The following is a 121,896-nucleotide window of genomic DNA, read 5'->3' as shown; positions in this document are numbered from 1 at the left end:
AGGTAAACCGTTGTAGAAACCATCATCAATAAATGGTACATTTACAGTTAATTAAACTTAAGCTAATAGTTATTTGACAGTTAACAATGAAATGCTTTATAAAAACTGTATTAAGCAGTTATAAAGGTTTATAAACATCAGCTGCAACTTTACAATAAACATTTGCTTGATAAATGGTTTGTAAAGCATTTTATTGTTTGTATACAAGTTCTTATTATCCTGAATTTTACTCACGATGGATAAACACCTTCACTACAACACACTACACCACTTTAAATCCACGACATTGCAGGACTCATCACCACTGGAGGGCCAGTGGGGACATTGTGGGCTTCTAGTGGCAGCAGCTTGTAAGTGCAACAGTCTAGTGCAGCACTGGGCCCAGTCCACAGGCCTTGTGGATGGAATTAATAACCTGAGGACAGACTAAGTGATCTTCATTATGTTCAAAATCACATGAAATGTATGTTGATCTTCATTAAAACTACCACCATGTGAGAGCAAAATTGTGGGACATTTTCAGGGGTATTTGAGAATCATATCATCCAATTTAGGATTGTAAAATGCTTTCATAACATGCTGTATTGCAAAGATAAAAATAGGCAACTTAGAGAGAAGTGGAACGACACTCTTTGATCCAATTCTGTTGATTTTGACATCCATTTAAGCCTCACTTAAAAGATATGTGAGCTGTAGATTTGACAATCTAAATTTAACATGGCTTCACAACATAAGTACCCTTTGGTGGATATCCAGAGTACCACAGTTAAACCAGTCACCTCTAGGTTTTTGAAAGCTGAAGCTGCCAATAGAAAAATAGTAATAATCATTTGCAGCCTACTACTAAGAGTACTGCTGCCATATGATACCACCACTATTACTGTTAGCACTTAAGGCCACAGATCCAATCACTACTATTAATATTGATATAGAAGACCAATATGTCAGTCTGTGCCTGATCAATAGGCTATAATTTCATACAAGCGTATCTGTATTAAGACCTTCCCATTCTGTGTCACATTTCATAAACTGCCTCTTGTTTGGCCTCTGTGTGAACTCCTTTCACTCAATGGATACAGTGCCAGCAGTGCTACAGTATGTACTGTATACATCTGCTGGCTTACATCAGCTGACACACCCTTAACCATGATATAACACAGCTGCCTGCTTGGTATCAAATACACCCCCTGGTGGTGTAAATAGGAGCTACAGTCAGGTGACATTTAATGAATGTGCTGCACAGGGATGGTATGCTGTCTCTTGGCTTTAATAAAGAATAAAGGATTTTGTTAGTCTTGAATGGTCATTTAAAGTTATCTTTATACTGTCTTCATGAGCACCTTTATTGTTCCTCTTCCTCTCCTTTAGAAGCAACATAAGTATTTGTTTAGTTTTTTGGGGGGGTCCTTGTTTCTTCGCCACGTATCTATAACTCATGAATTTGTGTTGGAACTATGGAATGACTATTGAATTATAAATAACAAAGTTCAAAAAGGAAAAAAAGCGTTTACGATTTTATAATTTTATGATAATGCTAGTCATTTACCCTCAGATATTTCAAATCACTTTGGTCCTGTGTGATATAAGACCAACATAACCTGTAGGCAATACAGTCAAATTTATCACAGAATCAAATCAGATCCTTGTCCAAAACTTAATTAATTCCAGCTTTAATAATTAGATTCAAGTAATAAATAATCCATTCATTTGTTAATGTTGGCCACAAACATGTACAGTACACGTGACGTCTTTGTTTACTCTGTCAGTGATTGTCAAAGTGTGTGTGTGAGCAAATTTCCAACTGGCCGGCATCCAGGTACAGCAGAGGTCAGTCAGCAGTGGTGGAGACCAAAGCAATCAGGGTGACTCTGTAAACATTCGTCTCATCCCCTTTCAAGGTAACAGGCACACACGTCTGCACCACCTCGTAGGGCTGAAACACACACACAAAGTGATCTCATTAATAAATACCTAGTGCAGGGAGGTGAAGTTTCAAAATCTTTGTTTCTTGAAGCGTTGATGGTTGTGTTGCTATTACAGTACAGCTGTTGATATAAGATTTTTTTCTGTCGATTTTGTGTCAAACTATTTCTATATGGACATGACCAGGATTCAGTGTTCCCAACAGGTTTTAATTATTGTCAGGCTGGAAAAGGCTGAAACTGATTAAAAACATTAAAACAATAAAACTCTTGACATGTGAGGTAACCATCTCTTTGGCAATCAGTAATTTACTTGCTTTTTTGATGACTAGTTCAATTATTTTAAAGTGCTTTTATTTGTTTACTTTTTTTTAATCATTTGAACAACATGGTTGTAATAAGGCTTCTTTGACACTGGTCAACAGGAAAAGTAGATCACAGCATTTGCTGTAAAATACTAGTTTTGTCAATAATTGCCGCATAGACACAACTTAAAGTTGTTACTAACTTTTAGAAGGATTTCCTTATGCACTTTTTTCTGGAAAAGGTTGCTTTCCGATTTCAACAACAGTGATAAAAATAATCCCCTCCTCACCTTGTATCCACTATAGGGGGTCCATTTGATAGTGATGGTGCGTTTGTGGCCGGCCTCCATGGTGCCTTTGCCAGGCTCCACACTAAAGCCCTGCTGCTGCAGGGACGCCACATTATCCCAGAGAAACTCACCACTCTGGGGAAAAACAGACAGTCAAGATAAAATCAGTAGAATTTCTGAGTTCCCACCAATCCTTTACCTTGAAAAATGGTCTGGAGTATATAAACACTTTGCATTTTATGGTCCAGGAATCCTTATGCTATTATTTTAGCTGGCAGAGGGGAGAAAACGCTGCAGAATTTTAAGTGGCATTTTTAAAGAAAATTTAAACAATTAAAGCTAATGTAATGACAATATTTTAAAGTAAATTAGTTATTTATACTTTCTTGTTTTAAGAAGCATATAAAAAGGCAAAGATAGAGGCGTCAGATCACTTGTCATATTACAAGACCACAAGGGGTTTCAATGCTTTACAGAATAGTTGTATAATGAGTATATTCATATACAGTATAATAACAAAACTGAGTTTGAAATGTTTGTATGATGATTCCAAGTTAATCTCTGCCTCCAATAGGTTACTAACTGTTTTATGATGCATCACAGTGCACTTGGCGAAACACCTGGCAGCAGTCCGTTTCAGTTGTTATCGCAGTAAACCTACTGCGTCTACTGTTTAGTATATTTGGGCTGTCAGTATGTGATGATATCACAGTACCTTTTTACTGGGCTGTGTGGAGCGGATGCAGCCCACCTGCAGCTCCCTCACTGCAGGTGTGATGGTTCCTGCATTGTACTTGGCCCGCAAGGTTACCAGCACAGGGATGGTGGGCTTCTCCGTCACTTCTGACTCTGCTGATAGAGAGGACCAGAATGAATTGTTATCTCTTTGATGATCCTGACTTTTCATATAGCGCCATCACCAGGCCAAATTTCTCACCTACTTTGTTTACATACTTGCAAAACTACTGAAGTTCCCATCAGCCTCAGCTGTACTTTTTGTTTAGTGCTAATTTACAAATGTTACCATGCCCTAACTTAAGGTGGTGAACATGATCATTATCATGTCATTATGACTATATGTCATTATCAGAATGGTAGCACGTTAGCATACTACAGTTAGCATTTAGCTAAGTACAGCCTAACAGAGCTGCTAGCACAGCTGTCGACTCCTAGTCTCGTCTCTACTATTCCAGACTGATTAGGAGATTAGGCTTCCAGTCATTTATTTTTTAATTGATTAGTTCCTACAAATCCAGACTGTTTTCAAATGCATGCTGCACATTTCTAGATTTTTGTATTGCAGACTTTTCAAATGATTTTTAACAGGTAGATATAGTAAAAAAAAAAAAAAAGAATAGTTGTACACAGCTCTGTTTAGATTACATTGGGTGTCAGCATACGTGGACATGTTGACACGTGTTTGCACATTTGGTTCACGTGGAAATAAATTTTGGGCTGCACGCAGACTCTCCCTGATGACAAAATTTCCATCACATATGCCTCTGTAGCCATGCCAATGCAGAAACTATAAATTGGACTTAACTGGGATACATCTCAATGATAATGTTACACTAACAGGAATTCGTGTCGACCTACTGTGCAGTACGATGACTTACACAACTCAAGCAAGTTTCAATAGTTTGCTAATTGATTTTTTCGTACTCTATGCAAATGAATGAAAATCAATGGTTCGGAATGGAAAGGAACGCAAAAAATACATGCAAAAATCTCAAAACGTGTGGCATGAATTTCAGATTCAAGCTTACATTGCTTTTATCCAATGATTATGCTGTTTTTTATCCACCAATCTTTGATTCAGTCAAATTTACAGTATCCTTGTCTAGAATGTGTGTCTATTTTTACACATGGATTTGGTGGTGAAATATGAGCTAAATGCGGGTGGTGACAAGCTCATGAGCTGTCAGCATGCTACGATTAGCATATCTTACTACATCAAATGCCGTGCCCTTGCTTGCATAAATTATGGAATAGGTCTTAGTCATAGTTATTAGTCATATTTATAGTGTCAGTGGCTTTATGTTTGGTGGAGCCTTCACTTTCTTAAACAATATGCTTTAGCGTGAATCAATTTCCATGGATAATTTCCATAGAAAAACCAGTGCAGTATTGATCCGCTCCATTAATCTAACACCCCGTCCATCAAAACAGACGTGGATGACCCTGACAAGAAATGAAGGCGGACGCTTTGATACCTGCGAGCTGAGGTTGACTGGCTATCAGTGGAGGGAGGAGTGACTCAACGGGCACTGTCAGCAGGTCTCCTCCATATAGATACATGTTATGTGAAGACGCTGCACCCTTCAGATCCATCATACACACTTTACTCTGAGAGACAGAAATGGCACAGGGTTAAGGTTGTTATATCATGAAGAACAGCGAGAGTAGAGGACACACAGGGTGCCTTAAGTACATTTGGATAATGAGAGCACATTGGGAGGACAGCATTCGGCCTGTGATGACATTTAAGGCCAAGGTCAGGTTGAGTGAAGAAATGTATTCAAGGTGTGAGTCTTTGTGTGTGTGGTGGTCAGCTGACCTTATTCATGAGCTCTATGGTTAGTCTGTCAGAGTAGTTGACAGACGGGTGGTCGGGCTGAAAGGTGACAGTGATGTCCTGGCTCTGTCCTGGAGCAATGCTGCCCTCTACTGGCACCACACTGAACACACTCAGCCCACTGTAGTTTTGAGTTCCTGTATATAAAAGACACAAAATACTGTTATCCCTGTTACTGCTGTTAAAAATAATGAAAACGAACCTCGTCTTTATTTTACTGAGCTTGTAATAAAACCACCTGTCTAATCTCTCCATGATAGTTGGGATGGAGCTCAGTGGAGAAATTATAAGATCTCCACACTGATTAAAATGACCAAAAAAAAAAAAACTAACTAACAAAAAACAACTATACTATACTTACTATAGCCTGACAAATGGTGGATGTTGATATTTTGTAGTTTAAAAAATATCTGATAAAGATATAGATCTATAGAGAGATATATTCTCGTTTTATTAATTTTTTTTATTAAGACCAAGGCACAAACAGTTGAAAAATCTTCTTGTCAGCGCTCTCTGGTGGACAAACTATGGTGACAGTTTACCTCAAAACTACTTTTGGCAAACATAAGCAAACATAATACATTAATACAACCTAGAATTATCTCAAGCAGCTTGAAATATGTATTTTGTCCTTAGCTCCTCAGCAGTAAATCAAATTCTTGACACATTGTCACACTGCACCACAAACTTTGATCTTCACGCTCACTGAAAATGACACACGGCTGCCCCTTATATGCACAAGAGGGTGGAGAGGTGTTAATGTTCTGAATTAATAGCGGCCACAGATGCTGTGTGGGCCTGCTGATAACTACAAGACAAAATATTAAACAAATATGTAAAAATTTTATAGTAATTTATAGTGCAGTAAAACATCTTTTTACTGCACTATAAAGCACTGTGAACTGAATAAGTTGAAAACTGTACCACACGGTACAGTACCCTTGAACCTTTTTGTACACTGACTCTCCAAAAACTGACATACAGTCTCTTGCACAAAGTCCACAGCCCTCATAAAGCTTGAAATAGTAACAGCATGGGCTCCCTGGGCACGACTACAAAAAAATGGAAGTTGATTTGTGCCATCGATTCATGAGAAGAGAGCTCTAAAAGTCAATCTGCTGCTCTATATGAGATAGACACCAAAATGAGGGAATTCTCAAAGGCTCAATGGTTTTAAATGGATTCACCATATCATTATCACAGCAAGTACACATTTAAAAAGAGGCTGAGTACATTATCACTTATTAGTAGATATAAAAGAATGCATATGACTGTATTAATTGATGGCTATTTTGTCTGCCTGTTTTAAAAAGTTTATGTTGATTAGCTAATTAAGAGCTTGTAGTGTTTTATTCTACGTCTCCTGGAGAATCAGACAAACATAAAGCAAAGGTTTGTATGCAGAGCCTTGCCATTTGCATATTCTGATATATACAGCTGTTTATGCATTTTGACATATCCAAACAAAAAACAGTATTAAGCTTGTTAGAAACATGTTGGGTGACCATGAGCCTCTAGAGGACCTTCACTGCTCCTTGTCACTGATTCTCCAAGAACTCCTTTTCTTTTGTTTTAGAGCTCCAGCAGTCAAAGTTGTCAGGTTCCTTGGTGAGTCACTGCAATGTTAATTATGTCTTACCCACAGTAGGCTGGACCTGAGAGTCTGTGTTACTGCCCAGCAGGAAGGCCACCCTGTCAGCTCCACCCTGAGGCCTGGTGGGAGAGAGGCTGGCCAGCTGCACCCTGAAGCCCACTGCCACCACTGAGCTGTTCTGCAGCTGCAGGCAAAACAGGGCTTAATGTCAGTTTATCTACAACCTCCTCAGTTGCATCAAGGTAATCAGTGCAAATCAACAGTCAGCACTCTCTTTCAGTCCTGAATTTGTAGAAAACAGAAACGTCTTGAGCTTCTCCTTCTTGTCCTCTTACCATCAGCGCACTGGTGACTGACCTTGAAGACCTGTGCGGTGCTCTCCCTCTCCAACACATAACCAAAGTCAAGGACACCTCCAGGGTGGGAGCAGGTGACAGCAGGGACCACACCCTCACCACACAGAGTCATCCTGAGGGTCATCTTCTGGCTACGCACCTCCAGAGTCTCACAGTACTGGAGAACAGCAGTGGGTGAGCGGTTAATGTATTCAGTCAGTATTCATAATGTAACTAAAATAATCTTAATAAACTCCACACTGTTTACCTACCTTTTCCTCCAGACATGGACTGAAGGCCAGAACCAGAGTGTGTTTATCTCCTGGTTTTATACATCTGAGAGCATTCAGTAGGGAAAAAGCACCGTGTACATCCAGGACTGACGATCTCAGCTTGGAAACGGTCAAAGAAAAGCAGCAGTGAACATTTGATATTATTATTATTTATTATTATTGATTAATAAAAGCAGTAGTGCCAATTTAAGATTAAGGCATACTACATTTCATTGGAGTATAAAAATCTCTGGATATTAAAGTAACTGATACAGAGATGCCATTTTTAAGATATTAATTGCATAAAATCTACAATAAGGTAAGTCTATGAGGATTATGACTTTTGACTGAATTTAACATAAAAATAAATATACTTACCCAAGGTCATAAAAGGACAGTGGGTCAGTATGTATCTAATCATGCTAAGTTTTACAATTTGTGACACTTTATAATAACTGTCATTAAAAAGTGGTACATTTTAAAGTAATTATTTCATCATTAACAAACAATGAAATGCTTCACTAACCCTCTGTGAAACAACTGTTTATTGTAAAGTTGCAACTGATGTTTATAATACTTTGCAAATGGTTAATGACTACTGTGTAGTTCATCTATAAACATTATTATATTTGGCCTTTATAAAGTTGTAACTGATGTTTGTAAACATTTAAGATTGCTTAATAAATGGTAAATAATAAAAATGTCACTGTTTGTTAACAGTGAAATAACTATTAACTAAAGTTTAATAACTATGAATTTACCAAAAACTGTTTGCATTAGCAGTTTAAAACATGACTCTTCTTCTGTGTTTTCTTCTGTGTGTTCTGACATACTGATCGGTATGTGCTGAAAAAAGGATACATCCAAAGATTCCTTCGAAATGTTCTGAACTGTTAACCTCTTGATCACTTTTTCTCCTGAAAACAGCAGACATGAATACAACACAAAAGAAACATAAAAACAAACGGTATGTTAAGAGCCATCAAGCTACGTAATCTTTCAAAATCACTCACCCACTGCCACCTGATGGAAGTCTATGATATTGTGTCCATTGTTGGATATCACCACTAGAGCGGGCTGTACCGCAGGACACTGCAGCTGCAAGTCAAGAGTGTTGAAGGGACTGTGGAGATGAGAAGACAAACGAAGAAATAAGGAGTATGTGTTACAGGTCCCTCTCTAAGTTTCCTTTGCAAAACTGTGAGTCATGCGGATGATATAAATAATTATTTTTATGCTGACTAATCAGTTCTCAGTTCTCAAAATAACTGAGTGAACCTCTGAACCTTTTTGTTCAAATGCTTATAAATGTGGTCGCGTCCTGATTATTCATCTGCCATTCATCACAAAACTATGCATCCAGCTTTCAGTCTCTTAGTGCTTTTGCTTTTGTTGCACCACAAAGCGTTGTAGCCTGAGGCTGCCTTTAGCAGGGGTCTGCTGATATGGTAATGGGGTCAAATCCTCGCTCCATCCAAACAACTGAAACATCCATAAATCTAGAAACTGTCCAACTGGACTAAGCAGAGGAAATCATGGAGTTTGTATTCTGTTGGCAGAAGGGCTTTTGCATTTAGATGTACAGTCTTTTGACTTGAGTAGAGTGCATATAACAACAAAGGCTGTTAAAAAATATACTTCAGGGGAGCAACCAAACACCAACAGCATTCAACACAAGATTAAGTTGAATAGCCTCAGGATATATTCTTCTTTTTATTTTTTCAACTGCTTCGCTTTAAACCAAAGGTGTTTTTATATTCTCCCAGAAGGCTTTTCTTAAATATTTAGAGCCACTCAATAAAACCAAATCATTGCCAACAGAAGAAAGAGATGAGGATCTTTACTTTAGAGGTCAGACTATTGAACAAAGAGAGTTAGCATACTTCCCATAAATGGAGCGATGGCTGTGAGCTAGTTCAGGCAGACAACTCGAGCTGCACTGCTATATACTGTACATATGACACACCTCACTCTCTACAAATCACCTACCAAAGACACCCTCCTAATTTGGTTGTCTATCTAAACTGCAAAAATTCCCAACTCCCCCTCTGCCTGCCTTATGAAAATTTCAAATGTGAGTTGTACATGAATTTATTCGATCTGTCTCAAAATTTGTTCTCATCTAATATTAGCAGTGATTATAGCAAGAAGACAGAATAAGTTTCTGTACTGCTTTTCCAGCCATTTCAGTGGCCATTTTTTAATCTACCACTCTCTTCATCATCTCTTGAGTTTCTCCAGTGTTGAGATGAAGACATTTCCAAAGGTTATACCAGAAGGACAGACAAGCAGAGAGACCACCTGTCAGAAGCGATTGGTAAAGCTCTATATTTATACAGTGGTTTTCTGTAAGTTCCTTCAGACATGGTGGCTATCACTGCTAACCCAGTGTTTCTTTTATTTATGGACATACATATGGATTGAATCACGACTGTGTTCAATACACAGTGTGTTAAAGTGATATAACAGAAATTTGGGATTTTTGTTGAGAAAGGAAAATAAGATACGAGATACAGTAGTCTCCAAAAATCTGCATGGTATATTATGACGTATTATGATGTATTAAATATAAGAAGAAAGCTAATGCTGCTAAGTGCTATTCAACTCCAGAATTCACAGTTAAAATCAAGACTGTATTATTTGTTGGGCAAAGCAGGTATCCCCTGACCCTCAGGGGCCCTTGAAGATCCAGGTTTACTGCATGTCATTGGTTTATTATAGTAAATACATGAGTGCATTTTATTTTTACCAAGTTATGGAGTATGCACCACCAATCACACAATCAACTGAAAAACTGAGGGCCCTCAAGTAATAGTTTGACATTTAAATAAAATCATGTGTTTTTTTTATGTTATTGTTCACATTTTACAACACACATTAAAACACAACACAATTGTACCCATAGGTCACTTTGAAACCATGATTACAAACTCCTACTCTCTTGAATGTAACTGTTTTTAACTGTGTTCTGTTATTGCTTCTTTGTTTTCTAGCTATTCATTTTTGTGTGTGTTTATACTATTTTAAAAGAATCATTACGTAGAAATTGGCATTCTGTGTGATTTGGCGCCCCTCACAGTTTCTGAGTGCAACACCACTGTCGTAAATACAAATCCCAGGTCTTTACCAATATGTCAGATGTAATGTAGGTGCTAACTACAAACAAAAATCATCATGTCATAACAATGTATGAAAACTTGTATGTTGAAGTAAACATGTATGTAATTCTGTGATCCTACCCTCTCACTGAAGTTACATAGTGCAGAAACAAGTGATAGGAGGGCGGAGTGGCTGAGACAGAGACACCATTCACCCTGTTACAAGTAACTTTACCATCAAAATGATTCTGAAGCTGTTATTTTAGGGTAAAAAAGTGCTCTCTTTACATCATTGTAAATGAGGGCATGCCCTCAAAGATTCTTTGTGATTTAAAGGTTACATTAATTAAAAAAAATCAAATAATCAAACACAAATTGACATGCAGCAAAACAGGGGTAGTAGTAGCCTGTGGGTAAAATATAATTTGCACATAATGGCCACTTGGAGGGGAGGGGTTAAAAACAGGATGCAAAGAGTGTGTGAGAGGAACTGGGCTCAGCAGGCTATTTTTGTTCTGTGTGACGGGTCGATCTGGACTTGGATGAACTATGTTATTTATGACAAACGCAGACCTTATTTTCAGCATGAATCAAAATCTGTGCTGAAAAATGCAGTGGAAGTCTGATAAAGGAGGCCATGGTCTGAAAGAACTGGCTCACATTCAGACTGCAAAGTCTGTAAATCATAACAGGACGGCAAACATTTATAAGAAAATATTGCAAACGACTTTAGGAATTTGGCATTGGGTCCAGTGAAGTCCCAAAGAATAACGACACGATATGACACAAATCTGACATGACAGGGCCCACAGTGTGTCATACAGAGCTGTACAGAGGCTGACTCAGTGTTACCTCCATGCCGGCTGCTCCTGTCCGTCCTCTGGAGGGATTCTGTCAGACACAAAGCAGGGAACTGTGTACTCTCTGTATCGTTGGGTGAAGGAGTACAGCAGAGAGGCCCTGGCATCTTCATACTGCTCTGACCTTGATGGAGAAGACTCAGCTCTATTAAACAAATCAACAAACTCTCCTCACACATGCTCTTTGGAGATCATAATATGCATGGTGTGATCAATGCAAATAAAAAGAAATACTAATGGAATCACTTGAAGGCGCACTGGAAGAAGAGGGAATATTCAAGCAAAAAGCTTTGTGTGTTTGTTCAGTGTTGTTGGATCTCAGACTTCAGTCCAAGTTATACATTTGGTTCAGAGACTGGAGTGGCTTTCAGGGAGAATGTGAAAGATGTTTCCTAAAGAATAATTTATTATCTTTTGCAATACTACTTTTTGATATTTGGTTATAGAATATTTATTAATGAATACTGGCCTCACTGGAATTTCAGTCCGGCAAACGGGACGTGCTTTCCAAAGGAATTTGTGATACAAAGCAAGCAATACGACTGACGACATCAAGGAGAAAATCAAGTCTTTGTAGAGATGAAAACCTACCCTGGCTGTATGTTAGCAGCATTCGATGGCTCAGTTAGTTGCTCCGTCTTTGGGCCGTCTAACACCTTGCTGTTGTTTGGAATTGCAGGAGCCTTCTTCCCTCTATTGGTTTTCACTGGGACCTCCTTTTTAGTCTTACAACGCACACACACAAACACAACTGATGTTTCATACAAGAGTTGGACAAATATAGCGTCCACAATCTGTATAAGCACCAGTATATTCATGAAAGTGAAATAGTCAGCTGGTTGGAGATGTGCTCGGATTTAAAACCCATTTGGCAGCCTCACAGTCGCAGCAGGTGACTGGAGCAGGTGTGTGTTCAGTCGTACCTCTTTTTCAGTGTATGTGTTCCTCTCTAGCTCCTTCTCACGGAGCAACTTGGCACGATGGAAAAGACGCAGCGCCTCCTCTTTGATCTCCTGGTCCAACAGTCTGGGTCTGAATGTCACCTGGACCAGACATCTCTAAATCAGAGGGGAGATGAGGAAATATTCAGATTTAGAGGATCCAGCAGTAACACTAGTTATTATTGTGTGTTGTTTATTATACACATTTTCAGGAAAAAAAAAGTAAAGTGAGTGTTCTTCCTCAGTGGCGATTTTTAATTGAAACCTCCACTTCATATTGCGAAGTGGAAGTTTAAATTAGTTTTGGGCAGTCTCCTGTTCTGGGGTTTCTCTTGCGTGGACCAATTCAAGTGGACTGAGGATGATAATCCCCATGTTTTCCAATTGCATTTACTGGATGTCTCCCACTGGGCCTCTGATGGATTAATTGTTTCCATAAACAGAGCCTAAAGGAAAGTCTTCCACTGTCTACTTCAAATTCAACTGGCACAACCAATAAACAATTAACTGCATGATGTTAAACTCCCTATAAATCCAATAAATATTAAATTCAGATTCACAGTTTTTTGTTTTATGTTCTGTACTCATTGAGCACTCCTTCACTTTCATCAGGTGTCCAGTAGAGTGCATCATTACACTATAAAGGCATCTGCTGTGGGCCGACAGCAGTTATGATGGCTGTTTATCTCACTGTAATTCTGTAAAACTGGTCTGAGGATGTAAATCTTTCCTCTTACATCTGTTAACCTTTTGGTCATTATGTCTTTGTTGCACAATGTCATAAAATTAGATTTGATTAGGATCATATCTTAAAACTTTAATTACGGTTTGTTATGTTAGGGTAAGATTTGGCCATGTGTTCAATGAGAAATGAACCTAAAGAGATCGGGATTACCAAGACACTGGGTAGTGAGGAGCGGGCTGAACTAATATTAGGGCAAAACATTCTTCAGCTGTCCCTGATAGTGCTAATAGCAAGCCTGGTTTGAACATTTTCTCAAAGTCCATATTAAAGGGGCACTTTAGTCATGTACTTTTAGAGATATTTTATTCTATATTTTGACATTAACCCCTTGTATGGATCCTTTCCCATCCTACACTTCCCATAATGCAACCAATAATAGCATTAACGTCAAAGATTATTCTTGGAAATAGTAATCTGGCTTTCGACTGCATGTCACGGTCTTCATCAGCTGCTTGAGTTTAAAGACCATGAGATGCGGTAAAAACCTCCAGAGAAAACAAGCACGTTACTCTTCAATCACATCTTTTGTCAAACTTCCAATAGCATCTTGCTAAACAACAAGTGGTGTGCTGCTTCACCTCTCCGGGCAGCAAGGCGCCTGCGGAAGGAGCGATGCTGATGTCTGAATCCTTGGGTGGGAGGAAGGAGAACAGCCTGGGTGCTACAAGAGTCATGGCGTCCTCTGGATCGATTGGTTGTTTAGACTGGTTTTGGTTGGTTTCACGGTTGATCAGGGAAATAATGGTGGTGGAGTGGTCACCTACAGCCGTGGCCCCAAACTGGACCAGAGAATGGGAGAGCTCCAATGGAGGGCTGACAACCACTGCTCGGCAAGACAAATGGAAATCCCTGATGACAAAGCAAAAGATATTGTTCAGTTCCATACTGTATACATACATATGGGATTTGGCACTGATTGAACCACATACCATCATCAATATCTGGGATAAATATGAAATGTGACATTTAATTTACACTCAATGCAAGATTAAAAATTGACCTGTTAATTCCAGATTTGCAGCTGATCTGGAAACTGTACTCCTTGGCCTTGTGGGCACAGAAAATCAGATCAATCTCCAGGGTCTCTTGTGGAAGCAGAGTGCCGAAACCATCATTAGGCTGGACCTCAATAAACTGTAGTGTGAGAGAACGCAAACAACACAAAAGGCTTGAATTTCCAATTTACAGTTGTAATCTTTTTCATGAAATCAAACCCCAATTTCTGCTGTGTGCCACCAGCTCTTACTGTATGAATATATGTATGAAATATTGCAAAATGGCTGCACTGTAAACAGAAAAACCAAAAGCTCCTCTGTTGAATTTCTTCCAGAGTAGCTAATCAATGAGTGTTTGCTGTAGAGCTAAACTGCATGTGCTGTTACCATGGTAACCACAGGCATCTCCAAATCAAAAAGTGCAGAAATCTTAAGGATTACAACTTTAATGGTTGAATAAAAAAAGTAAATCTCAAAAATGGAAAACCTGTGAAAGGATGGTTGAAGTGGAATTTCCAACAGTGAAAGTCTATACTAAATATAAATCTGACATAACATCATCTAAAAACTTTTGACCACATTGATAAAAACAGTATTTTCAGTGACTATCAGTATCTGGATTAGTTTTTTATAAACAACAGGATCCAGGGAACTGTTCTCAGTGAACACAGCTGGACACCCAACTGGGACTGAACACAGCCTGTGAGACCGACAGATGGCAGTTTGAAGACAGGGGATACAGTATGGAGGTGATTTACAGCGGCTCTGACCAGGACTGTCCAGGGACGAGAAGACTGGCACAGGAGAGGCATCGAGCAGCAGAGGAGGGCATCAGCAGCAGGCAAAAACAGTGTGTAGATCCCCACTATTTTTACATCTAACTCAGTGAATTGAGGATTTATTTTGTGCAAACCAGAGGTGGTTGTGGAAAGAGTTCCTGTTACTTATGAATTACCTCTGGAAGACGCAGGAAGCCAAAGTCCTGAGGCAGCAGGGACAGGTTGGTAAGGCGAATGCTGCTGATAACCTTCTGGTAAATGGAACAGCAGCCAAAGTCCGCCTCAGTGCGGTCAAACTGCAGGTCTGACGAGGTCACAACTGCTTGGACTGTGAAATGGACAGGCTTCACCTGAACACACAAACATGAAGCATCATTACACATCTTTCTGTCTTTGACTGGAAAATTTTCATTACATTGCTTTTGACCTAGATTATCTCTATTTCATTCTTATATCATAATGTTACCATGTCTACGAAACATCAGGGACAGTGTGAGTTATGTAATACAAATGCTTCCAGTGGCTGTTCTGAAAACTGCTCTGCACTGGTATCACTTTTTGAATCTTAATTATACATTTTCATATTCAGATTGAAGGAAAAAAAAGAGGAGAAAGAAGGCTGCACCGAGATGAGCATGGGACTAGCATCGACTAATGTTTTCTTTTATTCTAACAGCCTTTTTTAGTTCACAAATATGAATATATGCACTCAAAGTATCTAATGAATTGAATTCATGTTTAAGGCACGACCATTTTAGTCTGCCGAGCTGAAATGGAGCAATGCTTTTATGCATATAGTCATCCTTCATCACTGAGCAGCTGAGATGAGACATGAGTGAGTGTGTGTGTGTGTGTGTGTGTGTGTGTGTGTGTGTGTGTGTGTGTGTGTGTGTGTGTGTCTGTGTGTGTGCGTGTGTTTCAAAACAGAGTGCAGGCTCAAAGTGAATTCTAGAAAATGAAATCTCAGCACCAACCCAGGTAGCTGTTTATCAGTGACATCGCCGTTCTCCCCTGAATAATTATGGCTTGGGTTTGCGCTAATCATGCAAGACTTGTGTTATCCTGTATTTTTCTTATTTCAAAACTATTTCAGTCCCTTTTAATGAAGAAAAATAACATTATATTGGTCTTCTCTATACTCTCCAACCTCCCAAATACACTCAATCAATCTTTGGATACACAAACAATAGTAGGATTGGTTTTGGGTTTTTTATGGGATTTATCAGCAATAATAAAAAGTATAGTAGTAAAGAGTATTACTGGCCTTTAACACTCCTTTGGGTCCATTATGTCCCTATAGTATTAGATTAGAAAACGTAGTAATCTTGTGAGCTGTTTTTTCCCCCCCAGATAATGTCTATTTGGATCATGTCAGTGATCAGAACATGACCTTGTTTATTGGTCTCTGCACCATTGCTTTCCTGGCTGCTGTGGCGTCTGGTGACCATACAACAGTGTGTGTGCGTGCATGTGTGTTTGTGTGTGTGTGTGTGTGTGTGTGTGTGCGTGTGTGCGTGCCTGCGTACGTGCGTGTGTGTGTGTTGTGCGAGTGCATAGTTTAATGCCAGGAGCTCAGAGCCCGGGGCTGGGGCAACAGCTTTGGTGCTCCACGGGAGCATCCTGGCTCTTTGTCAGAGCTCCGCTCCCCCCTCCTCGTCCTGGTAGAGAGAGGGAATTGGGGCTGGATGGTGCAAGAGAGGAAGGTGACGATTTGGCAAGAAGACTGACCAGATTTAGATTTACTGAGAAAGAGGACTGGCATCAATGCAACACGAATGTCTAAGCAGCTGCTCTGTGTTTGTTAATAAAGGCTGCTGCTGAGGAATAGAAGGAATTTGGTTGCTGTAAGCACTTTATTTTCCACTTCAATGGCTTCTGAGCTGATTGTTTACATATTTCAAAATGCAAGTTGGACCTTGTGAAGAGGATATGTAGATTTGTGACTCCCGAGAGGAATGATAGTTTCTGTTTAAGGCTGAATAGTCTCCTTATCAATGTTTGTTGCACTATACACAAATAAAGCTACCATATAACAACAAATCCAAGATGTTTTTGTGTCTGAAGAAAATCTACACTAAATATATGCAATACCAGTATGAACTGGTGTTGGCATGACAATGTAATGTCTGGGTAAAATGTACTAAAGTGTATCAAAGTTAACAATACACATATTTATAGGTTATCAATTGTACCAATATGATATTGGTACTCTTACAGATGAAGTCCATACATTCCAAAATGGACATTTTACACCTGAGCTCTCACCTGAGCTGCGTATATTTATTTGTTATATAGAGTGCTAAAAATATAAGACATCCTGTTTGGTGGCAGATTACCGCCGCTGCTCCAGCAGAAACCCATACCCGTACACCAACAGAAGCCCACACTTTAGAGACATGGACACCTTTGATCAAATATTAAAAGGCAACTTCTGCAGGTAACAAGAAAAGGTAACATTCTGTAAAAGACAGACAGAAGCTCTAAAGCTTAGTCATAACAGAAACTTACTGTGATGTAACATCATCCAGAAGCCTCCTGTGTGTCTATGTTGAGGAACATTTAGGATGTTGTTAAAAAACATAATTGTGCTGCAGATTGTGTTTGAAGAGCAATCATCAGCTTCTGCTGGTCATTCGCAGTCAAGGAACAGCATTGTTCCTTACTGAAATGCACCATGGGAGCTGTAGTTAACTTCTCCATTTTACAATAGTATGAATATTCTCCACTTGCACAATGTAGTGTGACGTATATCCACTTTACGAACTGCACGTCCTGTTGCTTCTGATGCTATCTCTACAGTTTACATCTATAGTTATCTCAGTGCTTCTTCACGGGATCATCCCTATGTTCCCCGGGTCCTATGTTCCCCGCTTTGTATGTGACCGGGGAACATAGGACCCTTTTTCTAAAAAAAGGGTCCCATGTTCCCCGCTGTTCACCCAAAGGGTCCTATGTTCCCCGCTGTGTATGTGACCAGGGAACATAAGACCCTTTTTTAGAAAAAGGGTCCTATGTTCCCCACTTTCCCTCAAAAGGGTTAGGGGGTTAGGGGTTAGGGTTAGTTACTTAGGACCCTTTCTTAGAAAGGTCCTATGTTCCCCACTGTTGCCGGGGAACATAGGACCCGGGGAACATAGGTACGCTCCCTTTTTTCACCAGTAACTTAGTTAAAATACTTAAGTTGTCACAGTTCACCTTGTATATATTCTTAATAGTTTACTGTCAGTTTTATTATATATGCTGTTTTTAACATTTTTGGTAGTTTAGCTCAATAGATAACCATTAACAACGTTAGCTAGCCACACGCTAACATTAGGTTGCTATGGTTCTTTTCCGCACTCCGTGCTTGGAAGAGCAACCAAAAGTGAAAGTGACTGACTAACACTGTCTTGACCTCATTGTTGGATAAAGGATTTAAATCACAAATCAGAGAGAAGGGTGACTGGTGACTACTATTGAGTGTGTATAGGCAGAGCTTTTTAGGAAGCCAGCTAGGCTAGCTGAGAGGCTAACCTTGTTAGTTAGAAACACCTACGTGATTATCTTAAAGATCAAAAATGCTAAAAACACTATTAACAAAAACAAACAGTAAACTATTAACTATACATAAAAAGCGAACTGTGAAAAGTGATGGATGAAAAAGAACTGAGCTAACTATAGATGTATACAGTAGAGTTGGCACCGGAAGCAAAAGGACTTGCAGTTGGTAAAGTGGATATAGGTCACACTATCACAAAAACAGATATTTTGGAACACATTTGCTCATCAGTAATGCTGATGATTCAACCAGGAGAGTCACAGGACAATTCATGTTGTGGAAATGCTCCAACTGTGTGTCGTCTAAAATCATCTGTGCAGCAAATGAAGCAGACTTTTATAGCCTTATATATAACTGTTCCCACTTTGCATGTTGGTAGATATGAATGTAAATTGTATGTCTCATGTATGTGAGTGTGTCCATGTTTTATGTGTTATATACTGTTATACATGTTATATATGAAGACACATAGTACATAATCTGTACTTATGTGTTCCCATTTTGAGCTTCTGGAGAATTTTTTTGTCAAACAATACGGGATAACCTTTATGCTTGGCTTATTAGCGCCCATGGAGTAACTGGGCCTTGGGGGTGGGAGATAATTTTAGCTTGTTATCAGCAAAATAGGTTACAACCTTCAGCGGCTCTGCTTCTGTTGGGGACAAAGTAGGACACAAGTACACTGTTTTCAGGATCCCAGGGAGGTTTACTGTATAATAGACTGGATGTATGCAGTGTATAATAATATGATGCAAACCTGGCCTGCTACTTGCACTGTCATTGGGACTTCCAGGACTCCTGTGTCACTGTCAAAAAACTTCTTGGCATCTTTGGATAAGGAGCATCTATAAGAGAGCAAAAGAAGCAGCGTTTTTTACATCACGCTCATGAACAGAGAAAAGCACCAATCAGGACTTGATAACAAACACATAAGGTTGCAAATTTTTGGTCAGCACATCAGATAGTCAAAAGCCACGAGCTACTATTTAGCTTTTAAAAAAAACCCATAAAGATTAAGACCCCGAAGACCCATCATTTTACTTTAACCCACGACTGTAGGATCGGCTCGCCTGGGAAGGCAGGAGAGAGATGTAGAGCGCGCCTCCACACTACTGTAGGTTGTAGCCATGGTGATGGGAGACGTAAGTATGATTCAAAGAGGCCCAGTAGTCATGCACAGGCTTATGTAAAACTCCAGTCCTTCAATATAACATATACACTGAATATCTCCGTGTGTGTGTGTAGTTCGTTATCATGTAAACAGTGTTCCAAATGTCAAATGCAGTTTGTGGCTCAGATCCAACCCCCACTTCCCCTCTCTTTCACTCTCCTTCTCCCAACATCCTCCTCTTTTTTCCCCCTTCCATTCCTTGCTTTTCCCTCCTCTGTTTCTCTCCTATCAACTGTCTTCCCCTCTTTACGCTCTTAATGCTGGTTGAAGGCTCGAGAGCTAATGCTGTAAATGTCAGTGGTTTTAAGACTCTCCAGATGTCAGCACGTTTTTTTTTTTCTGAAGCGCTAAAACCAAGCCTCGCCTTCAACAAATCTGTCAGCTTCAGGTTCGAGGACAGGTTTGCGTTTCATATCTCCTCCAGCCCCTCGCTGCTGCACGCATCTGCTGTAAACACGCTGCTGTACTCCAGCGCTCTTCATGACTCGGAGCTAGAAAGGTCACGTCCTCACACACGTCAAAATTAAATCTCTTTGCATTTACAAAGGGGAGTAATGAAAATCATTTTCTTCCCTCTGTGGCTTGACCAATGAGCGCAGAGGGTGTATTTAAGGAAGCACTCTTGTTCTGCCTGCAAATAGAATCGCTGCTGGAGAGTCACTCTTGAATTAGCTTGGCAGGGCAGAGTGGAAAAGCATGGTGGGACGTCGCCAGGCCCATATGCTCGGGAGAGTTGTGCGGATGGATGGGGTTTCAGATTTGTCAGTGTCCTGCACAGATTTACTTGTGTACTTTTCTTCTCTGTGGCCAGATTATCCACAGCCACGTCCAAAAGTAATTCTCCTCCATAGTCTTTAATGATACTTCTGAGATTAGCGGCGGACAGAGTAAAACTGAAATAGTTGTTTTGACTTTGTGGTACTGCTAAGAGAGCTGCAGTGCGTATATCCAAAAGGGATTTCACCTACAACTAGTGAAAGAACTGGGCAAAATGTCATCTACTTTATCCACACAACAATCCCCTAAAAAAAAAACCCTGGAAAGCCAAAGAAAGGTTAATCATGACAATCACCTAATATCCACAGGAGCAAGGCTGAAAAATCTCCAAAGACAGATATCTCACTTTAAGAGCTTATGATTTTAGGAAAGTGGCTGCTTGAGTGCTTCTTTTTACTTGATGGGAGCAAATATGACATATTTGAAATGTATATATATCCCTCTCCAATATCCTGCTTGGATTTCACTTCACCATTAAAAAAAAAGTGATTATGAAAAGGATTACAAAACGGATTAAGAGGCTTAGGGATTTCTCACTACGGGGAAATGGACGGGCAAAAAAATATGGGAAATGACCGTGAAAGAAATCTTAAAAACTGTATTGACCAAAAGGTTATTTTGCTTGTTTGTTTTTTTGCAACTCGTGACGTCATTAAAGTTTCTGTGGTGGTGTGAGCGGCGAGCTAGCAGTGGGAGCACCGGCAGAGCTGTTTGGTGTAATCTGTAGTAAATCATCCTTGTAATCTCCCTTTTATCAGCCGGAACTGCCAGGGAGGGACACGTTGCAGCGCTCTTCAGAGATTACACTTAAAACCGTTCATTCAAGCCATCCCATCCTATTGATCTTGTTATCAGGTTCTTCCGGTCTTTTCAAAAATGTGTTGGATTGAAAATTTGCTTCATGCAGAATGTTTTTTCTTGACCCGGAGGCTGAACCATTGTTTTTCAAAGCTAAAACATGTCTTTCTCAACTCTCAGTTCTGAGGCCCAAATGAGCCAGGTCACATGCAGCTCACATGCTAATACCCACAGCTCATTCCAGTCCAATGTAATGAGGTTTAAACCTAAAAAATAAATGCGGTGATGTAAAACACCACCGATTTCGTAGATCAGCAGTTCAAATAAGTCTGGTTTGATGGCTGGCCCTGTAAGCAGGATTAAAAGATGAAAAAACTAGCTGCATAGCTACAGCCAACATAAGGTGACCGAAAATGGTAAAAAGCGAGGACGAGGCTGACACAAGGTTGTTTTAAGTTGACTTATAGGATAGACAACTCTTATACAAATCAACATATGTATTCAATTAAAGGTGCAATACGTAAGAATAGGCTACCTGTCAAATTCACACTTAAAATAAATAGGAGGCATATCACCAGAGTAACCGCTAACTGCTGCTAAATATGGCTGCCATTAGCTAGTTAGCTCAGTTAGCCTTGCAGCTGTTGCGGTCCAGGGATTTCGGACCACTGGGGAAGAGTTGGTATTTACACCGCTAGCATGGGAGCTTTGGACCGGGACAGAACAGGCTAGCTTGTTAGCATGCTAACGTCAGTAGATATCTCTGCAATAAAATACATAGACGAAATATCAGGCTAAATGAATTAAGTCAAAAGAAAGTCACCTCACTTGGGCTGTCAGTGTCCATCTGAATGTAAATCAGTGTTCTTCTGAACAAGATCATGTGAACCAATGGCCTTGACGTCGTAGAGAGGGGATTATGAAGTGTATGGAACAATGCTCTAGATATGTGAGAGAAACATGTGGGCTGGATGGTGACAAATAAACGTGGAGGAAGACAGGCAGAGAGGGATGAAGCAAAGGAAAGATGGTGAAGGATGTGGGCAGGTTGAGCGCAATCCTTCAGAGCAGGAAGCAAGAATGTGCTCACCCTCTCCCAAAAGCCTGAGGACGGAAGGCAAGAAGCAAACACCTGTGTAAAGAATGAAAGCTATGAGTCACATCGGAATCCAGATTTAACAGTGTATGAGTGTGTGTGTGTGTGTGTGTGTGTGTGTGTGTGTGTGTGTGTGTGTGTGGATGAGACAGTGAGTGAAAGCAGTGCTGCTAATGAGGATTTGAAAATCCAATCACAGGCTCTGGCTAGGGAAGACTTGGCAGTGCCGTTTTAAATGACACACTGCCACTGCATGAAACAAAAGCCAACCTACCAAAAATCAACAGATCTGAAGGCGAGATCCAAGCATGACAGAGATGAGACATACTGCTTTGCTGACATGATGCAAACATATTTATTTTCCGGTCCCAGTGTGATTTGTGTGAATTTCCTGTGTGGGTAGAGGATACTATTTGGGGCCTTAGGGCATCCTAAAGGATAAATACAGTATGATTTTTGCAGCTTTGGCCAACTGTTCTATTGGTTACAATAACAGTGTCCTCACCTGGCCCCAGCTTGTACCTCTCCATTTAAAGCTGCAACGATTAGTGTATTAATTGTAGAGCCCAACCAATACTGGCTTGTTTTGGATTTGGATAATTAATTAATCATCATTTATGATAGTAAATGAAGAGTCTTTGGGTTTTGGAGACATTGTTTTGGGCTCTTTTTCACAATTCTTTTGACATTCTATGAATTCTTGAAAATAATCAGATTAATTGAAAATGAATATAATCATTAGTTGCAGCCCTATTATATATTATCATTACATCTGAATCCCAGAGCAAAGTGTTTGAGATTGCTGACTAAACTTTATTACTGTTTTGAAGGTATTCCCAGACTCTTGTAACCATCTGGATATTGAGATTCTATCCCCTGCACAATAAAAACAGCTACAAGATAGCTGTTGGTTTGAGGTTTTTCAAAGATACTCAAGATTAATTAATGTTTCAGAAACACACATGAAAGGCACATGTCCAATGGGGCAAGAAATATGAATAAGACATGTTGATGTTGGGCTGATCAGTAGTAACAATTGTAAAATATTTTTTAAAAAAAGAAAAAAATGTAGGAAATGAGACAGAGAGGAAGACACATACGTCTAAAAGCCTGCAATGCCAGGATACTGCCGACAGTACCGATGAGGTAATTTGCACAAAAATCACAGTGGAGAGGGAGAAAGTTTCATAGAAAGTTGTCAACAGTTGTCACGATCACTCCTCCAGATGTGGTGTTTGAAAAGAAGTCCACAAAGAAATTAGTAGAAGTAGAAGAGAGTATTAGTTAGACACCGGTCTTCTATGGGAAATGAAAGAAAAGATAAGAACTTTGTGGCAATACATAAAATGACTAAACATTTTCTTTTTCCTTCCCATCAGCCCATATATTTGATGAAATGGTAGACGATGGTAGACAAGTAGAAACGCGTCATCCCCCCAGTGCTTCAAAGTGGTATTGTTGGCACAGCAGGTGCAAAAACAACTGTACGGGACACATACATCATTTTATGCAAACATAACAACCCCTCTCAGCAAAAATCTGCTCATCACAACACATTAGACGGAAGTGACATGGAATGAAAATTCAGTTCAGTTCATTACCAGATTTTTTTAAAGTGCTGTCAGTCTGTTCCCAGATCCCAGCAATTATCTTGGTGAGCTCAATGTTATCATAATCAATAGAAGTGACTGCCAAATGCACAAAAAAAAATCCAAGTTGCAATAAACTGGACTTATCCTTTAGGAACAACAGTGTTGTCAACGAGAGCACAGGGAACTGGGTCTGGTGTCTAAGGTTATGTAAGCAGAATCAGGGCCAGCATATAAACAGTGGTGGATGTTGGATGCATAGAGGGATGAGAGGAGTTTGAGAATAACCGAGAGAGGCAGAAGAGATGCAGAGTTAGAGGCGAAGTGAAAGAGCACAGAGATACAGAGGACTGTGGAGACTGAGAGAAGTGAAGAGAGAGAAGTATAGTTAAGCACAGAGGTGAGAGGCCAAGAAAAAGAGAAGTATGTGTGAGAGAGTGGGAGAAGACAGCACAGAAGCACAAGAGAGAGACAGCGAGAAAAAGTGTGATACAGAGGGAGGAGGGAGGGGGTGGCGGTTGTAGCTGTTAGTGCTTGTGAACGCTACATCATCTCAGCAGCAGCACGAGTAATGCTGTACGCTAATCCTCGCATTAAAACCTCTGCTGATTCACTCAGGCAGATTACTAACAGTTTCCCACTTTCCCCTTCCTGGCTGAACGATGACCGGTGCTTGCCCCGAACTTTTGTCATGTGTGAAAAAAACGACCTCCTGTTCATAGTGTTTTGCAACAGTATCCTCTCAGCTATCAATATACCGAGCTGCCGGACTGTGAAGGGAAAAAAGGAGGGTGGGCAGAAGAATACTAGCGCCCACGCTGAGTTTTTACATACTTCACGCCTCTCATATTTGCCCTGGGGGTCCCCTGTCCGCTCTCCTGGCATTCAAACTGCGGTTCAACTCCTGCCTCTCCATCTAAATATAGAGCCTGTATTGTTGTAGAAAGAATTAGCGCATCCTTCAAAGTCATTAGAAACCATTAGCACCGCTCTCAGAGTGCAGGTATGTTGAAGCAACTCTTTTACACCCCCTGGGTGTTGACAGGCTATACAATTGTTGCCATTTGTACCTCTGTAAAACACCAACGCTTGCCTCCAAAAAAAAGGGAAGCAATGAAGGGTTTCAGTATACTTGTAATAGATTTTACAACAGATCTCTCCAGCAGATAGTGTCTTTTCATCAAACATTGGATAGATAGTTGAAGAGGTGGATGCAGTTTTATGCATTTTGTGGCTAGCTAGCAAGTTAGCGCTTTAGCTAATTTAAGTTTTTATAACTCAGTCCTTATTCTTGTATCTGTGGCCACTATTTTTTATCAGTAAAAAAGATGGGGCCTAAAATGCAAGTTGTCAGACAATATTCAGGTGATCCTAAAGGCTAACCTGGGTTTGTTTAAAACGTGTCTGATCCTTTGACTTCTTTTGTTTCCAACTTCTTCTTTTTTAGTGCTGCTGCAGTGGTGCCAGATCACATCAATGAATTAGTTTATTATTACTAACTGAATCAAATCTGTCAGAGTTTGGGTTTTTTGGTTTAGTTATTGTTTCCTGTTTTATTTTGTAAGGTTCATCCTCATGTCTCATGTCGTGTTACTTCCTGCCCTTTGTCTTGTTTTCCCTCCCTTTGGATTGTCCTGATTAGTTTCTCCTGTCCCTGATTAACCTCCCGTGTAATTAGTCCGTGTGTTTTCCTCCTCTCTTTGTCTGTTTTCTGCCGTTTCCTGACTCACCTGTGTTCAATTAGTTATCATTCCCTGTGTATTTAAGTCCTTGCCTCCCCTCTCTCTTTGTCAGTTCTTTTGTGAAGTTTTCCCACATTAGTCCTGTGTCTCCTGTGCTCCTCGTGTTCCTGCTTGTGTTTTCAGTGCTTCTTTGGTTTGTACTTTATTTAGGTTTTGTATTTTTGTAGCTCTTTATTCTCGGATTGGCCCTTGCCTGCTCCTTCTGTTTTTTTTTGCCTTTTGTTGCCAGCTTTTTTTGCTTAGACTTTGTGTTTGGTATTTTGTATTTATTGGACTTTGGTTTACAGCTTTATTTTAATAAAGCTCCCTTTTTCTTCAGCCTGCCTGCCTCCTGAGTGTCTTGTGTTTGGGTCCTCACTGCTTTTGTAAACTGTGACAAAATCGCAAATTTCTAAAAGAAGACCAAAGCATAATTAAACAATCCTTTAAAGTTCGTCCTGATCTAATGCTGTATTGGTTTATTGTGTACTATTGAACCAGATATCTACTTCCAAGAGCCCTGAACCAGATTTTACTGCATGCAGTGTATACAGAAAGCTGTAGGTTTCAAGCTGTAGGTTTCTAGTTTGTTGAAGGAGCAGGCCTGGCTCAACACATATGACAAGTCTCCTCTGGAGTGAAACTTTCATAGAAGGCTGATAGAATCATTAACAAGCTTACAGTCTAAAATAAGATTATGAATGCTCCAGTGATTCCATTATCATTGCATCCTCTGTGTGTCCTTCCTTACCTCGGCAGGAACTTGAGTTGGGCATTAAAGCTCGATTGAGCCTGGATGAAGCCTGTCTTTGGTAGGATCTCCATGTGTTTCCTCATTTCCGGGCACACCTCAAAGGTCAGTTTCAAGGCTGTCTTGGCCCTGTCATGCAAAAGATATGGTTTCATTAACATTATGATACACCAGGTGCAGTCTTATAAGACTGGGTGCAATCCAGGACGAGCTGTACTATTACTGAAAAATAATGCACAGGCTGTAACGTACAGTCAATACTACAGGCAATAATGTACTATAAAGGAATGGATAAGGGCAGAAACTCTGGTGTCTTGTAAAAAAGTTATGATACGATATTAGCCACTGCAGTTGCTCAGAGCCAGCCAGCTCTGGAGGAGAGACTCAGGTGCAGAGCCAGACCTTCTGGGGGAATAAACAGTCAGAGAAACATCAGATTCTGCTCTGATCTGGAGCTGTTTACCAGTGGAAGAAGAGTTCAGAGATTACTTTTTAACTATTGGGATTAAAAAGTGAATTTATCTTCACTCCTGTTTATCAACATGACTGCAGCAGCCACTGTCCACTACCTTTGGCGAATGTACAGTAAAGTAATCTTGGGGCGATTAAACACTCATGTAGGTTAAATAAACACGTGATCCTGCAGTAAAACTCACTTCACTGTTGGTGACCACACCTTTAAACGACCACCATTTCTGATTAAAACAAATCTATCAAATGTTCACAGAAACAGAAGGGGTAATGTTTTAAAGTTTAATTTGCATTAAGCCTTATTTGCCCTTCCCTTGTGCCTCTGTGATGCAGCACATTTACTGTAATCCATCACTGACATGGTTATTGATGAAGACACAGCAAAAAATATATATTCCTGGTGCTTTTCCCCATGGACATTACAGGGCAAATGTTTTAACCCCAGGGGTTCAACAAGGACAGAGAAAAGATTTTTATTTGAGTGACACCTACATAAATTGCCTTGTATGGAGTGATGTACCCCAAAGTCCATATCTTTTAGGTGACCCAATTTCTAGGAGCTTCAACAGATGGTTGTGCCTGTGGCTACAAGCCTCAGTTATAGCTGAGGCTTGTGATACAAATGGCTCTTCACCTTGGGAATTCTCCAACACATTTAACCACAGCCCACACTCACACACCTTCATAAAACGATGACAGTACAAACAGGCTGAAAAAACTCTCTGTTTGCTGGAGGAGATATGCATATAGTGTACTGGGGATAATTTTGTGTTATGGCTGCTTTTATTCTCATAGATACAAAAGGTGAGCACCGAGCAAGCTGTGGCCAAATAGGCTGAGGGACCCTTCATTTTTCCATTCCCCTCTCAAATGAAGTGACCCACTTTGATCAGCGAGGTCAACCAGATGGTTGTTTCCCCGAGGCAAGGACTCTCTCTCTCCCTCGGGGACACTTGGGGGATATTAAGTCGCTATCTTCATTCCGGCCAAGTGATAACCTTCAAATCACTCTCGGAGGAATATTCATGGCTACATAATCATTTAGGATAATTAGGTGATTTAATTAACAGGGGCATTTAGCTAATCCTGTCTTCTTCACTGGCTGCTTGTGACCAGTTTATTTCTGAAGCCATGTTTAATGATTTAAAGGTGGGTTTACAGCAATTCACATAATTTGCTTCCTCGGGGTAAAGAACGATGTGCTACTAATTATATAACCTTCACTTCATTAACCTTCATTATAATAATATTTCATTTGGTCGTTAAAACAAATACTGATTTCTTTAATTCAGGAACACACTTTCCGAAGGTTGTAGATGAGATTCTTTGAGTTAATATGTTGTCTATCTAAATAAAGAAAAGTCAGTTGACTCCTCTCTATGTCCATGTAGGAGGGAGGATGGATGGGTCATTAAAAAAGGGGATTTGAAATCGGAAGACTGCGTTTCATTTCCTGTTTCATACCAGCAGTCATCTCTTTTTTCAATCATGGCTACGACCATGACCTGTGCCATGACCTCAACCGTGTGTTCATTGTTGTAACCATTATGACAAAGCCTAATCTTAACGAAGAAGTCATTTTTAAAGGTGCAATATGTAGGAATTTAAGTCAATACCATTCAAAAATTAACTACAATTATCAACAGAATGTGACGAAATAACAGTTTTGGCGTTATGATGACTGCGTAGGCTACTGTGTTGCAGTAATATCTACTGAAGTAAGCATGCTAACCAGCTAGCCCAAAGCTCTGCTAGTTACACGGCTAATTCGACAGGTGGCCATTTCTTACATATTGCACCTTAAATGCCCTGGTTCCATTTTTGTTTGTGGCGCTTGCGTTGAAAGTGCTCGACAAGGAACTGTTGATTCATGAAGTTGAAATATAGAGTTATAGTGTTATAGCAGAGTTAACCAGCTCTGAAAAACACACAGGCAGAAAAGACACCAAGCACGGAAGACAACCCACACAGTGACTCCAAATCATGACATTATCTCTACAATACCACCTAGTTTTACTACCAAAACCTAAATGAGGTGCCAGCTGGCTGGAGGAGATCGTCAGGGAGTTGAAAGTGTCTGGTAAGAAAACGCACCTTCCCTCTTTGCTGACTTGTTGTTGCTAGTGGTTGTTATTTCCAGTAGAGGAACATCTAAATATCAGAATATAAAAGCTGTGTTTTCTGTTTAAAAAATATGGCTCCTTTACATGACGTAAGAGAATGCATATTCAACGGGTTCAGTGTGGACAGCGATCGTCCAACATCGCATCGCATCGGATGCTCACATGCTGTTAGGACACAGTGTTATTGGGTGACAAAGAACTTGACCTCAGCCTCGTCCAATAACACCTTAAGGATGAATTGGATTGCGAGCCAGGCCTTATCGGCCAACATTAGGGGGCCAACCAAACCAATACTCGAGGCTGAATGCGATGCAGATATCTGCAGTCAGGTTCCAAAACCTTGTTGAAAGCTCTCTCCAAAGAGTGGAGGCTGTTGTAGAGGCATAATAATGCTCATGGTTTTAAAATGAGATGAGACTGAAGCAGTTCACTGTGACAGACATTCATCTAGCAATACACATTTGCTGAATCTCCATTACAACAGGGCTACAGGCTTGAAGGTGTGTCTTTAACAGGTGACGAGCTTGTCTTGAGTTAATGACCTTTAATAACCCTTTAATAACCTGTTTAGTATCGCACTGTGCAACAATGGTTTATAGCCAGTGACTTATCATCATTTTTCAGACTGTTATGATTTTGTTTAGCATCTGCCACTTATTGCTTGAAAAACTGAGATGGGATGATGAAATGGATTAAGAGAGGAAGAAGAGTCTACCATTTGTCCCTGAATGATGACGAAGCCCATCCAACCGCAACCCACTTGGAGGCAGTCATGCACGCTTTGACCAGACTCCAGATATAGTCCGTCTAAGCGTGGCTTGGCCCAACTCGGTACATTTAAACTGCGAATAGAAATGCAAATCGACATGCCATGGTACGACTCCGCACGGCCAAAAATGCCACTGTGAAACCCCTTTTTCTCTGTGCATGTTCCGACTGCCAAAAAATAACATTGGAAAGAAGTCTATGGGTAGTATTTTTCAAACTGTAGAGAAATAAATGCAGCAAACAACGTCTTCTGAAGTTAGGCAAGTGATCAAACCAAGAATATCAATAAAGACACTCATAATAATCATTGAGATTTAGTGGCATGTCAGGTCATGTTGCAGTGAAACAGCTCATGCTGGCTCTACATGCAGAGCCTGGACTCTGAGTGCCCACGACTACAGCAGTGCCTCTTCCCTTTCTTGAAAGGGCCAGGTGGCTGCGCTTGCCTACTCCACGTGTACTCCAAAGCCTCATGGGATACCAAGCCTTCACAGCAAGGGTTCTAGGCAACTGTCCCTGTAATGCAGCACTGTCTGATTCATACCATGCAATGTATTTCAAATTAACCAGCTGGGAGAACCGGTGCTTCTCTTTCCCCCAGAGCAAAAAGAGAAATCAACTTTAACATCGACAACACACTCACACTCCTCAGGCCAAACATCACAGAGCACAGGCTGTGCTAAGACAAGGCACAATCGGTGTATTAGAAATACAGCAAACAAAAATCAAGGACAGGAGGCTTTGAGAAGGAAAAAAGGCAGGTTGATTGTGTTTTTTTTTCTTTATTGCCTGAGTTTGGGCAGGAATGCTCAAGCCCCCAGCAGGTGTCGGTGGAGCAGGGTCTGAAATAAAAAAAAAACACACGCACACTGTTCCTGAAAAGAAAAACTCTGCCAACTGTCTGCAGAATATTTCAATCATTGGCTCACACGCAGACGTCAAACACTGCACATTTTAAAGCCTCTTGAAAAATTCTTTCAATTAGTAGGAGTCATATTCAAATCACTGGCACACGGACAAGAGAGGCATATTCAATTATGCTTTGTGCTGTTCTCTTAAAAATCTGTCACAAACTAAGGAGGAGTTGTGGGATATCTACTCATCTACTGAAAGGAAAAAGTGACAAATTATATGATGAAAGCAGCAGCTCTCTTATTGTTTCCCTAAAAAGCCTGCCAAGCTATTTTGTGTTCAAATTACTGACTTAGAGGCAGAGTGACATATTGCATTTGCGGGTGCAAGCATTAACATTTTCTTCTTTACTGCTGTTCACACTGATGCTGTCATCGTCACGTTGTCACATGTGCTGCTGTGCCAGCGCACCAGATGGCAGTTGTCACAAATCCCCCACCCCCACACATTGCACTCCCTCCCCCACATGATGTGACACAATGACTGGCTAGGTGGTGGACCACACACCCGCAAATGTTTCTGCCCTCTGGTGAATTCTTAACCTTGTGTGTGCATCATAATGTATCACATCCATAATCATAAAGGATTTACTTTGGCTCTGTGCTACTGTACAGACCAAAGAGGATTGTGGGGATGCGAGCTTACCACTCGGTCCCTTACGTCATCTTTTGTTTCGGAACACTGATCAGCTAATACATCTCTATTTTATTATGTCGGCACGGGTTTGGCACTGAGCGCAGGCAGGAGGAGAGTGTAATGTTAGGCCGGCTGAAAAGTAAGCTGGCCCTGTCAATTTTCAGGGATTTCCATGAGCCGTTTTTCTGTGAAAATGCCTGTTTTGGCAGGGACTAAGAGTGTGAGGGAGTTTTAGTATTGCATTCAGCAGATAAGACAGCATGCTACATCAGCAGTCCATGCCACTTTCCAAACTCTATTCTGAGTTGTTTCTGGGCATGACAACAAATAAAATGGAAATATGACATGCACCACTCACTTGGGCTGAGGGCTTTTATGCAGCCTCTTAAATATTAAAATAAATACAGATTTTTGATTGGTTGTTGTAACTTGAGTTTAAAGATGTTGCTCCATATTGCGAGTTGAATTCCTGATGGAGATCTATGACTGAAACCTAGTTTTTTGAAAAAGTGCTGACAGTGTGTGGGGCTTCAATATCTTCTTTTGCATGACTCGACTCTCCTATGCACCTCTCTACCAGGTGTGCATTAGACAAGATTCACAATAACAGATATCATATTTGTAAAAGACCACAAGCTGCGCAATAGACTATGAGATTAGTTCGTACTGCGTGTAACATAAGCCCCATTCACACTGCCACTGGCTCAACGCGTGAATATTGTACCGCTATTCCACCTCGCCGTTAGTATAAAGGTTACAGAGGTGGAATGGGGGGACAGTTTCCTTCCACCTCTGATCTGCCAGCGGAAGTAGTAACAGAACGGCAACAGAGATGAATCGACCTCTGTGTGAAAGTTTAGAGGCGGCAGCGTGGGACAGGGGTGTGACGTTCTGATGGTGTTCATAGTCTGACAACAAAACAGATCCTTCACTGGATATCGCTCACAATAAAAGATCAATGTCCCACACTCCAACCCACAAAGCAACATTACAAGACCAAACAACAGTAAGGTGGTCACAGGTTCTGTCTTTGGCAACTTATACAAGGAAAAGAAATGCAGAAAAAGTGAAAAAGTTGGCGTTCTAACGACTCTTCGTCACACTTCCGCCCTGAAAACAGCGTCTGTCCCCAGACAACTTGCTGTTCACTGGTGGTGATTTCTAGCAAAAAACTTTCACTCACATGTCTTTGTCGCCTTCCACTATTGTGTTGTTGTAGTTGCTGTCTTTGGCAACTTATATAGAAAATAAAATCGCCAAATTTAATGTGGAAAAGTCACCTCAACCCGGTCAGCCCTCCCTACCGAGTCTTCGGTGAACTTCCCCCCAGAAACAGTATCGCTCTCCGGGAGTGAGAGCCAGACAGGGTCCACTATTTACTGATGGTGATTATGTGATGTAATTTAAAGCAAAAAACTTTGTAACACTCTGCGTAAAAAGGGCTTGAGATTGTGTTGAATGTGCTGTTTGCTCTCTACCTGGCCTACTCTGACATGGTTTAAGTTTGTCTACAGGTTTTGAACTTTCTGTAGAGTTTTCAACAATGTTCAACACGAAGAGAAAAGAGATGACTGGTTGCTTCATGTAATACAATGTAGATAAATATTGTGTTGGGTGCTCTTGGAACAGAACAGGAACAGGAGAAAGAGCATTTCAAAACCCAGAGGCAATCCAGGCACTCCAAATATAAGAAAATATAACAAAGAAGGAAATATTTAAAAGCCTTTATTACAGTGGCTAAATCATTAAAAGGCTGATGATTAAAAAAGCTAACATGCTTGGACCACTAGGTTTTTATCCGAGCTCTTTGTATGGCCATTTAATGATTTAGCCACTATAATAAAGACTTTTTAGAGCCTGGATTTCCTCTGGCTTCTGAAATGTTCAACAACAAATAATATGAAAGGTTTTACCTTTGGACAACCTCTGTATTGTTGCTAATCATGTTGATAGAAGATGTTTACCTTAGTAGATTAAAAAGTAATATACAATACAAGATAGATACAAGAACTTTCAGAAGTTCACATGTTGTAGTTTTTGATGTGTTGGTTAAAGGCTTGTAAGCTGACAGTCCGTGGTTATTTTTGCCCGTTTATCCCTTCTAATGAGCTTGGATTGGTGACCGCTGCTCCCCTTTGCCAACACAATTTGCCTGTTTGGCATATGCAGTCACACATTGCACATTGCCACATTACACATTTTTGTGTGACAAGATGCTGCTACAATAATACAGCAGCTATGTCATCTCTTTAAAGGGCCTTCATTTGCCTCATGTTGCTTTGATAAACCATTTATGGAAGTGGTGACTGACATAATGACACTATCAACTGGCAAATAAACACAACTCTCTTCTTTAGTTGAAATTGCAGTTACAGTTTTAGTGCCACTGGGTAGGTGTGTCTCGTGGGCGTGCTGTCATTGTTCAAGCAGGTGATCATGGCTCATCTTTAGCAACACTGATACTGGTTACAAAGACAGCACTTGTTTCCAACTAATTTCCTATAAATTAGCTGATATATAAACTTAATGTCTTAGAATATAGTTGTATGTATAGCTGATTGGTTATACTGTATTTTAATTGGTTTTAAACAATTACTTTTTCTCTCTCAAAGTATGCACTTGTATTATGCAACTACTATATCACTACCTGGTTCATTCTTACTAATTGAGGAGGCACTCACCCAGCGTACCATCTTCAGTTTATTTTATAGTTAGTACCAAATTGCATACCCTTGTTCCAAACATTACAGATGCCTAGTGCATACACATCACCATGAAAACTGGAGTTCAATTGTCCATTAAACCGCTGTTGTCTAACTGTGACAGATGAATACTTATAGTGACACTTACATGCTATTAAACGACATCTCACGTCCCTTAATTTGATGTGTTACCTGTTCAAACAAGGCAGCTGGACAAGATGTGCTAATGGCTAATTCTAAATGTAAACCAATTACACATCAGCAAGGGAGAGGAAACTAGTTTTATTCATTTATAGTGGCAGAGGGACTGTTCAAATATCTCTGGTGTGTAACTCCCTTGAGTTACTGTTGGTGTTTATTCTGACACAGAAAATGAGCTAATGAGGCATGTTGATTGTTCGCTTGCTTGTGTTTTTATCATCCTGATTTACTTCAAACTTTGTAGACTACACAATTCACGTATTATTTGATGTGTGTATTGTAGGGATTCTTGTGTTCATTCATTAACAAATGAGTAAGAAGTATTCAAACAATAGAGCAACATTTTAGGCTAAGCTCTTCCTGAGTTCTTTTCAGTTTGCAATGGAGAGTATTGAATGTTAATTGTGCTTACCTGTGGTTATTTTGGCTAGGATTAATGCTAATTACACAGTCTTTGGCTAGCAAGCTAATGTCATACTGTGCCTATCCATATTACGCCTGTGTTTGCAGCTAGTGTGAAACGATTTTTGGAGCCGTTTATTGCTGGATTAGAGAGGATGCTCAGTTTGTTGGAGATTTTTCTTTGAGAGGGGTGTTATTCATGTTCTACTTCTTTCAGAAACCACCATTAATGTCTACATCTTGTAACCGCCTGTAATTATATCCATGCCTGGCAACAGAGTAAAGAAGTTAACTACACCTGGTGACTTTGTGCTCTAGCGGCCAATACACATTATCCAGCTATTTGCTGTATACGGGGTTAAAACCCAACAAGGTTTGTACATACTGTTAGTATAGACTTCAATCAGTGACACAATCAGTGTAAAGTTGTGTGGATTCACTGAAGTCCCTTTGCTTCCTCTCTTGCATATTAAACTCTGGGTTTTGATTGGGAGCCAAGCAGGGCACATAAATATATTTTGAGTGCCACAGTTCAGGTGCTCAAGAATATTTCTGTATCTAGAGTGCACTCACAATCTCCATATGACAAACTGTCAGCCACATTCTGGACCCACCTGCTTTGGACCATGATACTGTCTTGATAGAGGCGGTCAAACATGCAGATCTTCAGGTCAATGCTGGGCTGGACCACCCATACTGGGACGCTGACTGCCACTGCCCTCACCTGGATGGGGATCTGTTTGTCCCAACAAGCCGTTAATTACAAATGATTATCATAAAATAACCCTATGTCTATGGCTCTGTATTTCCCTAATCTTGATTTCTCCTGCTGTCATTCACAAGATGATAAACAAGCTGTGTCTTACTGGTTTGCTGGTTATGTCGGAGAATTTGATGTGGAAGTCCAGTTTGGCCTCTCCTGGAATGGTTGGAGTGAAAACAACCTCCAGTTTGATGCTTTCAAAAGGTCCAATCTGCCCCTCTCTGACCTGACATCAAACAGGACAAGAAAACATTTGAGTTTTAAATATTTTATTTTATAGTTCTGTAAAAGAAAAAAAGAATTCAACAAAACAAATGTCAAATGACCACTTTTCTTTAAAAAGAAACATCAGATGTTCTTTCTAAATGCAAAATCAGACTAATATCTCTTTATATTTAATAACAGCCTCAAGAGTTCAACCTTTTTTTTCATCAAACAAAACCATTTCCATCCATGTCGAGGAAGCTAAAAATCTCTCAGATATAAAACTTCAAATAGCATGTAATCAAACTACAGTGACGCGCTCTGCGGATTGTCTGCTCAGCTACAAAAAGCACCAAGGTTGTGAGAGCAATAATAAAAAAACACAAAAGAGACGAGGAAGCCATTCATGCAGCAACAGACTCAATACTGTGGGACCATGATAGCTTGATGGATAATCTGCCATTTAAGACACCAGCCTTCATCACACAATGTGAAAGTATCAGTCAAAATGACAATGATCGAGCCGCAGGCATGCAGGCAAATGCAATACACACAGCCATAACAAGAGCAGGGAGAGAGGCGATGCACCATTAGCCTCCACCAGAGAGATGTAATGAACCCTGAACAGCTCCAGAACTTCACATTGGCCACAAGGCACACACAGCATCAGTGCTAAAAACAAGACTGAGAGGCAGAGTATTCTACAGACACATATAATATTCTGTCTCTTCAGAGACACACCCTTCTGATATTTTTGGGCCATATCTATCAAAAGCAATTCATTGAGCCAATATCTTCAAATGTGGCAATTTTCATGCCAACAGCTAGCAGCAGGGGTGGAGACGATGGTCCTAAACGATTTCGGGGATCCCTTACATTTTGTCTAGTGCCACAGTTATGTAAAAATTTTCCACTTACCAACGTATTTATTCTAAAAATTTTATGGGAGCTCTGGGAGGCTGTACTCAGGCACAGCAGTGCTTTGAGATGAATGCTTACATCCGCATGTTAACTTGTTCACAAAGACAAATGTAACATGTTTATGTTAAAAAGGTATAATGTTTGATATAATAACGGTCTAACTTTAGCATTTGAGCATGCTAATATTTGCTAATCGTGACAAGACACAAAGAATAGCTGAGGCTGATGGGAACGTCTTTAGTTTGGCAGGGATTAACCCAAGTATTGGACAATAATAATGTGAAAATGATGATGATGGTAGATGAAAAGTTAAGGGATAACCAATGTTATAAAGTAATTGCAAGATATAAGTATCTCAGAGTATTTGCAATCAGACCCAATACTTACATTTCCTAGACTTATGTCACCGCCGTCTGAGTGGTCCATGTGGGCATCCACATCGGTGGACACACAAGCCTCAAGAACAGCTTCTGGACCTGTAGCTGAAGCCTCTGACACTGCCACACACACACACACACACACACACACACACACACACACACACACACACACACACACACACACACAAAACAAAACAAAACAAAACACAACCTGAAGCAATAGTCTCACAAGCAAAAATTCGGCCTCACAGAGGCACTCAGGGTAAGCTCATGATAGGTAGTTCCTCCTTCCTGCAGTACGAATGTGCGCTTCAAATAGTGTGTAAATATGAGAGAAGAGATAAGCAGATGCAGTAGCTCACCAGAATACTGAATTCTACATCTTCGTAACCAAATTTGATGCTAATCTGCGATTAGGTCATTAGTTCAAGAGACATCGTTGACATTAACAACAAAACCGGTCACAGAACATCATCCACTGCCAGCGGCCTAAAAACTTGTCCAAGATCAGACAGCCTCTCTCAGCAATGGTGGAAAAAAATAGACTCAGTCTTTTCCAAAACCAGCAGAGCAGACTGAAAAGACTGAACAGCTTATCAAAGCATCAGTGGAGGAAAGTGCTGAATGCAGCGATGCAGACTTCAGATCTGAGAGGACATTAAAGAGAGGAGGCCTCCTCGTCCCCAGCTGTGAGAGCAAGGTGAACCCATCGGGTTTTGTCTGTGTGTGTTCTTTTATTTTTGTTCTTACAAGGACAAATGTCCTCACAGTGACAGAAAGATGAGAAAAAATGTCTATAATGAGGAGATTTTGTCAATCCTAGCTTGCTGTGTATCAGAAGCTGTTTTAGGCAGGACTAACATGGACCAGCTAGCTAATATGTTTAGTAGGTAACATAGTATTGCTCAGAAGATATTTTTATAAACAAAAAAGTTAATTTATCTAAGAGTAATCACTGTCAATGTATGCATTTTCTAGTTTCTGTTTTTGTAACTAAAGCATGGATTCGGGCAAGATTGTGGGTGTCAGTTAAATACCTAAAAGGTCACTATATCCCATTGCACACTTTTAGTCAGCATGAGTACTCAGAAATATATTATAAAACAAGACCAAGTCTGCAGCCATGCTAGTGGCTCTGTGAGGCTGTACTTAGGTGCAGCAGTGCTTCAAACAGGATGCTAATGTCAGCATGCTAACATGCTTACAATGACAATGTGAACATGGTGATATTAAGGGATCAGTGTATACGATTAAGTGGCATCTCGCAGTGAGGTTGCTACAAACTGTACCCCTATGGTGGCTGCTACAGACACGAAAGGCCCTCTCCAGAGCCACTGAATGGTTTGTACATTCTGTGCTACTGTAGAAACATGGTGGTGCAATATTACGGACTCCGTGTAAAAGAACCCGCTCCCTCTGACGATATAAAAGGCTCACTCTAAAGTAACAAAACACAACCATTCTTACTAATGAAAACATCACCTAATGAATGCAGTTATGTAATGCCCAGTGGGAAAAGGGAAAGAGATGGTGCCAAATTGGTCTGGCAGTACCAGTCAGGTTCTGATGGGTTTGGTCAAATACAGGTTCAGGTTTCAGTTTTAGGTCTATGTCAAACTCTACTGGGTAAAAATTAGTGTTAAATAATTAATTAGTGTGTGTGTGTGTGTGTATATGCATATTAGTGTTACCTGATTGCTCTTGCTGCAACGCCTCAGAGAGCTCCTGACTCTCTTGCTGTGGTTGGAGTTCACCTGTGCCAATAGATGCAGAGCTCCTCTGGTTTTCAGATGTTGTGTTTTCACTGCTTATCTCCTGTCAGCCAAGAAAAACACACGAGTTTCATTTTATACATAGCAGTTTGTTCATATGACTGTCTTTAGACGAGGTAGTATGAACTGACTACACAATGTAGTTATCATGTAAGCTGTAAATGTTCTAATTTTAATTTTAATTTGTAGCTGTAATAAGATCTACTACATCAGGCTATCACAGGAAGAGCAACTCTTGAGTTCCAGATCGACAGCCTGACCTGGCATGTGTTGGCAGAGACCTGGGTTGGCACCTGGACATGGCTAGATTCTGGACTGAGACATGAGGAGGTGTCGAGGCTGAAGAGGGTGGCAAGTGCACCCTTGTTGGTCAAGGTGACAGTCCGTGAAATAGTTTGGCCAACCACATGCAAACCAAAGTCGACGAACTGGCTGTCGACCTCCAGCTAGAGAGAGGATACAATCACACACAGTAATTAGCATCAGCAGTGAAGAGCTGCCAGCCTGAGTACATAGTTTTACATACATTAACACGTACATGAATTGATTAAATAAGATTCAGGATATAATTAGACTGTTACATTTAGACAGTCACACAACTAAAATCCATGTTATATATATTACCAAACAATAACATGTATAAATGTATAGCAAGACCGAACGATATGAGGAGAGTCACAAAATTACATTGGTGGTCATTAGGACTGGACATAACTCACGTCACATTTCTTTGTGGTGCATCGAACGGGCACAGAGAAGGGAGCCACGGCTGATGCAAACTGGACTTCTCCTTCCAGGTCCTCATTGATCTGGGATCACATAATGGGACAAGGTGTTGAGAAATTTGACCCCGAAACAAAAGAATGGAATGACAGCAGGCAAATGGAGATAATGGGTGTAGATTTGGCTAATGAGAATGACTAGAAAGCTGTATGCACAAATCTATGGTTCCTGCATTTCGTTCTCTCTAAGAAAGCCTGTGATGGCCATTTTTCACATGGACACAGGTATGTTAAGTTTCTGAATTTGATTATCATCTTATGGAGTGCCACAGGAATGAGTCCTTGAACACATAAATAAGTTCGCATTTTAAACTTTCTGTTTCCTTGTCTCAGTCAAAGGGTTTTCGATTTTACGACTGAAATAAGGTCTCTGGTGAACACAAGCCCGAGATATTTTCTCGTTTTGTTCTACAACATAAAATGCAACATTAAATACCCCACATTTGGATTATAAAGCATTTACGTATCCAACCACCTTAAAAGAGGCGGTTGCTAACAGGTAGGTAAATGAGATGACAGAGGTTGTCGGGGACATTAAACGTCATCACACCAAAAACGCAGACTCATCTACTCACTAGTCCATCTTTACAGACCGACTTCAGTTTCAAACTATTCCAACTCTAACTATACAACTTGCAGATTGTAAATCAATTTATGGTGAAGTGTATATATTATAGTGTAGTGTAGTAAAATGATAAATGGTGGTGACGTTGAAGTCATGCCATTTATAGCCTCACATTAGCTTTTTACTACTTTACAAAACTGGTGTTCATCTGTGAAGATTATCTTGCGGAATAAAACGTGTAAGTATCATAAACTTGTGTTTGCCACAGAGATTATTTTCAGCGGTAATCCAAAATCCAATTAAAAAATCCCATGGACTTTTTGTCGAGGGGAACCAGGGCCATGATAACTTCCTGGTTAGCCTACAAAAATACGTCATCCCTATATATTGCAGGCCTCTTATTTCATTTCAAAGACAGTGTGTTGAGGTAAAAAAAAAAAAAGTACCACTGACTGCACTACGTCAAAAATCTTGAAAGGAATCAGTTAAAAGTAAATCATAATACAGCAGAATACTGATAGTTGCACAGAAATGCCTTTATGTACTGACACAAAAAGTCTGTACCAAGCTTTGTTAAAATTTTATAAAAATTATGTCTGGCCTGTAACATTCAGGAGACTCAAAAGTGGTTAAAACCCCATAAAATGTTAGTAGATCTGAGACGACCTACTATTAACTGTAACGTGCAGTGTAGATTTCTGAATGAGATGATGTTACTAACCATAGGCTGAAAAACAGCCTGCATCTCACAGGACATCCCAGCAGATAAAGAACCAGGAGGCTCAAAGCTGAAACACAAATCACAATGATTTATATTTATGAATATTAGTATTTGTATACAGTTTAAAACGCGATGCATCAAATGTGGAAAACAGAGTGCTTTTGTTTTAATGTGGATATTACACAATTAAGTCATAGGTAACACATCTCAGAGTAAAATATTACCCATATTTCTGATGAACAATACAATGTAAAACCAGTGTTTATTTTTGTGTCGATACAACAAGTAAGAGTCTTTTTATGGTCTCACACATACGTGCACAGAAATAACATAAAAAGACTCCAAGGCAACATTTTGGCTTTAAAGCAACACATAATGTTCATGCCTCTGCAGTAGAAAACGTGCTATGCAGAAAAAGATCAGCAGCTTCTGTTAAATTCTGAAGTATGATGAATCTCCTGAGAGAGGAATAGATAGGCGGGAGAAAGAGCCGAGGTCAAAAGTCAACCTGATGCTCAGTTTATACAGTGCACGAAACAAAGAAAATAAAGAGCTTTTGTTTCATATGAAAACACACAGAATTGTTAGAAATGATTCACAGTCAAATCTTATTATGTTGCACTATAAACCATATGAGAAGCCAAAAGATCATATCCAGACAAGAAAAGAAACATGAGCACTGTGAGCTTTTTCAAAGCAACATGTGTATCTCACAGCACGTTTACACCAACCCTAACGCTGCCCCGAGGAGCTTGATAACTCGCCGCCCTTCCAGAGACACAAGCAGAGGGCCGATCGATATGAACATAGCAGGCAGCAAGCCAGAGACTCAGGGAGGATTCTCGAAATCCAATAGATAAACAGAAAGTTAAGAACATGCAACTATGTGCATAATTATGAAGCAGCTGCAGTCACAGAACATGATGGATGGCAAACAACCTTGTTATTAAGGGTTGATACTATTTTTTCTTGTTTTTTATGTCAGGGTTAGCTGTTAGCTAATGCTTCAGTTTTCCTTCAATTAATATACACTAATTAAAATCAACCCAAGAAATTGAACTGAATTTTTGCTAAGAAATCAAAATCACAAGAAATGTGAGTTACATTTTCAACAGCACCCGCTACATAAGGGTCCCAACAGAAGATGTTGGTACTGTAGTTTGATTGGTCCAATGTGTGTAGTCATAATATCACAACAGTTCCAACAGCCACATGTCGTCAGCTGCTGAATTTTGCTGTTAGTCCCATCACTAATCATTCAATTAATCTGTGTTTAACTCTATAGCTGTGGTTACATGGACAACATTCCTTAAATCTGATTACAGTTTTTCTGATGAGAGGTTCCTACTTAAAATGTCAACACAGTGGTTCAATAAGATGTGCAATTATATGCCCCAAAGCATTTAACCAGAATATTACTCTTGACTCTTGACAGGTGCAAAGTGGTTCCGCCCGCTGTGAAGTGTCTAATCTGACGCTAATATAACAGGAGAAGAAGAGTAATTTTTCCAACTTCCTTGAGAAAATTAATTTCATTCATTAATTTGCTCCGTCTGTAAATACAATTTTCAACACTTAAATCTTTTAAGATTTCAAGCAATAAAGTTTCCACAGACCAGTTCTGTTTTGCTACTGCCATTTCTGTCCCTCCTGGAGGCAACATCACATAGTGTTAGCCCCACGTGAGGCAGACACGTGCAGAAACGATATAATTATTCCAATCAGACAGAAATGATAGGATTAAGCATTTGCTTGGTTATTAGGTGCTAATATTTTCCTATTGATTGGATTATAAAGGTTTACACCACCCCACTAGATCCGATTGAAAAATTCATTCAGATCAGGCTTGATCAGAACAGTCTCTTCTGATTGGGGTGGTAACAGGGATCATCTGATATCAACATTAGAAGGCTACACAGGGCTATGATGCGCTCCAGTCAGCAGCACACCACAGAAACTGAGTCTATGAGCAATTGTTCATCAAACATTGGCATGGGAAATACCCCCAACAGAGGCATGCAGCCTGGACATTTTTTTTTCCTGAATTATGTCCAAAAGTCTCTTTTGAAAAATGCAAAATGATACATATTACCTGCAGTATCCTATTATTTATATAATTTCATATTTTCTTGCACAAAGAGAGAGGGAATTCAATTTGTTTGTATCTAAGTATGTTACTATATCAATCATAACTGACAACAAGCATTGATACATTACTTTCAAACATAAACTAAAACATAATTAGCAATTAGTGCATACTATCACCAACATAGTGGCCAGTGGACCATTGTGTTTGGTTTGAGCCAGTTGTTTGAACTAGTTGGTCCAGCTGTCGGATGAAGAGCTTGGAGCAGATCGGCACACCACTGTGACCTGGAAGTGTATGAAAGGATTCCACCTGGTCGGGTAAGTCTGGTGGTAATTATAAATGTCACACTGCACTTACATCATATTTTGTGTGTGTGTGTGTGTGTGTGTGTGTGTGTGTGTGGCTAATTTCCATCCTTATTTGTACCATCCTTCTTCCCTAGCTTCAAGACAGGTGGTATGAAACGACACGTGAAGAAAAAAATAGAACAGTTCACTTGGGATTAAATGCTGAGTGAGGCAGTGTTTGAAAAAGCCTGCTCGAGCCCTATATAAAGTGCTGCAAATGAGGCCATACTGTATAATATATCCATGCAGGGAACTGTGACAGCTGCGACTGTGACTGTATAGTATTACCACGCCGTGTGTTACAGTATATATTCTTCCCGCTCACCACTGGCTTCTTCTACAGTAAATCAATACGCACTCTCAGTTCATTATTCAGTTCAACAGAGCTTAAACACCCTCAAACTTATCGCCGCTTATGAAATCAATCAGAGAGGTATCAAAACTTTGACGATGTTCAGAATATTCTTTTAAACATCTTGCTCTTGTACTTGTTCTCGTTCTCTTTACATCTGGCGGCTGCAACTTAACGCTTCTACGCTTTAGTATTAGGAACCATGACAACCATGACAAACCTTCGGATCGTTTTCTTTCCAGTAGTTCTTTGGCATGTGACAATCGTGGTATTTGAGCTTCCACAACTCAAAACTGCTTGTTTTTAATCAGACAGAAACATGGGCCTACTGGAGGATATAAAGCCCACCTGCAGTTTTGAGTGAAATATTAATATCTTTGTGGACGTTTCATCTAACTAAAAAAAACAACAAGCACATCTAAGTGCAGCGTGGCTTTCAGTATTTGGAATAAACTGTCTTTTGACAGATAACAAGCACTTGAGCATATGATAAGGGCCTCATCAACTTTTCACAAACTCTCTAGGAATCATCAAAAGGCTGATATACAACTTTACTTTGAAGATGGGTCTAAAAGGATGAAACTTCACTCTCAGGTAAGATTTAATGGAGTTTACTCTGATCTCAGTTGGAGTTTGCATGCAAATCACACAGACTGCCAAATCTGAGATCACACAGTTTTAAATATAGCAAGAGAGCTCTGCGGCTGCTCAATTCTAGAGAGTCCAAAACAGCTGCTAAGCTAACACTTCTGGGCTGGACTGAGTATGTACAACTGCTGGATGGAGTGTGATGCAATTCTGGGAAAACATTCATAGTCCCCAGAGGATGAAACCAACTGACCCCTGCACTTTTCCGAAAGGTGCCACCATATGGTTGATATTTATCTGTTTTGCATGAAATGTCTTAAAAACTATTGCATAGATTGCAATGAAATTTGGTGCAGACTTTCATGTTCCCCACAGGATGATCTTTGAGGTCCTCGGGGACTCCCTGACTTTTCATCTAGCGCCATCATCAGGTCAACATTTTTATGTGTTTAATACTCTGGTTTATGACTAAAATACCCACAAAGCTAGTGACATTCCCATCAGCCTCAGCTTTACTTTGTGGACGGTGCTAATTAACAATATTATCATGCAAATCACAAATCTAAGATGGTAAACATGGCTAAAAATACCTGCATGTTAACCTTGTAATTGTGAGCATATCGGTATGCTGATTTTTATGATTTTCCAACCCCTGCTGAAAAACCTGTTGTGTGTATTCTCTTCATGTCTCTTCAAGACCTGTAAACAAACTTAATTTATAGAATGTGTGGGTTTACCCTTTAAGGCTGATGGGATCCGGGTAGGGTCCCATTATATCGCCCCAGGTCGTGGGTCTGTGTGTCGATATGTTTACCACCCAAGTGTATCTAAGTGGAGTCGCTATTAGCTCTGATTGGGTGTTGCTGCATCATAATCATCACAAGAGAAGAGAGAGGTTTGTAAGCGAGATGCAGAATGTGAGCGATGAAGTGCAGGAAAACTGACATGTGATGCAAATCTTTCTGACTGGCTCATTAATTGGTGGCTTATCACGCTGCTGCCAGTGTTGGTCTCTATATTTGGATCTATTTTCTGTTTTGGTCGACTGAATTTTGGATTGGTTCTAATGATCCTTCTAATTTTAGTTGGACTTGAAGGTTCTTTTTAAACGTGTATGCTCCTTGAACAGTTTTGTCATAATGAACTTTCACAGACTTGTATTCAAAATGGAACAATGTACAGTATCTCAACCTAGCACAATTTAGACCAAATTAAACAAATCGGAAGTGTGATCACACCTTCAGATTATGTTAGCGTACCACTATTTCTACTACAGTTAGGCTTTATCTCACAACAGACCACAGAGAGGTGTCTTCCTCTCAGCCAGTCGTTTACAATACATCCCAGGAGGTGACACTAATTGCAAAAACACAGCTTCAATACAATGGCTTATCACCAAGTCTGGCAAGCCCGGGCTGTTGTGGTTTTTGTCCCAGTAGTGAAAAGATTGAGTAGAGCCCATTCTGGCACAAAAGCACAATGCGTTTACACTGGGCAAGAGGGGGTGTAGGGGAATAGGAAGACATTTTTAGAAATTCAGGGGGCGTACAGGGAACCATGGGCTGGTGTGAAAAAGCCCAATGTGTTCCTGGTTCACGTTTCCCGCTCTCCTGCTGTGCTAGTGTCTTTAACTGCGGGAGCCGTCGTCACGACTGATCTTAATATTGTAAGTTTTAATGTATGAATAACCTCAATGTTTACACTAAACAGAGACTGTATAGTAGAAGGAGGGTGTATGACAGGTACAGAGGCAGAAAAGGGCAGAAACAGTTTTTAAATATGACGTTACCAGACTACAAAACTATATTATTCCTATATTATTTGGTCCATTATTTTGCTGCAGATACGCTGGTGTTTACAGTTACAATGCTTGGATATGTTCCGTTTACAGTACTTCTTGCTGGAAGATGTACCCAGCATAGGTCAATATAGTGCTGATGCAACAATGGGTTCATTTTTAAACCAGTGATTTTTGAAGAAAGGGCTGTTCAAGACAAGAAATGTCTCTTTTGTTGTTAATTTTTAGCTTGATGAGTCATCCAAACATTGGTCACGACTAGTTCCAATATTGTGTGAATAATCAGTGGGAAGTCCTTACAGTAAACACAACAAACTTGAACAATAGACCTAGACTGTGTGATGGACACAATAAATTGGCAGAAATCAGGCGAACAGGACAGCATCAGCTGCCATTTTGATTAGTGGAAGACAACTACATTTACAGGGATTACATAATATACGCTAAACAGTGGCCACTGTATTCACTGGCTATAACAGTACCGGAAAAAAGCACACTGAATTTGCTTTCATTTCCCTAGACTCACTTTAGTTAGCTGCTTTGGAGACCTCATCCCAAGTTGACCTCTCTGAAAATGAGTGGGATGGGACAGCGAGCAGGAAACAACAAACATGTCTCCTGGTGAGGTGCAATCTGTTTATTTCTTGTTTTTCTTCTATCCTTAAACCACTGAAATGCTCACCTGTGTGCAGCTAAAATGTGCAACAGAGACAGTATGTATAGAAAAGAGTCGTGAAGTCAGCAAACTGACTTGGTAATGTCAGTTGTACAGCTGTATCTGTCCAAATTTTTCTAACATTAGCCATCATTATCCCTGATCCAGGGCTGCAATGTATCATGGTCCTGGATCATTGTAACCCCGGATGTTTGAGTCAATGAGCAGTTTATAACGTTTGTTACCATCAATGGATTGTAAGCTTCATTCTAACTGACTTTAGGTTTGACTTTTAAAGTGGAAACAAGAGAAAAAGGCATCAGGCAGTAAGGTAAAACAAAAAACACTGATTATTGGGATAAAAACAAAAGTTTACGTTAGTTTAAATGATTGCATTTTGTCCCTCACCAACTAGAGCACTGCTCAGCAGCAGAGCACTCAGCACTGCCACGGGTGACTGGATGCTGTTTTCCAATTTTACACCAAAAATTGCTTGTATATGCAAGTTTTTAAATGTGTGTGAACCTGCTAAAAAATATGTGATTGACTCCTTTCCCACTGCCACAAGACAAGTTTACACTTTTTCTAGTGTGTCACCTCATCAACGGATCAACGAGGTGCGTGCCTGCCTGCTCCGAACATCCTGAAATTCAACATCATGGCGTTGCACCAGAAAAGGGCTGAAAATGAGCGTGTCTACTGGGGTGTCATAATGAAATGACGCCCAGTCAGAGCTGGAGCTGATAAACACCCGTGACTACTGCAGAGTCATTTGACCTCGGAATGAATACCAGTTGTAACCTTCCCAGTGAAGACAAAAGCCAGATGTTAGTGGGTGTTAATGGGTCTTTTGCCCAGTCTAAAATAATAACACTCAATAAGACGGTAGTCTTCAGTATATATCTTCCGGCCATGGTGGCAGCACTGCTGATGAGCAGCACTTGAGTCATGAGTGTGAAAGAAATCCTGCACCATCTTTGATTTCACATGGTTTGTACGGACTTTAATAGAAAATTTTCTTTATCTTAGTCATTTGTATTTTTACTGCTTTGCTGCTGCCTGACATAGTTTTCCCCTTCTTACAGGGCAGTATGAAGATATCATCTGGTCCAATAAGACATTTTATGAGCCACCATGTGACCTAATATCCAGGTTTATACCCTGATTATATTGGATTGAGAAAAGATCCACTTTAAAGCTTGTGAATTTAACTTACATTTGTAAGAAAAATATGTTTTTTTGGCATTAACTTGTCTAAGATACGTAGTTGCACCGTAAATACTTAATTCTCTAATTCATGCCAGTGAATAATAAGTAGAGTGACACACAGGAGCAGTAAAGGACCAAATAAGCTTTGTCATGAAAAAATAAAACTTTTTGTATCAAGTTATATAGTACAATTGAATTTAATGTAGAAAACTAACAGCAGTAACTTTCAAAATATGTATAATCATGACCAATCTTTAGTGAGATTGAGAGTGCTATTCAGTTGGGAAGTTGAGTGGGTATAATGTCCACTATACAGTATGTGTGCATTCATCCGTTTGGTAAGAGAGTGCATGTTTGCTACATGTGAGTTAAGACCAGAGGACTAGAAGGTGATATGTTCAGACAAGTGGTCCAGCACGAAAGGCTCAAGAACAGCATCAGTGGTTTTCGGCTGACCCTGCAGTCGCCTGCGAGACTCCTCACTCAGTCAGGCAGAAAGAAGAGAGACGAAGAATCCACATCAAGTGACGGGGGAGCTGATGGGAAAGTGATACACAGTGAGTGACCTGGAGAACAATGCATCTCTGCTCGGCCTGTGGGCTGCTGGCAGGCTGAGAGAGAGGAGATAGCAGAGACGTAGACTGACTCACTGAGCTGAGTCTCATAAGAGGAGCTGTGAGCGTGGTGATCCATATGTGGGAGGACAGGCTTTGCTTTCACGTCCACTCCATCGTCTTTTCAAATGACAAGAAGTGGTTGTGTTAAATTCTGAAGTGCTGATACATGAGCAGACGTTTCCATGTGTTAACAGAAGCTGTTCAACAAATAGTGACTTCACAGGAGCTTTAGTATTTGTTGTGTAAATAAATCTAGCTCTGGTGTTATCACAATAACAGAATTCTGGCTTTAAACCAAAATTTTTGATATTTAAAACAACAATACTTTAACCAGTGGAAAAAACATGAAGCTTTGCCACTTAACAGCAACTTAATTTTGTATCTTTTTTCTCTGTAAGATTAATATTTTAGTATTTTCCTCAGATGGGATTCAGTTGAGGTTCTGGTGGGCAGCTTGGTGCTCTGCTACAGTGTTTCCCCCCACAGAGACTGATCTGTCCCACTGTGATACATAGAGCCAACCTGGAGTTTCCTGCTTCTTTTAAAGCTCTGGGAATACACAATCATACTCAGTATGGCATGTGGAATGGTGCATTATTTAAGGATGGTAGATTGACAGTTTAAAGGGACAGTTCAACAATTTGGCAATTGTTGGTTGTGTTAGCTAAGCACAAGGCTGGAGGCAGGGGTGACAGCATACCTGCTTTCAACTTAAATTGAATTTGGAGGGAGAAGTAGATGACACTATTTGATTTTCATCATGCACTAATGCTTTTTTTTTTTTAGGTAAAAACTGAATTATTCAAAGTCCCCCTTATATCTATGAGTAGCCTATTGGAAGGCAACTCCACCAATTTTACACATCAAAGTCTGGAGGGTGTCTGTGCATCGGGGGGGTTTACCTGCCTATCAGCCTTAACTTTAAAATTATGGTATAATTTACACATGAATAGTTCAATTAAACATCAGTATTGAATGGTCTTTGGATTTTATCTAAATATTGGCCCATTTCTTTAGGTATGGGCCCAATGGGCAGACTGTACACCTTGGTGCATGGCATCCGCTGGGGTTTGGCAGACTTATTTTCAGTTGCAAGGAGGCGATAAATGGGAGGAGTGATATTGTGGCCTGAGTGGAGGTGTTTCTGACACCCTAACTGTTTAGTTAAGGAGTGTTGTTTCTGCCCGTCTGTCATGAAGAGGGAGGAGGGACTTAACAGTTATTCTTGAATCCATTTTCATTCTGTTGATTAATGTGCCCACTGCAGCAGACACAAAACTCCTTCCCAATAAAATATATTGAAAGTTATTTTCCTGATTTTTCATTCGTTTAGGAAGTAATCAAACATTAATTACTTTGTGATTTAAGAATCCATGCATGAGGGGTTTGACTTGTTGGTATACTGTATGAATATGTATGTATATAGAAACTCTGTGTCTATGTAGAGTATATGTACATCACCATACTAACTTACTTTACTGTCCTAATTTCTTCTCTGATCTACTTCATTATCATGTTTATGGTTAGTTAGTAACAGAAGTATTAGTTTGTTTTTTGTTGTTGTTGTTGGTGTTTAATTTTGCTTTTTCCCTTCGCTTTAAAACTAAAAACAATATTGTAAGGATGCTATAAATATGAACATCATATGTAATTTAAAGTAAATGTATGTAAGATCTCACATCCTTATAGTAAGTATTTAAAACACACACACACACACACACACCCGAATCTCTGACTGAAGTGTCAGCAGTAGAGTGGGATTCTGGGTAATACAGGCACCAGCTTTGACACGGAAGAGGCATGCAATAACAGATCATCGTCATTGCTAGGGATACATGACATTGTTTTATATATATATATATATATATATATATATATGTAAAGGGGTATTATTCAGCAGTATTAAGAATTGTTGCTATTAAACATATCAATTCAGAACTTCCAATTGCATCCTGTGGTCTTCCTTAACAGTTTTAATTATGTGTTTGTTTAATTGCCTGTATCTGAGGTAAAGACAGATTTTTCACACTCAATATTACACAAACAGTATTTTAAGATCACTGATATGTGGACTTGACATGTGAGGTGTACGCTGTAGTAATAGTTCTTATATCTGTGTTGTGATCTGTGAGTGTAGAGTGTATGTTGCCCATGTTTGTCATACTGCTGTTTCTTATGCTCATCTTGGTTTCTGGCGCACTATTTGTCCCACATGAACTACACCATGGCCACTTATGTCATCTGTCAACACACTCTGAGAATGTAGAAATCTTACTTGATAGAGATGAAATCCTTCAGGTGGGTGGAGACTCCAAGAAGCTTGCAGTGGTTAGTGACGTAGCTGATGTTAGTCAGGACGATTTTCTTCTTATACATTTTTCCCACTTCGAAATCCTAAAACAGATCATTTATTGTAATGTCAGTCCGCTGTATTTAAATTACGTCAACAAAAGTTGAATAATCAAAAATCAACTATTAATTAGACTCACGTAGTTTTAAACAAGACAAATGCAGTTCATTGGCTCAAAGACAAATGAATTCTTGTTTCTATAAAACCAGTAGTGTGGTACCTTGAAGATGATGATTTCTGGTTTACTGAGGAATGGAGGCCCTTTCAACTCTTTTCCATGAACTTTTTTAACAATCACATTGAGCTTTCCACTGGCCATCGCAGGTTGTTCCTGCTTTACTTCTGTCTGCACCGACATAGCTTTTTCATCCTGAAGCTTCTGTAACCGTACAGGAAAGAAACAGCTGGTGAAGTCATTATAAATAATCACTATGATAAACTGTACAATTGTAACATAACAAACTCAAAATGAATTGACATAAATATCCGTCCGTGTATAGAGCAGATCTAAAAGTGTGGCAGAAGTAGGAAATTTATAATTAACTTCCTGTCACAGTTGTTGATTTGTCATTTTCTCAGTTTTTCCCGTTTTGTTTGATTGACTCCTCAGAATGTTGGTGTTATCAGCCAACATGGAAAAAATAAACTTCTAGACCGTAAAATGTCCCACTAGATACCATGAAAAAAAACGTGAGGGATCTTTATCATAATGTGTTATACATTTAATATTTTATTTTTATTTTTTTACGTTTATTTTTCTTTAGCTTTTAGGCTTTATTTAGATAGAACAGATGGAAAAAATAACAGGTGATGGGGAGAGAGAAGGGGATGACATGCAGCAAAGGGCTGCAGGTTGAAATCAAACCCCAGCCTCTGCTGAGGACTCAGCTTCTGTACACAAGGTGCATGCTCTACCACATTAGCTACCAGGGCGCTCCAAACAATACTTTTTTCCTAGACAGTACCTTACTTGGAGAAAAATCTGCATGTTTTCATACAAATCCTTTTTCAATTAACAAAAGGAGCCAACGTTCTCAAATGTTAAATGTTGTCTAAACTAGAGCAGCCATAGAAGAACGCAGCCATAGAAGAACTCAGAAAATGGTATCTAATCTTCAGTCGATAACAGCTATCATTACTTGATAACTGTACAACAGTAACAGTAAAACAAAAAAAACATTGAGGTTCAACAACAAGCTGATTCAGAATGAATGTGCTGTAGTCAGATGGTGTGGAGTTACATGAGTGTAAAACTTTAAAAGTGTGAAATGTATCATCACGTGGCCCTGCTTCACCTTTTGTGGCTGCTCTATTTTTCTGTATTGTGAAGCATTTTCCATCATCCTTCTCCCCCTCATGAATCATCTGATTAGCTTCATTACATTGCTGTGCTCATCTAACGCAGTAGCCATTACCGTGTCGAGAAGTAGCCTTTGATGGGGGCCTGAGTCTGATCTGTATGTTAGGAGGAGAGATCACTTCCACTCGACTGGGTACTTGCTCAGAGCTTTGAGCTGTAGCACCACCCTCGCTCTGAGGCCTCAAAGGCACCAGCACAATGAGAAGTGATGCCTGTCGCCCCACGTTTCAAGTGTGTCAGGGGGCTGGATGAGGCCGAGCGCCAGCGCACCTCTATGACAGTGAGCTGGAGACATTTCAGATTCACATTTAAGGAAAGTGAGAATTGGTGCTTTCACTGTGGTGCAACTCAATAACAATATGATGGCGTTTGATGTATAGATATGTTGAGAGATATGAAAATAACAACACTAGCTTTGGCTTTTTCAAATGTTTATACTCAAACTGTATTAGAAAGTGCTAGATGCCTATAGGCACTCAGTGTATTGTAGGCTAATGTGCTAGGATTACCAACACATTCACACATAATACTTCTATTGTAAATAATTTGCTAAATCTCTGTGACCCTTTCACCCGACTCTAATTGGACATTTTGATCTGTTTTGATATGACCATGATGATGATTATCTTTGTTACTGTATCATCGTCTTCATCACTGATATTAGTAGCTTGAGCTGAAGCAGTGATGAAGAGTTTTAATGGATGGATTAATGTAGTTCAGCCAGGGGTCATTTTGCAGGAATTGTTAATGTAGTAGCAGCCAGGGTTGGCTTGCTAGATATAGAGCTGCAGGCGAAGTTAAACCTCCAACAAGTGATCGTATTATTTTCTATGGATCACAGGTTCTGAAGACGGATACTTGTGATGATGGCACTGGGGCGGTCCGCTCCCGTTTGCCAGATCTGAGCCACAAGCACGCCATAGCATGGCCACATGTGAACCAAGAGTGAACCAAATAAACCAGAACTGGCCCAAATCTGGGCCACCGTTAAGATGTAAGATTGCTTGCACTCTTCCTGATTCCCTCAGCATTGTGACCTGATTTCTGACCTTCTGTGACACATGGTGTCTTTTTTTCACTTACCAGTAATGAGCTACACATGAAGGCTGTTCCCCCTCCTGATCCTATCCCCACTAATGAAGGTGCCCTGACCATTCCATTTTGCACTGTTGTGTTAGGTGGAACACACTAACAACTTCACAACAGCAACTGGGAGCTGAGGCTGTGTTTTGCACCTGTCCCTACCCACACAACCTAAACCCCAATTTTCAACCAGCCTGATTAAATTAGTAAACAAGAAATCTGTTGAATCAGCTTTGTTGCTTACACCATATCTGGTATGCAACTATTTCTAATCAATTAAATACTGTTTTTCAGTGTAATTATTTAATTAACGCGCCTCAGTTTGCAGGTGGGGAATTCATCTGTTGAAAATTATGCAATAAGCACATCCACAGAAAAATGATGTGCCTGCTGTGAATGGGACATGATTTATGAGTGTTTTAATTTTAGCAGCTTGCAGGGATTTGCTTTTAGTTGGCAGTGGCTGTTCTTTTTCTGCACCTTGCTGTTCTGGTCCCAAAGCCCAGAGAACTCAGGCTCAGCCAGGCTTTCAGTAAGACTCTGGTGGCCCCCTTCCTGGTGCATGGTCTCCTCCAGGTCCTCAGCATCAGAGGAAGCTGATGATGAGCTGCTGCTGTCACTGACTTCTCTTAACTGCTGGATAAATGCACATACAGATTGGGCCGTAACTGTTAAAGTGCACTTGATTTCTTTACAAGGTTATTTCGCAAATGTCATCTCAGATGTTATGAACTGCTCACTATTGTGGCTCTCTCCTCAGTGGCTGATGGGGGGCTGGGATCCAGGTAGTGCAGGAGCTTCTCTCTTACCCTCCCCAGAGATGGGAAACTGTCAGTGGTTGAGGGTTTAGGCAGCACTGCCTGGTGTCTCTTTCTCCTATTTACCAGCTGTTCCTCCTCAAGGATTTTTGCAGCAATCTCCACTCTCTTTGACTTCTGCCTCTCCGCAAATTCCCTGAGAAGGGCAAATCAACAACACTGCATTATACTGAAATGCGGTCATGTATTCCTCAGCGCGCAGCGAGAGAAAACACCCACACACTGCTGCATGGAGTGGGAGTAGAGGACATGCATGTGGGAGAAGAGAGGAGAGGAAAGGAGAGGAGAGGACATACTCTTGTTTTCGTTTTATCTCCTCTAGTTGTTTCTGTTGGTACATATGCTTGATACTGTTGATGCCCTGGGCCTGCAGGGATTCTCTCAGTTGTCTCTGTTGCTGCTCTTTCTTCTGGGTGTTTGCTTTGGCTTTTCTTTGTTGGACCCGTAAGCTCTCCTAAAAAAACAGAAATCACACCAGATTAATGAGGCTATATTCGAGAGCTGATCATTTGAATCATTTGATGTACCTGTTGGGTGTTGAATCGGAAAATACAGCACTGAGTGTTATGATGATAGCATTGCAAGATCACGATGATGAGCGGATAAGTGCTTTCTGCAATAGCCTCCACAGTGCGGAGCTGATTTCACCATATTAAGGGATCCGAGGGGGTGTAGTAATGACAATAAAATGAAAATGTGGTTTCTGCTTAACATCTCTCCTCGCTAGGAGGAAAATTTGGTCAGAGTGGATGGTATAAGTACATTCATATCCTAATGGCTTTCTATGTATGATGATTTGCTTTGGCTTCCTAATGCAGCTGACCAAATGTTACAGTCTGGTTTGAATGCAAAATTGTACATTTTTGTACAATACAGTAATGTGCAATGTACACTTCACATGAACACAGACATTATTGTCTTAATCTCCCTCGTCTCAACCTCCCCAATAGTTAGTTAGTTAGTCGCTAAAACTACAAAAGCCCCTCTCTAAAGCCAGTGTTTGGTTTGTTCGTTCTCGTTCTCCCTCTGTAGAGTAACCTATAGTGCTTTAACTACACTCACTCCCTCATATATTTCCAGCCATATTTCTCCATATATTCCATCACGTCCCTTACCTTCCCTTAATGCCGGTTGCTTAACTAACTAACTCTTTTGGTGGTCGAACCTTTGTCCACCACGCTCAATGATATTTTCAAATTCAGACAGAAAACACATCTATTTTCTGTTCATCATGAGCTCTCCTGACTCACCCCACCCCTGTATTCTTATCAACACCATCCCCTGTGTATTTGTGTGTGTACTTTTACATGTAAAAATAGTTTTTTTTCTCTTTTTTTCTCTCTCTGCTGTTTTTACTGACTTACAAAGTGAGAGACTCTCTAGGTGATGTGGACTTTAAATAAACTGAAGTTGAAATTGAAAAGGTTCATTCTAAGGTAACGAAAACACGAGGATTCTTAGTTTCAGGTCAGATTATACACGAATGAAAAAATAATAATACTCAGTTTCTGCCAATAGATGCCCCTAAATCCTATACACTGGACCTTTAAAGTTGTCAGGCCATGGACAATGTTACTTAAATGAAATCTTCAGTTTAGATACAGTTTTGTTGTGATTTTGGACGAGGTAGGTGGATATACTTGGGAAGAAGTGTTGATTTTGAGTGTCATACACAACTCGTCAAATATACACACTTTGGGATTGTAGGAAGGGGTCGGCCACCATTAAAAGGCTAAAATCAGAAAATAATATTCAGTTTCAGTCAAACATACGTTTAACTATACAGTTACATGAGTGCATGTTTTGTTTATATACTCACAATGTACTTACATTGTCATTTTAGCACAAATCAAATGAGGCATGTCTTTAAAGCTTTATAAGCATATAATGTATCTCTAAATGTGGTTTGTACTTAAAATGTTGTTCACTTATGCACTTAGGAATGATCTTATGTTGCACTGTAGACATGGTAGCTATAGAAAGTGTTAATAATACATAGCACTACAGCCTGTGTATCTCATCACTGTTAAAACAACTACCATAATGCTTCAGGATCAGTATGGGAGGGTGCCGTTGCTTACTTGGGTGGCTGCTATGTTTGATTTCAGGGATTTGACAGCCTGTATCCTCTTTTCCAGTAACTCTCTGTTCTGCTGCTCCTTCTCAGCCTCTTGCTGGTGCATCCTGAATGAAACGAGGACAATCACAAAGCATGTGAATACTCGCATACAGCACAGAGAGAAAAGAAAACCTGCAATTACTATTTTGGATTGAAACTTACAGGAGCTGAGCAACATTGAAGTTAATTATAACTCAGAGCATTGCTTTATTCTCTATAACCACAAGTTCTATTTCATTTATAAAAACTTCTACCTGTCATTCAATTTAAATAAACAGATACAAATCTTACTATAACAACACAGATTTTAACATAAACACATGAACTTTTTGGAGAAACAAAACTCATCAGGAATGGCGAGCAGATAAAGAAATCAGACAGTAGCAGAAACAAACCAAACAGGTGAGAATAATTAATTTAAAAATTCTAATTGAAAAATTAAAATAGAAAGAAATCAACAACCTTGGCAGTTAAACCCTGCAGATTGTCCACCATCTAAAGGAAAGACTAGATGTATGTCATGCTCTGATTGTCTGATAGTTTTGGCTTTTACACAACAATAACTTCTTTGAATACCTCAATCAAAGGTAAAATGGTGCTCAGTGGCACAGAGGAATGAACTACAGTACATCAGGCTTTAGCTCCTCAGGGAATACTTATTAGTAGGACCACTTCATTGTTGGTTTTCGGCTTTTAAAGGTTCAACATATTAGATTTTGAACATTAATATAGCAGCAAACAACAATTTGTTATATTAAGATATAATGGAGTAATGGCTTCTCACTTCCCCAGTCACAAAAGCAACTGAATGTGTACATAATGTTACACGTAAGGGTAGGCATGATACCGATATTATGAATTTGTTTTGCAAATGTCAAAATCGTTAGATGTCGTTGAATGTTGTATATGGCACCTTTAATGTCTCTTTGACGATAAGAAAAGATATAAAAAAATTAACAGCCTTGTCCTTTTATCCTAACCTTTTCGGTGGACCTATGGTGCGATATTGTATTTCCGAAACACTTGGCAACAAAGACACATGTTTTAGGGGAGACCTGTCAAAGTCACATAAGCCCACTGTCACCCTTGACTCGAATAGACAAGAAAAAAACCTGAATTTACTGTACAAGACATTGTTCTTCATAGTTAGCATTTTTTGACTAATATCATGACGAATCACGAATCACTTTTTTCTGCTCAGATCTGATCTGCAATTTCAGCTCAAACTTTTCAAATGTGTTGTCTGGCATACTTGTCATATATCTGCTAATATGAGCTTGTAGTCTAAGCCGTTTTCTGTCTTTATTGGCTTAACATCTGATTACCTTTTGATGGTCTCTTTTAAGTGCTTGGCAGCCATCCTGCGGTTCGCCTGGCCCGCTTCAATGTTCTTCTGACGTTCATTCACCGCTTTCATCAGCATGGCTGCCTGTTTACTATCAGAACAAAAAATCACTTATACACACAATATATCAGTCTTTCATGGCTATTCAAGGTTCATATAACTGGTTCCTCAGACAGGCTTCGCACACAAACAATCAAGAAAAACATTTTTTTTATTTTACAGGACAAAAAATACTCACAGGGGAGTTATGTTGCACTGACAAATGAATAATTCACTATCTGTCACTATGTGCATTTAAGTGGTATTTCTCCTAAACATGATGTTAAATTTTCTACTTACACTGAGATCAATAATTCTCATATTTGTAAGCATCACAGAGGAGTACCACACACAGAAGAACAAGGCAGCATGAATGGAAAAGATGCTTGTTTTCCCTACTCCCTGAGATGCTGCATCTTGAGCTGCAGGTTCTGGCTGGCTTTCCTCTCCTGCTGAATCCTTGTCGCTGCCTTCTGCGCCTTCATGAGCTGGAAGACCCGCTCCTCCTCCTGCACCTCCTGCCGGAGCGAAGAGAACCTGCCAAGCTCCACCGCCACCTCATTCAACTCCAGTCTGAGGGACAAAGATGTAGAATGAGATGGACGTAAATAGAAGATAGAGTTAAAGGTGCTGACTGATGGTGTTTATTATCTACTGTAGCAGAGGTAATATGGGGCTTTGAAGCACAATTCAGAAATAATTTTGCTCTAAAGGGGCACTATGTAGTGTTGGAGAAAAAATTAAAACTCAGAATTTTAATATTTACAATATTAATGAGGTAAAACAGTAAAATTAAAACAGTATGAAACTGTGTTGTCCTTTAAGGTCAGTTTGTTTAGTGAGTTATTCAGTCACAAAATCAAAGACAGTGTGTTTATTTAGTTTGTTTAGGCATAAAAAAAATCAGTCAATGAAGATCTTTCTCTTCTGATGAAAATTCTTTCCCCAAAACTACATAGTGCACCTTTAAATCATTACTAGGAACAGATCGGTCAACTGGTCTAAGAGACAAACATTTAATGGGTGTCGTAAAAGCCCACCAAACAGCATTCAGACCATTAAAAGACAACATTTTCCTCTCAAAAAACATTCAGTCCCTTACAGCAGAATGAGTCAGGATTCCTTATAGGTTTAACAAAACAAGCAAACTGCCCCAGACCACACTGGAATGATTTTGTAACTGAAGTCCAACATTTACAAAAGCAAAGTTCTTCTTGCATATCAAACTCTTGGGATATTAGCATGCCATAATTGCTTGCTTGGCAGCAAAAGCCTTCCAGCAAAGACGGCTGTTTACAGCATATATTACTGCGATGCATAACTAAAAAGAGCACTGTGCTAGAAAAAAACACGAGGGGCTGTACTGATGTGGGCGGGTTGTTGAGATGCTGAAATACAACCAGTTTGAGAAATAGATCCATTGGTTTTAAAGTTTATCAGGTGCCTGAACACTGCACAGCGACTTGTACTACTATTAAGCAGGATGCGGCTAATTGGCAAATACTTTGTTTCTGGATGATGTCACATTGTGTTGCGGCAAAAGTTTGGGCAAATTAGCTTTTTTTCCTGCGCCGTCTGCATTTGTGTCAATACAGTATTTCCATTAATATAAATGAGGGGGCTGCATTTTTCCCACAGTACTAATGGCTGTCAGAACAAGACCGTGCTGAGTGTCAAACCGTTTTCCTCTCTGACTCACTCTTGTTGCTTCAGATCAGTGTTGATGTGGCCCTCCAGCTCCTCCTCACTCTGCAGCCTTTGACACAGATGCTTATGCTGGGATCGCAAACGAAACACTGCCACACTGCAGAGGAAGATAAACACAGATTCACAGGGGCTGGACAAAACGGAAACGTCTCATATACCAGTCAGTGTTACTTTTCGAGCTCACCTGTTTTCTGCTGCTTTCTGTCGCTCGATCTCGTTCTCTACGTCATCCCTCTGCTCCACCAAACTCTCAATGTTCTGATGACAGAGTTTAAGTTCTTCTCTGGAAACAAGAAACATAAGATAACAGAGACAAGTTCAAGTGTTGACATAGAGAAACATCCCAGATAAAAGCCAATAAGCAGGAACATTTTCAGGGTTGTTAAAGTGCAACATTTTCAGAGCATCAGGCTAATAGATTTTCTTGTACCTACAACAACAAAGGGAAGGTAATTATGTCAGCTTACAAGGTAATCTATTGAAGATACTGAAAAGCTGAGAGTGGACACACACATTTCAACAGTTTTAATCGCCCAATGTTCTTTCTGCAGTGAAATGGTGTGCAACACAGCAATCTGTGACCGAGGGAAAAGACTGTCATAAAAATTTTAAAAAAAATCACGGCACATGCTACAGTAAAAGCTGCAGGTTGGTTAAAAGCCATGTGTGCTTGGGTTCCATTAAACTCATGTTTGATCAGAGTGCAGTACCACCCCATCCTGACCTTTGAGGTTTTGTGCTAAAGGGAAATGGAAGCCGTTTTCCCCAGGGGGCTGCATCACAGGTCATCGGGTGCTTAATGGCTCGCAGTGCAGACAAATAAAAAGGAGGAAGAAAAGTGAGAATAGAGGACATTATGGGAAATGTTCTCTCTTCAGCTGAAATGATTTTCCTGCAAATTGCTGAATCAATTGGTACAGAAATGATTGGCCAAGTGTGAAGAGGCCAAGAGGGGGAAGACCTGAGAAAGTGGAATAACACTATAACGGAAATGATTGTGGGATGTGTTTTTCTTTACCAATGCAACGACCTATGACAAAAAGACACTTGAGTTTTTGTATTCCTACTAAAAAAAAGAAACAAATAATTTAACTTTATGTGTACGGGTTTCAAACGAGTCTAGAAAGGCAAAAGGATCGCTGTCCAGGTTAAGGAGCTACTGTGGCTCTAGAGGTCTGTTGGTTGCCAGATCCAGACCTGGCTTTCAGCACGTCATGCTCCTTCTGTCGGTGAAAGCAGTCCAGCTGGTCCAGGTTTCGTCTCAGCTTGAACATCCGTGCTGTCGCGGCATAACTCCTTTTCTCACCGTTGTCGGCCACAACTGAAGGGTTACCATCACCATCACCATCATCGTCGTCCTCTCTTTGTGCAAAGCAAATTGGCATTTTTAGAAAGCTTGCATGTTTAATGCAAAATTCAAACTATTCATTATGTACGTACATAGAATTATTCCACTATAATGCCTGGAGGTGTTTGCACTGAGGCTTAACGATGTAGAAAGCATGAGTAATTAATTTTAGCTTTGTTATTTTCTATTAAAATATCATACTGAGTATCACATTGAGTCACAGTGACTTTGTGGTTCCAAATAGTAAGTGGGAGATAACAGGATTAGGGATTAATACACGGGCATATGTATTTTATTGCCTAATATTATATGATTCACAGTAAACCAAGAAACACCCACTCATACAAATCCTCTAACCACGCCAAATCAGGGGGAAGGGCTGGCTCATCATCGCTAGAGGTCTCCTGGCCTGGACCATCTCCTGAAATATATACAATACAACCATTAAGTGAGGATAACCCAGTCTTTTCAAACAACCAAGGTAAAATAGACGTTATATATTTGTGTAATTATGAATTAAAGAGAAGAAGTAGCTACAGTCTGCTTGTCACTCACCCTCACTGTCCTCATCAGTGCTGAGGTGGACACCCAGCTGTCCACAGCTCTCTGACGCCACATCAAATGGACTTTCCCTGTCTTCGACGTCCATTTTTACCTTATTAATAACACAGGCGCATATTATTAAACAAACCTATAGGTTGTATGCAATTTAAGATGAATCGTTCAAAGCCACAGACATACACTGACAAAATGTAAACGTTAGCACTTGTCACAATTGCGGAAATAGGCGCTGGTCTCATTTTAAAAAGTCGAAATTTCATTTTAAAATGTTGTTTGGTGAATTCTTTGTACACCGATTCGAAGAGTGGCTCTGAGGGAATTGCAGAAAATCATCAGCCATATATTGTTTAAGTCTGTAACATTGCCAGTGTGTACGGCAGTATTCAATAAGCAGACAACTGAATGGAATTTGGCGTGTCGTTAAAATGAGCTAGCTTAGAAAACTACAAAGCTTCACAACTAATGCACATTAAACGCTGAATATAGGCTGTATCATGTTCGAAGTTCATACATGAATACATTTAGCAACCATTAAGCCGTTACCTCGCTTGGCTAGGCTTTGCTTCTCCTGACACGATATCTTCTCAAAGATACTTCTCCTCACTGCAGAAGTTACTCCGCCATGTTTGTTAGTGTTGCCAAGGAGACGGGACGCAGGGGGCGGGGCCCCAAGACGTCTGTCATCTGAACTTGCAACTGAAAGCACGTGCTGGTGATAACATGAAATGGACCATAATGGCGTCGTACCTCTTGTCGTTATGACACAGGTGTGCCAAACCTCATCACCCAAGAAGACGTTTAAACAAGTGAATGGCAGGCAGAGTGCTTGGATCCAATGTTAAATCAGGGAAGTCAATTAAAAGCAGTTTCTGGTATTGAATTAATGACGCAGACACTTGAAACGCACACAATCAGGGATCCTTTACGACTCTAACTGTTGTCAGTGTAATTTCCCCAAACTAACACTGGTTTATTTCTTTGGACTGATATCAGTCAAGCTACACTCAGCAGAAAACATCTCAGCTTGTTCAGAGAGAATGATAAATCTGTGAGTTATGCAAAATCTTTTGTCAAGCATGCAAGATACAGTATGTCCCTATCTGATTTACACTGGGAAAGTACATTAATTTATACTTGATCAGTATTGCACTGGCACAGAGGGCTTTTTACTGGGAAGATTCTCTTTTATTTGACATCATAAAGCTTTCAATTCATCGTGCTGCTGAAGAAGAATTCAGATGAGGAGTGTGCGTCTTACTGTAGAACATATTGAAATCTTGTGATACAGGAATATTTTGTATTGCCATGGGAAACTGAATAAATAAATAGTACTGTATGAGTGTGTAATGTAGGATATGGGGCAAGTTTTGTCTGAGAGATGAAGGCAGAGCAAAATAACTGCGAGGGAAACAAAGACTCTGGCTGACAAAGAGTGGATCAACAGGAGGAAAACAGAGCGAGCAGAGAGAGATGGAGAAGGAGAATACATGAGGGTGAGAGGAATAAAGGGAATACCAAATAGTTTGTGTTTGAGAGACACAGAGAATACAATAACATGCAGTGCACTGCAACGTGCACTGTAGCCCGGTGGCTTCACATCAGAAGAATTTTTAGTGAGAATCCAAGTGTAAGGTCTGGGGGGAGAGACGGTGGTTTGAATCCACAGCCACTGACTCCAGGACAGTCCCTGCTCCCCAGGGTGAGGCAGCAGAAACCAGGGCAGGTGCAACTATGCACTTCTCCCTACAGTACAGGATTCAGGTTATGTTTAATGAGGGTAAAAAATAAAAGTCTGCACATTTTGGCAAGATGGAGGATACATTTACGATATTATAGAGGAATAATAATGTTTCTATTCTTATTTCTTTAATTTCGATTTTTCTATAATATATAGTAATCAATCCTATTTGGGATGAGACATGTTTTGTAACTTTTCCTTGTTTTGTTTTTGCTTTATAATCTATTTTAAGATATTCTAAAGCTTCTTGTATCTGGTGATCTTATAAAACTTCATGTGTTTTTTTACAGTGGGTAGACAAAATCATGTGAACACCCATATGCTCCTGAACATAATAGTAAGGTGAATGTACTTAAAGGGTAACCCCGCCAATTTCACACATTGAAGTGTGTACCAAGGTCTTGGGGAGTACTGCTGTATATGTGTAAGTAGTATGAAGCCTTTTGTTGCTCCAGAGGAAGCTGTATGTAAAGAGATGAATTGCCTCCAGTGATGTCACTTAGTGACTAGGTTGTATTGTGGGTAATGTAGGCGGCAGGTTTTGCAAAGCAGTCCACTGTTGGACTCATTATGGACAGTGAACATGAACTTTCGAACAATGAATGAACAAAACTAATATAGCATAAGAGATATTCCTTTTTTTCCCAATACATTCTTCTTCCTTTTTCAAAACCCAGTGTCTACATTACCCACAATGCAACTTAGCCACTGAGTGACTTTGACACACTTTAATTGGAGTGGAGCGACCTTTAATCATCTGACAAGCAAACTTTGAGATATTTTAAATGTTTCCAAGCTACACGAGACAACTGACAGAAAATCATCTGAAGTATTAGCAAGTTCAAAATGATGTATAAGCAACACTGACTAACTTGCATTTAGGTTTTTGCATAGTTTACTCCTTAAAGGTAAATTGTGTAGTTTGGATAAAGAAATTCGAACTCAGAACGTTTATATTTACAATATTAATAAGATAAAATTAATACAAATTCAGAAATATTTATTAGATATATTTCCATAATAAACAAGCCGCCCACAGAGGGGAATTAGGTCTGTTTGAAACTGGGAAGATGGCCGATCCTGCAAACATAAACAGAGTAAAACAGTATGAAATTGGACAGATTGTTTATTCCACTTATTCAGTCATGAAAATAAATCATGACTGATGATTTTCTTCCCCTTTTCTTCTCTTAAAAACTACGTAGTGCACCTTTATTTTAGTCACTGTAATTTTTGTTATGTCTGCAGTGTGGAGAAGACTGCATCAATTATGACAACTCTTTTTTAAATGTGTCTCTCCCCACGTTTTCTAATAGAAGTGTCATCTCTACTAGTCTTATTATACTGTGAATGTTTTTAATACATGGATTTAAATATTGTGTCCGTGCTGTTCTTACAGATTTTATGTATCTGGTATCTGGTTATTGGTATGTTTCTGTGTGTGGTGCTTAATTATGACAGCATTCACAGTTCTGCTTTGCTTAATGGGATTGTGTGTTTTTTTTTCAATGCTTTCATTTGACGGTTGAAAGTAGAGAGATGACAGGAAAGGAGGGGACTGAGAGAGAGATGCAGGATGACGTTCAACAAATGTCCTCATATTCTCGAATATAACTGTCAATATTCAGCTTATTGTACTTGACTATGATATTTTATTTAATGACTACTGTATTCTGTAGAGGCGAAATCTCCTCTAATTATGGTCTTTGGTCCCTGACATGAAAAGTGTTATAAACTTTGTGCTGCAGTATGAGAGGAGAAAAATTCTGATCCACATGAGAATTATACATTAAATTATATAACAGTCTGGAGTGAGGTATTGGGTCAGAGCAGTTCCTCGTTTCCTCACATTATGTCAATTTTGGAGCAGTCAGCTGTACCAGAGTCCCTTTAGGAATTGTTTAATTTTATGAGAGCTCATCACCAAAGTGTCCCTTTTAGAGAATACATACAATGATGTCACGAAGGACTTCGACTTAATACATAATTAATCTTTAGTTCATAGTTATTTCACTCTTAACAAACAATGAAACATGTTATAAACCATTTATCAAGCTATTGTAAAGGTTTATACATCAACATCAGTTGCAAGTTTATGGAGAAAGGGCTAACGCATTTTGTGGCTGCGGCAGCTGGTCGCGGCATTTCCGGTGGCAGCTCCAGCTGCCTTGCTGACTTTATGGAGGCAGGCTGCCAAGCCAGTGACCGCAGCTCGAGCCTATGTTTCAACATTTGTAAGTGTGACACCACTGGATATTTTTAAGGGCAAATTTCAAAGATTGTTGACAATTGCAACGGCTAAAACGGGTATTTTAAGTCAACACAAGTCTCTTGGAAAGAGAAAAAAACAGAAAATGGAGCCATAGAATGGTTTATTATAAAGTGTTTCCCACGCTCCTTTATTATGGGGAAGGTCTCTTAGAGCATCTCAAGGACCTTTGGGTGGCCATTGGGTACCACTGGGCTTTCCACTACAGTGAAATCCAAGTTTATTGGAGAGGTAATTACCTAATGGGGATGATTCAAACGTGTCAAATATTACATAATATACTGAAGTCCTATGTTCGTGACATGCCTTCCTGCCGCCGCCCCCCCGCCTTCCGTGGCCAGATTGAATCTGACGTTTAGAGGCCAAGCAAAGGAGGGATCGGCAGATTAGTGCGTCTCTCTCTCTCTCTCTCTCTCTCTCTCTCTCTCTCTCCATCAATCCCCCCCCTCTCTCTGTGTGTGTGTGTTGCTGGAGGACAGGCGGCGGCAGCAGCGGCTGGTGGATCGGCTCGTTGTTGCGGTCGTAGCTGGGAGTTTGGCTTCTCCGCGCTCTCTTCTTCTTGTGCGCTTCTGGACGCGGAGGAATCGGGGAGAACCGATCATGGGGCCATCATCTTCAGCAGCATTTTCAGCAGCATCAGCATCATCAGCAGCGCACTTTACTTTCTTCTCGGCGGCGCCGGATCACGACGAGAGCGCACTAAAATAAAACTCCCTGGCTTTTCTTTTTTAAAAAAAATTGTTTTCTTTCTTTTTTACGCATTCCAATCGTGGAAACTTTTCTTCTTCCCCCCCGTCAATTATTCATCGTACAGAGTGTGGAAATGGAGGTCCCAACTTTCCTGCTGTCGAGTCTCGCTCTGCTCTTCGTTGGAGGGGATATTTTCACCAGGTGAGATCAGCCTTTTGACTTCTTGCAGGTGTCTTCACATGATGCGCTCCAGACTAAAATAATGCCAGGGGGTGAATCAAAAGTTGGATGAACCATAAACCTAAAGTGAAAATAAGGATTACATCACGAGGACTGTGTTATAGCCTAATAACCTAATATTAACAACCTCTCTATGGAATGTAAATCAGGAGGCAGTCAACAACCAATATAATCAAATACTTATACTTAAAAATAATCACAGCTCAAACATCGCCTGTCAGTTTGATCCTCCTCGCCTCCCACCACTTATTGATATGAACGCACAACACGCTCGCAGCTAAGTGTATTGAATTGGCTGTTCGTGGCTTTGCCCTCTGCATCCTTACATAAAAACACTTCTCCACACCCCCGAGTCAAAGTCTGCTTTCTCCTCTGCTTTCCCTCCGGGCACATGGACCTGATGAGACTATTTACATAATGCATATGCATAGAAAGAGGTGTCGTTTTTATGATGATGATTGGGTGGTGAGTAGGCGCGTTTGTGCAGCGCACAGTGTCAACCACCTCCAGGCCTGTTCGACCCGGGTCAAATATAAGATGGGGGGCCATGATGGATGAGGACAGGCCCACTACAGGACGAATATGGTCAATTTAAAGGTGCACTGTGTAGTTTTGGGGAAGAAATCTTAATAATTGCAATCTTTTTACATCTAAACAAACTACATAAACTCTTCGTATTCATGACTGAATAAACCAAATAAACAAACTGACCTTAAAGGACAACAATATTCAACAATATGTGGCGGACCCTGCCACCTTTCTAGCTCCAAACAGTGTTCTGTGGTCCTTATTCTCTTGTGAGAACAATTTGTTTATTCAGCTATGGCAAAAAAATATATTTCTGAGTTTGTATAATTACCTCATTAATTTTGTAAATATTAGCCTACATTTCTTCTCCAAAACTACATAGCGCCTCTTTAAACAGAGCGACCCCAACTATATAGATGTCTAGCTTCTAGCGTAATCACACAAATATGGCACTGAATTTGGCTCACAAGCGCATATTTTGCTAAAGTTAGTCTTTAACTGATCTTATTCAACTGTGAGGTGAGATCGAGATAAGCACGTAATGGAAAGCTTACCATCTTGAGGCAAGAAAATCTTAAACCCAGTGCCGTTTTAAGTGTTTTTAAAGTCGTCACATTGAATTTTAATCCAGCCCTGACCTCTGACTGTCACTCTGGTTGTGTCAAGATTACAAATGGCCCTCTTACACAGATTTCCCAAATACAAACCCTACGCTTTTATCAGGTGAGTTTTAGCGCTTTTAACTTTATATTTGTTTTCAATGGGGGTCTGTAATACATTCATCCGTGTGCAGTCTAAATGCCTTCATGCTCTCGTCCATAAGCTTCCACGAGCATCCGGTTCATAGGATAACCAAGATTGACTACTGAGCCCCAATTTCCCCAAAGCCCATGTGCTGGCAAGTGCCTCCACTGAAAAGGGCAAAGGGTGAAGCTGCTTAAGCTTTGGGTGAAATTTGGGCAAATCTCTTCTATTGTCCCTCTTGGCTGATCACCAGTAGAGGGAGTAATAGCTATTGTAATTGGATTTTCCTGCCTCTAGTCACTGCTGTTATTATTATTTTGTTCTCAGCACAATGCAGAGTGTAGGCTTTTTCTTGCACCTCATTATGTGTCAGCTCTCTTTCTCTCTCTCACACACACACACATGCACACACACTCAGGCTTGCACGCACACATTCCCGCTTGCCTTTGGTGGTTGAAAGTTGCTGCTTCCTCTCCTCACCCCCTCCCCTACTCTCCCCTCCCCTCCCGCCTCTGAACAGACTTACTCCGGTTCTCTTTTTAGCTCCTCGTTTATCCATTTCACAAAAGTTGCTTAGCTAAGTTATGCCTCGCCACCTTTAGTGTGGCGTCAATTTCACAGCTTTTCTTTCCAGCTTAAGTGCCACTTACCCTTCACTTCACCAAACACAGTGCGCCCAATTGATAGTGTAATATGCGTTACAGAGACAACAAGGACTGGGTCTGAAACACTGAAGCCCAGTTAAGGAAAATGTGTACGGAATATAGAACACGCAACACATTGTACACAGACTGCACTGGTCTTGGTAACAAATGTTTCCAAAAGAAACAAGTCTCATTGGTTGTTTTAACCCCAGTGAATATAAACAAAGGTATTTTGTCAGATGATAAAATGATGAAAGCATTCAGTAGATCAGTAGATATTCAAAAATAAAGCTAGTTATTCAACAATTTCCTTAATGTCAACAAATCCAGTGAAAAGATCAAAACCCACAAAGATCGTTCTAACAAGGCTGTAGTCAATATATATCAACAAACCAAATATGCATTAACACACAGAAAATAGTCCCCAGCACAAACTAACTATTTACTACTGTTTGAATCCCGTTGGGGCACAGTATTGTGCCCAGTTGTCTCATTCGCAGAGTGAAATACAGCAACCTAGTCAGTGGCCTTATGCTACTAAGTCTGATGCTAGTTCAATGGAATCCCTCTAGGGTCAAATTTTGAAGCTCCTCACTGCTGCCGTTGTATAAAGAGGGAGAAAAGTCTGGGTCAGGGGGTGGATGGGCTGGTTGGATGAGCTATAGACTGAGAACAGGGTTCACGTCCAGTTTGTGACCAAGACTCAAAGGTGACTTATTTAAATTATGTTGCGTAAGTAAGTTAACGTTTGCAAGTTATGTTACAAGACTGAATGTAGTTATTTTAACTATAGTATACTAAGTAAGTATAAGCTTCTCCTGAACCCAGTCAAGTATTTTTGGTGCCTAAATCTCCTAAAGTTGTAATATGTAAACTGTTGGTCAGCAATCTTTATTTTGAAAAGTGTAACTGAATGTTGCATAATTTGTATTATTACTAACTTGACCGCAGAGCCCATCACTTATAAAACTGATGCTCGAGGGGTCGGTAGAACATCATAATTTGTATCTCAAGGCCACTGACGATGCTGCCATATTTGAAGTGTTGTGTGTTTTTTTTTGACCTGTTTTGAAAGGTTTATAGGAACCAGTGGGATTGGGGTGGAGAGTAACAGTATGGGAATAGGTCGGTGTTGAAAGAGTGTTGAAAGAGAAAAGCACAGGTGATACGAATCGTGTTAATGATTGATCTGTTGAATTGAGGTGCAGCTGTTATAAATTTTACCAATCACACCTGTGTCTTTTCTGCTATAACATGTCAAAATGAGAGCCTAGATTTCATGGTTTTATAAAGAAAATGGCTACATCTTCTTTTAGCTTTTCTCCCATGAATCATTTATAGCTTATTTGCTGACAGCAAAACATAAAAAAAAATTCATATGTAGTGCAATTTTTTAACAGTGGTTTTGGAATCTGACCACGCAAACACTTCCTGCAGCAGAATAACAACAGAAGTCCTCTGGTGGTTTTTCAGTGGTGAGCTTTTATTTTGAAGCAGCTGCATGAAGCGTTAAGTCTGAAATATATTTACAATCAGCCCATTTGTCAAAATAAAATACTGGCAGTTAAAGTTTCCGCAAATCACTGTTACGTTATTGACATTTTTCTACAATGTGTGTCATATCATGTTCACATTACATGTTTATGACCTGACTTTCATACTGGGAGGTGGAGGTGATGGTGGTGGAGTTATAGGCAAGATGAAGATATAGCAAAGCTTTGTGATCATTTCCAGTGGTGTTTGTGGCGACAAAACCAGTTATGTTAAGCCAAAATATGATCTTTCCGTAACCCTAACCAAGTAGTTTATGTTCCTAAACCTAACTCAAACATAAGCACAGCAATGTAACAACATAAAACTTAACCTAAAGAAACGTAAAGTTGCAACATAAAGAAATCAAAAGTTTCCACATATCCGTAGTTGCCAACATTTATTCTGACGACTGGGTTGTTACAATTTATTCAGCTCGTTTTGAAGCAGATCAGTCCACAGTGAGGTTGCTTTCTGGCAGATAAGGGTAAGAACAGGGGCAGTGGATTAAATCAAAACAGCACAGACTCCCATGTTCTGCATGAAGTTAAACATCATCTGACAGTCACGATGACACAGCTTTGTTGATGATGTCCACATTTGACCTCTTTGAGCAGAGTCTTAGTATTGTGGGTCAGCGTGGTTACCATCAGCTGAGAAGAATGGAGTCAATATGAGACTAAAGAAATCTGGATTAAACTAAGATAATAACAAGAATTATGGCCAAAACTATTTAAATAAATAAAATACCATATACAGATCTGTCCAACAGTATGATTCATTTTACAAGATGGACAGAAAAATATGAGTAGTATGTTTCAGCTTTTCACAAATACAGGCAGAGGAGGACTGTCGACATTTTGTGTTATGTGCACGCACAAGATAACATGATAAGCAGATAACAAATGTGGATTTATGATAGTTTATCAAGATGTGACGCAGCAGGATTTAATTCCATCATTTCATGATCCTTCTGGGCCGTCACACTTGTCCTTAAACCTGCATTGAAGTGACACAGTGCTCCTAAGTAATCTGTATCAGAGGCTGAGTCAGCTGACAAATCCCTCCTACTGTCCAGAGAGCACATCTCCCAATAACACAGTGATTTGATCATGTTCCTCTGGCTGCGTGAACTGGCTCTAAAGCCCAGCTCAGCTCTGGCAGCAGGCTGAGGTGGTGCAGGGACACTTCATGCTTCCACTAAAAGCCTCCTACTCAGTTTAAGGTGACGCACCACACATAAACAGAACAAGGTTTATTCCAATAATTCGGTTGTGTAATCTGTCTAATATGCGCACTAATATTCAAATTCTTATTACCAAATAGATATGAATAAATCAGTTTGGGATTTTTTTTAATACTCTTAAATTCCTCTGCGAGCACATCAAATGTCACATCCATATCTACCAAGTAATGAAAATATTGTATTGTGGAGACACGCCATTTTGACAGAGCTATTATTTAGACTTTATTTTGATGCTGTTAGTAAACATAACAAAAAGCAGCAAAAAGGAAAAATACTGTTAAAATGTCCAGCAGCAAAATTTGGCAAACAGTTCCCATAAAACTACAGTAAAATACTGTATATCATTCAACAATGAATTCCATGTATACATTCTTCGTAATTTTATGGTAAAATTTAGGTAGAATTACACATTTTTATTGCATAATAACAACTTGAAGGTCGTTATCTTTTAGATAACATCATAATTATGTTATTTTAATAGACACATGACGTGTGAGTTTCATCACAACCGAATTCCTGTATGTGTGGAAAAGGCTTAAATACAATACTTAGACCTCAATGTTTTTAAAAACAATTTTAATAATCAGAATAATTAAAACAATGTATAGTGTATAAGTTATAGTGTCTAGACAAATAAACAATTAACTCATCACATGTTCCCAAAGACAAAACTATGTCTCTAAATCGCTCATTTTGTCCGGCTAAGAGTGAAAAAACCTCAAGTGTGTTCAGTTTACAATATGGTTTGAAAAAATAAATAAACATGCTCAGATTTGAGAAGCTGGCACCACCACCACCACCACCAGTGACATGACAATGAAAGGTTGCCACACTTTCTGTTGATTGAATAAATTAACTGATGTGACCAAAATCACAGTTTTTACGAGGGACTCATCACCTTCAACAGCATGTTGTTTTCCCTTTGCCAGATATTCTCTTTAAAGAAGAGCTCCAAAAACAACTGGGCTAAAAAGCTACGGGACCATTTACAGGTCATTTTCTCTGGTACAGAAAAAGAAGAAAGTCACACATTATAGTGTACAGTATAATAAAAGACTAACTATCATGTGGACACCAGCTCATGAAAACATTTACCCTGTTCTCTGCAGTTCATCCCATAATGATGAAGGAGCAACATGACGCTCGTACTGTACGTCATGTAATGAAAGCTATTCAAGGACAAATGTCACCTTATTAAAATGTGGAGAAGCAGAGGACGCTCAGCGACCTGAACGTGAGCCCTGCAGCATTTTCCACTCTGATAAGGAGAAACCTGCTCTACGCTAACTCTTCTCCACAAGCAGCTCTGTCCTGCACAGCATGTTTATTTTATGTACATGATTCTTCTGTAGATGTCCCTGTGTTTATCAGGATGGGATAATGACCTCGTGTTTAGAGGGACCATTCTATAAATAGAGGTTCAAGGACTTTCACACTGCTTAAGTGTCCTTGAGCAAGACACAGTGAGACACAGCTGCTGGGCTGCAGCTTATCTCTGACCTCCCTGCAGAACGTGGGGGGCAAGAGACGCCGACGTGATACAGTCACTGTGAAGTTAATGATTAAGATTTACAGCAATTCACTCGAGTCACTCATTCCCATACAATAAGTCTACAAAGCCCTTCTCTTAGAGCCTGAATCAAAAGGATCCCTGATTTGCAAAACATAAAGGACTCGTTCTACAAGAGAAAGCTTAGGACTCCATCAGCATGAATTCTGGAGTAGATTTGATCCACTGTGTGATGACAGAAGGATGTTCAGATGTCCACTGTAAAGTATGCATGACAGTGAACAAAATCATTTTAAACAACTCTCAGAATCCTCACAATACAACGTTGTTCCCAGTATGTTGAAGAGCTATAAAGTCTCCTTCCCTTCTGACCAGTTTTCAGAAATATGTTTACAATATTAATTTGGCTGATGATAGAGGGTTGATAAGAGTGGATGAAAGAGGAAAAGGATGGATAGTTTTTAAAAAAATAAGTATTTGGGTTACATTTGACCAAAAGTAGACAGTGAGTTTTGGAAGAATAAATGCATTAGCCAGTGTAGGAAATAATTGGTAATTGTGCCTAAGCTTATTTTAATAGTGTTGATTTAGCATTTTCTGCACCACAAAATAGTATTAATTAGTACATTTTACTCAAAAAGAGCAAAAAGATAAAGTAAGTATAAATACCTATCACTAATACACTACTTGTCCATGATATCCTGACGTCTAGTTCCTAGTGCGGGTCAAGCTCCAAAAATGCTGGATCCAATCTCCCGTCTTTCAGGCTTTTATAAAAGTTGTTGTTTCCAAACAAAGGCCAAAATAATCCTGATGACATCATCTGGGTCATTTTCTTAGATTTTGGAAAACTCCTCCAGTCACAGAAGATTATAGGGAAACATTGTTGCCTTGGTTTAATATAAAAAAGTCAAAATTGACTAGACAAGACATGACTTCTCTATTATTTTATAATAATCCCTAACCTTAAAGGATGAATTCACCCAAAAATTAAAATTCAGTTATTATCTACTCATCCCCATGCGGATGTTTCCGCAAAACATTTCTGGAGCTTCACAGCAAAACAGCGTAGCAGCATTCTCCTTAACACCTGAAGTAGCTGGGGACTTCTTTTAAAATGTGAAAAAACAGCTGAAAAATAAACATAAATAGCTCCATACAGCTCATCTGACATAATCCAAGTCTCCAGAAGGCCCGAGATCCCAACTTTATTTGAACAAAACGTCACACTCTTTTTATAAGCAGAAAATTTCACTGTAGCTGCTAAGCTAAACGCGTGGGCTCCACAACTAATGAGGGCGTGAGTAATGTCTTTTCAACTCCATTTGGGATCTTAGGAGACTTGAATTACACAATTAGCTGTATGGAGCCATTTTGTTTTTTTGATTTGTTCAGTTGTCAAGTTGCCAAATCCCCGTCTACTTCAATTGTTAAGGAGAATGCTGCAATGCTGTTTTGCTGTGAAGCTCCAGAAAATGTTTTGTGGACGAAGAAATTTCACCTGCACCTTTCCATCCGCATGGGGATGAGTAGATAATGACTGAATTTTCATTTTTTAAGTTAACTGTTCTTTTAACCACTGTTCTAGTAGACAAATCTATCATGACAGTCAGGCTTCTAACCCTCGTCTACAGTATCAATGTCCTGTGCTTTGTACACTCTCCACAATAACTTCATTATGACCTCTGTGTGGGACAATAATTAGCACTTCTTTGATTGAAAAAATATTGTCAGTTACCTTAATCGGTACTGTAATTATGCCATTAAAAACATATTTATCAAAGCATATTTGTAGCATATAAGTGTAATTTCTACAGACAATGTTGTGCCTATTCCTTTTTCCCTACAGCACACTTAAACATAGATTACTATCTTCTCACAAATTTCCCAGTTTCCTTGTTGCTCATGTGAACATGAGAAGGATGGAGGGAAGATGGGAGATAAATAAATGATGAAATGTGTGCTACATTACATTCCATTCATTTGGCAGAGGCTTTTTTCCAAGGCAACTTACAAAAAGTGCATTCAAACCACGTAGGAGTAAGAGCGAGATATCATCCAAAACTTGGAGTGCTTTGTCTAAATAAATAAATAAAAGCATGTTCAGTACAGTACAAGTGCTCAGCATTTTTTCCTTGTTTTTGAAATAAGATAATATTAAGTGCTAGAAAGGTTGTTGAGGTGAGGAAGATGGGCGGTCACTCTGCTGTCCTGACTTCAGCCGTGAGCTCATTCCATCACTGTAGAGTGCTGACAAAGATGAGCGACCGCAGGGACGTTCAGAGGCAGAGGAGAGCAGTACTTGGACCAGGGTGTACAGCTTGACTTTGAGGTGGCAGTTTTGAATGGGATATGAGCAGCGAAGAGTAGTGTGGGAAAAATTGAGGATGAATATCAGGTGGGCAGCACTGTTCTGGATTAGCGGCGGATAGTACACACGGCTCCGGCAAGGATTAGGTTGCAGTAGGCACGATCTGTTATCACCATGTTGGTGTTGGTCCTCAGCCCAGTCACTAGAGTAAAATGTTGGCAGTTAACTTTTCTGCAAACTACTGATATGTTCACATTTATTTTCACACATTATAGGCTACGCATACATGCTGACGTTTCTACAGCATGTCTCATATCGCAGACCTTCATATCGGCAGTTGGAGAGGAATATGATGGAGTTAAGCGAGAAGGCTGCCGAGTCAGTGACGGCAGACTGTGTTACAACATTTCTAAGTGGTGAACCACTGGCTATTTTTGACAAGGGACCACAGTGTTTCAACATTTGTAAGTGTCATACCACTGGATACTTTTAAGGAGACCTTGGGACCATTTCCAGCCAGGTTTTGTAGTGAAGCCACAACATGATTTTTTCCTAAGCCTAACCAAGTAGTTTTGTTGTGACAACATAAACTTGGAAACTGAACCTAAAGAAGCGTGAAGGATTTTGGGAACCGAGTTCCCAATCCTGGACACAGTAGACACTAGTCGGCTACACTAGAAGGCTAGCAACATCAGCAAGGACCCAACCCACCAAGGGAACAGTCTGTTCGTCCCCTTGCCATCAGGAAAAAAAATACAGAGCTATCAATGCACGCTCTAACAGACTGAGGAACAGCTTCTTCCCCAGAGCTGTAGCCTCTGTTTAACTTGTTCTCTTATCTTTCTTTTCTTCTTTGCTTTTGCTGCTGGTCTCAGATCGACCAAACAAAACTGTATGCAAAAAAAGTGTCTTATGTCCTATAAAGAAATTTTAAATTTCAACATATCTGTGAATTGAATTGACAACATTTATTTATTTAATGACAACATTTTATTCACTGGGTTGTGTAATAACCTAAATAATAATGTGTAAAAAGTTGCTCCAGGACAATTATTGCCACTGACCAATCACATTCTTTGTAATGCCACAGCTTTGCGTCTTAGGCAGAGAGACCAGAAATATACACATATGCATGGGAGAAGTTATTTTTTCTAACACACGGTTGGTCTAGTTTCACCCTGTGATCTTTTCCTAAACCTGACTAAGTAGTTTTGTTGCCTAAACATAACCAAACTGCTTCAGAGAGCTGAAAAAAATTGGAAATAATAAATCGACTAAGTCTAGTGCAGACACGTAACCAATTGAACCACCACAAAATTACCCCCACGTGGACATTAATTATGATGTTGTGGCAACACATCATGACGATAGCTGATCAATTGTTGCAGTGGATCTAGTGGAGGACCCTCCCTGGTGAGGAGGAAGCCCTGTGCAATGATGAAGGAAATCAAGATGGAACTTGTTTAAACAGCCAGTAAAAGATAAATATGAAATAAAATTAAACTGCAATTTTAATTAATCTTACCAAGTGACACTATTCAGCTATAAACTAAGAAGTGTTCGGTTTTCTTTTTAATTTGTAACATCAAATCATCAAATAAAGTTAAAGTATGTCACTTCTGGGACTCCATACTTAAGCGCCCAATGTTTCAAACCCTAGCAGAGAACTGACATAGTCGGAAAAATGTGTGTTCCTGAATGAAAAACTATTATTCATTACTGTCTATTATTTATTACAGTCGGTTATTGAGCAGCTGCCTGTGGATATGAACTGCTTATTTATGTTTTATTATGATTTATCCAAACGGATTTTAATTCCTTCCTCAATGCTGCTCATCTCACATTGACGCCAATAAAACAAATTAAACAGTGAGTCACAGAGTGAGGATCAGGGGACCGGCACTCTGCTCGTGTTCAGGTAACCGGCGTTGTCAGTATATAAAACTAATTAGGCTTGTTAGTGCGTGCTGCACATAACGTTCAGGAAAAAGACGTCATAAATTTGCAAGAGGCTGCTGCTCTTTGTCTTCCCCCTCTCCTCCGTCTCCTCTCCCCATCTGTTTAATGTTAGCTCATAAACAGACGCGTGCGGATCCGGGCCTCGGGAGAGACGTTCAGTAAGAGTGAAATACAGAAGGAAAAGGAGCGTCTGGAAGTGTGCACACACTCTCTCGACTGTTTGTCAGGGATGGAGGGGTGAAAATAGAGAGGTGGGAATGTTTCATGAATCTCCATAGAGATTTTTTTTTTCTTTAACAGCATACTAATATGACTTTTTTTCTGTGGGGAGCTGCATGTGAGCTTCTGTGGGCATCAAAATGCTAATTCAGGTCAGAAAAGCAAGACTTCTTCTGAGAAATTCTGATCTGCTCTTTAGAGGGAAGTGTTTAATTAAAGCAACAATCTGTGACATTTTGAATAAATGTCCATTTTGCTCGCTTGTAGCAGTCATCGATCATAAGAAAAGATGGGATGCAAGACTTAGTCATTTTTCGGCATCTGCCTGGTGGTATGGATTAAAAATCTTCTGGTGCACAGGAAGTGACACGCTCCTGACGCATTTAAAATAAAACAGAGAGCCTATGTGTGAGCAGAGGAACAGAAGATCACCTCCGCAGAGTCAAAATTCATTTACATCCAGGAAAATAGATGTTGCACTCCTGTGATATAGATGGGGTAAAAACGTTATATAATCTGTAACTATAAATACAGTTCATACTCGAGTCATTCGTGACTGTTGTGGGAAGCTGCGTAGAATTTTGTCTTTTTAAAGGTAAAGCCAGTCAGGAGCGATCTGTGAAATCACAGTAAACCCATGAATCTGATCACCATACGCAGCAAATTACTCAATATTAATGCTAAGTTACAATATTGGGACTATTACAGTTGGATTTGTCCCCAGCAGACACAGACTATGTCTCGTCCCCCCCGTGCTGTTTGACCTTGACGCGTTAATGGATTTCTTGAAGGAAAAGCTCTTTATTTCCAGATTTAGAAAGTGCCAATTAGCGGCAAAAATCCAGTAGTCACATAGTGATTAATTAATTCACTCAGTGCTCCCATTTATTTCAGACGTGACAGTGATTGCCCGACTAAAAATACATCTGCCACTACAGAATGGATTCACCAAAGGAACTGTTAATGACATGGCAGAAACACTGTATTTAGTTTTCTAATATTTTTTGTTTTTACTGCAGACTGGCAGATATTTCTTCTCACATGTTGTTTTCCTGTGTAGGTCAGTTCTCCTTGTAGCTGTGGGCGTAACGCTCTGCTCTCCAGGAAGTTGACTTCCCCTCAAATGTCAGCCTCATGTAAAAGGTCACCGGGTGGCTTTGCATTGTTGGTCAATAATAACGCCTTCGATCAAGCATACGTATGCTCCATTTCCCTGTCGGTGCCTCACCAGCCTTTGTGACTTTGAATGACAGTGACACATTTAATTTTGTTCAATGTATTCATTGTACATCAGTCAGCTCCTCCAGCTCTGGATGACAGTATTGCCTCAAAAATCTGATTCTGAACGACAGCGTTCACATGAAGGCACTCGTGGATAAAGCTCTGTCTGTGCTGAATGACAGCATCTTCTTGAAATGACAGCATTTGACTGACTTGACTTAAAGATCCACAGTGTATCTGCACGGTATCTGTATATCTGCATGTTATCTGTTCATACACTCGCTGTTTTAGAATGCAAAACTGCCACCTGGTGGTATCTGAGCTGTGCTGCTCTTGTTAAGTCCTACACCCTGTTCAGTGGCTGTCAGTATGGGCTCTGGGCCTTGTAGCGACCCTGAGGACTCCAGGGGCCTAAGGAGAGGCCTTTTATACCTGTGAATGGTTTTAATTTCACTATTATTCCCTCTCTGAGAGGCTAGAGGGATGGGGAAAGCAAAAGGACCGCTTGAATCGAGGTGTCACTTTCCCAAATTATATAATTTGTTCTGGATGAAAGTGTTATTAAATGGGGATTTGTAGTCTCACAAAAACCTATTTTCACCAAAAATAAAGATGTCTGGAGGCTCGTGGACTGGGGCACAGCATGATGCTCAGCCTGCGCTGTGTGACATCTGAAGCCACCCTGGTAGATTTGGATGCTGTCAGCCTCCTTGTGGACTATTACACACACTGTGGAGACACGGGTAAAAAAAAAAGAAAACACATGATGGCCTTCATATGCTAATACAAGTACAGAAATTTGGAAGGATGCAGCTGATGGCTGATATTTTCTCAACGTCATAGAATTTGATCATTTTCATGCAATAATCCCCAACAAATGACGTTGTTAATGATAACACACCATGATCCAATTCTCTATTTGAATTATTTGAGAACACATTTGAACACATCAAAGAACACATTTACTTTGAATTATAGATATATAAAAACACAACACTCATTTTGTTTTATTAATGAATTAAAACATGAAGGTTCAAGGGTACAAATAAAAAGAGCCTGCTTTATCTTACTGTTGCTGTCAGTATAGACGGCTCAATGGGATCTCCAAATTCTATAATGAATTATTCAAAAAAGATGGAAATAATTAGAATATAAAATCTGAAATATGTTGTACATTCCTGCTATTAAAAAACCTACACAGCTTCTAACTTTAGACTATGAATATTTGTCTGATGATGACAATAATCCTCCAGTTTCTTTAAGAATTACCTCGTCTATTATACAATAAACATTTTGCTGTGTCAAATGCTTTGAGGACACTACACATCTAAAACATAAAAACCTGATTAAATAGACAGTAATATTTTTTATTTCCTTAGAATTCAGTTGCACATCCACGTTTTGAAGCAACATTATGTAGAAATTGGCATTTTGTGCAATTTGGTGTCCACTGCAACACAACTGGTGTAAATACAAATCCCAGCTCTGTAACAATTTGTCATAACAATGTTATGTGTTGAAAACTTGTATGTTGAAGTAAACATGTATGTAACGCTGTGATCCTCTCCCTGAAGTTACATAGTGCAGAAACAAGTGATAGAGACACCATTCACCCTGTTACAAGACACTGTACCATCAACATGATTTGGAAGCTGTTATTTTAACACAAAGTTACATAATGCTGCTTTAAATAAAAGAATATAACTGTATATCATACTCATATTTAAAGCTGCAGTAATCGAAAATGTAAGATAACAATGGTTTAAATGACTATGTGTAATGTAAAAGGGGCTGCTCATAGGGACAACCCCCCTGACAACTAACACCAACTTTATAATTCCCTTCAGTTCTTTGCAGCATTTTAGCCTCTTTTAGCTCATTCTTTTGGTTTTATTCTCACTGCTTCATCAACCTCTTTTTTTTTTAGCAGCGGTTAAAACAGAATTAATGTTGGACTTTCAGGATGGAAACATGACTTGAAATAAATGCCAATGTGGCATTGTATCTACCTGATGTAACATGCTAACATGTTTGCCATTAAACTTTATAAAGGTGATAATATGTCACTGTTGTGTTTACAGATGGTTCTGCTGCCCCCAGTGGACAAAAAACAACAACAAACAACCGCAGTTGTAAAGAATAAATTGATGACTCTGGATTCATGACATTTTTTTCACCTAAAGATAATTGTTGTAGGCACCAGAAATGTTTAAGAAACCCTTTTTATTACAGCTATTTCTAACATTCTTTCCTCAACCAGAATTTGGATCAACAGCTAACATTATCTTACATTTCTAGGTTTGTCTCTATATGTTTGTGTTCCTGACTGTAGCTGAGGCTCAACCAGACTTTCCTGTGGACACTGTGTGTGGCTGGACGACCGCTGAAGGCTGCTATGTTTGCTGTTTGTCTCCTTTAGGGCCATGCTGAGTGACATTGGGGACTATGTAGGTACAGACATTGAGATATCCTGGTTACCTAATCTGGATGATTTAATGAAGGGCTATGCCAGAAATTTTCGCCCTGGGATAGGAGGTGAGTATGAGATCTACTGCTCGTGGCATTGGATTGCATTTCACCTCCTCACATTTACAGCCATCCTTAGCATCACTCACCCAAGTTGCAGCAACATGGATGTTTGCATTTCATTTTCCAGTTCCATTATCCTGAGAGATGTCTTTGTTTTTTTGTTTTTTCTTGTCCGACAGTAGAACAAAGCTGTACTTAGCTTCTGTCAATACCTGCTTTGACTCTTTAGTAAGGTCAATAATTTGTTCAGGACACACACCAAAAAAACAACAACATTTAGGTGAAGAGTAGCTTTGCTGAGAGGATTATCGAGGACGGGTGCCCTTCAAGGACGGGAGGGAGACGGGTGGTGCAAACAATGAGAACCGCCCTGGAGACTTTGCTAAGAATGGCTGCAAGATGTGAAACATCCAATGACCACAGCGATAGATTTCTCAATCTCACAGCTTAACTCAGCTGAGCAAAGGTGAAAATGCGGAGCAGGTGTGCCGCTGTCACCACACACACACTGCCCCGTGGACTACACGCCTACACGGACCATCATGACACAGCATCATGTGGTGACTGCATTCCTATCGATGTACCATTATAGTGACCACTGAGGAATCATGTCTGTTATTTGGAGTAATTCCCTTCATTCAACGCGCATCCCACAGCCTTTTAGTGAGGAGTCATGTTTGTGTCATTAAGCATCAAATAAATACACAAATAAAAAATGGATTCATGAATCTGTTTCACGTCTTGAAAATGAGATAGCATTCACAAATATGACTTTGCACTCAAAATAAGTAAAATGACTGATAAATCTTTTGTTTTGGAGCAATCCAAGAGAATCCACATTAATGGAGTGACGCACAAATGCAAAAACATTGTTTAAAAACAATTATTTTGGTTTAGAATGTACAGATAATATTTTTTAATAATAATATACTTGCTTGGGAGACATACAGGCGAAATATATCACATTTTTCTATTTAAATTGTGTAAATGGAAAACCATATTTGCGAATTAAATCATTTGTTTGTACTGTAATTTTTTTTTCTGCATTACATTTTATTCTCAAAAACCTTTTTAAAAAATGACATTAATTTACATAACATTATATTCATTTTGCAGACGCTTTTGTCCAAAGTGACTGACTGCACTGTTAAACTGTATGCCTCCCAAATAGATAAAACTAAACTCTCTCTTGAGCTCTGTATCTATCAGAAATAGCTAGCATGAATTCTAGAGTGCAAAACATGTTTGTGGATGTTATTTGCAAATGCAACTTTATTGCATTTGTAAGGTATTTAACACATTTGTGAATCTTATTGCATTTGTGTAATGTCCATGTCATTTATTTGAAGTATTAATGCCACAGTAACAAAACAGTATCGTTATGATAATATCCCATGTAAAACCATTTAATAACTAGAATAGCATACCTCCGCCAAGGCTCAACAGTCCCCTTTAATTCAATAATGAATTGGATAGCTCTGTTTCACTCTTAATTTTAACCCAACCTTAACTGTTAACCATAATTTAAGCCAACCATACCTAGGATTTTTTTCATCAAGATCCATGCATTACTCCCTGAGAAATTAACTACAATATCAAAAAACACCCTATGTTGCAATGTTAAGAAAGCTAGAAAAGATTCCTGGATCTGCACCAAAAGTTACTGGGGTCTATTCTGGACTGAGACCCATCCTCCATCCAAGTTTCATAGAAATCTGTTTAGTCATTTTTGTGCAATCCTGTTCACAAACCAACCAACCAACAAACGGACATGGGTGATCACACAACCTCCTTGGCGGAGGTAATTAATAGGCTATAAATGCTTTTATGAATATTGTATTTATTACAGATGTATTATTAATCAGTGCACCTCCACTGGAGAGTACTCTGTAAAACACGCTTTATATCGCATCAGGTGGCACCCTCTAAACTCTCCCCTGCTGACCTTGGCTTACAATAAATGTGCCATTGTAAATCACCTCACACTATACGTCAAGCGCATGACCAGTAGAATATGATTTGCTTAGACTGCGAGGGGAAGGTGTTGAATGGTGGGGAATGGTAATGTATGATTCCTTAATGTTCAGTATAAATAGCCTTTCTGCTCTGCATCAGTGAGCTCCCCTGTAGTTTCTGCCCTCTAGCATCCGATCACAGAGGCACACTCCATGCTAATCATATGGCAAACTGTTGAGTGAAAAAGCGCTACAGTGTGTGCGTGTGTGTGCGAATGTTGGCAGAAGCTCACTCTGTGCGAGTCCGTGAAAGCCCAGCGCTGTTTATGAATGCCCACAGTGTGATGTGCCACTTAGCATGGTTAAACTGGATAATGCTTAATCTCTATGCACTGTAGGAGTGTTTGAGACGTGGGAGGATGGTGGGTGGGAGGGAAACAGATGGGTGATGGAGTGACTGGGAGGGACTGATGGATTCAGAATGAGCAGAGAAAGTGTGTGTTTGTGTGTGTTTGTGTATGTGTTTAAAATGGGGACAGGGGCAGGTTTGCCTTCTTTTCTCACTTGTCCCTACCACAGGTCCACCAGTGAACGTGGCCATGGCGATCGAAGTGGCCAGCATTGACCACATCTCTGAAGCCAACATGGTAAAGTATACACTTCCTCCTCCCTTTCTTTATATTCTCTATCATCCCTCAACTTGACTTGTGCTGCAAAGATCAAAGATTTGCGATTTGCATAATCCTGATTTATCCCACTTGAGGGTGTGAAAGTACTCAGTAAGAACATGTGTGACAGACTGGCTGAGTTGTTAGATAATTTGATACTTTCATGGGCTCAGTGCAGTAAGAACCAGATCTAGTGGGAAGACTGACATTATGTACTTGGCCCTGATTCTCTTCCAAACAAATACATCTTTCCCTCGCTTCAACAACTACAAATAAGCACTCCATTTAAGGCTTCCCAAAGCTAAAAAACAGGGATTCAAAAGGTTTTTTGTCAACGATTTATCAATAGATCGATACAAATGTCAGCAGAATCAGTATTTACAGCAGTTATGAAAGATTATTTTCATGTTGATGTTAAATACCATGAACTGGAACAGATTGAGGGTTATTTTCTGACAATATCCACAAGAGTATCAGTTTGATTATAGATGTTAAAGGGGCAATATGTAAGTTGTATGTTGAATAAAATTAAAAAAGTGTATGTAAATTTAATTAAATGGCATTTTTGATATTATGATGTCTATGTATTGTGTTGCAGAAATATCTACTGAAGTTAGCATGCTAACCAGCTAGCTCCCGCTTGTCCTGGTCCAAAGCTCCTGTACTAGTGGTGTAAATGTTTACATTCTCCTAGTCCCAGAACTCCTAGCTGCACCGCTAACTGAGCTATCTAGCTATGGACAGCTACAGTTAGCAGCAGTAAGCAGTTACTCTGGTGATATGCTGCCACCTATTTCTTTTGATTATGAATTTTATAGGTGTAATCTTTTGAATTTGACAAGTGATCTGGACTCATTTTAAATCATGTGGAATGGTAACAAAGGTACATATTTGCTTTTTTTAAACAACTGGTCGATTTACAGTACGATTTAAACTGAAAAATGTCAAATAAATGTAATAAAAGAAATGCATAATTGTATAAAAATTCTTGTCAACAAGATTTTAAACATTTCAGTTAATCTGCTTTGAATGAGGTGTTATTTATGAGACCTACTAAAATAAAGAGTGTTTTATACCAAATAGCAGCTTCAAACTGGAACTCAATTACAATTATTTAATTTTGCACATCCATTAAGTTGTTGGACTTGGTGACAAGGTCAGGTAAGTCTATTTACATAACACATTTCATACACAGAGGCAATTCAAAATGTTTTACATAAAAAAGTAAATACAATATTCATAAACATACAAGGCAGAAACATGAAATGTGACAATGTACAAAGAAATAATACAAATTAATATAAAGATATATTTTGAAAATCAGACTTAAGAAAAAATGGCCAACGCGACGCAGCAGAAGCCAAGAGCTCCAACTCTGAATCCTAAACTTCCCACAATGCAACATTTTGGCAGAGTTGACAAAACTCCTCTACAGCCACAAAAGACATTATTCAATTGTTCTACATGCTGAATTATACTTCCCAGGAAAAGAGTTGGACTTCAATCTGATGTGACAAGTGCAATATGTAAGAATTTTAGTTGAAACCAATCAAAAATTACCTAAAATTCTCAACAGAATATGAAGAAATAACAGTTTTGACATCAAGACATCTATGTATAATATTGAAGAGATATATACTGAAGTTAGCACGCTAACCAACTAGCCCTGGCCCATTCCTGTCCAAAGCACCTGTATTAGCGGTGTAAGCACCAACATTCCTGTGGTGCTTCAAACTCTAAATGCTAGCTGAATAGCTACCTGAGCTAACTAGCTAATGGTAGCTACAGTTAGCAGCAGTTAGCGGGTACTCTGGCGATATGCTGTTACCTGTTTGTTTGGAGTATGAATTCTACAGGTGGCCAATTCTTACATATTGCACCTTTAAACCACACACATTTGCATTGGTTTTGGTGAAATAAAAACAATTCTTGATTCAAAGTGGGTTTAGGAAAAGAATACAGATTCACAGTTTTTCCAAATGCTGAGTTACATTTTCTGTCAGTAAAGCTTGTTTCCCCGTGCCAGTGACTCAGCCTTCATGTTTGTGTTGTTCCTGGCAGGAGTACACCATGACCGTGTTCCTGCGGCAGAGCTGGCACGATGACCGCCTGTCCTACAATCACACCAACAAGACGCTGGGGTTGGACAGTAGATTTGTGGACAAGCTGTGGCTTCCCGACACTTTCATCGTCAACGCCAAATCTGCTTGGTTCCACGATGTCACCGTGGAGAACAAGCTGATCCGTCTGCAGCCCAACGGAGTCATTCTATACAGCAGCAGGTATGAGCGAGCACATTATAGTCTTCACTAGTCAGACAGTCAGACAACCAGTGAGTACCAGTGCTCTGATGTCTCATGACCTCTTTCTTCTATATGAGTAATTTATTTTGGAGAAACCTCAGATATTTTGGAGCACAGACATCTCTTCTTTGTTGTGTTTGGGCATGAAAATCCCTCATGATCCAAAAACATGATCTGAGAGTGAACTGTTTTCTCTGTGGTAACTTCACAAGATTAAAAACATGTCTGAGATGGTCTGATGTGTTTGTACAAGAATGTTGCAAGAGAGAAGGAGGTAAAGGAGTATAGAAAGGTGAAGGTAAAGTAGATCAAATCAGTCATCAAAACAGCTATTTGGCCGTTACTGTCAGTATGACATTGGACTGCTATGATAAAAACAGTCCTCTAGCCTAAATGGCAAACTAGGTCCTTTGTCACTGCGTTCGAAACAACCCATATAGGTTTTCTTATCTGCTGGTGTTGGATAGATTGTTAGCCACTGCCTTCCCAAACTGCTACAAATGAGGATTTATATGACCGTTTTCTGATCTGTCACCTCTGTTGTTGAAGGTCCCACATTATGCAAATTTTTCGGTCGATACTTTTTCTCATACTGTCCATTGCCGCAGCACCTCAATTCACCCTCTGTCTGGACGCTTCGTTTTACCTCCTGTATATTTAAGGGGAGTGAATATTGGACCTACATTTGTCAGGTAGACAGACTGACTCCAGGTGAATTATAATGTTGCTCCATCTCTGCTGAAGCTGTTTGCAGAAAAAGTTAGCGCTGATATATATATTTTTGCTTCCACCAAGTTGCCACAAACAAACAAACAAACAGATTAATGCAGGTCAAAGGCTCTGGGATATTTGTGTATCTTTCATCTCATTCCATTGAAAGTGACTCCAATAAGTATGGAGCTCAGTTGTCAGCTGACACAGTTTCACCGATAGAAATTGCTGATGTCAGTGGAAAGAAGCCAGGCCTGCATGGGTGAAACCAGGAGGTTTTAGTAAAACATGGTGGCCAGTTGAATTTCCATTGATACAAAAGAGACAACTATAATTAGATTTCGGATGGATCCATATCAAATCGGTATCGGGTTCTGATACTGATGCAGTTCACTTATTGGATATTAGACTGACTGAACCGATACATGAGCCGATTCAAGTTCAATAGTCACAACATTAAAGGAGTTATAGCTATATGCTGTGTTCAGTATAGCCATGGTACACATTTGGTTGTGATTACCTGTGCTGTTTTGTTATAGAATCACTTCGACGGTGGCGTGTGATATGGACCTGACCAAGTACCCCATGGATGAACAGGAGTGTATGCTGGACCTGGAAAGCTGTAAGATGAGATTCACATAACGTCTTTTCCTTCTGTCACACAAACATTTGTATACTAGAGGTTCAACATACAAATCTTTGTTTGTTGAACCTCTAAAATGTCTAACCCGTTTTTCTTTCATTCTAGACGGTTACTCCTCAGAGGACATTGTGTATCACTGGTCGGAGAGCCAGAGACACATCCACGGCCTCGACAAACTGGAGCTCTCCCAGTTCACCATCACAGACTACCGGTTTGTCACTGAGATGATGAACTTCAAATCTGGTGAGCGTCCATCTTGTTTTCCTCTGTTTTTCTCAGTCGTCTGGGTTAGTGCCAGCACAGCCTGTTTGAAAGGCCCATGCGTGTTACTTGAGTGTTTCATACATTATGTACTATTTTGAGTTTTTGGACTTGGCTTGCCTCTTGTATTAGACAACTCTGCAGATTCTTTTAGAAGCAAGATGTTTTTTTTAACTCCAGACACTGGGGGTTATATTCTATGCATTGAAGGAATAAATGAAGTCAGGCTCGCTGCTGAGCCAGGCAGGAGGTTTAAGAGATGATAGGAGTTGCTGCTGGGAAAATGTAGCCCTCAATACTACTTTATGCCTTACATCTTGAAGCTTTGCCACCAGGGGCACAAGTGAGCAGGCAGCCACTCTATGATATCAGTGTCTGTGAAGAACAATTGGATCGTTTCATAATGGATAATTAGCTCCTTCGGCAAAGCAATTAAACACAGTGTCTGTTTTCTGCTCCTCAGCGGGACGGTTTCCGAGACTCAGTCTTCGCTTCGAGCTAAGACGTAATCGAGGCGTCTACATCATCCAGTCATACATGCCTTCGATATTACTGGTTGCCATGTCCTGGGTGTCCTTTTGGATCAGCCAATCAGCAGTCCCTGCTCGTGTATCCTTAGGTTGGTATTACCTTAATGAAGTCTGTGTTTTTAAAAGGGGGGCAAGTTGGTGTTCAATCATCTATAGAGATGTTAAACCATGTAGGTGTTGTTTTTCTCATGCAACTTGCTGAGGCAACTTTAAGTAACAAGATAAGCCCTGAGCAGATGAATAAAATGAATCATACAGATCCATTCTGACAGTTTTGCTATTTGTATTTTTGGTTTTCATTGCAATCTGTCAGTTACACAATGAGAGGGCTTGTGTTGAAAATGGACATTTTGTTCTGAAGGTGACACCAGAGGAAAGCTTATTAAATGTCCAAAATGGAAAAGGTTCATCCCCTGAGGAGCATTATATCCTCAGTGAATTTCATGGCAACAGGCCCATTACTGATATTTAATGTGAAGAAGTGGACATTTGGCCTGATGTTACTGAGATAGACTGTACCGGAGCATAGTGTCACCAAGACTGCAAGCAGCAAAACAATATCAGCCAGCAAATGCTGTTTTCTCCCAGTATTGTGAGGATAATGTAGTTTACTCTCAACCTTTGATAGTCACGGACAGTGATAGTTAATACTTGGTTATCAGCTATCAGTTCACAGCCTTAGTGGTCTGTTAACAAGACTGAGAGCCTCAGCCACACTAGTGAATATTGGACGAATTTTGATTGTGACCTGATGTAATGTCAGGGGATCATCAAATTGCTTACAACTAATCCTGAGGGAGACATGAATTTCGAAATGACTTCACTGTTGCCTGTATTCTTGTCACAGGGATCACGACTGTTCTCACCATGACCACCCTGATGGTAAGCGCCCGCTCCTCCCTGCCCCGAGCGTCGGCCATCAAGGCGTTAGACGTCTACTTCTGGATCTGTTATGTGTTTGTTTTTGCGGCGCTCATTGAGTATGCCTTCGCTCACTACAACGCTGACTACCGACTCAAAGAGAAGGCCAAGGTGAAGGCCAACAAGCTCAGCTCTGAGGTGAGGAAATCATCCCATCATGTACTCCCATCAGCAGGTAACAATGTGTAGCTCCGGGGGGGTGTTGTGAGTAATGAGCCTGCCTTTCAAACATAGAACTGGGTGGTGTGTTGACAAGGATCCATCCCACTGACCTTCAGCAGGACAATGAATCTCTATAGAGCATAAAAACTGGACGATTCCCCCTCAGGGAGTAATGGTGATTGTTATCATCCTGACTGTTGCCTTTGCTGTTGATAAACATTGTACTGAGGTACACCTTCAGAATAGGATATGCTGACATGGTATTTTCTTTCCCCGTAAATTTAACATTCAAATGAATTAGAAACTGTCAAGCAGAAACTAGTCATACGCTGCCAACACTGGAATAAAGAGGGCGAAGATGTGAAAAGATGAGAGAAGTGAGTGAAATGGAATCTTACGGCAGAGTGATTGAAAATGTGTGCAGACCCAGTATAAACTGTTGTTGTGAGTAACTACAATGACTGTAAAAACTTACCAGTGTTGTGGCAACATCCCAATATATAATAAACCAGAGTTTTCTTTAAAAATCAAGACTGGAGGACTTCATAATCATCTGCATTTTAGGAGCAGCTCCATGCAGTCCTGTAATGTTTCATTTGCATTAAATGTACCCAACTGTCTGTGGCTTAATGTTTTTATTGCAAACCAAGTTTAAAATGTAGCAAATAAACTAGAGACGATCTTGGGATTGAACCAGTCCGGTTGCAACACACTTCTGCCTCATGACTACTCAGTAGTGATTACCACATTATTACATACTAAGTACTAAGTATTGCAACTGCATTGTGCCGACAAAACTCTGTCCACAGACAAAAATAACAGCTACAGTACAGTGGACGGGAATGATTGGAACCGGGTTATAGTGATCCACAACTTGAATGACTGGGGGGGCAGGGCTGTTTAGTCAGTGGCCCCTTTCCTATTTCCTACGTCCGTAATTCCCACCCCCTTCGTTGGACCACGCAAATTCTCGAACTCTGCCTTCTTTTTGAGCACAACTACACACGATCAAGTTTCGTGACTGTATCCTTCAGGATTGTGATACTATCGCACTGACAAAATTGTGTCCAAAGACAGACAGACATATCAACACCTGGCAAAATACTCAAAATCCCTTTTGTGTTAGTACCTGCTACAACAGGTGTCTCCAGGACCATATTTTGCCATGAGACACACAAACACAGAGTCACAAACTGAAAAACACCAAGACGGAGTGTAAAGTGCTAAAAAATCCAGTTACACAGTGCACAAAATGCAGTGTGTAGTGTTTCACTGTTAAATGTATTGGGATTTTTAATAAAGAAAACAGTGAAATATTAAATATTTTCAGTTCAAAACAGGCAGTTTTTGCATTCTTGGAGTTCAGTCAGTCATAGATTCTTGGAGACAGAAAATTGGTATTTCCTTAAAATGTACAATGAGATTAAATATCTCTGCATTATATTGTCAATGATTTAACAGATGATAGCGACATCCAAAGGCAGTGTCGTAAGATGTTTGTGTGACCTAATATGCTTGCTTGTGTTCTGTTACTGCGAAGAAAGCTTTATTTAGTACCCAGCTACACAGTTTACTGCCCACTTGTGGCAAAAAAACAACATGCAGAGACTTAATGTGGCCTATAATGATGGCCCGAGATGGCATTTAAAATTGTCAAGAAGACGTAGTGCTAGCCAAATGTTTGTGTCGGTGTGCCTACAGTACCTGCCCCACCATCATTAAAAAAATCTTATCTTATCTCTAATTCTTCTTCTTCTTCCTTTTATTTCCAGTTATTTTTATTTGTATATATTGTCTGTTGTTTTTAGTGTGCATTGACCTTCCTCTGTGTCCCTAATAGAGTTATTATCTTATCTAACACAAGGTGGCAGATGGGCTTACTGTTACCTTTGCCTGTTCTGTCAAATATGTGATGCTGAATGACTCAAAACTGCATTTTAAAACCTCAGAAAGTGCTTACACGTGGCTCTCTGTCTCCCTACAGTCTATTGTGAAGAACGGCAAACAGGCTATGGTCCTGTTTTCCCTGTCGGTCACCGGCATGAACCAGAGCGTGATGATTTCAAACCGCCAGGGGCGGACCCAGCGCTCCAGCACCGAAATCCCAGGGGAGGGCGCTGCCGAGGAGGCTGAGCCAAGAAGGAGAAGGTCCAGGCAGACGGAGGAGGCCAAGGAGGAGAAGAAGTGCTGTTCCAAGTGCGTCTGCAAGCCCATTGATGCTGACACCATCGACATCTACGCCAGGGCCGTGTTCCCTTTCACTTTCGCCGTGGTGAACGTGATCTACTGGGTGGCGTACACCATGTGAGAAGGAGGAAGCAGGTCTGTGCGAATGGCTGCCATCCAGGACTGTATATAAGAAACTGCTGGAGCTGTGCCACTTCAATGCTGGCAGACTGGTGCAGCTGAATATACTGCAGGCCTCAGTAAAAAAACAAACTTCAGATGAAATGAAGTGTTACGGCCTGTGATTATGGAAATATGGTAATTGATGGAAGTAGTTATGAGTTTTGAAACTGTTAACGGACTTCATACATTTAGATACAGATACAGAGATGTATTGTGTAAAGGCAAGAGACTGTGCTGCCTGCTGGAGGTTCACGCACACAGTGAACAGTTTAACATGTCATCCTGTTATATGAACTCGACACAGGATACAAACCATCCTGCTTGAATACCTGCAGCACTGACCACACGCTCCCATCTCGCAAACACAAATAAGCATAGTTAGCTTAACTAACTCAAAGCCACAATCTGGAGTGAACCGCCTGTTATCTCGAAAAGCAAAAAGCGCCGCCCAAACCAGAGGATAACAAGATGAGGTGTACTACTATTCTGCATGGCTGATAACTCACCCTCCTCCCCCCGCCATCACCATCACCACCCCCTCCCTTCCCCCCCTCTCTCCTTTGGTCCTCCACCCATTTTTCTTTTTTGATTCATTTTTTTTTTTGTTCAGGGCACCGTCTGGAGTGTCTTATCTCCTTCTGCCAGTTCTGCCTGTTTCCTCACCATTAAAGGACTTCTTCCACTACCTGTGTGTGTGTGTGTCTCTCTCTCCTGGCTTCAAATGGTGACGAACCTAAAATCCAAGCAGTTGTTGAGTGTGATTTAAAGTACAAACAGGTGCGGAAATCCTATCTGGCAGATGCAACTTCGTCAATGTATAATCACATGAAAAAGATAATAGCCCCAGTGAGTATTCTCAATAAAGCTCTTATTTAAGAGATTATGAATAATTGACTTGTATGTCCAGCTGACAGAGGTCAAGAATTGTGCTCTATAAATAATTTCAGACTGTTATCTGTCCTTTGGCTGAACTTGGAAATCGATTTCAGGACAGTTAGGCATGAGAAAACACTGCAGCTTCCCTGTCAAAGAATGAACGTTTTCAGCTTTCATCGTAACAAAATTGCCTCCCAAGATAATCACGGTGTTCTTATTTAATCTTTTAAGGTTTAGCAAATATGGTTAAAAATGCTTTAAAATCCCATGTGTACGATTTTGTGGCATCTAGTGGTGAGGTTGCAGATCACAACCAACTGAATACCCCTTGTCTTACCCTTCCCTACAGGAAAAACATGCTGGAGCTCTGTGGAAGAGGACCTGCTCCCTCTGTAGTTATAAAAAGCTCATTCTTAGGTAATGAAAATATAACAATTCTTAGTTTTAGGTGATTATACATTAATGAAAACATAATTATGAACATTATATTCCATTTCTGCTAATAGATTGCCTACAGAACTGACCTTTAATAAGAGGATATTGTACTAGTTTGAAAGTCTGAAGTTATATCAAACAAAAATATGGGTGTTTTGCTATTTATGGAAAAATATATTTAAAGTTTGCTCTGAGAGAGCACTGGGGAAAGCCTCAAAAAGCAGCCAAAACGTAGAGGTGAGGACAATCTGTCTGTTAGATTGTGAGACTTCCTGTGTGCAAGTGGAAAAGTTTGCCTAATGGTGTCTCCAGAGAAAAGGTCAGGGGTTCATCAAAAACATTTAGATTCTCTCACATCAACATCAAGGAACCATTTATAATTACCATAAATACCGTTGAGGGCTGTTTAGTCATCAAGAAAGCTTGTCAAGAACCAAATTGTCGGTAAGAGGAAAATCCCGACAAACAAAATTCTCCACATGCCTTTCCTCTTTGCATATTCATAATATTAAGCCTCAAGATATATATTGTTTTTGCTCAAGTTGAAACACTTTCAGCTTTCACTGACATGCTCAGTGAAAGCTGAAAGCTGCACCTCAGATCACAGCACACAGAGCAAATACATTGTGAAGGCAGATACTGTACTTTTAACTCACCACATTTATCTGATAACTTAAGTTACTTTGCAGATGGCATACTTTATCAGAGCTAATGGATAAAAAACAAAACAGAACAAAAAAACAAGAAAAAGCTTAATATTGAATTCGATAACTGGCCGGGCTAATTAACTCATAGTATAGAGTATACAATATATGTAAATATATGTATAAATTACTTTTACTTAAGTATAATTACTGTTCAGTCTGAACAAACCTTAAAGCTGCTATAATCAATAGTTTTATATTAACAATGGATGACAGCTGTATAATATCGAATGTATCGCTCAGTGAAGAATCCGCAGAGAATTCTACCCCTGACTCTGCTGCCTCCCAGTCTACGGAGCTTTACTCTATGGTCTCTTTTAGCTTATTGTTTTGGTTTTAAAAAGTTTTCTGCCTTCTGTTCACTCTCACGGCTCTCAGTAGGCAGCTGTTTGGAGCAAAAAAAGCTCTGTTTACTACCTGCTCAGCACCAAACAACAGAGACAAAGTTAGCAATAGCCAGTGAACATACAGAGCTGCATTTAGCAGCTAAAGAGCCAGAAAGAAGCTGCATGGAGAATAAAAGAAACATATTAGCATGCTGCTGCATAAATTGCTGATACATTTGTGTGCTTTCAGCCTGTCTCCACTGCCCCCAAGTGACCAAAACAATCTGGTGGTTTAATCTGGCAGGTTTTAAGGCCTCATTTGATAATTTTGTTGGTCATCTGTCTTTGTTCCACTTTAGCAGTTTAGTGGATTGATGTTCCTGGACAGCATCGACCCACGCAGCATCCTCATTCTGATGCAATAGCAGCAACATACCCACACACTCCTGTAGCGATTGCTCTGGGGACCATCAGCATCTCCATTCCCTCTCGTTGCTGCATGTTGTTGTGCACAAAGAGGCCAGGAAACGAAGCCGTTATCAGGGCAAGCAGTGCAGAAGCAGAGCAGGCATGGGTGGGGAGCAGGGCAGGGCTGGGTGCTCTCTGAACAGGGAGCGCGGCAGGCCGGCTTCTCCCAGGGAGATAACTTTGTTCTGGGCCAGGGGAGATGACATCATGACGGATGGCGATGAAGATGTGGGCGCAGAGGGCAGGAAACGTTATCTCCTACAATGGCACCGAGGGGACGGAGACGTACACATAAACACTTGTGGAACACACTGACGCTCTTTGATACTCTACTCCAGTGGACTTGAACAGTTGTCACTCCCCACTGAACACAAACACACACACGGGAACACACACAAACCTTTGACATGCCTGGGTTTAGGAGGTGGCTGTCATTTAAAAGTCAAAGCCAGACAGTTACAGGCCCAGTCACTGTGTGTGACTGTTCTGCTGTTGCCATTTTCTACTGCGGCGAGAAGTTTGGGGAAATACGCCGAAGAAAGTGATCTCAGCCGACCTCAGCAAGGACTCCAGCTTATGCAGTGGGTTTGTACAGCATGCAACAGCACCATACATATTGCATGAATTCTGTTCAAGGCATATTAGTATTCACAATATCAGCACACAACACTCAGAAGATAACAGTTATCGAGAAACCTGAGTTGGATTCATGTTTAATTCAATGTCAAAAAAAAGGAATGGCCGAGGCTTTCAGTCCAAAATATAAGACATTTAAATAAAAAAACACTTTTTAAGAGGTTAAATATGTTTCTTTTTGAGATTCATGTACTGCAAATCTTCCTGACTTGCTGACTTTGGCTGATGGTGTATCAGAACGTAAGAAACCGGTGATCCTCAATTAATGACTTATAACATTTCATCGCTTTCCAATGAAAACTATGTTCCTCTGTATTTGGTGAACGTTCTGCTGCGGGTCACGACCCTGTATCCTAGAATTACATTTATAAATCGACATTATGGAGATTCATGGTTTTCATTAGAGAGAGATGGTTTATGACTGCAGTCTCCACAGCTTAGAAAGTAAGAAGAGCGTGACCCTTTATTAATCACTCACTATCATTTGGAACTGCAGACGAAGATCTTTCGAACCTTGCAACCCTGTACAGCATCACTAAATGACTCGTTAACAACTAATAAAGTCACCAATTATTAGTGTTGTTGTCCTCGAGACTACTGTGTCTCGGACTCAACCACGGTTCTACTCTGTCTTGTCTTTGTCTTGACAGAGGACTCTGGACCAGTCAAGACCATGACTGCAGGGATATGACTGTATTATTTAACCGTTTGATACCTTCTGTACTTAATGATGATTTATAGGAGACAAGAGTCACCTCGAAAACTTGCACAAAAAAGTGGATTGTTTTCGGTGGATGGTAAAACATGGAAAATGAGTGCTAGAGTTAATTTTAGCTCCTTAAGGTTTGTTTGTGTTTGTTACTCATAGAAAACAAAGTAAAGGTCCCACACATAAAATTCACCTCTACAATGATTTTTGATTATTTTATACACGTACACATATATGTACAGTATAGTAGAGCCCGACCAATACGTGATTTTTGGGGCCAACACCAATGCTGATATTAGGGAGTAAAGAATTCTGATATGGATATATTGGCCGATATACACACATTTCTTTTGCAATTGTCCCTTAAATGTGGTTATCATACACTTGTGACAAAGATATGTAACAGAGGCAGGATACTTTACAGTTTTACAACAAACTTTATCATCTAAAATGATATCAGTGCACTGAAACAGTAAACTTCGCTGGAAATGTAAGAATTATAAATCACTCCCAGCAACTTTTTCTGTGTCATGTTCTGTAAAACCAAAAAGTTTCATATCAGCCGATATTGGAAATCATATACACTGACACTGATATAGAGAGAGACATGACTTTTGCAGCTAACAAGTCCCTGTCCGCAATCGACCCGGGTTATATGGCTCGCATGTTAACCAAAAGGCAATCTGGATGCCCCTTGGCACTGCTTTCAAGTCATCAGGTCATCACAATAATTCACAGAGATCAAGAGATCAGACTTAAGCAAACTCTCGCAAAGCCTCCTGGAGTCCTTTAATATTGACTGCAGACCAGTTTCTCGAACTCTTGCTTACTAATCACTGCTTGCTTTGAATTCTCCAAAAGCTCAAAGCTTTTATCCCGTCGACTAATTGACAGCAAGGACAGCTTGTGCACTGACATCGTGCAATAGTTATTGGTAATGAAAGCAAAACTGTGTGTATGATGGGTAATGATGCACGTTTCATAAGTTTAAACAATTTTTTTCATGGCTGGTTTTTGGCAGCCTGACACTATACAGCAAAACTAGATTAAGTTCAGAACAACATTACTATTGCAACTTTTCAGACAAAAGTTGAAGTTTGAATTGCAAAGTAGCTTTCACTTTTATGCTATTTCTCTCTTTCTTACAGTTTCATTTTTAAAATTGTTGGCCTACATCTTTATACTTTAAAACCTCCTTTTGGATATGTCTTTGTATACTGTGTGAACTTTTTGCCAAAGCGTTGAAAAGCAAACCCGGCACAGAAATGGGATTTTCCTCTTTTAATATTACATCCCACTGTCTGACATACAGCGGGTCTGACTAAACATAAAGATATATAATCAAGCTGTCCTCTGTACAGGTCTTCTGTGCTCCATGATGTGTCGTGTCCTGAACGTCCTGCTGGCTTTGCTGAGCCGCTTCCTGTTCGCGGTCCACGGCATTGTGACAGTGTGGCGTGTGGTGGCCGTCAAAGAGGAGCCTCTCTACTGGCTGCTGCTGACGGGCGTGGCTCTGCTGGGCGTGGAGATGGCCGTCACTCTGAAGTGCACCCGAAACGCTGAGTGGAAATGGTAGCATTTAGGTCACACGCGCAGACCATTAACAATTGACATGGTTTTACAATGCACATAATATGAGTTTTGACATCAGGATTAGGCTGAATTTTAAAAAAAATTTTTGGCCTTCATGGCTTGATATGACAGGAAATGAGATGAGAGAGAGGGTGGATGACATGCAGCAAGGGGCCACAACCGTGGGCTGCTGCAGGGCCTCCTTACATCGGACGCCTGCTCTACCAACTGAGCTAACTGGCGCCCTTATTAGGCAGAAATTTGAGGCGGATATTGGACCTTAACTCCAAATCGCATTCATATCAGGCTGATCTTGATTTATCAGACCAATCCCAGGTTGTACATGTTAACAATGTTAGCATGTTAGTCAAAGCCAGAGTTTGTCACAGAGTTCCACAAGGTTCTATGGTTGGACCCTAACATTGCTAAAATCAGGCATGTCCTGTCGCAAAGAGATGCAAAAAACTAGTCCATGCATTTGTTATTTCTAGGCTGCATTACTATAGTTCCTTAGGCTGACCTGATAAGTGTCAATAAAAAATCATCACAATTTTATTTTCCAAAGTGATAGTAATAGTCGTAGTTGTCCAGAGGCAGTTGTATATATGAACACTAACTCTATAGTGGCAGTAAAGTTATTATGATGGATAGCTTATCTAAACCAGGCTAAAAGTCAGCTTTGTGATGCTGTATGCAAGCATGCTAAGATGAGCATGCTAACATTCTCACAATGGCAATGCTAAGAACACTGATATCTAGATGACTTTATCATAATCATCTGAGTTTAGCATGTCAGCATGTGTGTAGTGCAGTACACAGTGCAGTACAGCTAAAGCTGATGAAATGTCAGTAGTTTTGCAGGTATAATAATTCAACAAGCATGAAAGGGCTCCCTCTGATTTAGTAATAATTTACAAATATGTGCCAACGTATGAGCTAAATTCACAGGTACAAACCACCTGCTCACCTGCAGCTTTTGCTCTTTTTAAAGGGGATAATACGTGGATTGAGGTGTTGTGTCCAGACCGTGTAACCCTGTTTTGTGTGGGGAGTAAATAACTTCTGAACTTGTAACTGTGTGAACACTTTACAACCCATCTGCCCGGGGCAGCGAGCGGCAGCTTGAACGAGGCCTGTAATATTCTCTGCCACTAAATTCTCTGTTATCCTCTGCAGCTCCTCTCTCTTTCACTTTCTATCAAAAACAAATCTATTCCTCTGCTGTGTTATTGCTCTGTCTCTCTACTGAGCCTGCTATCAAGTCTCTGTCACACTCCCTTCCATCCAGTCATGAAGAAAATGTCGTCTGCTCACTCGAGTCATTACTGACCAGCTAGTTTCTTTTCTTTTTTTCTTTTTTTTTTTATCCTTTTTTACAAAACATTTGCTTGAGTAAACATAAACTGAAACTAACTTCCAAAAGGATATAAGCATTTATTGTCACACCTCATTCAACACCAAGCTGCATCCCATTCAGAGGCTGTAGTTCTCCTTGGCACATAACGCAGCGAACATCCTCAGACGTGAGCTTTCTTCAGGCCTCTCTCTTTCTTGCTGAGTCTTACTTTGAAGTTTTCTCCTCGTGGAGAAAGCTTTGCACTGTCAAGAGGGATTTGCATATATGATGAGAATAATTGCCTGTCTGAAATTCGATGCTTCTTTTGGAAAAAAAAGGGACTCTTTCTTCTTTAGCGGGTGGCAAAAGAACAAAAAGCGTGTCACTAAAAATAACCTACCCCCACCTTTCCCACCCTCCCTCCTAACCCTCCCTCTCCTTTGGAGGTCCTCTTTTAGGTTCTCCCCCATGGTTTTCCTCTACCTCAGTACTGTCATCCCGTCCATTTGGTTTCTGGAGCTGAGCCTGCTGCAGTCCAAGCTCCCTGTCAACAATTCCTCGGGCCCTGAGCTTCATTTGCTGGCTCACATCCCGATCACAGCGGTAGGCGTCCCACCACACAACTGCCCTCCACGCAGCCACATTAAAGCAACACCTGATACCAGATAAGATTTAAATCGAGCAAGGAGGGGTGGATAAACTATTAGTTGCAGGAAATGTGTAATAGACACATTGAGATGAAGTCCAGATAGGCTCCTGCTTGAAAAACTCTCAGATCTCTCCCCTTTTGGGGTGGTTTTAGTGCAGAATCTTTCATGTAGGATTTGGGAGCTTTTTTGCCCCTTGGCTGTGCTCGAGGCTGGGTGGCAGCTTTTGAAAGCTTGAAGACGTAGTGTTTCGGGACCGTTGTGAAGTGTCAGCGGGGGCCGCCAGGATAAACTCAATGAACCCCTGACACAATGAGCTACTTACAAGTCATTAGAATTATATCGAGAATAGAGAGGAGGTGCCTAGTTTCAATTGGTTTCTTTGATTATGCCTTTAACTTTTCAGATATGTCATTGTAATACTGTTTATTTATGATATGAATGATTGAAAGGGAAAGCCAATGAGGAACCAAAGGAAATGATCTGCTTTATACCAAAAGCTGTGTGAAATTTTAAAGGCGCTATTATGCTTTTTAGATTTTTTCCTTTACTTCAGTGTGTTATATAGGTTCTTGTGCATGTAAAAGATATTGAAAGTTAAAAAGGTCAAAGTCCGCACCAACAGAAGCTCCTCTCTCCCACATAAAACACTGCTCCTGAAACGCCTCGTCAGTAGTCCCACCCTTAATTCTGTGACTTTGTTACATCACATTATGTGAAAAAGTCACACATTTGCATGATTTATGCCCAGCGGCTAGTCTGGCACATAAGAATTGATTTGTGAGCTGACCAATCAGAGCAGACTGGGTATTAAGGAGGGGGGCCTTAAAGAGACAGAGGGGGACTGTACACTGAACGTGGCATAACAGGTAAAAACAAGCAGCAATTACAATTAATTTGAGAAAAGCAAGCAGACAGAAAAACAAATAAAAAATAGATAAAAATAATAAAAAATTAAAATGAAATTACAATAAAATAAAAAATAATGAGCACTAAAGCATGTAAACCTATTCTAATAGTAGAAGAAAATGAGCATAATGTTTCTTCTTTACATGCTGACGGTGCTGTTTCCTTCACCCAGGGCATTGTTGAGCTGGACCCAGAGAACTGGGTGGCTGGCCTGGAGCAGACCATGCTCATTGTATTGGTTCTGGGTCGCTGGCTGATGCCCAAGGGGGACATGTCTCGTGACCAGCTCTCCCAGCTCCTCATGGTCTACGTTGGACTGGGCGCAGACATCCTGGACATCTTCGACACCTTCAAGGAACCTGAGGTCAAAACCAACCGGGCGGTCGTCATCATCGGATTGGCCCTCTTCTCTTGGGCGCTCATGCAGTTTCCTCTGGTGCTCACCCAGACTCAACCCCCGAAGGATGCGCCTCCACAGAGGAGTGTGGATGGCCTGTCCTGCTGCCCCGGTGCTCCATCAGCGTTCTCCACCTGCTGCTCCAGCGAGGTGTGGAGCCTGCTGCTCACGGTGGGACTTCAAGACGGCCCGTTCCTGCTTTACCGGCTCTACCTCATGGTCCAAGAGCAGGTGCTCAACCAGCTGATGATCTTCTTCACCTGCAAGAACATCCTCATCGTCCTGTTGGAGCTTTATCGAATTTTCGTGGTGCAGTGCGAGCAGCCGGGAGGGGGCTCGGGGTTGGAGAGATGTGTTGCTTCGGTACTACAGTGTCAGACCAAGAAGGAGAGGGAGGAGGAGGTGGAGGAGGAACGTGGTGGAGAGCAGAACTTTCATACAGACACAGCAAGCAGCACTGGGAGGGAGGAAGATCAGAGAGGTGTCCAGGTATAGAAAGGCTTAAAATGCCGTGAGGCATGACTTCTGCCCTCAGGGGGGGAATGGCTTTCACACGCCAAGAGAAAAGTCGAACCTATCAGCCATCTCTTGCATCTCGGCCTCGCTCAGAGACAGTCTCGGCTCTCTGGAGGTTCAGTGACTAGAAATAGACCACAACAGAGGAGAATAAGTCCCCACTGAAAAGATAAGAGATGAATTTATGCAATTCCCTTTGATAAAACCTTTCAAAAAAAGTGGTGGTTTCGGTCAGGGGAGGTTTCTCCACTGAGAATCAGCTCAACAAGTTCACCTGTCAATCTCTTCAATATATGGTGCAATTAACAAGACAACAGCTTTGTGCTTTCTAGTACAATACATTTGTTTTAATTAGCAGCAGCAGCCTGTGATGATATAATTTTATTATGTTGCACTTATGCATTTTTAATAAAAAGATGATGATGGCTTTGACACGGGGACAAGATTTTATGAATTGAATGAATAATTATGGCAGTGGAAGGTGGTGATAACATGTCTTTCTTAATTAATAAACCTTTTCTAATAAAGATGCTTCATAAAAACAGTGCAGCTATTTTCTTTTTCATTTTTTACTCTGATCACCATGAGATGGCAGTGTTGCCAAGTCAACCAGAGCAGTGTTTACTTGACTGGAACATACATGGCAGTTACATGGAAGAAAAAAAACCCTGTGAGACAGCAACACAGCAGCACAGCTGCAGTGATGAACTCCAGCATTTGTTGGATTGTGGAATGAAAATCTCCTCCGTGAGTCTCGTTGTAAGACAGTGAGAAAGAAGGAAGGCATGTGATCACTTCATTTTAAAGATGTCACCTTCAGGCAGCGGACATGTAACGGATAGTCTGATGTATTCGATCGAGAGACATCTCATAAAGCACGGCAAGTAGGAGGAGAACGAGGAGGCTTGCTTCGTTTTTCAAAGTTCATTTTCCTCTCGAGCACAATCAGCCCGTGGAAGCCTGTTTGAGAGCTCAGTGCATTTTTATTACGTCTGAAAAAGCACACTCGTGATTATGTGGGAGTTGTTCAAGTTCGACATGATTTGCTCTCACTTTCTCTCCTCTGAGAGATGTAAGGTGCTTCTGAGATATTCCACCACAGCCCATACAAGCCGGAGAGCCTTTGAGAGGCTACAAGGACGGAGAAATGTTTGAGCTGAAGCTCGGGGTCTCAAGGTTTCGAGCCACTTCACGGTGGAGACAAACAGCTGCAGAACAATCCCCCCCCCCCCCCCCCCCCACCTACCTACCCATCCTTCGGTCCAGACAATACCTCTCCTGTCAAACGAGAGCTGGGATGTAGTCCTCCTGCATTTATGGATGACCCTCTCACACTGTGTTGGGCAGGCTGGGAATGAAGAGCAGTGACGGCAGCAAGTGGCAATTCAATCAGAGGCCTTTCTCGCGCTGCGCTGTATCTGTGTCCATCAAATTGCTGCACTTGGCCTGGCCTGCAAGATGAAGATAGGAGGCGAGGCTCTGAATGAAAGGGGGGGGGGGGGCTCTTTGTTTTCAATGAGCTCTCAATGAAAGAGAGGCAGAAACATAAAGAGCCGGAGAGGAGAGAAAGAGAGCATTTGTGTGTTTTCCTCCCTCTGTTTTATGTGCTTGATTAAAAAAATGCATAGAATATGAGCAAGATTTCCTAAATTGACGACTGTAGGCCACCTCCAGAGGATTTGCTGGAGAGCACTACTTTGTTTCCTCTGTTTTATCCTTGTGGCGGCACTTTGGTCTAAATTATTGATGGTGGAGCCAACTTTTAAAAGAAAGAAGAGAAAAATTAATGGAGAGTCCCCATTGAGATGTTCATTCTTCCAGCAACATAAAGCTACGACTCTACGCTCCTAGAGTGCCCGATAATGCCCAATTTACAAAGTCACTGCCAGGCAAGCGACACCACGCAGAGCCAGCGCGAGGGCACAGCTTCTTCCAAGCACCTGAGTTTTGGGGCGAATCCCTATATTCGTGTGACAACGTGATGTGGGCAACACAATAGGGTGATGAAAGACCGGCTTGCTTGTGAAGAGAGTCCTTTTCCTCTTCAGATTAACTGCATGCTTTAACAAGATTGTGTGGGCATGTGGGAGGATGGGGATGTCAGCTGATCCACGGGCTGCCCTACATAGATAGAGAGAAAGGAAGAGAGCGTGGAAACTCAAAGCCTGCAACTCCAGTGCACATGGATGTACCCTCAGTCACAAGCCCCCGAAACATATCTGTTCGCACGGAGAAGAGCGGCGCTGCCTTCAGGTGCTCCCACCTGATCGGTTCATTAAGCCTGATAGAAAACAAAGCGTCTGGATGTAAAATAATGTCTCACTAAATATAATAAAGCTGTTTATGTGATCATGTTTCTGAGGACAAAGTGGAACGACTGATCACTGACAACATATCATTTTCTTGGAGTGATGAGTCATGCTGGACGCACTCAAACAACAGCTCTTACATTTTTAGCTACAGTTTGGTGCTCAGACGGATTGATTGCTGCGCTCTTAAAACTGAGACTCGCTTCACACCCTGCCACACACGTGGAAATCATAGATGCAACCTGTTGCACATTCAAGTGCGCAATGCAGTAAAATACAGAATGTGTCCTTTTTTGTGGCGGCAGGTTTGGCTATCTGTTATGGGTTAACCCACGGGGGCGAAAACTGAGCTGTGAGCCTCTACTTACATCATCCACTTGCCCAAATATTTAGCATCTGATCCCACCTAGATGTGTCCCTGGAACCGCATCGCCAGTAAAACCTTTGTTTACCTGCAGTGCACCTGGCACAAGCCCCTCTCTTGTGTCATGTGTCACATTTTTCTAGCAGTTTTGAGAAGCTGACATATTGTCAATTTTTCAGAGCAAGGCTTGAATTGCATTGCTTTTTCAATTCATTAAATATGATGGCTGCTTGCACACACAGCCCCGCTCCACAGGTACGCCACACTTTTGTGTTTTTGAAGCAGTTGCACCTGTAGCAAGGAGTGTCTGCGTGATCGGGGTCTTAGGCGACAAGGCGGCCAAGTCGATGACCAGAGTTGGAGACTGTTTTAAAATTTGCTAGCGTGAAACCACTGGATATTTTTAAGGAGAACTCTTTCCAGACATGTTTGTGGCAACAAAAACAGGTATTTTAATCCAAAACATGAACTTTCCCGAACACTAACCAAGTGTTTTTTGTGCCTAAACCTAACCAGACCATAAGCACAGTGTTATCACAACATAAAACTGAAATGAGTACATAAAGAAATGTAAAGTTTCAACAATCTGTGATGTACAGAGGTATACATCACTCACATTTATCCCGTTGATTCAGTTGATTTCCATGACAAGGTCAGGAATGAATGTTCATGCTGAAGTGGGCAATAATCAAATTGCCACAACCTGAAAGGACTCACAGTCGACTCTGTTCCACTGGGGCCCCGAGGGGTCTGGGGGAAGTTGGCTGCTTTGAATCCAACTTTGTGCTGTGGCTGCTGTTTGTATTTAAAAGAAATTAGATGGTGCAGACAACTTTGCAGAATGAAGAGGATCAAGCATGTAATTGATGTTATGATTGATTCAGAAATGTGATGAACATAATAAAAAGTGAAAATGAGTGGAGGGCCTGAGTCCTCCCAAAACATTTACTCGCAAGTCAAATCTTTAAGAAAACATTCCTCCAATCTAACTGTGTAATGTCAAATAACTTACACTGATTGTATAATACGACAGTAATAAATAGTACGTCATACTTCAAGCTTCAAATTAGCTGTCTAGAAAAGAATTACAGAAAATGATTGCTTGCCACTTTCAGACATGTTTACCACTTTATTATGTTTTTCAAGTGTGGTAAACACAGTATTGATATTTCCAACAGGACCTGAAGGGTGCAGAAGTTAAATTGAACTGACAGAGAGAGAGAGAGAGAGAGAGAGAGAGAGAGAGAGAGAGAGAGAGAGACAGAGAGAGACAGAGCCAGAGAGGAATCCACTCAACCTGAGCAGGTGCATTTCCCATGGCAGCGTGGAGCTTTTTCACCACATGCCACAATTTCCCTATTTTGTGTCAACTAATCAGGAAGTCCAAACACACTGAGGTGCGCCTCATCAGCCTCCAATCCTACAGATAAACCCGTCAATGTGCCACAGGAATGTTGCAGCGAGAGGGGAAGAGTGAAAACAAAGGCAAACTTCAAACAAACTCCACAACTTTTCTGACAGGCGGCTGAAGATCCAGCTCGTGCCGCCTCATGCAGTGCCACGGATGGCAGAATAACGAGCTCTACTTCACTGGTTGTGGATCAGGGATTCTATATGGCTGTCTTGTTCGCACATAGCATAGACTTTTGAGATAGTGTCAACAGTGGGATACATAAAGGTGCCATTAAAGCAAAAGTTCACCCAAAAATGTGAATACAGTGTTTATCTTCTCACCCTGACACTAATGGAAAGTCGGGTGAAGTTTCACAAAACACTCCTGGAGCTTTGGAACAAAACAGATTTTCAGCATTCTCCTAAACAACTGAAGTAGAAGGGGACTTGAAAATAATAAAGAATGAAAGAAACATAAAATGGCTCCATACAGCTTGTCTGCCAGCTAACTTCCTGTTTAGCGCCCGGCTAACATGAATGGGGATAAAATAATTTTATCATGCTGCTCTTCTAGACTTCCCAAATGACCAAATGGCTCAAATTCTGACAGTAATCGAGTCATTTCGCGGAGGTTGTGACACTCAAATAAAGTATCCACCGTTTTACAGACACTTCTTTCACAATGTTAGCTTATGGGAAAAAGCCCCCAGTGCATCACGTGACAATGTAATCACACAGTTTGCCCACTAGGAAAACTGGCTTTGAAAAAGATTTCAAACAAGTCCTCATCTACTTCATCATTTAGGAGAATGCTGCAAAGCTCCAGAAATGTTTTATGGACTTCTCAAACCCGTATTTGTATTGGCAGTGAGGGTGAGTGGATAATGACTGAATTCCCATTTTCGGGTAAATGTATCCTTTATTACCTAATTTATGGTAAAACACAATATAATAATATAATATCAATATAATAATTTCTCTGTCTTGTCCTCCTGCCATGTGACACCCAAAACCACACAAGCTAGCTTCTCTTAATGAGATGATTCTCATGATTCTATCCTCAACAGTTCTGATGTGCTGCAGAGACAAGTGGGTTCTTCCATTTTTCTTCTGGGAAGAAAATGTATGTGATCTTCTCCGAGGCAATCAAAGAGAATCGAGGTATTACAGGTTCAAGAAAAAGCTGTTAACCAAACATCTGGCCATGGTAACCCATCTAATTGACTGTGACTTCCAATCTTATCACACTTAGCTGCTAATCGCCCCTAAAAACAGTTTTCACAGCTGACATTTTTATGTGTCAAAGGAGGGAAAGCACAGGTGTGACCAATAATGTTAACAATGGTGTCCTAATGGAATGTTTTTTTTCCTGCTTTGAAAAGGCAAAATGTCTGCCGTAAAAAAAGGGTCTATTCACATAAGAGACCAGGGTCTACAGAAACAGGAACTAGAACATTTTGCAGCCATATATACTACCCTTGAGTCCTGTACAGATGGTTATACCATTTTTACACTACAATTCGCAAGTACATGCATTGCAAGTGAACAAGTTTGCCTTTCTTATTCTTTTGTGTTTTTTTTCTGGCGTGTCACATTCGCTGTCACAAATCTGCTAGGAAATAGGGGATGTAGAAAGCAGCATGGAGGCCAGTCACAGTGTTACTGCCTCTCTTTCAAACTCAATGTTGAATGAACAGAGAAGGATGGAAAATTATCTACACTCCAACATCCGGAACTTCAACGATGTAGCATTGCATTAAGCTGAAGAATTGGCCAAAAAATAGCGTGTCCACCCAGGCGTCATGTTTGCAACACAGCAAATCGAAGATGGAGCTGATTAACACCTGTGACTACTGCAGAGGTCATTCGATCGGAGAATGAAAGCCTGTGTGTGTTTGTGGTTTTTTTCCAGTGTGAGCAGGGTTTTACACTCTTGGTTGTGCATCAATATTATGTCGAAAAAGTAACTGCTAGGACTGCCAAAGGTAGGGGTCAAGTCCACACCTGTTGAATGAATGCCAGGATGGTAGATCTGGGCACCTCAGACCCTGGAATAACACCTCTCTGGAGGAGTAAGAGCCTGAGCTGATGTGGTCATGGTTCAAGTCCTCCCTACTAAAAGATAAAAGAGGTAGTTTGTCTTACACTTTTCTTGTCAGGTGCTTTGATATGCAGGACAGAGCCTTCACCGTTACAGTTGACTGTTTCATTCATTTTTCTGGTTTTCTGATCTGCCGCTGCCATGGATAATGTTTGGCTAGATTAAAGAAACTTACTACTAGGAAAGACCAACAGTGACAGCTGGTTTGTTGTCACTAGCTTGGTTGATTTGACCATCATCCTTCCTTAAACTCCTCCTTAAGAGGCTTGGACCCAAGGTCAAGAATGAACTTTAATGCTCAACTTTTACCTTGTGTAAGTCTAAGAGTGTTTTTATTTAAAAATGAGGAGTAATGATATTTCCTGTCATCACCTCATGTTCTGAATTAGTTTGCTTGGTTAAACTTGCAGCTAATTTCTGATCCAGAGACAAACCAAAGTCGGAAGAAGAAAGACCATTAGCTCCTCAGGTGTCTGATAACTGTTGTCTCTCAGCCTTATTCATATTCATTCCTTTTTCTCCAGTGTTAATTGCTTCTGTAACCAATTTTATGCAGAATGCAAAAGTGAGCAATGAATATGAAATCCTTTTCTAAACAGAGCATTCTGAATTCCTACCCACATGGCAGTTTGGGAGATAACCGCTCCGACAGCTAGCAGTTTAGCCAGTCAATCTCAGGCCACAGAGGATGTATTGTTGAAATATTAATTGGCCGCCTCCTTTGCCATCCCCCAGATCCTCTGAGCTGGGAGAGCTGCCACTTCACCCATTTCCAATCTACAACATGGCCTCTGGTCATCGAGGCCAAGGCCACGTCGGGACACGAGTGCTGATGAGGAAATACAGTCGACTGTCTGAATGGACGACATAATTGGGACAGTTGAGTGCACTCGATGAACAAACACATTTTTGAATTTAGCTCGAGAGCTGTTACGCCTTGTGATATCCCCACAGTGTGAAGCTGATGTCCTAATTCTGTCCTCTACAAAAGGGGACTGGCTACTCTGGACTCATTTGCACTTGTTTTACCAACACAGCCCAGAAGTCTTTTGTTGGTGAAAGAGTCGTACCTTCATGCAAAATTCATTGTGGCTGCCAAAAGCAAAGTGCATAATATAAAAGCAATGGCTGTAAATTGAACTAAAAGTGAAGTTTTTGGCTTTAACTTCTCATTATGAAGTAAATATTGATTGCACAATGGAATGGCTGCAGAATAATGACACCATTGGTGTTTAGCTTGGCTCCCTATAAACCTTGCTTTCACTTTGCTATTTTTTTCTACCATCAGTCAAGAAATCTCTCGGGCAAAATGGAAGCTGATCTATTCAGCCTGGCATAATTTCTATCTGCTTTAATGTGTCTGTTACAGACTTAATGAACGTTGGGGTTGTCTGTTCCCACTTTTAATAATGGAAATGGAGGACATATATGAATAATCTAGTTCACAGTCCATGCCTGTATCCCTGCTAGGATAAAATGCTGGCAACTAACGTTTTTGCAAACCACTGATCCTTTCACATTTGAAGCTATCATGCATAACATATTGACATCTCTACAATGCATGCCGTATCACCTTCACATTACATGTGTATGACCGGACTTTCACATCTGGAGGTGCAGGGGATGGTGGCGGAGTTAAGCCCAGTGAGGGACAAGTGTGAAACCACTTGATATTTTTGAGGAGGGACATTTGTAAGCACTTATGGGTATTTTTGAGGAGACTTTAGGAACATGTCCAGCTTTAATTGTGGCAACCAAAGCAGGTTTTTTAAGCTGAAGCATGATCAATTCCTTACCCTAACCAAGTGGGTTTTGTGTCTAAAACCTAACCAGAGTGTGAGCACTGTGTTGTCTCAACAAAAACATGAAAATTTTACCTAAATTGAAAAATAAATAAAAATAATACTTAAGTAAAAATAAAAAGTATGCTTCTCAAACACTACTCAGAGTATTAGTTACTTTTTAACAATTGATGTTTGATGCATTGTCAGTCGCAGGCATTCACTCAAAGTGGTTTCAGTTTTTTGTCCAAATCAAAACAATTACTCTTGTTCTGTTATGTTTTGCTCAGAGGTCATGGGCTTGCCTCCAAACCTTGGCCTGCTGCATTGTTTTATGTTTTTTGTCCACATGTCAGGGTTTTCACTGACCCATTTGTAATCGAAGAGCCTTATTGGCTACAAAAATGCAGATAAAAAGTTTAGATATTAATTCAAATTGTACTCAGTACTCAAGTAAAAGTAACTTAAGTAGATTACATGGTGTATAGCATATTAGTAAAATTACAGACTTGGAAAAAAATTACTACTTGACTACTGAGAACCCAACCTCTGAGAACTAGAGCTGTCTTTACATTGATTTTTTCTTGGAAAGAGCGTTGAGTGGGCATTAGAGGAGCTGTGGTGAATGCTCCTGGAAAGAAAGCATGCATACAGCTCATATACAGTACATAATATCATTTGGATCCCGTCCTCGCTCAGACACTAAAATGCAGACATCTTGTGAAATATTACCAAAGAGGAGTAACATGGTGTGTCTCCAAAGGAGGTGAGGCTCCGACATGATCTGTTATGTGAACATGTAATGTGTCAAAAAGAGGGCTCAATAGTGAGAAAATGCTTTCACTTCACTTTATGTGTGTCTTCATTGACCTGACAGGCTTAGCTGAGGAAAATGCCCCTGGCTTTTAATGGCACCAATGGGCTATGATGTTGGGGTTCTAGGTGTGTGTGTGTGCATAATTGTGTGTGTGTGTGTGTGTGTGTGTGTGTGTGTGTGTGTGTAATGTAGCACCTCTTAAAAAAAGAGAAAGAGAAAGAGAGAAGGCAAATGAGGGCTGTACCCACTTGCAGATTTAACAATGCTGTAATGGCACAAGTAGTCCCCAAGTGAGTCGATATAATCAATGGAGGCATCACAGTTGGCAGAGAGGAAAGCCTGTTCCTTTTAATGGCTGGACCAATGAGCTGTGTTACAGACATGCTGCAATATAGATAAGACATGCAAAAGCTGTTCCTCCACCCTAAAACCACTATTATGTCGTCTCCTTTCCTTCCTAAGCTCTGCTCTCCTCAGCTCATCTCATCATTTTTCGACATTCTCTCTAAAATGCACTTTAAAATGAGCATTTTACGAAACAATACAATATTCCGGACATCGGTGGGATACATGTGATGGTTTAGTGTGTGTGTCTGTATGAGTGAGGACATCATGGCAGCGGTCCATTGCTTAGCACGGAGTGATGAGCAAGGCTTTCAAGGGGCATTTCATGAAGATTGAAGCGCCAAATGGTTTTGTTGAACGGACAGAAAATAGCCGTTGTCATTTCGGTCTCGAGAAAGCAATCTGCTGCCAGAGAGGACTCTCCTACACGCTCCTTCTCGGTGCTTAAAGAACTCTTGAATCCTTTTATCTATGAAAACATGAATCACGCAACACAACTTTAAAGAAAATCTTAACAAAACACTCCTGCTGAGTTGTATCCTTAGGATAAGAGCAGCGGCACCATATTTAACCATAACTGTGGTATGCTTCAATACATTTCTGTGCATTTATAGCTCCTTCAGTGATTATCTGCCATTGATTGCGTCGGTAGATTGTGTGGTGCGCGGGTTCTTTCTCTTGGTTTGGTTTACATAATTACATTATGTAGGACATGGGCAGCCAGAAGCGCTTTTTCTCTTTGGAACACTTCAGAGAGTGAATGGAGCAGATCTATTTCAGGAAGTGGGTTAGTGGTGAGGGGAAGAGGCTTGATTCAGAGAATAAACACATATTTTACAAATTAGGATATTTGTTATTGCACCATGCAGCCCCTGGTGTCCCCGAGTCTGTAGATAGTGAGATAAACCATATCAGGCCCATCGCAGCCTGGATACATTGAGTGCACTGTATTTACTGCTGTAATGTAAATGGATAAGACAAGCCGATAGCTTAGCTTAAAGACCGCTATCTGGGCCAGCTACTTCTAAAGCTTGGTAATTAATATACAGTAATTAATAAAGTGTGTAAAGACAGAATACAGAAGTTTTATCCGCTGAATGTACTAAAAGGTCATATTGATAACATTTTGATGTAGACAAATCATTTTTTAAGATCTAAAGCTCTTGTAGAAAGCTGCAGAATTAGATTATGAATTAATTTACAGTGTTCGTGGGGTCAAAAATGATTGTTTAGTTTATGTCTGTGTAAGAATTGTGACGGTTGGGTCCAATCTCTACTAATGTTTGCCAGCATATTGTATAAACCTGTTGGTATCACGTGGCATCTGTGTTTCAGATCAGTCTTAGTACTGGACAATTTGTGGAAAAAAACGTAAAAGCTGCTGATTTCTAGAGGAACGCACCCAGCATACTGTACATTAGCTAGCTAGTGTACGTGACGTTAGCATTAGCAGCGATGGCTACAACAAACTGAATACAATGGTCAGGGGTGATATGCCAGATTTAGAGGCTGAATGTTTTAAAACCTTTAAGCTATCATTTTTGAAAATTGCCCCCATGACTGATATTACATTATATGAGAAGATCATTATACCGTTATTAACTGGACATGTGAAGCTAGTTTTGACGACGTCATATAAAATTGAAGATTCCATTCTTTTCCAACCTGGATGTTAGCCCCCCTCAAAGGGGCTAAGTCTTGGGGGTCATCAGGTTATTTATGGGGTAGGAAAAACAAAAACAGGAAATGCAAAACACAAACCTGTATTATCATATTTTTTTGACTATTCTCTGTGATTTTTTTTGAAACATTGGATAGATTTACTTTTAGGCCTCGAGCAATTATTCAAATGAAAACATCTGAATAATCTGGAAGGGAAATGTCTGTTTGGGGGAACCTCTAAAAACTCAGACATCAGAAACATGAAAAGGGGCCCAAACTAGCAACCTTGTCTTTGAGAAATTCAGAGAGTAGAGGGGGCAATCACCCTCCTTGGTGCCCCCATTTTTTAAAAAACGCTGCAAAGTGCCTTTTTGGATGCCCCTCTATGGGATAAAACATGATAAAGTGCCCACCACCTCCAGCTGGTGCCCTTTTTATTTTTTCTGCTCCTGCCCCTCATCCATGAGTCCACCACTGCCAACACCTCACTTATTTGGTACACAAATGTAGTAACCATACACACCAGATGGTTTGTGAGACAGAACCATCTGAGAAGTCCTCCTTGGAAACCGTCTGGAAAAGGGCAGGCACTTGGATTGTACGAACCATCTGTCTATCACTGTCTATCACAGGCTTACGAACCACATGACATAGTTTGAGAGCGTGAGAACAGTCTGTTAATCAAACCCTGACCAAAGCCAGTTGGGTGGAAGAGTGAAAACATGTTTTCCATCGAGAAAAGTCTTCAGTGCAGTTGTTCTTGTAGTGGAGTAAAAGTATAACGTGGCATAAAATGGAAATGGTAAAGTAAAACTACTCAACATTGAACTTTTGAATTGAAAAACCCACAGTGTTTGGTGTCATGGGAAATTAACGTACTGGACTGGATGCTTAGTGTGAACAACTGCTCGACCGTGCACAACCTAAAGTCCTGCCAACACAGTGAGGTTGCCCAGTTTGGTACCACTGTGCCTGTACAGAGACCAAAACAAAAACCTCTGTTTGCTGACCATATCCAGCCACCTGCGCTACAGCCAGAGATGCTGCACAAAAGTCCTGGCTGGATGGATAAACTACTCTTCATCAAGAAATAGATACAACTGCTCCTGAAGTCACAAATCATCCATTAATCATTCACTTTATCACAGGCAAATTTGAGTGCACAGGTGAGATTCACAACAGTTTCAACCAATTTGTTATGCAGACGGACTTCTAATAGGCAAGGAAGAGGAAGATATCACACTAATAGATAGGATTGTCAAGAAAGGTGAAGTCATCCAAATGTAAGAAATTACATTAGCATGTCATTACTCTGTGTTGAGCTGTACTAGAAGTGGGTGTTGTGAAACCATGCACATGCATAGCAGAAGTATCTGGGGAAAAGGTGTTTCAAACATTATTGGGGGGCAAAGTCACCAAACTTTGTAGGCAGTTCAGATTAGATTCGACTGGTGATTCTACACATGTTATGTTTCAGTGAACTTTGAATGTGAAGCTCTTCTCTTGCCATTCATTTATAATGTGTAAAGCAAGGCTTGCCTAAAAGAACTTGGGTAACAGCCCCGCTATGAGCTAGTGGACTCTCCCTGGACTGACAGCTCACAGTGAACATGGTTGTGCCCTGAAAGAATAACACTGCTTTTGAAAAGACGGAGGACAGTTTGGTGACAGGGAAAACAGGGGTGGTACCGGGGTGGTTTTGCCGGACTCGGCTCCTGGCAACCCGGGGCTGAGTCAGGAAATAGGATCGCTAACTTAGCTGCATGGCTCACCAACTAACCGCTAACTGCTGCTAACAGCAGCTACAGTTAGCAGCAGGCAGTTAGCGGTTACTTTAGCAACAAATTATTATAAACAAACTATTGTCCATCAGGAAACTCCATAAATCACTTTGGTGCTGTGAGATGGCTCTGTTGTTCTTGGTCTGAATGTGTCCATTGGCAAGCTGCTGGTTAAAACACTTAGCAGTTACTTTAGTAACTAAGTAAAGCTATCTGTCTAGAGTTGAGGCGAAGCAGCTGGTAGACAATAGTGTGAAAACCAGAAAATATTTTCTCCATACATAATCATCTAGCTTCGTCCGAATCAGTGAATGTGTTTTTGGACAGTAATCCGTGAGGCCAGAAACACTCTGCTCTGGTGACATCCTTCCTTTTGTACACCAAAAGCAGAGTCATAAATATTCAGAAAGCATTTATTAGAAGAAAGATTTGTCTTTTTGCTGAGGCACCAAAGGAGGAATTCAGGTGAAGTAGTATAAAGAGCAAGAAAGTCAGCTTGGGGAGTACTTTGGGACGGATGGTAGTGGGTGGGTCCAGTGTGACACAACAAGACAATGGTAAGTTATTTGAACGCAATAATGTAGTTGAATTATGTCACATACGTAATGTAACTCATGTCGTACGTTACATTGGTTCACTCATAATTGAAATTAAATACGTGACATAGCTATTTTAACCCAAACCAACCCAAAAATGTTTTGTACTGGGGAACGGCGGCAGGTTTTGGGAGTCCCTGTCAATCGATTTATTCAGTCAGTTATGAGGATATCCATTTTGACTTCATGTTATCTTCAATGCACATAAAGTGATTGTCTTTTGGGATTTATATCTTTAAAAAAACAAAAAACTCCTTTAGGACAAAAAGCAAATACGCTTTTCCCAAAATGCTGAGCCACTTTCCTCAAATAATCAGTCTGCATTCATTCTGTCATAGCATTCTTAATGTGTTGCTCGAGTATTATTGCACTTGTCCTTGAAACCCACTTAGTGAGGCCTGATAAAGCGTATTCTTTTTTTATGCCCCACTCAAAGAGCCTCCCATGCAATTGTACTGTGGGCTAAGACCTGATTTCCATTTCCATTGCATGATAACAGCCTCGCCTCACTCTTACTGGGCGACAGACGGGGATAAAAGCAAAATCAAAGCCAGTCAAAAACTATTTGACAAGCTAATGGATTTGAGGGCCTCATGCTCCACCCCAGACTTCCTTAACATGACATCACGTCAGCTGTACACAAATCCTATGGTTAACCATTTGAGCGGTGGTGTTGTGTTCTGCACTAGTTAATGCACATTCATATCTGTTACTTAAATCATAACTGATAGACTCACTTTGATGTAGCGGGGAGCAGGTACATGCTTAAAAAAAACCCTTTGAAGGCTGGTTCTCCAACATCCCCCCGGTGTGCTTGCCAAGAACGGAGAGCAGAGACACAGAGGAAAGGAGTGGCAGCTACAGTACAGACTCACTAATGTGGCTCACCTCCCATCTATCCATGCTCTCCACAGAAAAAAAGAAGAACAACCAGGCCTCATATGTCACTGTCAATACTGCCCCCCATGAATCCAATATGTACAGCGATGAGAGACTTTGTTCAAACAGATTATTTGGCATTGGATAACAAGCAAAGAGGCTCAGAGTGCATGCGTATACCACAGTGTCACTGCTCTTCTATACGGGGGAAAAACCTGCGCGGCACAGTACATTCAGAAGAATATACATCCAAGCTTTACTTACAGGGAGTTTCCTTACAGGACATACTGTGATATTTGCACCACAGCTGACTAAAAGCCTGCTTAATCCAGAACAGAAGCCTTTTTTGCTGATCCTTTGTTTTTGAACAAATAATTGTATTCTCCCACGTAACGCCTCAGGGATGGAAGGAAGAAAGGAAGATGGGCCACATCAATATAAATGGGACTATAAAAGGATATACTAACATCATCTGCGCTGCTAGTTTTGTCGAGGTCAGACTTTGAACTGGTGGCAGACACATAAGAATACCCAGACAGAAATGAGCTGGGATTAGCATTACCATTTTCATTAATTAAATCTCAGTCGCATCAGAAACCCCACTGAACATTAACTTCCACGCAACCCAACTCTAAGCTAGATTCAATATTTACAGTGCAGACTGTGAGTATTAGGACAGTGAAGCAGTGTGTTTTTCATTGTTTTGGCTGAGCACATCGTATTCGAAATGAAACAATGACTATGAGTTAAAGTGCTGACCTTCAGCTTCAAGGGAGTTCACATCCAAGATGAGTAAACAGTTTAGGACTCGTATTAAGAGGGCTACAACTTATACACAGTTTATCAGACGAGGATGTAAACAGCCTCAAATTGAAGCTGAAAGGCAATACTTTAACCTCAAAGTCAATGTTTCGATATAAATCCAAAGTGCTGGAGTGCAGCCAAGACTAAACTGCCCTGATACTTGCAGAGCAAAAATGCAGAGTCTCGATATGAACAAGAGAACCCTTGAAGACCCAATGTGAGGGATTTATGAGGAGCTATTGGCAAAAATGAATTGAAACATTCATAATTATGTTTTTATTAGTGTATCACTCACCAAACAATCACCTGAAACTAAGTATTGTTGTGCTTTTATGACCTTAGAATGAGCCTTTTATATCCTCAGAGTCTGCTGTATTTTTCACAGAGGATGAGGCGAGGGGCATTCAGTTGGTTGCAGTCTGCAACCTCACTGCTTGATGCCACACTGGACCTTTGAGGCCTGTGAAAACTTCCATTATTGACCATGTCAGTGCAGAAATCCAGTGCAGTGCAGAATTAAAATACACTTTCAGATATGTCTTACTTCCATACTTCCATTATCCTCCTTGTTGTGTGTTGATGATGTTTTAAAGTCAAACTTCCATCCATCCATTATCTGCACTCCAAAATTCCTGTGATGAACGTGAAAATTATACACTTAGATGGTGATAAGGTGCACCTGAATGCACCACAGTTGTTGTCTCTGTGAGGCTACATGTCTCAGTTGGAGAGAGAATTGTCTTTCTCAGGGCCGCCCTTGATGGGCTGCAGCCTTTGGAACACCAGCTGACACTCTTCTATAGAACCCTGATATTATCACAAGGTGTGGGTTTGAGCATTTGACTTGGACACCATACAATGAGACTACTTTTGACCTATGAGGATATTTTTCCACAGTCTGTTGAGAAGTGCAATAAATGCCTTAAAGATATTTCTTCAGCCTCCTTTGATTTCTCTCTCGCTGTCTTGTAGTCTTTATAAATTGGAACCTGTGCACCAGCTGATATTAACCACGTGCAACAGTCTCCTGCTGTTTTGTCTTCACTGTTTGCCAAGTGCTGTTTGGCTGAAAGATTATTTATCTTGTTTAGGTTTCTCTTAAATGTAAGATTCCAGTAGAAAACTCTTAAAAAGTACAGGTTTCTAAAATACCATAGATATGGCCCAAGAGAGGTATATGCCGTGGTTAATCAAACAGGAACCCAAATGCAGACACACAGGCAGACAAGTATCTGAAAGAAAAGTGAGCTTTAATAACAAAAAGCTGAAAATCCAAATCCAGAAAATCCCAAAATAGAAAAGGCTGATAGCAAAACTCAAGACATCCAAGAACAAAAGGAAAAACAAGTACAAACCGAAAGGCAAAGTACAAACCAGGAATAACGTGAGGACTCAGGAACGAAAAGCCAGAAACACACGGCAGAACATGGGAAAGAGAGACACAGGTACACAAGGGCAAAACAGAACAGCACTCAGGGAAACTGAACAGACGAACTGACAAAGAGAGCAGGGAGAACACAGATTATATACACAAGAGAAGGTCAGGATAATTGGACACAGGTGAAACACATCGGGGAGCGGCAGACAATCACAACGCCGGGAACCACAGACAAAGGGAAGAAATAGAAAGTGGGACATGACACATGAGGACATAACTTCAAAATAAAACAGGAAATAACAGAAGTATTTCCTTGGATGGATCCTCTGGGTCCTGTATGTTTTGGGATGGGGCCTACAAAGATGGTCTTGTTCCAGCGCTTCCCACAGATGCTCGATTTGATTGGGATCTGGGGAATTTGGAGGCCCGGTCAATTTGGTGGCTCAGGTACAGTTCCTTAAGATGACACTGCCATTGGGGAGTGTCGCTGCTGTGGGGGAGCGAACTTGGTCCACAACTGTGTTTGGGTAGGTGATAGGTGGAGTCTTATTTTCTGACCACCTGATAAATCTAAGTCCAAAATTCACTGTCTCTTTGCTCAGTTTGAGAGAGATACTTGGCTGTTTCACTGCTAAATGTTCCACTATGTTCACCAGCTTGAGGCTAACTGTGTCTGTCTGTTGTTTGGTGCTGAGCAGGTGGTGTTCAGTAACAGCTGCCTGGTCTGACCAAGGTTGATGCTAATAGAGTTGAGAGTGACCCAAAACAGTAAAGTTGTGGGCTGGACAGACAAAGTACGAGTTGAAACAGGCAAGAAGGCTGCCGAGCCGTACGCAGTACGAGACTAAGTTTCATCATTTGTAAGTGTGAAACCACTGGATATTACGAATAAGACCTCAGTACAGTTTCCAGCCATGTTTGTGGTGACTAAAAAATGATATTGTTGACGGGGAAGCTGGGACACCTCAAGCTGTGTTAGTGGTAATCAGAGCAGGTATATGAAGCCAAAATATGATCTTCTTCTAACCCTAACCAACAACATAAAATAGAAAATTGATTGTAAAGAAGCCTAAAGTTGCAACATACTGTATCTGTCTTTCCCAGAAACTTAAATTGCCAACATTTATTGTGATGATTGGGTTGGAAATGTCATCAGATAAATGTGGGCAATAGTGGACGAGCTCTTTCAGTTTGTCTTTCAAGGCTTTATTGTTGCTGTCTGTTTACAGTCAGCTGCTGAATTGCGCTGTCTCTGCACTTTGTGAGCTTATTTACATTTTGCAGACATGTACCATTAACAACACAGGGTGCAGCAATTGCCACCAGCCGGCTCAAGGTTGAACAAAGGATGGGAGGCCATGCAAGATTTAAATTCCCTTTCGAGAAACTAAACAGACCAAAATACTTCAAAACCAAAAGGGTGTGAAGCTGAGAGAAAGACGGAAAGATTGGCTGGCTGCCACAACTTTATATAGAGTGATCAGACAGTCAGTCCAGGTGAGCTGAGTCCCCCCAACCACCTGACACCACCCTCCAGGCTCCTGCATGGAGAGGTCAAAGAGTCCTGTCAAGAGAGGGCCGTCACACCATCATGCATACCATCATGTGGAGTTACAAGCAACTATAAGCGATTTAAAGACTGTATTAACACGAGTCTCATGTGGTGATAAGCGACAGTTGTTTAAAATGTAAGTGCAGAAGAAGAAAACTACATTAATAGAAGCGTATGATCATGCGTCTGCTTTTACAGCTTATGTATTTGATTTGTTGTGGTTTTTGTTTGCTCGTCTCGCCCCCATATTTTAAAGGTTAGGGTCTGTTGTCAATATGAAGGTTGAGTGTCAGGTTCTTGCTCCAGTATTTGCTGGAAAAAGAGATGAGTCAGTTCATCTCTGAGCCATTGGGAGTGAGTGAGCCACAACCCTATCTACCCCCCACAAATATATTGCGGCCATTTTGTGTCATGAGACAGTAAAATTCACACTTATTGCCCCTTTAAAACGAACATACCAATTAGTTCTCTACTGTGAAACCAGCAGAAGTACACTTTCAGTGCATGATGGACGGCAAATATTACCTCAGTAGCACAACACTTTAGAGGCAATAAGGATCTTCAGAACCGGATTTTCTTTTTTTCTTTGTATCAAAGTTTGATGAGTGACTTGTTTCCGATGCACTTCTCACAGCTCCAAGTTTCGTGTCGCTCCAGTGCACATGGTGGAGCTCCCTCACTAGATGATCTAGTGTAACACTTAAAAGTCAGCCGACTGGCTTTATAACCACATTAATCATCATTGCAGCTTCAGCCACATGCCCGGTGAAGAGCTCTGCGGGGCTTTTCATGATTAAGACCCCAGCAGACCAGAGGCGTGAGTCCCCTCTGTCACCTTGCTGTAAAGTTTTCTCTTGCAGGTCTGACATGATATTATCCTGCCATCCCTCATGTTAAGTGAACAGAGGATTTAAGTTATTATTGTTCTTGCTGGAATTTTGCTGGAATTAATACTGTGTAACAGAAGAAGGTACACAGATCAAATCTTTGCACACCGTCTATACCAAGTCAGTCAATGTTTTCTATAGAAGGCTGTCTTTGTGTCTATCCCATGTCTGCTGTGTTTCCTGATGACGGAGTAGCAGAAAAGGAAACTCAGGGGAGATATCAGTGTCTCCGTCTGACAGACAACACAGCAGAGAGGAGGCCAATCTGGAGCAGTGTCCCATATTTGGGTCTTTGGTCTGACTTTGTTTTTCAGAGAAACTAGTCTGTGGTTTTTGTGTTTCATTGTCCTTTTTATGTTTGTTTCTATCCACTTTGCATTTTCAGTTTGCATATAAAAAAAAGAGTGAAAATGTCAGATACTCAAAAAACCTCTAAAAATCATCACAAAAAAGTTGTTATGCTCGGCTGAGGTGGAACAGCGCGCGTATCAGTAAAAGCACAATGTGACAGAGTGCAAAGGATTTGCACTTCGTCATCATTCATGTGTCTACTCCACTGAGGAGGCTGTGGTCGGAAAACAACCGATATGTGTGGATTGACAAGGAGACTGATGAATTAACAGCTAACATGAAACTGGAAATTCAATCCGATTCAGTTTTGGTATCGGGTTCCGATCATGACGTAATTCACTCATTGGGTATTCGACTGATGTTGAATCACACCAGTGGAGCTGGAAGCCAAGGATGCTACAGCTATGCAGGGCTTGACGTAAATGCTCGCCCAGGGCAAGAGCTCTGGGCAAGTTGAATGCCCGATGCACTTGTCTGATCAGGCGAGTGGATAATAAATGTGATTTCTGATGTACATTATCAAATAAACTGTACTGATCACTGAGCTGTGTGTGTGAGTCTGTCTTATCACCAAGTGCTGAACAGGACTGATGAGAAAAATCATTCTGACATTCTGGACTGTGGTCGATGATGGAGTGTATGACCAAGAGTTGCTTACGTTAACTATCTCTGGAATGTTGCATGCGAGAGATTTAATTCTTTTGCCCTGAGGCTAAATGTTGGGCTGCTCCGGTGTGATCGCATTCCTTTCAGAAGCTTTGCAATCCAGCCTTCAACTTTTAAGAGACTTTGTAAACACAAATCTACATGATAAATCCTGTGAGTCCAATAATAAATCCAACACTGAATGTCTTCTGTGATTGTTTATTCTGTGACATGTATTAACTTTGCCATTTAAATTTGTTTTCATCAGTGCAAGCGTGTGTGTGTGTGTGTGTGTGTGTGTGTGTGAAGGAATAAATCGTCCAAACACATTCTGGGTTTTCCTCATAACTTTTATTGAGCTCCAAGACCCAGTTCAGTCAGCTCATCCACATTTCTCCATCTTCATCTTAACTCTCGCCCACCCTCAATCCCTCCTCTGCTCTCTTCTCTTCTTCTTCCCTCTTTTCTCAAGCTGATGAGTTACTGCCTGGACGGCGCCAACTAGCTGGAATACCTGATACCTGAATATCAACTTAACATTACTGTAAACACTAAATATGTGTAAACAAGATTAAAGCAATTACATAAGAACATATGTCTTGTTTACACCATTTTGTTGACATGTCAAATTTTCACTCTTACATTAGCAGTACAATAGTATTTAAATTTAAACTTAAACGTCACAATCTTACAGCACCCCGCAATGGTCAGAGGATGCCATCACACAGCTTCAAGGCTCCCTGGCATGCACTAAATTGGATATCTTGACAAAGACTTCAGTAACCGGGTCACTCTCATTATGGACTATATTAAGTTCTGTGTATATACCTCTATATCAGTCTAAGCCAGGGGTCGGCAACCTTTGGCACCCGTGCCACGGGTGGCACGCCGCGGCATAAACACTGGCACGCTGGCACCTCAGTGTTCCTCACTTTATGTGTGTCCTGATTTCATGGGTTTGAGTGACAGCGCTGTAGCCGTGGTCCCGCCCACGTTCCCAGAGACCCGCGCACATGATGTTGTCAACAATGGCAACGCCGGCTGCTAAAAAGGCCAAAACTAGGGCATTCCAGTCCTCCTGGACACAAGAGTTTGGTTTTGTATTTTTGAAGGACTGTGCTGTGTGCACTTTATGCTGTGAGAATGTTGTGTGCCGAACATCAAGTGTTAAGTGTCATTTTGAGACGAAGCACGAGAAGACTTTCAAAGACCAAGCAGACAAAGCAGAGTAAATTAAACGTGCTGTGTCCAGGTATGATAAACAAGCTAGTTCCCTCAAAGTTTTTACCACTGCTAAAAATCACGGGACAGAAGCAAGCTATCGCATTGCGCATTGCATTGCAAAGCATGGGAAGCCATTTACAGATGGCGAATTTATTAAGGAGGCTTTTCTCAGTTGCTCAGATGCTCTTTTTGAAAGCTTGCCAGTGACATCACCTAGTCACTGTTGATGTGGCTATTTTGTTAAGAATACAGATATACAGTTATTGTTTTGTTATGATACAGATACAGTTGCACTTTTATTATTATTATTATTATTGTTATTAAGCTTGAGCAGATACAGGCTTTAAGACAAGGCACTGTAGTCTCAGTTTTGGTTTGGCCCCTCTTCCCAGACAGAGCAATATGTTTATTAAAAGCAGTATTTTTTTAAGATGTTTTTTTTTTTTTAATTGTTGTTATTAAGCTTGAGCAGATACAGGCTTTAAGACAAGGCACTGTGGTCTCAGTTTTGGTTTGGCCTCTCTTCCCAGAGCACTATGTTTATGAAATGTTTACGTGTTTTGAGATGTGCTCTATGGATGGAATACAATTCCAGGTATATTGGAAATGTTTTTGTATTTTGTGTCATAATTTAACTTTGCCTTATTGTTAATAATGGCACACTAGATGAGAAGAAAATTTCAAACTGGCACTCCATGTCACAAAGGTTGCTGACCCCTGGTCTAAACAATAAGGAAAAATATCCTAAATCTAAAT

General features: G+C 40.5%; 3 protein-coding genes across 5 annotated transcripts; 2 read left to right on the top strand and 1 right to left on the bottom strand.

Annotated features, from left to right (window-relative positions):
• Positions 1-1,686: 1,686 nt before the first annotated feature.
• Positions 1,687-61,486, bottom strand: cfap74 (cilia and flagella associated protein 74). 3 transcript variants are annotated; one of them, XM_073470719.1, is made up of 39 exons: positions 61,404-61,486; positions 60,855-60,954; positions 60,639-60,720; positions 60,149-60,313; positions 59,136-59,234; positions 58,944-59,048; positions 57,644-57,817; positions 57,186-57,296; positions 55,823-55,925; positions 54,038-54,195; positions 53,664-53,877; positions 53,404-53,559; positions 50,701-50,859; positions 50,406-50,524; positions 40,476-40,542; positions 39,127-39,216; positions 38,668-38,853; positions 38,327-38,450; positions 36,643-36,752; positions 35,234-35,356; positions 34,982-35,103; positions 26,153-26,281; positions 19,007-19,094; positions 14,888-15,061; positions 13,938-14,071; positions 13,516-13,786; positions 12,175-12,309; positions 11,843-11,976; positions 11,244-11,375; positions 8,307-8,416; positions 8,155-8,210; positions 7,294-7,413; positions 7,044-7,199; positions 6,732-6,870; positions 5,075-5,229; positions 4,731-4,863; positions 3,233-3,369; positions 2,518-2,652; positions 1,687-1,933 (listed from the first exon to the last, which is right to left on the bottom strand). In XM_073470719.1, the coding sequence occupies exons 2-39, from the start codon at positions 60,946-60,948 to the stop codon at positions 1,829-1,831; spliced, it is 5,004 nt and encodes a 1,667-aa protein (XP_073326820.1). In that variant the 5' UTR covers positions 60,949-60,954; positions 61,404-61,486; the 3' UTR covers positions 1,687-1,828. The 3 variants fall into 3 exon arrangements, with proteins under 3 accessions (XP_073326820.1, XP_073326821.1, XP_073326822.1); XM_073470720.1 differs by having other exon boundaries at positions 3,233-3,366; XM_073470721.1 differs by having other exon boundaries at positions 38,689-38,853.
• Positions 61,487-65,690: 4,204 nt separating this feature from the next.
• gabrd (gamma-aminobutyric acid type A receptor subunit delta) lies at positions 65,691-90,700 on the top strand. Its single transcript, XM_073470587.1, has 9 exons — positions 65,691-65,758; positions 80,129-80,244; positions 82,773-82,840; positions 84,923-85,143; positions 86,415-86,497; positions 86,624-86,761; positions 87,243-87,398; positions 88,157-88,368; positions 90,377-90,700. The coding sequence occupies exons 1-9, from the start codon at positions 65,691-65,693 to the stop codon at positions 90,698-90,700; spliced, it is 1,386 nt and encodes a 461-aa protein (XP_073326688.1).
• A 5,570-nt stretch (positions 90,701-96,270) lies between these two features.
• On the top strand, positions 96,271-100,251 carry LOC140999697 (transmembrane protein 26). Its single transcript, XM_073470217.1, has 3 exons — positions 96,271-96,467; positions 98,262-98,406; positions 99,532-100,251. Exons 1-3 carry the CDS (start codon positions 96,271-96,273, stop codon positions 100,249-100,251), a joined length of 1,062 nt encoding a protein of 353 aa, XP_073326318.1.
• The last annotated feature ends 21,645 nt before the right edge of the window (positions 100,252-121,896 follow it).

Source organism: Pagrus major, chromosome 7, assembly GCF_040436345.1.
Source record: "Pagrus major chromosome 7, Pma_NU_1.0".
NCBI lineage: Eukaryota > Metazoa > Chordata > Actinopteri > Spariformes > Sparidae > Pagrus > Pagrus major.
The sequence above is the reverse complement of the archived record's forward strand: the minus strand, read 5'-3'. Positions and strand labels throughout refer to the sequence as shown.

Excerpts from the sequence above, each read along its gene's own strand:
- cfap74 (XM_073470719.1), bottom strand. The coding sequence starts at position 60,948 with ATGGACGTCGAAGACAGGGAAAGTCCATTTGATGTGGCGTCAGAGAGC. Across the intron at positions 57,297-57,643 it reads AAGATGCAGCATCTCAGGGA|TAAACAGGCAGCCATGCTGA; the intron begins GTAGGGAAAACA and ends TTGTTCTGATAG. Across the intron at positions 12,310-13,515 it reads GCGCCTTGCTGCCCGGAGAG|AGATGTCTGGTCCAGGTGAC; the intron begins GTGAAGCAGCAC and ends CCTCTGATTTAG.
- gabrd (XM_073470587.1), top strand. The coding sequence starts at position 65,691 with ATGGAGGTCCCAACTTTCCTGCTGTCGAGTCTCGCTCTGCTCTTCGTT. Across the intron at positions 65,759-80,128 it reads GGAGGGGATATTTTCACCAG|GGCCATGCTGAGTGACATTG; the intron begins GTGAGATCAGCC and ends TGTCTCCTTTAG. Across the intron at positions 86,762-87,242 it reads GATGATGAACTTCAAATCTG|CGGGACGGTTTCCGAGACTC; the intron begins GTGAGCGTCCAT and ends TCTGCTCCTCAG.
- LOC140999697 (XM_073470217.1), top strand. The coding sequence starts at position 96,271 with ATGATGTGTCGTGTCCTGAACGTCCTGCTGGCTTTGCTGAGCCGCTTC. Across the intron at positions 96,468-98,261 it reads CGAAACGCTGAGTGGAAATG|GTTCTCCCCCATGGTTTTCC; the intron begins GTAGCATTTAGG and ends GTCCTCTTTTAG. Across the intron at positions 98,407-99,531 it reads CTCACATCCCGATCACAGCG|GGCATTGTTGAGCTGGACCC; the intron begins GTAGGCGTCCCA and ends TCCTTCACCCAG.